Source organism: Lagopus muta, chromosome 4, assembly GCF_023343835.1.
Source record: "Lagopus muta isolate bLagMut1 chromosome 4, bLagMut1 primary, whole genome shotgun sequence".
Lineage (NCBI taxonomy): Eukaryota > Metazoa > Chordata > Aves > Galliformes > Phasianidae > Lagopus > Lagopus muta.
In genome coordinates, this window is record NC_064436.1 from 62511892 (window position 1) to 62639456 (window position 127565).

Here is a 127565-nt window from a genome sequence, read left to right on the forward strand (position 1 = left end):
ACTCGGTAAACAGTACGTATAAATACTGTAAAAAAAAAATAAAAATAGAGCTTGCCTAAAATACAGACACACACATCTAAAAAGCCAACATCTTTATGAGTGCATTGTTGGCCGAGCTTTCTTTGTTGAGTGGATCACATCAGATCAGTGAACCACAGACATACTTACCTACAATAAAAGGAATTACAAATCTGATATTCAACAGAGTCTGAAATTTAAGTACTGCACATTCTTTAATTTACACTCACAAAAAAGTTTATTACAGTGGGAACAGAAAGCAGATACTGATATTGTGCATATCTGTCTCAAACAAAATGAAGGAATTAAGGTAAGAATCGCTGGCTCTATGTGAGGTCCTATTATTACAGCTTATTAAGAAAAATCCCTTAGGGATTAAATCCTATTTTACTGTTTTCATAAAACAAAATTCTTATTCTGTAACATTTTAATGTTCTTAAAGCTGTGACCATTTAATAACAATAAGATTAAACCTGGCATGTATAGCCTCTGTAAAGGTAGCAGAAAAGTGGAACTTTTATGTTCTTATGGATTCAACTTATGGATTGGAAACTTATGGATTCAAACTGACAGAAACCAGATAGCTTCTCCTGTTTCAAGAATTACAGCAAATTATTCTTTTTTTTATTAAGTCTCATAAACGTTATTAAAGATAATAATTTGACAGTACTTTTGCATTAACCAAGTTATTGTAGCAGGTCAGTAAAATAGCTTTCTCTTTACAAAAATTCAGGAGTAGGGCAATTCCAGAACCACCAAGCCCTTGTGTTTAGAATATTTATCCCCATGATATTAGGGAACAAACATAAGCACCCTGCAAACACCTATAATTGATAGTGCTGATGGTACATTAAAAACTAATTTTATCTCGTTTGCATTGCATTTGCTTTGATCTAATAGAGATTTTAATAATGAAAAAATTAGTAGAGTTCTACAAAAAGTAGACTAGAACAGGGTGCTTTGCACCCAAACAGAAGAAAATGCACTTGGCTGACAACCTGATCCTCACAAATTGACCACAACATCTTACAGACTAATTGTAACATCACAATAATTGTAGCTTTTTCTTGTGTTTTAAAAAACCTTCTGGTTTGGAAATAAGGAATGGGACTCCCATTAAAACCAAATCAGCATTACCCTAACCTACTTGAAGTGTTCTTAATTAATACATATGATGCCATAACCCTATCTGTTGGACAGTACCTCAGTATTGATTACTGTGGACATTTTAATCACAAATTACATTTATGTGTCAATTGGCTTAGAAAATGTTGCATTTCCCAATCATCTTTACATGTAGTAAACCAAATTATTTGCACAAAAGACTTCATTATTTGCACATCAACTATACAAGTAATACAAGTTCAGCACCAGCCCTGACTTAAGGAGTAAAATCCTTCAAGTCAGAATATTAGTATTCCCTGCCACAAATGAATTCTCATGTATTTTCAGAAGCTTCCCTCTTGTGCTTTGGTTGTATTCACAACACTTCTTTGTTCATGTGGACATTGTTCTCCACATTCCAAGGAGATCAGTAATAGCAGCAGTTTCAAAAAAAGGTGCAGGTGTCGCAGATGGCCTTCACAGAACAGCCTGTTCAGATCTTTCTGAGAGAAAGGCACAAAATCCACTGCTCTGCATTACAAAACTTTACCAAGAGTTCATTAAGTGGAGATATAGCTCACATGAAAACAAATGGTTGAAATAAACTCAGGTTTTGTGTGCAAGCAACGGGAAATCCAGCAGTGGCAGAAGTCCACGTTTAATTCCAAGACAGCAGAGAACCCATTTTTCCTCAGTGTCAGTGAATTATGTCGGCCCTGTCAGCTTGGTTTAGAGTAACCATAAGGACACCGAAGAATCAGGCTGCCGTGACTAGGTAGGACATGAGTGCTATAGTATTCAACCAAACTCCCCATGTTCAGAAACATGATGTCTGCATCCAGGTAGAATTTACAGTCCTGTGGTAGAACAGAAATATACACGGTCACTGACTGCAATATTTCCTACTCAGTGTTTAAAAAGAAAAAAACACCCAGCAAACACTGACAACAATAAGTAAAATATATTATCAGAACTGAGATCTTTCCATCAAGCTGCTGCACTGCAAGCTTCTCACTTAGACAAGTAAGTCCAAGTTAAACTCAAGAACTTCGTAGCCCTTCCCCTGGACCGTAACTGGGGCTGATATTTAGATTTGGACATTTGCAGCTACTTTATTTATTTACAGCAATCAAAAAGCCCAGATCTAGTTACTTGAATTCTCATCCTGGAACAAATACCTGTAAAGCAGCTGACTTTGACTTTTAGGGCTGGGGTAAGTTTGACTCATTAATTGTGATGCATATGCATGTATTTGCACATTATATGCACATTATATCATGCATATGTAAACATACACAAAAGCTTCACACACAGGAGAGCCACTCACCTTCTCAAATATTCTGTAGTTTCTCACTTTTTCGGCAGATTGATCCCATACAACTAATACCTTAACAATGAAAAGAGCAACAAAATCAGTTTAAACTGATAAGCTCAAAGTCAATACAGAATTAAGGAATTATTTACAATCAACTGACCAGCCTATTAAAAAAAAATCACTGAAGTTATAATAGCAGTGGTTTCAGTACTTAACAACAAGCAGGAAAATCTAAGTACTTTTAACATGTAAAAACACAGCATCTCTAAGTCCAAAAGGTTTTTGTAGGGGTAGATTCTGCAATTGCAAGTTACCTTTCCAGCCTTAGTAGATGAGTTCCTAATACAGTATAATCCATTTTGTGGCTGTCCCTTTGGGCTACTAGCTTTAAATATCCTGAAATAAAAACAATGCAATAATTACATATGTTACTTATCTGATCCAGAAAACATTAACATGTAGATTCTCGTAATAATGGAATTATAGGAGCTGGAAGTGACCTCTGGAGTCCCCTCCCCCCCTTTACTAAAGTAGGTTCCCTAAAGTAGGTTGCACAGGAACGTTTCCAGGTGGGTTTTGAGTATCTCCAGAGAAGATGACTCCATAAACTCTGTGGGCAGCCTGTCCCAGTGCTCTGTCACCTTCACAGTAAGTAACTTCTTTCTCATGTCCAAATGACGCTTTCTGTGTATCAGTTTATGCCCACTGTCCCTTGTTCTGTCTCTGGGCACCACTGAAAAGAGCCTGGCTCCGTCCACTTCTGCCCCTTAGATATTTATAGTCCTTGCTAATTGTAGAATCATAGAATCACGGTGGTTGGAAAAGTCCTCTAAGACCATCCGAGTCCAACCATCAACCAGTCACCACCATGTTCTCAAAGCCACATGCCACATTCACCCTCTTCTTGAAAACCTCCAGCGATGCCGATTCCACTGCTTCCCTGGGCAGCCTGTTCCAGTGCACTACCACTCTTTCTGAGAATAAATTCTTCCTAATATCCAAATTGAATCTCCCCAGACACAGGTATCTCAGCTTTTCCTTATAAGGGACAAGGCTCCAAGCCCCCTGCAATCTCTGAAGCCTTCCATCGGACTCTCTAGAAGTTCCCTGTCTTTATTGAACTGGGGAGCCCAGAACTGGACACAGCACCCCAGATATGGTCTCACCAGGGTGGAGTAGGAGGAGATGAGCGCCTCTCGACCTGCTGGCCACACTTTTTAACGCACCCCAGGATAACATTACCCATTTTGGCCAAAAGGGCACACTGCAAGCAATTCTTATTAAAATATATGTTTCAATTGTAATAATTTATATTACATCATATTGGACAGAATTTTACTGTTCTAGCATACCAATCAGCAATGTGTCATAGAAGATCTGGCTTTCTGTCCCCTTAATATCCTGGCAGAACAATTGTTTCCAGAGGGGGTAAAATCATTTCGTAAGGACTCTGCTTTCTCAACTGATACATGAGCACTTAACCATCTCTGCTGGAAAGCGATTTCCACATTAAAGTGATTTAAATATATTCCCATGTTTTTAAACACAAATTATATATCTCAAAATGATTTTTGAACTACTGTTCAATACAGATATCTGTAGGATTTTCAGCAACTTTTTAAAAGCCACATCTACCTTTCAACTTCTAAGGATTCAGAGGTATTAATAAATATTGAAGTAGGCAGCTCAACCTGTAGGAAAATACAAAGAAATTAAGTGACCATGAAGGACAATGAAAACTCAAAATACTAACATGTTATCTAAACAAGCTACAGCTGTTGATATCTGAACTTGTTAATAGTGCTTTAATCTTAAGTTTTGTTTCTTCCTCCTGTATACCAATGGCTACAATCCAGAATTTATAAAGGCGTTCCTTAGATCTACAAATTACACAGCACTGCATTTTCAAGTTCTTTCTCCTTTTTTCCCCATGAAACATGTCCCAAAGCTCTCCCACAGAGAAAGCAGGAAAAATGGTCTTTTAAGAATGTATCATCTGTTTGTTCTTACTTTTTCATAGTCATCATCAGAATCATCATTCGCTTGACTTGGCTTGGAGGGCAGTGCTGGTTTTTCAAATGAGAAGCTTCTAAAACTCTGCCCATCTGGTGGTGATCTCCTGGCAGAAACAGAACAAAAACTGAAGGACATCTTCACTGAAAACAAATATACCAACCACTGAAAACATAATAAAACAAGAACTTAAGAGAAAGTTTCAGTTTCGGACTTAGCAGCTCTAGAATCACAGAATAATGTAGGTTGAAAGGGACATCTGTAGATGATTTGGTCCAAGCTCCTGCACAAAGCAGGTCCAAATAGCTCAGGCAGCTGTGTTGAGTATCCCCAAGGATGGAGATTCCACAGCCTTTCTGAGTTGACCATCCACAAGATGAAATTATATTATAACTTATATCTAACTGTTATTTCCAAAGTCATGACTTCTGTCTGTTGCCTCTCGCCATGTCACTGCAGATCTTTTGTTTGGTATTCTCCCTGCCTTGCTGTAGCTGTAAACAGCAGTGACATCTCCTATTAGCTTTCCTAAAGGTTGAACTAACCGAATACTGTCAGCCTCTACTCATGTATCACGTGCTCAAACATCTTGGTGGATGGACTCACTCCCATAAATCCATCTCTTTTTCTTGTACTGCATTTGAGGTATTTTTCTTCTATATTTCTATATCTTCTATTCTTTCTATAAAACTGAATGATCTGACAAAAGTAATTCCAGCTGCCTAAGCATCACAGCTAGTTGCACATCCTTACTAAAGCTGATTTTAACATAAGAAATTTCCTGTCTCCACAGAGGCCTAAAATCATTTTTTGTGGTTCACTGACTTTCTGACACAAAGGTTTCTCATTCATTATGATTAAAAGTCTTTATGGCACCCACAAAAACAAACTACAAAAAAAAGCGATTTGTTTTTTTTTTCCCCCCAAGTGATCTATTTATTTCTGAATTATTTCAAGAGTAAAATTCATTACAAAATCTCCAAATAACAAATAAGCAAAAAAGCATGTACTGAGGATGAGAGGAACGGTGCGGAGAAGACTAGCAGACATTGATGTGAATCTGACAAATGATGTCTGTGAACTGATTAACAAAAACTCCATGGAAAATGTGATACTGGGATGTATTTTCACACTTACTGTAATTGGGGACATGAAGGCTTCTCTGGTCTAGGTTTAAGTACAGGATGCTGGTGGCCTGGCACGGGTGGCTTCGGGAGCACTGGTGGCACAAACAGTCCCGGTTTGCCATGTTCTCTTGGCACTTTGGTTTCTATTGGTTTTTCTGTTATCTGGGACAACTTGGGTTTGTTGCTTGGCACTGGAGGAGGAGTTCGCGGTGAAAGGTTTAAGGTTTTTAGTTTCTCGCATCCTTCTGGAGTATTGAGAACGTGAGACAGAGGCAGAGGTTCTGGAGGCAGTGAGGAAGGTTCTTTGACACTAAAAGGCTTTTTGAAAAGAGGTAAAGGGGGCACAGGAGGCAGCTGCTCACTTGGTCTCCGGCTGGAGGACTGAATCTTTAGGTTAGGTTCAGCTCGGCACGGTAACTGGGGCTCTCTCACACTGAAGAGATCCTCTGTCTTGATCTCAGGTAAGCTCCTTTTTGGAGGTGGTGGTGGTGCTGCTGATCCAGCAGGTTTTCCACTAAAGGAATGTGACCTTGACTCCGAGTAGGCAACTTTTCTGACATGAGGGACCGGTGGAGGTGGGTAGGCTGGGGGCAGGACCATGATATCTGCACAAAGAAAATACCCAGCAAATATAGCACACTGCAGAGAAACAAAACATGTCAAGAAACTAGACTTTTATTTTATGTGGTTTAAGATATATTCATTATAATCTGGTCTGACAGTTCCTAAGATGCTGGATAAACATTCGACTTTCAGCACAACTGCACATTACACGTACTGACCTCCTGCAATTTTTATTCAGGCATGGGTTATGTCAACTTAGCAAAGAATTTTTCCTTTGTTGGAAATAAAGGGAAAAAGGCTATTTAAAAAGCATTACCCCCTCCTCCACACTGGAGGACCACATAAAGGTTCTTCAGGGCAGCAGACTTGCCAGAAACTGTTTGTTACTGCTGTTACTAGGCTCTTCTCACCCTCAATACCTCTTAAGATTTGATACCTGTGTCTTTTGTCAGTCATTTTGCCACCTGCAGTGCTTTAGGTATGACTAAGCAAAAACAGTGATCTGGCATCCTACACAAATATGATCTTCATTGCCAGCATTTTCTGAAAGGAACAAAAGCAATCACATACCATCTTTCACTATGTCAGAAGTATCTGGCTGCAAGTAGGACTCATCGTCTTCCTCCTGGTCATAATCTGCAAGTAAAAATCCGTGTCAGACTCAGACAACCACCTCTCTGCTATTTATAGCATGTGTTTTCTTTAATTGTGACATCAATCAAGAAAGCCACTGCTTATAACAGTGAATGAAAAACATAACACTTGTTTTTCTCCGCCTTTGAAATGAAAATGTACCTTCTGGTGTGATACTTTCTCAGAAAAATTCAGATCAGTTAAGAGGCACAGCTACAAACTGATATACTTGCTAAACACGTTGGAAAAATAAAAACTCAGCAACTCAAAAGCAACCCTACCATAGCAACTTTCATGACTTTGCAGTATGAGTGCCTAAGAAAGCCTCATCATCTGCAAAACAATGAATTCTTTTGCCTTGCTCTGGCAACAAAATACACCACAACAAATGACTTAAATGTTGTCTCTAAGTCAAAATAATCAAGACATGAAAAGCATGATGCCTCCAGGCAGTAATTTCTCATCACTGACTGTGATATGAGCCTTAAGAACAATACACAGTATTTCCGTAGAGAAAGAGCTTCAGTGGGGGCTGGGGAAAAGGCTAAGGTTAAGCTGATAAAAATCAGTTAACTGTTATAATAATTATCCTTATTTAGGCTTCCAGGCCTCTCCAAACATAATTCATATTGTATACAACCCTTCCCTCCCATAAACACTGATATTCTAAACCACAACCCTATACAAAATGCTGATGAGTGTTTTCCTCTGCTTTGCAACAGTGCAACCGGATTTCCTACACAGTCAAACTCCTGTTTTGTTTTGTTTTTTGTTCTAGTCAGGAAAAATGGTCAGGAATTTCCTTTCAGGAAATCAGAGTACTTGCTCCAATCAACCCTACCCTGAGAAATCTGAAAGGGCAGAAAATGCCTACTGAAGGAACTCTGGAGGATCACAAAGCAAGTCTCCTCATTTGGACTGTACTGTGTTTCTTGACTAAGAAGTTAGTTGCTAAATATGCTGTGAATCTCAATCTGACAGGCTTTCTGTAAAATCCCCATTTCTATCTAAAAAATAAACACACACGGCCAGAATTGTTACAGCAAGTTATCAAACTGAATTAAAAAAAGAATGCTAAGAATGACACACTTCAAGCCTTACATTGAAGGATGTTAACCAACGTGCCCCACCCAGGCCATTCAAATGCCTAATGCGAGATCTTCCTGAACTGGGAGAAGTTCTGGTTTGCACTAAGCAGGCTACAGCACAGATGCAACAACATCCCAGAGTGAATTACTGCTAACTCTCAGGACAGATGAATTGTTTTTACAGTCTAGCTAAGAGGCAGCCATCTCCACAGTGTTTCACCACATTGTCAGAACACACTTTCAGCATGTACCTCCCCCAACACCCTTCTTCCCCCAGGGCATGATATTAATTGAATTATATTATAATATAATTATAATTATAGGGATGATATTAAGATTGTATTAGGTGTCAGACACCTCCTGGCAAAGGCTGAATTCCTTTAGTTACTACTTATTTTTTAGTAATGGTTTTACAACACAGACTGTTTCTGATTTCAAATTACAACAATTCTATGCACCTCATAAAAATAATCAGTTATCAGTTTGCAAACTAAATCAGACAGTCTGCTTCAGCTACTGGAATAGTTCCTGCAGAACCCAGAAGGAAAGCAAGATTTAAAAAAAATCATTTATCAATGTCTAAAAATTGTCACCTTCATTATCTGCTGAATGATGAGAATACTTGATATCAATGGGACGTTCAACTGAGCCATAGAAACTGTCTGCATCAGAACCAGAGTCACTGCAAAAGAAAAGGCAGAGTCTCTTTCGCATCGCTATGTTAGAGGTCTTGGAAAAATAAAGACATCTGCTAGCAAGATTGCAGCACTGGAAAAGCAGAAGCAATCTATTCCCTTATCCATAGCTAAATCGGTTGCTGCCATTGATATTTTTCTTTGTTTTATACAAAAACAACATTTTAATTTCTCTTAGTAGAATGATTTATTTGTCCTGCTACTCTTTAATCTGTCTATTAGGTAGGCCCTTCATTCCTGGAGCCTACTGCAGCTGTTAATACTCAGCAGTAAATTACTTGTAGGTGCAAACAGCCAAGAAACAACACTATTGAGAGCTGAAGAGAAGAGAGGGAAAAGGCAAACAAAGATTAAAGTTTCATACCTGAATTCTGTTACTGTTTCTTTCTTATCATGGTAGTGATCGATTTCCCTCCTCAGGGATAGCATCCAATTCTAAATAAATAAAACCACAACATTCAAAACATTAATCTTTAAATCATTACACAAAGATGCACAGTATCTTTCTCCTGCAAGACAAGAGTGACAGTGTAAATGAAATATCATTTATCCACACCTTTATATAAGTATTGAAAGGATTTACTAGTCAAAATGCTTTGACTATTGAAAATCCTACAAGAACACATTAAAATATTCAACTTCTGATTTGTGAATTTCCAGTTGTTACTCCTACAGCCATGTACCTGCCCATAGTCTGCATACTGGTAGGAGATTCCACCAAACAAGTTTTCAAACTTAATCAGAAGTTTACCATACAAATATTAATTCCACGGCTAAAAACCAGGAATACAAAGACAACTGTAACATCAATTATGCCACCTGCAGCCATTCCCTACAATTTGCACAAATAGTTAAAACTTCAGGCGTTATTTTCAGAGGAGTCCAAAGAACCAGATGTACAGACTTCAGTTACAGCTGCGTGCCCAGTCCACGTAGATTTTAGGGAAGCCCAAAATCCACTTTCTTCATTTGCAATACGATTTCCCTTGAAGTAGAACATACCTTTCTTTCATCTTCAGAAGAAGCAGAAAAAAACCACGTCCTGTGCTTCTTGCTAATGTGAACTAACTTGAAAGGAAACACATTGCTTGATGTCGTCTCTTCAGCTGCCCGCATAACCCTGGGAAACAGAAGAACCAATATACAGAAATCCCTTAAGCTGTAAAGTTAATTCTGCCGTGCAAATCACAGCTCAGAAAGCAGCTTTACCAGCCTGCTCTACCTTGCTGAAAATAAGATTAGCAACAACACCTCACCAAAACACTAATATGGGCAATTGTAGCTCTTCATTGAAGCAATAGCACGGATAATGCAAGAGTGCTGACAGGACGAAAGGCACCACTTCATCCACCAGACATAGATGATGTTCTGACCTCTTCAATAAACAGTTTAATAAACTTTTTAATAAGCTTTTTTTTTTTTTAAAGTTTAACTCAACCTGTTTCACAAACCAAATTAGAAAAGTTTCCTGCCTTTTATTTTTTCCACGTGGGATTCTAAAATGAGAAAATACAGTTCTGTCCTCACAGAGGCACAAAAGAACCCTGTTCAGAAATGCACACTATAAGGTCTTGAAAGAATAAGGAGACTAAAACCATAAGACTGTGTGCAATCCAGAAGTAACATCAGTAGGATTTACTCAGCACAAGCTGTACAGAAATATGAATGACAGTTTTGGGGGCTCTCTTTCTTCTTGTTCCTATACTTTGGGCTTTGCTAATTTCCTCACAGAACACAGTATTTCTCTGTATTTATGTATTTATGGAAGGTAGCTTATAAACCTACAGGTAAGGTTTTTTGCCTTTTGGTTAGTACCAAATCAAAATGAACATGGCTTTGGGAAAAACAAAAATAAAAATAATAATTAAAAGGTATTAATCAACACCTCACAGTTGGCACTAAGAAAAATGCAAGGCGCAACGTTTTTTCAGAAACAGATGGTATCTTTTTAGAACTCCAACTCTATTTTTAAATTGTAAGTTATAGTGTTGGTTTTTTGTTGTTTTGTTTTGTTTTTTAATCTGGCCTGAAACTAAGCCACAAAAGGAACTGTAAGTTACTTCATTCACTAATTTAAGACCAATGGAGATATTACTATGGAAAATAACCATCATATGTCTGGGAGGGATGGCAATGCTTCCTGCATTCTGAGCCACCAGAACATTCAGCGCTGTCTCACGTGCTGTCCACACTTGAAATGTAAAGGCTATTGAATTAAATCTGAAAAATACAAGTCTAGGGAAGCCTTAAAGCAACTTGCTTTCATGCACTCTTACGAAACCGCCCAGCCTAAAAAAATGAAGATTTCTTTCATTTCAAGCTTTTTTCCAATAATGCTTATGTCCACACATAACATTAACTATGAGCTGGTCCCAATTCTACAACCAAGATGGCTGCAGATACAGAGATAGGTAAAAAGCAATGAGATTTTCTAGCAATTACAAAATCCACAGCATTTTTCATAATATCCGGATTCCAGAAGCTGGTATTATGGCCACGTTATAGCAGCATTCCCAGCAAATATGCTGTTGTGGTGGTCAGTTAAAAAGCCGTCCCACTACAGTGAGAGAGATTTCCTTATTCTAAAGGTCTGAGAGCATTAAGCAGTGCAGAGACAACAAGCACATTTATGAGCACGATAAAACTGCAGCAGTTAGGGCCAACAATGGTTTCTCTCTACAGTCTGTATCTTACTTGTCTTTTCTTAGCACATATGCAACAGCAATTTCCTGAGGTTAATACTGAGTGTGATTGGTAGGCCCTGTACATGTGCACTCAGTGGGATTCTGGTTAACTTGAAAGCCACTTATTTTTGCCTTTAACTTAAAAAGCAAATGTTAAAATCTATAACGTATAGTGGAAAGAGTCAGACATTTTGCACATGTATTCTCTCATTTTATTACTCCTGTAATTGATTCTATTTTGACACCAATTAGTGTTACCGAATCAGGAACTTTAAATATTCTGCTTCAATTCCAGATAATTTGTCTGGAGGAATCCAAAGTCCACATTAAGTAAGGAACAAGCACCAACCCACTGCAGTGGTAAGCCCTGTGCAATTTTAAAAGCTTTACTAGAGGATTACAAAAGATGAAGGATACACACTTGCACAGCACTGGAAACATATATACAATTTGAAAGGAATTTTCGCTAGCAATGTGAGACCAGTGCTTGACCAAAATAACAAAACACAGCTGAATTAACTACTCAGAATGAAAGGCAGTTCCTACCCCAATTAAGTACAAGGGCCTAAGGTGTTAAGTTTTGGCACTCACCTGTTGTAACCATTCAAAGAAAATGCACCCTGTGGAGATGCAGACGTGCTGGTCTTGAAGTAGTAAATGCATCCCTCATGGATAATCACAAATCTCAGTGGCCCTGATGAAGAAAAAAAGCAAGTAAGATATAAATCCAAAGGCAGTGGGATCCTCAACAGCTGTGCCCAAGTTAGGATGCCCAAGCGAATTTCATTAATCCCTATAGAAGGGCACAAAGCAGCGAAGTGGCAGCTGGCTGCTGACCAGTCACATGAAGCTCTTCAAAAGAAACCCCAGAGACTGCAAGCCTGACCTCCACCTGTGCTCTCTCTCTGGGAGAACAAACTAACTTAAGAGTGCAGCCTGAAACAAGAGCGGAATGTAAACATGGGCTACAAGTAGCTTTTTAGTTCAACATATTGTGATTTGGGGTAAACATATCTCCTTTCTTCTTAAAGGTGGCAGTACGTATGTGCATAAAGCCTGCAATAAAGTGCTTCTTTTTTTCTCTTAAAGCTAAGTGCCAACTCTCCCATCACCTTCATCAAAGATGGTAATCTTTGCCCTTAGTTGTATAAACACAGTTTAGTTGTAAACAGGCATAGGAAATGACTAGAATACAAATTAAACTCAAAGTCTTACATTTTATCCTATTAAATGGATTCTAATTCCAGAAGTAATTACTATTACTAAGCATAGTCTAATCTCAGCAGTGAGAAAAGTTCCATTTCACAACAGCAGCAGGAGATGGGGATATTTTTTCAGTACTAAAAAACTAACTGTAGAAAAAGCTGAGCACTAATTTATTTTATAAAAGAATATTTGAAATTGTTTCTGCCATCTGTTTCTGCCTTAAAGTCTTACTTCTTAAGGCCTTGACAAAAGATTTAACTAAATACAAGAAAATCAATCATAACACTTGTCATCTAAAGCTTACAGTTTCAAAACAATTAAAGCAAATTCTTTCAACATGAGTCTTTAATACATATATTCCTGTAAAATTGTACTACAGTGCAGAAAAGTAAGAGGAAGACTGGCTTGATTAAAGAGCCCATTAATAGGAAGCGTGTTTATGGCTCTAAAGGCAAAAATTAAAACCACTGAACTTACACTTCAAGATCTGCAACTGAGTGCCTCCCTTTTTGTGAAGATAGCCCGATTTGGTCACTCCTCCAGGCATCGTCAAAAGGTTTTGTGCTCCAATTGCCTTCATTGGGACCGGCCAGACCTGTTCCTCTGAGGCCATCTTCCTGCAATTCAGAATAATTAATTAAGAGCAGTTTCAAAATTAGATTTTACTTCAGGAAATGAGGACTGAGAAACAAAGCTTGTTTCCTTAACCAAGTTTTCCAAACAACTAACATGGTTCAGCAGTCAAGTATGCAGAACAGACGCATGCTCATAGGTTCCAGGAAGTTTGTGAGGTATAAAAAACACAGGACAGAAAGTCCCAACTTATTTTTATTCAGTTCTCAAAACTGACTGACAGTGGTCAAAGCAATAGAAGAGTGCTTAAAAAATGTTATTTTACTATTTATATCTTAAAACTGCATCAGATGATAACACGCAGACTAGAAAGAAAATCAAAGAAAATCAGTTTCTTTTCTAAAGCTCCATACCACACATGGGCACTGAAGGGAGATTTCTGTACAGCGAGGGAATCAATGGTCAGATTTTAGTAACCATACACAGTTATTAATATTAATATATTAATATGCTTCTCATATTTGTATGTTTTATTCTAACTAATAGCATCAGTGTATAATCTTATATGTGACAATGCAAACCAAATCCATCTCAGATTGCTGCAGGATGCCTTCCACTCATACACCAGTTATTAATGCCATGCTTCACCAAGAGCCTTTGCAGTTCCCACTGTTTCTGCCACCACCTTATACAGGTTACCAGGAGAACTATCCTTTTAAGTAGTAGTTTTTTCCTGCCTGATGTATCACTGTGAGACTCTTCTTTCTTCAACTGGCAACAGAATTGGGCTAAAAATCCAATTGTGTAAAACATTCAAAGAATACAAAACAACTGAAAAAAAAAAGCATCCACAGATGAACCAAACAGTAAGTGTGACCCAGACACAAAATGACCAGGCGTAGGGCTCAAGGCCTCTGCTGGTAAGAGGTAAACTAGGAAAGTTCCTTTGTGGATAAAACCCGTTAATTCATTTCTGAAAAAAAAAACAAAACCAAAAACCAAACAATAACTGTTTAGAATGGGGGGAAAAAAAAGTGTAGTACAATATTGAAATCTAATGGATCCTGTGTTTGCTTCCCTTGAAAGGGACAGGAAGAGAAGTCAATAGCACAGCTCAATATACTCTCAGAGTCAGCAGTAAAGTGCATCTCATGCCCACTGCATTTGTTAGGAGCAAAGGGAGACTGAGGATACGTTTCAGCAGATCTGCCTAACACTGAGTTCCACCTGCTCAGCCTTTGCTGACAACGTACCACTAGCAGTTTCCAGCAGGCGAAATCCTTTAGGCAGCCTCAGAAATTGCACAAGCTTTTAATTCCACCATGTAACAGAACAGGTTCAAGGGGAGTAGATAGAATGTAAGGCTGTAGAAAGGCCATGGCTGCCTAGCTCTCTTCCAGTACCTTCCTACTCACCAAAAGCTGCTACATCCTTTTCTGCTCTAATCCATTCCTGTTCTTATCACGTAATTGAGATTTTTCCAAGCTGAGTTGGGCCTTCCTCCTCCTCTCTGCAATGAAGTTTCTAGCAATAGTGGTGCATTAATAGGTCCAAGAAGTGGACTATAATATTTAAGAATTACTAAAATAGTAAAAAGTATTAAGTCTAAAATAAAAAAAAAAAAACAAAAAGGAATCCTTCAAATTATTTCTCCACATTGTACAGAAAAGCCACAGGGCAATAGGCCATTAATCAGCTGGCTGCTAACGCCAAGCTACACTGCAGTACTAAGAGCCATTTCCTTGAAATGAGGAACACTAATTCAGAAATTTGCCCAAGACATGCCCTTAAGAGCTAGTACATCAACGTTCAAACATGTGAAACTAATTCACGATGAAGTGATTTCAGTCTGTTTCTAATTATATTCAGAAAAAGAGATGAAACAAAAGCAAACTTTTTATTCAGCCAGATATACTCTGATCTCAGATTCCTTCATCTATCTCTAGCATTAGTCTCAATGCCATCCAACAGTTTGAAGACCATCACAGGTTTGTTTTCAAATAGCAAAGAGCAGAAGAAAGGACTTCAGCGCTTCCCCTCTGGAATTAAGCAATAATCTCAGTGTTAATATTCTTAGATTGAAAACATTTCAGGAAAGGGAGAGTTAAGTACCTCAGGGAGGTTATCCAAAACAACCACAAGCTGAGATTCTAGGAAGGCAATGGCAAACACTGGGGACAAGGGTATCCCTCCCTAGGTAAATAGAGAAAACACAAATATTTGACTAGGTCATGGCAGCCTTCTACATAGATAGCTGCTGGAAAGCCAGAATAGCAGGAAGACAACATAAAAATTATTACATCGAAGCAGAGAAACAAGCAGGCTAAGAATCCAGTTCTACAGTGCAGACAGTACAGGATTTAACCAAAAGGAAGGACAATAAATATCAAGTTCTGCTTCCTCCTCTTGACAATCATTCCTTATCTCTGCAGATTTACAATAAAACAGTTCTGAAAATGCAGACCAAACCCTCAAAGTTCCCCATCCACCTGCATGAATGAAGGTGTGGCAGAACTCCCTACACAAGAACATCTTTCACCTAAAACACAGAGCTTTCCAATCAGCTTCACTACGCATATTTTCTGGATCTCATTGTAACCTTTCCCACTTCCCATTCTCATACGTAGGCTGGGGCTGAAGTTACTGACACACAGGCAGGACTTTGGTATTCCAGACTGAAACATTTGAAACAACCCTCTTAAATCACTACTTTGAATTTATTCCCAATCAGATTTTTTTTTATTTTTTTGAGAGTACAAAACAATTCTAGAAGAACATGAGATGCTATTTTGCCTCCTGCTGCTGGGAGAAAGCTGTCAAAACAAAATATCCACAGGATCTTTATTTTAGGGGTGGGATGAAAGAAGAATAGACGCTCTTGAAGATTTTCCTGGTGTTAGCATCTATAATATAGTTGTCTTTAGCTCTCCAAAATAGATCTTTCCACTCTTGATATTCCTCCTTAAAGTTTCTTTTTTTTTTTTCTATTATGTGAGGAACAGATTGATGCTCCATTACCAAGTATGGTCAATAGCAAGCACCAAAGTCACTGTAGAGCCTATTAGCACTTAGCATTAGGAATGAGAAGGTATTTCCCAGATGCCTTTTTTTATGCCATTATATTCTTGCTCTACAAGCCAAAGACCCCCTTACATATTTTCATCCCAGGTGCATAAGCAAAGCCTCTTTCACTGAGCAGACAAGGAAGATAACAGGAGAAACCCACTAAAAGCCACCGGGGCCAGGCTACCCTCCCTGTCTGATGGCAGCCCTCTTACAAGACACAAGCTAAAATACTTACGCTAATTCTTTTGTGCAAGCTTCTAGTAAAAGCCACATACTTTATTCCTCCCATTCTTGTCATCAAGGGACTAGGTACCTATTTTAAAATTTTCTCCATCAAGTCCCACACGCAGCACAAGTGCCCCTTAAATCAGCCTTCTCCTCCCTGAAACACTGTTGAAATGAACCATCTGAGCCAGCAGAGGATGACAGCAGCAAAAGGCCTTGCACCACTTCCTTTCTCAGATGACCCCCATGGCAATTCTATACCTCTGTGGGAGACAACAGACTTTAAAACATAGTGTGAGACACTGGAACAGTAGTTAATAGGACTTGCTTCATCACTCAGAGTTTTCTGAAAGACAGAGCAGTGCAGCTAACACTATTGAGCATGATACAATCAATACTGTAATTAATTCACACATGCAAACCAGTCTCCCAGACTTTGTTTGGCAGACCAAGCCAGTCTGCAGCATACTTTGGAAGTATCAGTAAAGTCAGTCCAAGCCTGTCCCACAAGTACACCTTTCTCAGAAAGTATCAGAATGAACTTCAGCCACATAATCTGTTCCAGATGTGTTATGAAGGAACACTTACTCCTTTTGGCCTTATGAGCTATTGGCATTCAGCTCGATTAAATTGATACAGCCTGATTCAACTAAGGGTTGCACCCTAGAAGAGCCATGAGTCCTTGTTCCTTGCTGAACCTCAGCAGAACATATGGCAGATGTGATCATCCCCACGCCTTGCAGTGTATAAGCCTAAAGAAGCACTAACCTCATTGCTGAACCTACGGCTGCCAAAAGTTGTCTTAAAAGTTTTCACTTCTTATAATAATATTTATGGTCAGTACTGGAGGCCCTTTGGTCATGCTGAAAACAAAAACGCAAGCCTCCTGAATTGCAGTAAAAATTAAATCTGTTCTGGATTTGTCACAAGAGTCTCCATGCAAATTATGTCTGAGAAAAATTTTAATTCCATAATATCTCATATCATCTAATCTTTAAATACTGTTTTGAAAGTAAAACCAAGCAAAGCAGGATGTGGATTTCCTTCTAAATATGCGTGTAACTTACAGAAATGAAGCAGAATTATACCAGAAAGCATTCCTGGTATAATGCAGATGACTGAAATTTCAGTATTCACAAAAGGCTGAACCAAAACTAAGGCAGCACTGCATATACAGAGAAATGTAATAAAAGTTTTCCTAATGTGCTCTCTGCAATTCTGCGCAAAAATGAGTTCTCCAGTTCAACCACCTACATATTTATCATCTGTAAATCTGCTTTCTGCAAAAAAATTCAGGTCTTGTTTCCACTATTTAATAAGTATTCCCAGTATATCTGAAATACTCTTTCATGTTTCTCCCACTTTTCTGAGTTACACATCGCATTTCTTAGTACTCCCCACAGCCCCTTGCACAATAGTTTCTCAGAAGAATTAAGCTTAGCACAAACAGTGAGAAGAAATAAATCTTAAGGACAAAGGGAATAGAGAACTAAGCCTGACAGAGGTGCATGTTATAAATAAGTTCACTCCATTCAGCTTGCTTCAACTTGCTTTTCTTATCAGCTGAGTGTTTCCAACCAACGCTCTCCTCATTTTTTCCCCTCCAATTCTTGGCCATTTTCTGCATAAGATGCAGAAGTTAAAAGCATTTTTCCTCCAGCCAGTTCTCTTCTCTTAGATTTAGTCTGCTCTCTACCTAAAAGAGGAAAGATGACAGAAACGCAAGCCAGAAGCATGCACTCACCTTGTCATTGCGCCTGATCGACACATAGTTTTCCTGCTGACGCTTTCACTGTAAGATAGTTTCCTTTGCGAGGACAAAGCCATTAGCAGCTGATAGCCCCTCTCAGGCATGGCAGGAACATCGCTGTGCTCCCCTTCTTTTTGTGTATAAAAAGGCTGGGAGCGGTGGCGATAACTACTGTGCACACAAAGGAGGAGCTGTGCCCCGACTGCTTGTACATCTGCTCTGCAGCGTGGCCAAAAGGGACGCCTAGGCAATGACTTGTTTCCTTTGTTACTTCCTGTTTCCCCCCAGAGTCAGTGGGCAGCACTGTCTTTGTCAGATTTCCCAATATCCCACAGAGGCTGTAAACCAAGCCGTGCGTTACCTCAAGCCTCTGTGAGACTGCGAGGCACACAGTGGGGGATTTTCCAGTGCTTGCTTGCTTCACCTTCCCACCAGCTGCTTTCCCGTGGGAGAAAATGAAGGTAGCCCTTCTCCCTTACAGTGCATTCGGGCAGTACCAGCAGAGGCATGGCTCACAAATGCTGCTCTGCTTCGGGTCCTTGCCTCGCACCACAGAACTACGCTAAGTCCTTCACCTCCCTTTTCTCCCCTATGGCTGGAGTTTGTCCATCCGTCTTCAACCCACTAACTTCGAAATGGTTGTTCTCAAAGACTGTGCAGCACATATATGCTTCAGAGCAAGCCCTGTCTGTACATTTGTCACTACACAAACCATAAGAAAATGGAATTCTTATCCATGGGTTTAGAACAAAAGGGCAACGATGCTACAGGACACTACGATGCTACAAGCATCACCAGCTGATGGTAAAAGAGAAATGCCATTGTTTTACACATTACTATTTTCATTTGGAGCTCTTAAAAGAATTCAGATCATTCACTGGTCTGGAATCAGCCAACACACACTGTGCCAGAAAGTTCAAAAGCAACTCACATATTGCAGAATGATCGACAAGACTTACACAACCCAGCATGCTGAGCAAAGCTTACTTCCAGAATAGATTCCTTCCAGGTCAGGCAATACAGGAAGGGCAAGCAGAGAGTAAGCACCACACACTTACTGTGTGCTGTAAAGAGCAGCATATTAAGACAATGTTATGGTGCTATTTAATAAGAACATCAACAGTACTCAACTGATTCAGTGGTATAATTAACAAATCTTTCAACAAAAGTTGCAAAGAATGCTACATTTCAGCAGCTTGTGAATTAGCAATTCAGCAGTTTGTCAATGATTGGGCAGGTACACACCTTGCTGGGTAAAGAACTGGCTGGAGGGCTGAGCCCAGAGAGTGGTGGTAAATGGGGTTAAATCCAACTTGTGCCTATGCACATGTGTATTTATTCTCTATGACCATCTGGACAGTGTTAGAAATCACCAGAAAAATCGAAAGGGGATCTTGGAACTTGAAATGAAAAACTCTGTATTTGTGAGTACTTGTATGAAGAAGGCATCATCAGAAAGATTAGAATGGAAAAAGTAACATACTGAATGTCAGTCACAAGTGGTGCTCCCCCGGGGTTGGTATTGGAGCCTGTCCAGTTTAATACCTTTATTGATGACCTGGACAAAGGGATTGAGTGCACCCTCAGTAAGTTTGCAAGTGATACCAAGCTGGGAGGAATAGTCTATGTGGAAAGAACAGACCTGGGAGAGTTGGTTGACACTCAGCTGAACGTGAGCCAGCAGTGTGCCCAGGTGGCCAAGAAGGCCAAGACATCCTGGCTTGTATCAGAAATAGTGTTGCCAGTATGAACAGGGAGATGATCATCCCTCTGTGCTCAGCCCTGGTGAGGCTGCACTTCAAATGCTGTGTTCAGTTTTGGGCCCCTCAGCCCCTCACTGCAAGAAAGGCATCAAGCCTTTGGAGTATGTCCAGAGAAGGGCAACAAAACCGTGTGAGATCTGGAGCATAAGTCTTATGGGGAATGGCTGAGAGAACTGGGATTGTTCAGTCTGGAGAACAGTAGGCTGGGGGGAGATCTTGTTGCTCTCTACAACTCCCTGAAGGGAGGCTGTGGTGAAGTGAGAGTTGGCTCTTCTCCTGCGTAATGAGTGGTAGGACTAAAGGAAATGGCCTCAAATTGTGACAGGGAAGGTGCAGGTTGGAGATTAGTAGAAGTTTCTTCTCTGAGGGAGTGATCAGGAGCTGGAACAGGCTGCCCAGGGATCTTATTGAGCATCTAGAGGTGTTCAGGAAACATTGAGACGTAGTACTGAGGGTCATGGTTTAGTGAGAAAATATTAGTGGTAGGTGGACAGTTGGACTGGATGACCTTGGAGGCGTTTTCCAACCCTGGTGATTCCATGATTCCATGAAATTAATTTGTCCTATACACCATGAAGTTGAAATTGGCAACTGATATTAAAAATTAACACAGAATGTTTGAAAGCAGTCCTTCCTCTCCCTGTTTTCTGCTGTGTTATGATTGTTCTCTGCTATCCAGCATATTCTTCTAAGTTTGCATTATTATTACTATCCTTCAGCTTTTATCTCCACCTCATTAAAAAAAAAAGCTACGATCAAAAGAGACAGAGCTTGAGTAGATGTATCAGACTGATGTTTGGAATAGATATTCTGCAGTGTTACACTTTAACGTTCGCTGTACTCCTCCAAAGTTTGCAGTAACACAATGCTCTGTGGGCTCTGCAGTCTCATTTTTAACTAATATTTCATACATTCAGTATGTTCCTGAAGTATTACTTTTTCCATTCTAATCTTTCTGATGATGCCTTCTTCATATAAGTACTCACAAATACAGTTTTTCATTTCAAGTTCCAAGATCCCCTTTCGATTTTTCTGGTGACTTCTAACACTGTCCAGATGGTCATAGAGAATAAATACACATGTGCATAGGCACAAGCTGGTGTTCTAGTAAGGAACAAAAACACACCAAAACCACCAAAGAGTGTTTCACAGATGATCATTCATATAATAGAATGAAAATTCAGCCTGGTTTTCTAGACCAAACATGAATCAGAAGCGTCGTGCTTCCAAACTGCAGAGCCCGAATAGATGCAAAACTGTAATGGGTTTGGTTAACACGTCTGTCACAGAAGTGAAAAAGGAATACATAAGTCCTCCTCCGCAGTGCAAAATCCAGTTTTGCAAGGAATGCTGGCATATAGTTTTCAGACTACTAACCTTTATTTAGCCCCATAATATCAGTGAGGCCTTGCACCAACCCAGCTCAGGGAGAACTTCAACTAAAAGCAGTCGCTTCATCTCTCTGACATTAAGAGATCTCACTTAGGAAGAACCAAAACATCAAAAGCAATTTTCATTTGGTTCTCAGTCCACTAGGACCACTGCTTGCGAAAGACAGACAATCATCTCTGCCAATGTTAATAACTGCTCTTGCTCGCAGTGGTCAAAAGTAACCACACCTACCCCAAGTTTACCGAAAGCAAGAGCTATAAAAGATGTATCTCATGCTATACAAACCTCACCAGTATTAATGTACTGGTTCAGCTGAGGTGTTGAGCTATCTGCAGCAAGAGAACTTCCTCTTACTGACCAATTTACAGGAAACTGCAAGAATGGACCGCATGTAAAAGCGGACTGAGCAAGAGATGAGGCAGAAAAATTCACAAGCCAACAACAGGACCAAAGGAAAAGCACAAAGACCACTTCTCTTCCACCAGAGCAAGTAGCCATCCTGGTGGGTCAAGTTCCACTCGGAGCGACATGAGAGTTCATACGTTATCTCTTTTGGTAAAAGTCTGTAGCACAGTAAGACAGGAAAGACAACCATATTCTGCTCTACTGGCTAGATAGCTTGAAATAAGAGTAGATTATTATAATCTTTATTGTTTTAGTGATTCAACCAATGTAGTTTAGACCAAGATTCTAGATCACAGTGGGAAAACATCCCATATATTGAGAGAGCATACGTTTGTTAACAGTATGCTCCACAACTACGTATTGTAAAAAAGCCAGTTTAAGTTACTCACCTGAATACTTCATCTGCTAGGTAAGGCAGCCCTGTGAAAATGAGAATAACCACACATCAGAATTATTTCTGCCAGGTGACCTGCAGAATAACAACAATAATAATCATTATCAGTAACAAGGGGAATAAATGAAGCCTGGATTTCCAGAAATCCACTTTCAACGCCAGATAAATGGCAGTTCTTAAAACTTCTGCTATCATTTCCTCATTCTGCTTACTGGGGAAGAACTGAAGAAGTTATAATAATATAATATAAATAGACCTCAGATATATATTTCCACATATATATGTGCCTATATAGAACTGTATATTAATACACACACACACAGTCTACAGTACTAAAATGCACCTGAAGAGGAAAAATATATCAATTTTAAATTGTAAATTGTTGTTAGTTTCCTTGCCCCCAATAAACTTGGCACAAGTACAAGAACGTGACATACCGACTTTGATTTGATCATAAACGTTATCCTTTGCAAGTGCTTCTAGCACAATTTAGCATAGTTTAAAAAACATTAATCATCATGTAACTGAGAAGTACAAATGCAACAGACCAAATCCTATTCCTGCACACAGTTCTGCTGCTGACAGATGCAAAGGGAGTTCCCCCAAAATATATATCCTGAAAGTGGGAGTTTCCCCAGATTATTTATTTCCTTGGCAGAACATTTCCTCTCTATGAAATTACAGTTGACACGATTTTATTTCCTTGGCTCATCTGTAACGACTTACACACAATTCCATTAGCAATGTGCTCTGCAACTGAAGATTTAGCAAGCACTGTAGGACTCCAAAATAAATTCTGCTTATGTTCCAAAATACTTCTCAGTATTGAAGCCAGTATGCCTTTAGTACATGGAACACTAAAACAAAGGTCTTCTAGCAACTTACAAGGGAGAGTAAAATATACATTGTAGATTATAAAGCTACTGATAGGTACATTTATTTAACCTGTATTTCTCATTACAGAAATTGAAGTCTGCTGTTAGCAAATACATTTTTTTCCCTAGAATTTCACCGAAATCAATTTCAAGGATGCTAAGAGTGGGAAAAAAGAAAAATCTGTGAGACCTGCATTTACATTCACCCTTTTCTACCATTTCTGACACTAATGCATTTTGGAAAAACATCCAACATTTGTGTTACACAACACATCAACAAAACTTAGGTCCAGGACTACTGTTGCCAGGTAAAGAGATTATGTCACACATGGGTATATGCAAGTCAGCAGAAAAATTATTGAATACAAGTGATTTTAAAACATTCCTGGAAAAGGATATTAAAACAACTACAAAAACATATTGAGCTTATTGAACAAGTCCTTTTGTTTGTCTATCAGCAGGAAAAGTGAAATGAGTAAAATTCTATCACTGACACCAATAAGTTACTAAGTGAATAACGAACACACTCAGCAAGCCATGGTTTAGAGTAAGCGTTTGGTCACGTCATCTATCAGCCCTTGGAGCTGTGCGTCCCTCTTCTGGTGGCATTCAGTAAATATTCAAGGAAATATGCAGGCAAGCGGCTGCAACCACCACCAAAGAGGAAGCTCAACTTCTGCCAGACTCTGCAAAAACAAAACCAAGCATTTTCTATTTTTGTTTTGTTTGAAAGGAGGCTGTTGGATAATATTTAAAGACAAAGTACAACCACAAAGACTCTTTTTCTATGTTTTACTGTTGTACAACACAGTAGATAGTGCTGGTTTCTAACTAACAATGCACTGAAATATCTCTTTTCATACTCAGAAACTCTGATTGGGAATCAGAATCTCAAAACAAGCTAATAACCATGCAAGTGTAATTTACAGAATTAAAAGGTCCAACTACGCACAGTCCCCACTGCCAAGAAGAGCTCTGAAGTCTAAGCAAAAAAGAGGTCAAAGAGTATATTTGCCAACAGCTCTTCAATGTGTAAAGATGAGCACTGTGCCCAAACCCTCAAGGAAGTGTTCCAGAAAAAAGGTTTCTCTTTCCAATTTCAATGACAATTCCCTTTTAAATCACAATACAAACTTCTCTTAAAGGATGTTGTAAGGCAGGAGAATTTTGTCATTCCCGCCTCCAAACACCAAAGATGAAATCAAAGCACCTGAAACAGGTAGGAGTAGGGATTACAGTAACAAGCACTGAAGGTCACACTGTGTTCCATCACTTTTGTAAATGCAACTTTTTTTTTTTAATGCACTGAGAGCAAGAATTTCTGCCAGTTCACACTATTGCACAAAAGTTGAATTCAGCTGTAACCATGAGATCGTGCACTGCTGGGATTTTAGGGGAAGAAGGAGTTTATATGAAATAAATCTATATATACCAATGTATATTTGCTCATAAAAATGGTGTACAACACACTCTAGCAAGCTCACTAATCTTAGCAAGATGAGCTGCAAAGACCATCTCACCCTTGCGTGCTGTTCTTCCCAAAAAGCTTTCTTTGAAAAGTTCCTTCACAACATTGCATCCAGAATCTCCTGGAAGTGAGCTGCTTATGGCACAAGTGCACACTTCCTTATGATCTCCACACTCTCATGCCTTGTGCACTGCCTAGAACCAATGGCCATTAGTGCCAAGGAGTCTGTGCAGCGTTGTTCCATTTGCAAGCTCTGGTACTCCACAGAATTCAAGTTTATGCTTCCATACGGGTGATGAAGCCTCTCCAGCAGAAGCTTTCGCAATAATTATAGGGTATCTTGCTGCTAAACACATCCTGGCTATTCTTGAGACATACAGTCACTTTCTGCACACAATGAAGAACTGAAACTAGATCTCATAATTCAGGAATTGGGGTCAGGAGGATTAGTTTTGCTCCAAACCAACAAATAAAACCTGACATCTCCTTGTACAGTAATACATCAAAAGCTCTCCTAGACAAAATCAAACCACAGATTGTGCATATCACAGATGCACAGATTCAGCTGTTTGTGTTACTGGCACCCCAACAGAGAAGATTTACAGGTGCTGAGCTTTAAGAAGGAAAAATAGAGAAAACTGTTTTTTCTGCACACTGTTTAAAGCATGATGATAATATGACATTTTACATAACATTGAAACCACACAGACTTACACACAAAACCCTCTAAAAATTGAGCTTATCAACTAGCAAAGTGTATGTGTATTACAAATATGCTTATAACTGTAGCCATGTTAAGAACTCTCAGCTTTAGATGTGCTAAAAAGTATGAGAAGTGTGTTAATCTGAACAGAAAGCCTTCCCCCCTCCCTCCAGAAAACACCAGACAGCCCTATGGAGCACTCCACTTATCTGATGCTCAGCTGTGCACCACTACTTTAATGCAAGACATTCCGTCATGTTCATATTGTGGATGTACATGTACTTACAAATAAAACCCATTCTTTGGAAAAAACACAAAAAAAACAAACACCGCCTTTAACAAAAAGCAGCATAACACTACAGCTCTGATAAACCATGGTCTTCATAGCTACTTCATTTTTCTTGGAAGAACTATGAAAAGATGGAGGTGAGATTAGCCCAACTCTAACACGGCGCCAAATTTTTCTAACTATATAAACAAGTACATCCATTTTTATTTGCATCCAAGCAAGAATTAGTCTTAAGATATCAAAGAAGTGGTTATTCCTCCTCCAAAGATCTCTTTCCCACAAGAAAAAAAAAATGTAGTAAGGGCAATAAATTACAGATTCAATGTAGACTACTTCATAAAGAATAACTCAAGTTGTTCACAAGACACAATAATACTTGTCTACATTTAAATCCAGACAAAAGACAATTGCAATAAAAGTTCACTTCTTTCCTCTCCTGTGCAGTCTACCTGAGAACCAGTAACCGGCAAGGAAAAGTGATGAGTGCAAGTACTCATCACTTCATAGTTATAGAGTAAATGGATGGGGAAAAAAATAAGCAACAAGTAGAAAAGTACAGAGAATACCTGAAGTATTGTGACTGAAGTATGTGCTCAAATTCCTCCCAGGCTGCTGGCCTATACACTTTGTATCCTCTAGTTAGGGTGATTAAAATGACAGAGAGTAAGTTAGACATGGCAGCCAAATGACGCAGCGTGCTGACCAAAGTGGCTGAAGTGGCACAGATCCACTATTAATTAATTTTCTCCTTCCTGCCTAAAATTAAAAAGAACATTCCAGAAAGGAAGGGGATTGGCTAGGATTGCCAGCTGAAGAGTTCCAAGCAAATAGACTTCTGCTCAGCACATTTTGTAGCAAAGACACTGCTGCAAACGCCGTCTGCTTGCCTTTCACTCAGTAAAAATGAGATAAGATGTCCACAACATGCAATATTCCTTGGAATAAAATCTTCCTTTCTGGAAGAAAAACTTATTAATGACTTATCAGTGGGAAGCTAAGAAAAGGAGCATGATATTGTTGCAGATCCATTAGATTAGACATTAGTACATCTTTAGGAATTAGCAGCATTCTCACTAATCCCTTGCCACCTGCCAGCCCAATTTTGCTGAGGAGCCAAAAACCCCACAGTGCAATGCCACAACATGGTGTAAACACTGCACCCTTCCCCTTATGTAGGAACCCTGTACCTCCTCCCATCCCTCTAGGGCTGATGAAGCACGCGTTGACCAACTCCGCCAGGCAGAACTGCTGCCAGCCTGCAGGGAGCAGAAGCGCAGACTGCTCTCCTCTGTGGCAGAAAGGATGCCACAGTGCTGGGCAGGAATGCTCTGGCAGCAGCAGCACAGTCAGCACAGTGCCAACACAACAGATACTGTCAGGACTTAATCACTTGGATGCCATTTAGTATTATGCACATTCAGAATTGCAGCATTGTATCTTATCAGCACCACTTCCATTATTATTGGAGAGGTTATCTGTACCTCAAAGCAAAGTATGTGACATTCAGCAAACCCACGTTCTCTAACAATGTTTCAGTTTATCCCTTCAGATCTCAGATCACTGGCTTTACGGACTACAACCACCTTCACAACAGCTGTGATATTTGCCTAGGCACAGAAATAAGAGTTGTTTTTTTTTTCCTGGGGGGAAAAAGTTTTTAAAAATGATTCACCAAAGCCTTGAGCTCAGAGGGAAAAAAGAATTTCACTGTGAGTCCTTCCCATAATGGCTACTAATGAATACAATAATTTCCTCTATAAGCGGATGGAGAACAGTTACACTTTCTACCTCTGTTCTCTCAGCTTAATGTGTGAAGTACACTTGAGGTATTCCTCTTTCTCTTCCACATTTCTCCCACTCCCTCCCCCACTGCACAGTCATATGTTAAGTACTTACCTAGCATAACCCCAGCAGTCTGCTGTGCTTATTTAATCCTGAATAGAAGGACCTATGCAAGCTCACTGATGGGATAAGTTTGGGACCAGGATGAAGTTGGGCCAGACTACTATTTGCATAGGTTCTCCTAAATCCACGACCACAATTCTATTGGTTAAAATCCCATAGGTACTCTTCTATGTAGTTTGCTCTTTGGAGTGAATTACTAACCTCAGAGCAAGACCTCTTCACCCTTTCTGCAAGGGGTATTTGGGCTCCTCCAAAAACCCTTTTTGGTTACTGTTCTGTTGGGTATATTCACTTACACAGAATCACCAAGGTTGGAAAAGATCTCTAAGACCATCCAGTCCAACCGATGACCTATCATCAATATCTCCCCACTAAACCATGTCCCCATTACAACAAATAATTCTTGAACACCTCCAGAGACAGTGACTCCACCACCTGACCACTCTTTCACAGAAGTATTTCCTAACATCCAACCTGCATCTCCGCTGGCACAACTTGAAGCCTTTCCCTCTGGTCCTCTCACTAATTCCATGGGAGAAGAGCCAACTCTCACCTCACCACAACCTCCCTTCAGGGAGTTGTAGAGAGTGATAAGGTCTGCCCTGAGCTTCCTCTTCTCCAGAGTGAACAATCCCAGTTCTCTCAGCCACTTCTCATAAGACTTGTGATCCAAACCCCTCGCAGCTCTGTTGCCCTTCTCTGGACACACTCCAGGGCCTCCATGTTTTTCTAGTAATGAGGGGCACCAAAACGAACACAGTACTCGAGTTGCAGCCTCACCAGGGCTGAGGACATGAGGACAATCACCTCCCTGCTTCTGTTGGCCACACTGTATCTCACACAAGCCATGAGGCTGTTGGCCTTCTTAGCCACCTGGGCTCCCTGCTGGAACTCATGTTCATCCAAGTCAACCAACAGCCCCAGGTCTTTTCCTCCACACAGTCCTCCAGTCACTCTGGTCCAGGCCTGGGGTTGTTGTTGCCAAAGTGAAGGATCCAGCACGTGGTGTTGTTGAACTTCATCCCATTGGCCTCAGCCCAGCGATCCAGTCTCTCTAGACAACTCTGTAGGGCCTTTCTATCCCCAGGCAGATCAACACTTCCTCCCAACTTGATGTCATCTGCAAACTTACTGAGGGTGCACTCAATCTCCTCACCCAGGTCATCAATAAAGAGGTGGAACAGGACAGGCCCCAATACCTCCCCCCAAGGAACACCACTTGTGACTGGTCACCAGCTGGATTTAACTCCATTCAACACCACTCTTTAAGCCCAGCTTATTTACGTTAAATGCAAGTCTCCAGTTGGAAATCAGGCTCCAAATAAGACTATGAAAGATTGTCTCATGCTCTTACAGGTGGTATGCTCACTTGCATAGCAGAAAGCCTGTTCCCCATGCAACATGCACACACAAACCCCTCTCTGCTCACAGAACTGTTTAGTTAAAGCTGTGCAGTACTTGGGAAACACAACTATTTGCCACAACTGTGGAAATCAACTGACTGAAAAATTACTTGTAAAGCTTAAATGTTTAATTGAAGAGAGGCACTGAATGTCACAAATGCTGAGCAGCTGTGCAAATCAGGTCACCCTTTTGCCTGAACACTGCTCAAAGTGCCTCATTTTGATGAGTCAAGTATACAGATAAGATCAGTCTTGATCTAGCAAACTTGAAGCACTGTCAATAGGACTTTTAGACTTTCAGGCAATTTTTCTGTATGCTAAGCTTTTCTCTGCATTATTAGTGTGACAAAACAGAAGAACATTCATCCTCCTTGGTATATAGGAAGATACATAAAACAAAGAAAGGAACAGCAGCTTTCACACATACCTATATATCTGAAGTGTGCAGTTTCACTTAAGAAAAAAAAAATTGTTAATGCCACTAACATAAGGGAAAAAAATACAGTTTATCACATAGCCTAGGTCAAAACAGTGTGTCTGCCAGATGAGACTTTGTTTCTTCACAATGTAAAAACAAACTCCACCTTGATCTAGGAGAAAAACAATTCTGGGACATGTTGTAATAGAATTACTATTAAGCAACATTAGGGTAATAATTTACTCTTGTTAGTAGGGTTGTCACAAGATTAGAGACTAATATTTTAAGCCTGTGCTGCTTGCATAGCCTAGCTCTGCAGGCTATGTTCTGGTCTGGATGCTAAGCTCAGCACTCACACACATATGGGCAACAACTTCTGCTAAAACAGAGGGGAACTATGAATTTGAGGTGAAATTTTCAAGGAAAGAACATTTAAACCAAAACTTATTTTACAGAAGAATTTTAATAAGTGTTGTATATGGTATGAAAATACCAATAGAGAGACTGTCCCTTGTGTACGTCAAAGTGTTAGGAAGTACCTCAAGTTCTGTGAAGCGCTTTGAGGTAAAAAGTAATAAGGACCATCTGAAAGATGTTTATATTTGAAATAAGATTTGCATGCAAACACTGGGAAGAAATTGGGGATCAAATCTTGTTCCTACTTCTGTAGCTACAGCATTGTATCACCCCCCAAATTGCAGCTCATGAGACACAAAGTCAAAATGAGCTTTGCGTTGTTTTTTCCTTCCTCAACAGACTGTCATTTATTTAAGAGGAAAATATGCAAATATTCATAAAAATGACTGTTTCCAGAATGATGATTAATTTCTATCACTACAGTAGCAGTAAAGTAAAAATAGAACGGGGAAAAAAAGCTTCCTACCCAACCCTGCTTTTTTCTTTCCTCTTTTGGTTTTATGAGCCAGTAGACAGCACCGAATCACTCACAACAATCTACTTCCGACTCTTTGCTTTCTTGTTACTGAACGATTATTACATGAAGAATGAAAATGAAAACACTTGAACGTTCACTAGGATCTGCTGCAGAATCTGATATGCTGCCCTGCAGTGCTGTAAGAATTGACTGTGCTGACTGATTCCAGCACAAAAAATTCTGCTGGAGAGAAGAAAGCTTGTTTGTCTGGAGCAGAACTGAGCATGAAAGTGGAAACTGATGCTCTAAGTGGGATTTCCCTCCTCCAAGGGTTGTTGGTTTTTGTTTTCATCTAAACAGTCAGACTGCAAGCTAAGCTAGACCTGGCCTTTTTTTTCCAACCTGCTGAAGCAGAGTAGCTTTGGGTGCTGGCAGCTCCAGCTCACCCAAGCAATGAAAAACTGCATTTATACTCAGAGCAACAATGAAGCACAGGCCATTTAAACCCAACCTAATTCTTGCCTGCTTTTCCATGAACCAGTACACTTCATTTATTGAGCACATACGCGCCAGACTTAGGCATCCTGTATCTTCTTGCCTACTTTTACTATCCTTCCTCCTCGCTTCGTTCAGATCTGGCACGTACACCTGAGGAATCTTTTGCTTTTAGTCATGTCTGTGTTTTGCATAAATCACCTTTCACAAAAAGTCTTGCAGCCCACTTCCCATCATCTCTTCCTCCAACACTGAGAAAACAACGATTGCCAAGGCAGCAGCAGATCCAGACACGCACACTGGCACCTCAGCATGCCCAGCCTTTCTTTCTGAGTACAGTCAGGATCAAGAATGAGGAAAATAGCTCAAATTCCAACATCAGGGTTGTTTTTCTACTGCAAGTTGGGACTAATCACTTAACTGGAGCGGTGGGGTTAGTGATCACTCAGGGTGTTGGAAGTTTACAAGGTAGCTGTAACACAAAAGATGTGTTGTAACACAAAAGCAGTGATCCCAAAGCTAAGAACTGGGTCCTTTAGCAGACTCCACTCTCAAGACGAACAGGTCAGTCTGTGGTTTGTTGGCTTTGTTGTTTTTGTTTGTTTGTTTGTTTTAAATGCACACAGCTATACTGAAACCAACACAGTGCTTGAATTCTATAGCATTACTGCAGTGCAGCTCCATACACATGAACAACATACAGCACTGCTGCATAGCACAGCTAAAAATGACTGGTAAAAATCAAAGAGTTGATCTAATTTCAAACCTCATCACACCATCAATTTTGACCAGGGAAGGAAAAAGCGAAGAGAACCCCTATATCTCTGCCTGAAGCCTCAAATCTATGACTGCTACAATTTCTATAGCTACGCCAAAACAGCAATAGGCATTGGTCAGGGGAAAGGGGGGGCAAGGAATACACGAAGCTTCCTTCTTAGAGAGCTCAATCATTACCTATGCATACTTGCCTTGTGTTCCTGCCAAAAATAATAGAATTCTGAAATTTGAGGGATTCACATACACAAGAAGTATTACACAGCAGGCCTCCAGACTTCTTAAAAACTGATTAAAGCCAATATTTTGCCCAGCTGTTGCTCCCTTACGAGTTCTGCTGGAAATTCCATCTCCATGTTTTGAGGGAACAAGCTGGAATGACAAAGCCTGTTTGCTGAGCCTTTACAGGTAAGTTCATGATTAAGGGCATGAATCCAAGTTCCTCTTAGTAGTCCAATTACAGTGATGCCAAAGGGCATGAAATAACGAAATAACAGCTGTAGTCAAACATACTTGCTAACTATTCCATTCAGAGATTGTAAGATATCCCTGCACTGAAACAAGCAAGAACACCAATTAAGTGTTTTACAGTGATATCTGCAAGTCTTTTGTGCATCCATGTGCTGAAACAAGATCATTTTCTATATGTACACCAAGTTTAGTTAAAAATAATGCTACAACATTAACCAACAATGATCATAATGATCAACATGCACTACTGTAAAGTTTTGTAAAGTGATCGAAAAGCTATGTGCAGGTACAGCTCTCCAGGTGTTCCATAAGGGTGAGCGAAAGCCACTTCCATGCTGGAAAAGCCTCCACAGTCACCTAAATCCATGTGAAATTAGAAATTGTCACAGTTATCCGAGTGCCCCCACACTGTAATATACAGTAGGGACAGTCATACTACAAAGAACAAAACCCCAAACTCCATCTTCCTAACATATCCAAGGAAGTGGTCTGCAATCCCAACAATGTGTTATTACAAGTTACAGCAGAGTGATTGCATTTAACTTCACACACACACACACACACACACAAAATTGACCTCTCAATATTGTAAGGATACAAACCTAGCTTGAATTGGGAAGTTTCTTGTTTAACAAATTCACGGTAGAAGAGCACAAGAGGAGGAAAAGTTAGAAAGACACACACACATTCCCTGGAAGACAGAACATACCTCGTGATTCAAGGGCACCCACTGCCCCATGAGGACAGAGTGACCCCAGTCACACATGGTTAATGATGTACAGCTCATCAGACACTATCACACTTCAGCATAAGCAAAATAAAAATCCAGAAAGCTTTAACAATAACCAGTTGCTGTTTTTCTATAAAAGAAAAAAAGCAGCCTGTGGGAGCTGAGGAGAGAAGCACTGCCAAGGATAGATGTGATTTCTGCGTTTCCTTCTCTGACATTCCTGCACTGCAAATTATCTTTCAGTATTCTGCCAGAGATGCTCAGATACATGTGAATACTGCAATTATGCCTAGGAAAAGATAAGAACTGGGTCATTACCAAAAACTGGCACGCAATTAAATAAATAGATTATTTCAGTTACATCGGTATGTTGGGATAGAGGGAGAACAACACTTAGGTTTGTTTCCTTAAGAAGCCACGGCTCTGCATTCTTCCCTAATTATTACTTTGCCCTGTTCAGAATTTATCCCTAGACTGAGGAAAAACAGTTTTAAGATTCCCACATGCCATGTTTCACATCTGTGTTTCAGAAGAAACACGGATTCTTTTGCCCCATTTCTTTTTAATTAAAAAAAATAAACAAAAAAGAGAAAAATTCAACATAGGAGTTCATAGATTAGAGGTAAGAGTGGGAAGAAAAAAAAACGCCCTTCAAATGTCTTGGAGAAATATTGTGGAGAAGCACATTGCTCTTAAAAAGCAGCATGCTGAGAATGCTGTGACGTGCTCTCATTTAGTTGCCTGCCCTAAGCAGGTACATGAAACACACACTTCTAGTTCACAGTAGGGTAATACCTTAAGTCTTAAAACAACAGCCAAAACTGACCAGAACTTCAGTGCCTTCAGGTCCTTCTTCAAAACACTGCAGAAAGCACAACTTGTTAGACATTCCGGCATACAATGAGTGCTTTATAATAAGAAAGTTAGCAAAGTTCCATAAATATAATAGGAACTGGCAATGACATATCAATATATGAAAACAACGTAAAAAATGCATGCTCCATTTGGTACTGTCTTGATGAAAACACATTGTCTCTCTCTTGCTGCCTCAAGTTCTCTGAGCCCAGGCTCCTACCTCCTTGCCCAACACCGCTCCATTGCACCACAGGCTCAAACACAAAGCAATGTCATTCTATCAATGCACTTCCTGATAAGTTCACCTTAAAAAAGGCCAGGGAAATGCCTAGCTATGCACAAGAGGAAAAGACATCTGAAAGGTTGTTTTCTGTCCTGCCTCAGAAATCCTCATTGAAAGACTGAAGGCGTTGTGGCAGGATCATTGTATCAATACTTTCAAACATAAACAGACTAACTGACTCAACAAATCCCCAGATCAATCCCATGAGCTCACCCTTCTATTTACAGGGCCATCCATCAGTTCTGCTGAGAGCCTGAGCTTCCTGCAAGGTCTGGTAGCAGTAACAAGCCAAGATCCTGATGCTACAGCAATACAGATGAACGGTTTTCCAAGTAATGGGGCTTACTCACATCTGCAAGCACTTTTAAGACCAGGGCTTAGCCAACAGCAACTAACTGACACAGTGCTTGCAGGGTTGCACATTCCAAACAGCACAAGAAATGGCTGGATGATTTAACAAGAGTGAGAGTTACCCATTGCCTGACACCTGGAAGATGCCCCAGCACCAGGTCAGTTTCTCAACTCACAACTCATACCCCTCCAGTACTGCAATCTTACCGTACCACACTGCAGAGCAATACACACACAAACAGTCTGAGGGCTACAAGTTGAAAAGCACACCATGCAACTTCATCTAGTAGAAATGGCCAATGTATAAAGCAGAACGTGTACATACATTTGATCATTCGTGTTTGTCATTCAATATTTTCGGAAGCAAGTTAATAGCCTTAATGAGTTTCCATTTCTACTTACTGCTCATTACCAAAGTGGCCACCATGCTCAGATATCCACTAAAGGAAACTACATGTCTATTTCAGTAAAAAATTGAAGGAGGAGACTTTTCACACTACCTCTTTCTCTGTAGGCCAACCTGAAGTTTCCTACCAAGAAAAATACAACTGCAGGATGGTTTGAAAAGCCTCCAATTCCAAGGGTGCCTCTGCCTGCAGCAGCTCCCAGTTTCCACAGCTGATCAGAATGTTCTTGCTTGGACAGTCCTACCAGAGGTGCAAGGCCTGCAAAACTTTATCTTTGAGTATTCATTCCGAATGGTTTGAAAACTGTCTCTTCCAGAACTGGCATCTCTGTATCTTCCTTCTTCATAACTCTTTTTTTTTTTAAAAAAAAAAAAAAAAAGCTCTTTGTTTTCTGGACTTCTTACTATGAAATTTGTCATGCTTTGTGGAAAGGTTTATGGAGAGCTGGGAGATTTAAAAACAAAAAACATGCAAACAGGAAACAGCATTTAACCCACCGCTAAGCTGACCCAGTACTGACTCCTCAGTAATGGAATATTGGCAAGAGGTACCTATTAATCAGCTCTCTTGCAACAGCAAGATGGCTTCAAAATTCAGTAACAGGAAGGGGAAGAAACATGCATTATGTCTAAAAGCAAATCAGCAAGTTCACTTTCGCCTGTAGTACAAAGGAGATATCTGAATGAAATAAACTGCAGAGATTCCAGCTATGCACATCCTGCACAAATAAAATCAGGAATGAACAGAAGGTGCATGTAATTCATCAGACATTAATGTATTTCATATCCTCTCCCCATATCCATAAACCACTGAGAGCTGAGTGAGAGTGGAAACTTGCTTTTTGCAGTGGGAAATGTAGCAGTGCAATGCAACTGATTTCACACAGGAACCTGAAGTCCCCCCATGCCCAGGGCAGGCAGAGAGGCTCAGAGCACTCTGTCAGCAGCACCCGCCTGTCAGATGGGGTTGGATGAAGCTCAGAGCACCCTGCCAGCAATTGGACGAGGCTCAACCCCACTGCAACTTCTTGTCTGCTGGCATCACCAGGTCCTGCAGCAAAGGTCCTGGCAGACAGGTTGGAAAGAAGAGAATCGTGAACCCACTTCCACAGTTCATTCAGGTCAGCAGTGCTACTTGAGTTGCTATTGATTTGCAGTGACCGCTTGCAGGACAGAAGTGGACAAGTTAAATCAACGCAAGCTGACTCTTGTTCCTTACAAACACAAGAAATAAAAACCACGATGTGCACAACCACCTGTAGCTGAACGGGAACTACAGCCCAGAGAGAGAAGGCAGCACGATCCAAGTCAGGTCTGGAGGAGCCTGAGGATGGTAACATTCAGCAGATGGCCGTTAAAGCCGCACTGCAACCTGCGCTCCATCGCGAAGAAGCCCTGTCTCACCCTTCTGCACAACTGATCGGGAAGACGCTAGAACCTAATCCTGATGCTCACAACACAGCACAACACCGCACCGAAGGCGCCGGGAAGCAGCATGGCTCTCTCGTCTCTCCCCTCCCAACGAGAAGCAGCCATACGTTTCCCCAGAGAGCCCTTCCACCGTCTCACCCGAGGGCTCCCGCTGCCGAACCGACCTCCGACCCGCACCGACAGCAGCATGGGCACGGAGCGCCGACAGCCGCACCCTCGCGGCCGGCAACGAGGGCTCCCGCACCTCCCCGGCACCGCAACACCGGGTCCCGAAGGAGAGCGGGAACGGCCGCTGCCCTGGAACCCGTCCCGAGGCGCCGCGAGGAGCGGGCTCTTACCTCGGCCGCGGCTGCAGCTCAGCTCCGCGGGCGGCCGCTCCCACCGAGCCCGGCTCCACAGCCCTCGCCTCGCCCAGCGCCCGCCCCTTCCTTCACCTGCCGCCGCGGGCCGCCCCGAGGCGGGCCCGGCCGCGCTCCGTCCTCCCCTCCCTCCGCTGGTGGGAGCCGCCGGGACTGCACCGCCCTCCTTCGGCCACCACCACCCACGCAGGGCTGTTCGGGTTGGAAGGATCTCACAGCCCGCCCGGTCCCACCCCGCCGTGCGCTGGGTGCCCCCGCCACCTCAGGCCGCCCAGGGCCCATCAAACCCGGCCTTGAGTACCTGTGGGGATGGGGCGGCCGCAGGACCCTGGGGAGCCTGAACGCTCTGCTTCCGCCGCCAGGGAAGCGGTGGCTGGGCTGGGTTGGACGCCAATGCCGGAGTCCCACAGGAGTCGAGAGAGAGCAGCTCACGGCCAACAGCCCTGGGAGATACAAAGTGCTCAGCTTTAGCTCCATTTACTTTCCCTAACGAGAATGTAACAGAAAAACCGCACTTATTAAAGCAACGTCCCCAGTCTAAAACCTTGTTCTTTGCATAATTCTGCAGATCTATATGAATGAAGTTCAGTTAGCTTTACTCAGCCAATATTTTAAGTTAGTTTTAAAGCCTTTAACCTTTGCAGTGGCATTAAAATGGTTTATGTGGTCAGAAAACACAGCGGTGTGGTATTTCCCATGAATGCTATTTATTAGCGTTTCTCTTCATCGTTCATAAAGTTTTGAAGTATGAAGTAGCACAAAGAATCAATCCCTCTTCTGAAGAGAGAAAAAATGGTTCTTGGTATGTGAAATAAAGCCCTGTGTTTTAAGTACAGCAGAGACTACCAAAAGCTGGCTAGGAAATGCAGTTTATCATTGAGCCCTGATGGATTTATAGATGAAGCATTGTGCTGTAAACACCTACACTTGGATTTGCAGGAGACTTCAAGTATATAAAAATATTGTTTTCGAGTATAAGGGAGTAATTGCACTGGCAGAGCCTAAGGAAAATAATGTTTCTTAACCTTTCCCACAACAGAAATCTTGGCTGCAGCAGCACCAGCCTTACCCTGGCTGTAGTGTTCTGCTGCATGAAGACAGACAGCTGTAAACGACTGCAGGCAGGCTGTATAATGTAACCCTATAGGAAGATAGCAAGTGGGAAAGTGGCTTGTGTGCAGAGTGACACAGGGAGTGTGTGTTATTACAGAGTAGCAGAGCATGTCAATGTGTGACCTGCCAAATATGTTAGAAAAATTTATTTAAGCCTCAGCAAGGAAAACTTTCGCCATCCCCAAGCTGAAAGCTAAACTGACAAGCCCTTATACACACTGTGACAAGGTATGAGGCCCTTCTCCAGCTCTCTTCTCAGCTGAGTTTTCTTTTTGGACCAGAAAAGCTCTCTGTGTGATCTAGATTGCAGGCAGCATTCCAGCTGAGAGGACAGGAACACTCATTTATTCCTCCTGGAAAGGCTGTGCCTGATGCCTTTCAGAATCACAGCTGTGTAACACCAAGAAATGGTAATTCTTTTATGAGCTCGCACTTTTTCAGCTGCCTCAAACTGATAAGCTCATTACTTAGAGTTGGAGCCTTCACTAGCTCACAACTGTGTGATTCTTTTAAAATTTCATTATTCTAATCATAGAAGCCACCCAGATATTCCAAATTGTAATACTCTTCTGCGGTGAGGAAACAGCTCAACTTCATTTTGTTAGTGAACGTACATAACCTTCATCTAAAAAATCATGCTCTTATCAGAGAGAATGGTCGGACTGGTCTGGCACAGCCTACTCTAGGGAGAAAGAAGTTCAATTTTATCCCATTTACGTCTGCATCCTTAATTACTTTTTCTTCAAATCTGCACATAAAAACAGACAGAAAGGATCATACCCATGATACTGATTTCACCTCCATCCTTCTTAAATGCGGAATTTGCACATTTCTCATTTTGTAAAACAACATATGATTTTCAGCTTGACTAGATTCCCCAGCACTGTGACCTGGCTTTCCTACCTGGAGGTTGTGAACTGGGTTACCTGTCTAAATACGCAACACACCTAATCCTTTAAGTATGCTCAGATGTTTTTCAGTCTCTTGCTTTACCCCAGCATCACAACCAGCCTGGACTTTGCTTGCTGCTGTGGCTCCTAGTTGCTGTCCCAAGCTGGGAATGCAGACTGCAATCACGAGTCCGGCTCCAGAGACAGCATCACAAGGGGCCCTAATGGGGGCCTGTGAGGGGAAGTGCACTACACATAAATAATAACATTTGCTCTAAGATGTACAAGGATTCCGATTGCTCTGCCCTAGAGGCACACCTCAAAATGACAACATTCTTAGTGTAAAGAGGGTACTTACCTTTATTACCTAGAAGTGTCAGAGAAATATTACAGATGTTTAAATTCCAAAGACAAAGAGAACAAAAAAAGAGCACATTTTCCTTAATATTCTCTGTTTTGTTTATAGGACTCCTACCAAGCCTTTGATAAAAATAAAGCCTCTGGGGTTTTGTTTGTTTTGTTCTGTTTTTTATTTTGTTTTTTCTTTTTTTTCTTTTCCTTCTAACGCTGACAAATTCCATAATTAATTTAAGCTACATAATCTATTCCAGGTCCCAACTGTATCCCCACTTGAGACAGAATAATTCCTAATGGATGGAGGAAGTATGCCAGAAAAAGCAGGGTCTGTGAAGGCAATTTGCCCATTTCTGCCATGATCTCCTGCTGAAGCTTTAAGGAAATAATCTAATACTTCTGCAGCATATTTGGCTGACAGCTACTATGTCCCTCCTTCAGTATAACAGTCTTGCTGATGCACAGGATGAAAGTGATCTGTCTGAGGTCGTTCCTGTTGCCAACATTTGCTGCACTGCATTTGCAATCAAATTGTATTGTTCCTCTCTTTGGAAAACAGCACTACCTCCTGACTTTCTTCCGGTGTGTTTTGTGCTGAAGCAGCTATAATTTGGGTTTGGCGTGGGAAATGCGAGGATGTCGATTTGACAAACATGTTTTGCAGTTACACAAAATATCAGGGAAGAAAATGAAAAGTATTTGAGAGACGTGGATTTATAAAAATTCTGAGAAAGAAATCTGTGCTGACCTTTGGAGGAAAAAGTAACACTGGATAGCAGAAATTTTCAGCCTGGATGACCATACTTATTAAGGGAGGATGAGGCCATTATTGAGACCAGAAAAAGGCACTTTCCCAAACTTCCCTGCTCTCATTAGCAGAAACTATGAACTTCTCCCATGTGATATCATCTGCTAGTCCATCTTCAGATCAGATAGATGAAAACCACTGGTTTCCATCCTATGTTCCAAAGGAATATTTCTTACAATCCAAAATGCGTTAATTAGTTTCATTTTGAGCTCATAAGTAAAAATGACAATAAGTACCAAAGTTACAGCGACAGCGAGATTTGGCTTTAGATAAGCGACGTTTTTTTTTTTCTTTTTCCCTTCAAAACTGAAAAAATGAAATCTATCTGTAGCTGCAGGGGCAGAGAATCCCAAACCTCCAGCATGTGATTTGTGATTTGAGTGCATCACACTGCGACATCCTCCCACTCTTTCCAGTCTCTTACCAAAAACTGCAGAGTAACGGAAATCATCAGAGCAATTCCAGTCTGCTGGTGGTAAGTAATGTTATTTTCATGTTGTCACAGCAAAATAACTTACATGGTTGTGAAGTTTCCAGCAGGAAGGTACTACTCATATAACTACTCTCTCATATAAGCCTTCTCTGAAGGTTTGCACCCAGAAGAGCAAAGGGCATTAAGCCCAGCATAGGAATGCATAAAACCTTTCAGAGCTGTTCACATCCACACATGCTTGTAAAGGCATGAACACCAAAAAACCTAGAGGCTATGGGCTTCAATATCACGTAGGAGGGTTTAGGTATGCAGTCATTGCTAGAAGAATAGGAAAGCAGTGCCTCTCAGAAATAGGGCTAATTGTAGTCATAACATGGGAGCAGCCTAAGGTTGGTGGTTGCAGAAGCCTCAAAATCTTTTCAAAAATCTTTCTAAAGTGAGGAAATGTGGAATTCTTGCCTCTGTCTGAAGAAAGCAACTGAAGTTGCTGGTGTTGGTGGAAACCAGAGCAGCTTCCAGCTTTCTTCTGTAACAACAAAACACTGAGTGTTCCTTATGCGGACATCCTTATGTTCCTTCTCAAATCTTTCTTCATATGTGGGCTATGTTTGCTCTGTTCTCCCATAGTTATCTTTAAATCTTTGTCAGACTGCATGAAGACTTTCTTATCTGCTGCTTCAAGCTTCTTTCTGGCAATACTCTCCATCTAATCATCCTTTCAAACTGGTCAAAACTGTAGCAGAGGTTTTTTTGTTTATTTGTCCTGCAGTGATCTATTACAGCATCCCTAAAAATACTGACAAATATCCAAATGAAGATAACAATGTTGAAAAGAAGAGGAGAGGAGAGGAGAGGGGAGGAGAGGAGAGGAGAGGAGAGGAGAGGGGAGGGGAGGAGAGGAGAGGAGAGGAGAGGAGAGGAGAGGAGAGGAGAGGAGAGGAGAGGAGAGGAGAGGAGAGGAGAGGAGAGGAGAGGAGAGGAGAGGAGAGGAGAGGAGAGGAGAGGAGAGGAGAGGAGAGGAAGAAATCTCAAAAGCACTAATAAAATAGGCCACAATTATTGCTGAAGAGCAACTTGCAAAAATTATAAAAAACAACAACAACAAAAAATCATTTTCCAAAGAGCTAGAAGGATATCAGAAAATCAGCAAGTCAATGTGTGATTAAAGTACACTCAGAGAAGACAAGAATATAGCAGTGCATTACAGAAAAGCTGAATAAATGTCTTATTTCTCTAAAAGAGTTAGGAAAGTTTCCATGTAGGACTCCGTCTTCATGGGAGAGTTGTTAGAGAATCTGTGATAAACTGAAGGATGAGTAGAAAAGGCTTAAATGAACAAGATGAACAGTCAATCACCAGAACTGGACTGTATTCCGCCAAGAGTTACAAGAGAATATAGCTTCAGCTATGGTGTATAACCTCTGGCTTAAAGCTATGGTGTATGACCTCTTGCTTAAAGCCAGCATTTTATCTGGGAAAGGTAATAAATCATAGAATGGCCTGGGTTGAAAGGGACCACAATGACCATCCAGTTCCAACCCCCCTGCTACGTGCAGGATCACCAACCACCAGACCAGGCTGCCCAGAGCCACATCCAGCCTGGCCTTGAATGCCTGCAGAGATGGGGCATCCACAGCCTCCTTGGGCCACTTGTTCCAGTGCCTCACCACCCTCTGTGCGAAAAACTTCCTCTTAATATCTAACCTAAACCTCCCCTGTCTCAGTTTAAAACCATTTCCCCTTGTCCTATCACTATCCACCCTCGTAAATGTGATGACATTTTTTTTTATGGTTCCAAGTCAGAGTGGTAGACGTGACATCTGAACTGGAGGAAGTTAATAAAAACCATACTAAAGCAATTAGGATTGCAATAAAAATAACGTGTTAAGGGAGAGTCAGGGCAGCTTTAAAATAGAGAAATTATGCCTCACAAGTGAATCTGCTGGTGTTCCCCTAAGGAGTCATTAAGTATGTGAGGGGAAGATCTGGGCGATACGTGCTGTCTGTATTTCTAATACACCCTCAGTGCTCTTTGTCATCAAAAACTTTTCAGGAAGTTGAGCACCAATGGCAAAAAAAAAAAAAGGGCAAAAGATAGGAAAAAGAAGGTGGGAGTTAAACACAGAGTTTTCACTGTGTGGAAAAGTGTTTTCCTTCTTTGGGAACTGGCCTGGAAATAAGGCATTTGAATATAGCCATATTCAAGCCCCACATCTTGGAAGTGATGTGCAGTGCTATTTTCCCTTATGCTAAAGGGATAGAGACAAGCATTATAAATGTGGTGGTTGAATGATTAACTGGAGGTCTCCTGGCATCAGGATGCTGAAAATGCTAGGATCTCACACAGACAGGTTTCAAGTGAGCCTGGGCAAACATACAGCAGCACAACCCTTTGCTGGTTGTTAGAAAGAGGTACCACGTATCCCTCCAGAAAGATCACTTCTTTCTAGGTGTCGTAGAAAAAAACACTGGGCTCCATGAACCTTTCATGTGATGAGTGCAGTTGTCTTGCTTTACCAACACTGCTCTTCAAATACTTTGTATATATTGTATCTGTTATTGTGAAAGTGTCTTCCCATCTATTATTCCTGCAGCCACCTGATAAACTGTACCATCAGTTTTAGGTGGTTCTTAACACCTGAGCCATACACATTTTGTCAGGCTCAATCCATTGCCTACTCTGCTCAGTGTGGATTTTGCTAGGACTTTCTGTATGACCTGGATGAAAGGAGAACAAACACTACAGAGGTAGTACCTTTCATTTGTTTGTTGGTTTGGGGTTTTTTTTTTTGGCAGGAGTCATTTTAGTATTCCATGTCTGAAATTTGCAATGGGCGTGCACTGGGCGTTGTAACTGAATTAATTGTGATATAGCAGTGCTATTGGGATGAAAACATTCTCTGTTCAGAAATATAAACATGTAGAAAATTGCCTTGCCCTTCAGAAAGGTGATGGAGAGGACAGTTAGTGTCTCAAAAGGGCACAGACAATGGAAGGAGAACAGAAAGCTCCTTAGAAACCAAACCTAACAACCAGAAGACCCAAAACAGTCTTGTGATTGTGACTGCTGAAGACATCTGTCCAACAACTGTGCCAAGAATTCCACTAACACGCAAAAACCACAGCCAGAAATGAACAAAGGAGTGTTGTCTCCATGGGGAAGTTGTCTGATGCTGTGCAGTTGGTCTGAAGAGCACATATTCTGTGGCAGACATAATACAGATGACTACAAGCCCCTATACCCCACTTCAGATTCAAGAATGTATTTTAAATGCCATGTTTTCAGTGCAAGTTTGCGCATCAAACTGTGACAGCCCTAATGAAATCATGTGAGTCTTGAACTGGGAATAAAGAAACAAAAGCCACATGAGCTGGCATTTTCTATGACTCATCACTTGAAGACAGTGTCATCACCCATAAATGAACATAACGTCGTACAATAGATAAAATTATTTAAACAACTGCAGTGCATGCCCCACAGAATCTTAAGGCAAAGACAGATATGGTATAAGATGGATCACTAGAAGCGAGCACGAGATGCTGTAGAGTTATTGGACACAGCTGATGCAAGGACTGTGGGCTGTGAAGCTTCACAATATGAAGTCAAAACATAGGAAGCAAAAGCAGCAGTCTGCTCTTTGATTGGCCAGCTCTACTATGCTTTGTGAATCAAAGACATAATAACGCCAGCAAAAATAGTAGTCATAAAACATAGTTACTGGAACAACAAAGTCTATAGGAAAAGAGTTTTACAAAACATTTTGGCTACAGAACCTTTGGTAAAACGAGGTGACAGCACATGGTGCAGAACATAATTGTCCTTGCCTGCAAAGACCAAAAATCTGAAGGGCCTGAGCTGTTCTCATCTCAAACTGAGCACAATCACTGCTCATTTTGTTTCCCCACTGATTTTTTTTATTACTAGTATTTCTACTTTTGGTACAATGATAAGGAAACTTACGTTTTTTTCCAAGCAAATCCAATCACATTTTTTCAGTATGATGTGAATTTTCCTTCATCTTTACATGAACAAGTGTTACGAAGCTTGTTTTCTTACTGTTTGAAAAGCAACTTCGCACAAGGATCTTCACACAAAAGAGGCAATACATCTGAGTAATTCACTAATTCCCAAACATACAATCATGTTTCTCATCCTCACTCAAAGCTCAATCTTCTTCCACACATGCAACAGGGCAGAATTTTCTGGGGACATACTGAATCACTGAGAAAAAGGAGGCATTCTTCCTCAGTTTCAGCTCACATAAAATTCACTGATGCCAGAAAACATTTCCAGTGACTTTTCCTCCAGGGAAGTGGAGAAAACTTGACCAGATCTGATGTGTCTGCAGAAGCAGAAGACTCAGTCTCTGATATGAACAGAATGGTGCCTGAACAAGTCTTAGCGGTGTCTTTTGTTGCTTAACATCACTTTACATCAGGAGGAAGGGACAGCAAAACTGAGGTGGCAGAAGATGTTATTTGTGTTACAAGAGCGAATCATAGTGTTCCAGCTTCTTGCTTACACTACATTATTGTGCCTCCTTCACTTCAGGCTTTGAATGTACAGTGCTGGATGTGTTGTGTCTCCCCTACCCATCCTCACTGCTGCTGATATATTACCAAGCAAAACTTGATGTCATGGTGGCACAAAGGGCAGAAAACTGCTGGTAAATCTGCTTCTATACAACACCTGATCCTTCGGCGCATCTGCATTGTTGAAGAGTAAACTACCCAAATTATTCCTTACACCAGATACACTTTGATGTACAATTCAGAAATGTTAGCTTTTAAGCCAAACTAAGTACAATGTTAGCCTTGGAAATAACAATTATTCTAACCAGTGGGTGAGATTCAGCTCCAGATTAAGATTCCCACATTTGAATGTCTAATATTGCTAAACTAGCTGATTGGTTTACATTTGCAGCCAGTGGAGCTCTAGGGCTTGATTACATCTTCATGTTGCCCACAATCAAATGGCTAAATCATCCAAGATGCCCTATGATATCTGTGATGCTGCTTGAGGAGAGGAGCAGTGACATGGGGTCTGCACCCTAGCAGCAGCCAGCGGCCAGCTGAGAAGCCCAGTGTACCTCCCTAGTAGCTACACTACACCTCTTTTAAAGCAACAGTGTTCTGTCCCTGGTCAGTATTCCCAAATTGCTACCCAGCTTGTCCAAATGCACCACCCATGCTTAACCAAATGACCAGAGGGCATTCACTGAGAGTTCCACTGGTTATGAAGGAAGCCTTGTTTGCAAATGAGATACTTGCACTTAGCTATCTAAAAGTAAGGTCCATTAATCTGACTCCCACTCAAGGGCCTTAATTCAGTTAATTTTGCATTTTATATCATCTGAGATGCCTTAAGGTATCCTGGACTTCCACTCGGAGCTGCCAGGTATGACCCAGGAACCACCTCTGGGCACTGCAGAGAGTTCATCTTAGAGCAACTGGGAGAAGTTTCATATATCTGTGTGTTCTTTTCCTTTCCTCCCTGCTACGAATCAATGTAGTCAGTACAGGAAAACTTTATCAAGCCCAGGATCTGGTACTGTTCTGAAGATAGGATGTGCTAGCCATTTCCTCGTGTGGTTGCGTTGTTGTTTTACTTTCTGTGGCCTGTGAAAAAGGCCCCTCCACTGCATCCTCAACTGTGGTCAGAGAGACTGAGATGAATGTCACGTTCTCAGAGTCTGGCAGGCTCGTGCAAACCTGTATCCTGACCTCAAAGCTTTCTGGAGCATAATGGGCTAAGCGGCCTCCTCACTGCAGACATCTTCAGCTTGTCACGGGATCACTAAGCACACCCAGCTGCACCACGGGCAGCTCACTCACACGCATCTGTAACATATTAAATTCTGAACTTGAACATTAATGTTTTTCCCTACAGCCAAAGTCATACACATACACACAGATTCCATAGTTTCAGCAGTTACCAAGCCTTCATGCCATGTATGTCACAAGTGACTCAGGCCCTGCTGTAAAGTATTGGAAACTGTTAAGAGATGAAACTGGGAGTAAAGTTAAGATAGAAAAAAGGAAGAGAATAAACACTGGCTATGGTAGAAAGCTCATTAGTCAAAGGAAATGAAAAAGCTCTTAATAATGCTTCAAAAAATGCAGAAGTACTGAAGAGTTTTAGTTTATATTTGGAGGAAGGGATGTGATGTACCCATATCACATGAAGATGATGAATTATCAAATGTCAGATGGTAAAATGCATCTGTTTGGATAAATATTGTAACATCAACCAGCCTGCATTATTAGTATCCAGGAAAAAGAGCAGGCTATGGAGTAACTTTGGTCCATTGATATTTCATTTTGGCATAAGGAATATCAAATGCAGCTAGAGCGAAATTAAAAAAAAAACACCTGGAAGTCTGATAGTTGTGCCAAAATTAAAAACAATTAACACCTGGGGGTGAGGGAGACACGACAGTGCAGCAGAAGATTTGTTAGTTTGTGTGTCTCAGACAAAACTGTGGAAAAACAAAGTATTAAATGGAAGTGTAAGTATTCAGCATCCACCAGTATGATTTATGGGAAAAAAAAACCATACAAAAAAAGATTGTCTTCAAAACAAACCAGATTTCTCCTTGAAATGTTAAATTTAGTCGATAAAAGCAATGGATATATTTAAGCAAAATAATCTGTGAGATGGTTGAACCAATCCACCAAGACAACCTGATTGAAATGTGGCACTATAAAATAGAAGTAGCCCAAACAGTGCATGGATTTAGAATCAGCTGAAAGATTCCAAGATGTCTACATGGGATTTTTCACCCAGTGATATGTTTCTGGCAGAGCTTTACGCTGAACTAACACGACTGAATGTTTGCATGATTGATACGGAAACAAAGAGAAAATAACCATGAGTAAAGTCTGCAGATGACACAAAGATGCGGTCCTGAATAAAGCTGAACCCGGTAAGTTTATCTGGGCTGCGTGGAGCACAAGTACACACACAGAGCAGTGTATGCAGTAGTTGCACTGTCTGGGAAGGCACATTTGTCCTGTTGATATCAGCAGATTAAGACTGGTTGCCTTTCTGTAAGCATGCCTAAGGCAAACAGAAAATACGCTTTGCTCTTCACTAGCACCAATTATCACACAAACAAATCTAATCAGTGCTTCTCCACTCCTCTGAATGAGTGCTGATATTCACATGAACAATTGCTCAGAATTCCACCTTTGACTGAAAACTCAGAGCAGCTTCCCTAGAACTTACATCTTCTTATCTGCCCGCCAATATTTGTTATGTTTGTGTAGCACCTGAAGTCCTGAGAAATGTTTCTGATGATATACTTGTCTAAATCTAATTTTATCATCATCTCTCAGAGAATTTGGTACCACTTCCTAGAGATTTCTCTAAATCAGGATTAGATGTCATGGAAACAAGGCTTTGACACCAGCACATCACTTTGAGCTCCATACCTGACTCCAACGCCTCCATCTGCTTAGCATTGTGCTAGTCAGTGCAGTCACTTCTGGGGAAGGTACGACAACTTTGGCAGATTAACAGCTGAAAGGACACAGCCTGTATTTCCTGCAGAGGCATGCATTCTACCCTGATGCAGATGGACAGCTGCTGCACCTCCTCTAATTCAGCTGTTCCACCTCCTCCCATAGCCTTCTTTAACCAACACTCTATGGAGCAAAATTGGGTGTACTTAATAGAATCACAGAATCATACTTCATTATTTCCACCAGACTTTCCTATGCATTTTCACTCCAGTGCTCTGTTTTTAAACTGTATTTTGTGTTTTTAAAGGATAGCTAAATGTCAAAAGAAGAATTACTCATACTAGTCATCCTTGCTCAAGCCATATGTAATTGATTAAAGCTTTGATGAACAGCTTTTTATTTTCTTCTGTCTATGATTTGTGTCCATATGAAGATAATTTGCTTGGAAATACTTTTCTTAGTTCTTAGTCTGTTTTGTACACTATTCTATTTATTTCATCTTTTTTTCACTGAAATCTATGTTTGTCATCACTGACAGCCATAATAGAAATCAGACATTAAAAAAATTTATGTTAGTATTGCAAAATATAAGACATTTCATAGCAGCATTACAGAATTTTCTTATTGAAAATAATTAAAAAAAAACATTTGACCCAGATTAAATAGGCTAAGAAATGCAAATTCTGCTGGTAGATACTATGGGGAAAATTATGTTTCTCTCACTGGAAGATTCCATATGAGAGGTCTCCAGCACAACATGAAGTTATGAATTAGCAGTGGCCTATGTGAGAAGTAAGGTTCCTACAAGGCCATCTGCTTTGCAGCACTGACAATATATTTACACAGTACGATGTGCTACTGTGTAGAAATATCAGAGCTGGCTCTGAATGATCTGGCTCAAAAAGCAGTAGTGGAGTGACTGCTTAAGTATTGCTTTCCATCTAGGCTAATTAGTCCAACTAATAGGCAGGCTAAATTAGCCAGCATTGAGCTCTATGACTCTCCTCATACTGCTTTATTACTTCAACTTGTTCAGCCAGTGCTGATATTACTAATTAAAGATCTGCTGTGCCATAAAGGCACGCATTCCCCGCCATAAATCAAGTTCTTATAAGGTACACTGTGTGTATATACACATAAAGATAACTCTCTTATTGGAGGAAGGATAGTATGGAGGCTTGGACTCCTGCTCCAGGAGGATGGCACAGTACACATGCAGTGCCATGTGATGCAGTATATGGAGAATCCCATCTGCAGAAACTGCAGTCCAGGCATCCCCCATGTCTCTCTCTTCTGATGAACAGCATCAGAGGCCTGTGTCATCCCAGACACAAAAGAAAGATTTGAACATGGATTTCCCATAGTGTCACTGCAAACATTACCACCACTGACACCTGGAAAGAAAACACTGGAAAGAAAGCTTGCAGAAGTCTGGTTTCAGAGCAGCCACTGGATTTATATTCTACATGGAAGAAATGTCTCAATAAACCTGAGTGTGGTGTCAAGTCTGGATGTGCTTCAGGACACAGGTCCATTGGCTAACATAAGCATTTCACACATTCACAGAGTTGTGAACTTATTCTTTTCCTCCTGCTCGCTACGAATAGGGGCTGAGTCTGCCACTGAACAGTGTTCTCTACAACCTGGCATTTGGCAACTATTTGTGTCAGACTACTCTTAGCAAATCTGTCCTGAGATTTCCAGACTTGTAATATTGCACAGTCCCTCAAAGTTAGAAAATGCTTCACAGGAACATATGGGAATCAGGTGAAATTCCTCTTTTTTTGCCACGTGTCAGAGAGCTTCCTCACTGCCACTAGCTACTGATGCTTATGCTGACCTCCACAGCAGTCTGTGCAGTTCCTGAGGATAATATTCTCTTACCTTATGGATACTTCAGGGGAGTGTAATGGAAGCTGAAAACTTCCTTGGGGTGTTCCAGTATTAAGGATCACCACATCCTTAAAATAAAATTTAACAATAAGCAGGCACCTGAAACTGACACTGTCTTTGAAGAGAGATAAAGGGAAGTAAAAAAAGTATGCACATAAAACATGCAAGCTAGACAAATAAGATTTTTTAAAAAGTGCATAAAACATTTGTGAACAAATGAAAAAATGCTTAATCAACACTAAAAATCTCTGCCTGTACCCACTTTGTTGGTGGTCCTTGACCTGCATGCCCAGGAGCTCTGCTGCCCTTCATGTTTCACATGCTTCAGAGACAACCACAAAAGATGGCATCTGTTACAGTCAGTCTCTTCCTCAGGCTCTTATAGGAATTCCCGTCACACGCAATATGTCTCTGCAAAACTTCTGCACTTCTAATCCATTTCGAAATGTATTTTTTACGAGCCTGTGAACAACACTGCCCTAGAGGTGCAAGACTGACTTGAGCACAGAGATGCCATTCCTGCCAGCAGCCATGCCTCAGTGGGACGTCACATTTCCCATCTGGTGGCAGGAGGAGCAGGGAGGCAGTGGAAACAGTACTAGCACCACTTCTTTCAGCAACATCTGAAGACTTCCCTCTTGTATTTCTTGCCCAGCACTCCTCACCACAACCTCCACAAGTAATTCTGTACTTGTACTTGCCTAAGGTTTACAAAAATTATTGGTATCCACTGAAACTTACATTTTATGCCCATTTGAAAATTGAGAAACTCACTCAATACAAATGTACATATGGAATTAAACTACATGTTAATTATAGGCTTTTTCAATGAGATCAGACTGCGTGGTAATATTTAGAGAAAACTGATCAGCCAAACCTATCTTTGAGGTATTTTAGTAAGAACCCTCTGTGTGCAGCGTCTCTGGTTTTACCCACAAGATAAACTCACAGATAAGGCACAATGAGATATTTTTAACAAGAAAAATAGTTCAGCCCTTGGAGCTTTTGAAAGCTTTCTGTATGTTGAAAACATCACAAAATACAGTGCATTTTGATACCCTCTTTGAGGCCAGGAGATTTCCTCACCTCTGAAGCATGAAGTTGTAAATCTGTGTTTTTTAATAAGACTGGAGATAATGCAGCTGCTTTGCTGAGAAAAAAATGCATGTGTTGTGCATGAAAGCAGCTTTCTTGCTAGAAACTAAGAAATATTTCTACCCCTACCTTTGATGCCCACTGTAGCTGTCAGTGCAATGGGCAGCAGCCTGGCCTGCATGCACAGCCCAGCGACAACAGCTGAGACCTCCTTCAGACCTTCAGGTGGGTTGCAGCCACCTCAAAGCATACAGGAACTGTAACATCCAAATCAAGTCTACCTGGAAATGAAAAGACAGAAAATGTGAGTAAAAGAATGAGGAAAAGTGGGAGAGAACCACTCAGAACTAAATGTTGGTGAGTGGGCATGACTAAAGCACTGCAACTTTAAACGTCACATCACTCACAGGATGCAGGAGTCTTACGCTGACCTCACAGGCTGAGTGTTCAAAGAAACCGGATTTAATGAGTGGCAGCACTTGCTGAAATGACCAGAATTATTTACAACCACGAGATGCTGGAAATGTACTCAGTCCATTGCCAAGCTATACAGAAGAACAAGACATGGATGAGTTGGGAAGTGCTTCCAGCAGAGCTCTGCTGGCAGAAGGCTTCAATGTGCAAAGAGTCAATCTATGCCTTTCTGCATAAGTACCACTATCAGCAGGAACACAGTCGTAAAATAACAAAAAAATCACACCACCACGTGATGTTGCAGTGAAAAGCCTAACTAGAGACATAACTCATAAAATTACTGGAAGTTAATCCACAGTTCCACAGTCACGGCCTTGGTAGAAGCCCAGCCTTCAGTCTTCAGAAAGCTGAAACACTATCTTGTTTCAAAGGAAAATAATTGAAATTCAAGCTGTAGGGTTTTGTATCATGAAAGAGAGAGAAAGGCCAAACAAAACAAATATCAGAGCAGTTCTTGAGAGACAGCAGAATCTAAACTATATTCTTCTGTTACTAATTCAAGTTTATTTTACCCCTCCTTCCTCCGGTTTTATCTTTTGCTATACATGAGTGCTTGTGCCCAGAGACTCAGACCAGCACTTTCTAGTCTTACTTGTAGGTTCCATCATTCCACTGTTTTGGTTGATAACCTGGAAATGATGGTGGAGTAAGCAAGAATGAGAGCAGAGAGAGTTGGATACCTCCTTGAAGTTCCTGCAAGAGCTCTCCAGGTAAGGGCAGAAGTGTCCTCACAGAGAACGAATGCAGAGTGTAGAACAGACTAGAATTTCACACCTTAACCTACTATGTGCTAATTTTCTTTCAGAAATAGTCCTTGTTGCATACAAATTCATGCCATGTTTGGTCACATTTTTAAACAGGCAATTAAGCACGAGGTTCTTTTAGGGCACCTTGGCTTTAGCAACCAAAAAACACTTTAAAAAATAGCAAGTGTAGGTGTGCAGTATGTAAGCTTTACTAATATGTTCCATTCAATTGTTACTATGAAAAAGAGAACGATCAACATCTAAAACACTTCTCATTTGTTTCTTGTATTTTTCTCCATTCTCAAATGTGACTCAATCAATCTTTTCAGCCCACACATCCACTCTAAAAAAAAAAAAAGCAAAAGCTCAGATTTGACCTGTTGGTCTCACATTTATTATTCGTAGTAACACTTTTTTATTATTTTTGGACTGTGGCTTTTCAATGAGTCTAAAGATAGCAGCCACCCCCAGAGTACCACTTGCGTAGGAGGAATGTTTTGTACACAAAACTACTCGTGTTCCTTCCTTCTCTCAGCCACTTCGCCTACACTTCTCTGCAGAGACAGCTTTTTGTGAAGAGCAGTGAGACATACGAAGCAGAAGCCCAGTTCTTGGTTAGCAGTGTTAACATCAGGAAGTGCAGTCAAGCGTGCAAGCTTCTGACTGCTTGTTTCATGTTGAAAATAACAGGATGGCGTTTTACCACAGTTAGGGCCAGCCCTGGAAATAAGTACGTGGAAAGAAGGATGTGAGTGAACCGATTATTCATTTCATCAATATAGTAAAAATCAAAGGAATTTTGATAGAGTTACATGAGAATGTCTTGACTAGATCAGACGAATTTTCCACTAAATTCTCTATTGCTACTCAGTGCTAAATACTTGAGGAAGGTGTAACAAAACATCAGATGGAAAATTAAAAGATAACCACGATTTCCATTGTTAGATAATCCTTAAGAGCCCTGAAGTATTTGTATGTCTTTGAAAAACAAAACAAAACAAAATAAAAACACCTATCCCATCCATCACTGTGGGGTTTCTGTAGCATTTTGGGTTCTGGGCACCGACTCCTGCTACACTTTTGGCCTTGGTGAAATCCTAAGGCAAGTACAAGAGCGTGAACATCAGAGCATATCATTGGGATGATCTCACATCACACCTACTCTGTAGTATTTGGCCATGCCCAGCATGCCCATGACTAACCAATTTCATTACCCAACTTATAACTCTCTTTATATCTTGCGTTCTTCAGGGATTGGTGAAACTACAAAGAGCATCCTCCCTGAAACCATTCCTTGGACTGGGGCACTGTATTTTCCAGCTTTTATACATGCAGGGATTTAGGTAACCTTTCTGGCTGGTGCTCCCTACTGAGGCAGCATTTTCCATAGTCAAAGCAAGGTTACATCTGGTGCAATTAGTAAGTGATGACAATAGTTATCAGAACTAATGGGAAAAAGTAATAGGTTAAGTTACTCCTTTCTCCATGTAAACATGACTGTTCCTTATCTGGATATCTGAACATCTTGATTAGCTGGGTTCCTCTGCAGTTCTCCCCAGCAATGTGAATCTCATTTAATCAAAATTACATGCTTGTGCTGTTTCATCTGATATTTCTTTCCTCAAACTGCCAAAAAGTACAAAACTGAAGATCCCAATTGATCCCTGAGCTGTGCTCACAGAGGGAGACACCAGCAGGGCCCTGTGTATGCTCCCTCATGATCTTCCAGCACATCTACAAGGTAGTAGAACTCTGCTGTGCCCTGCATCTATGGAAGAAGCATCTCCTACTGGCAAGAGGCATCAATCAAGCATCTCAAAAGAGTCTCCTTGAACAGAGAATCCCACAGTAGATTTTCTGATCCACCAGAGTTCAAGTTAGTAATTTCTCACTGGTTTGTGGCTTCTAGTCTGACACCACTCACAAGTAGCAGGAAAGAAGTTGTTCTTTTTCCCAGCATCTTGGTTGTCTTTGAACATGATTCAGGGGAAGCTCACAGTAGGATTATAAGGACTGAGATCTTGAGAGAACCTAATGTTTCCCTATCATGTTGAGAGTATTTGCTTACCTTTATTCTCTCTCTCTCAAAAATAATGAAAATCTCTATCACTATTTTTCACTTTATCAAAGGACAAAGAACTCGCATTATTTTTAACCTCCTCCTGTTATCTGTAGCATTCTGCATATCATTCTTTGATCTCCAGAAAAGTGAATTGCTGTGAATGACACTTCTAATTTGAAAGAATGAAAGTTGGTTTTCCACTACCTGTTTCAGCCTTATTCATAGCTGATATGAGTTACCTGAGGGAATAAAACTGTCCCATCTCTCTTCTGAGAACGAAATACATTTCCTTGTTTTCCGATAAAAAATATTATTATCAGCTCAGAGTAAGTGCTATTTTGAAAGTGCTATTTCTGAGCCGTGCCTCAAAATGTTCATCTGTGTCATACAAAAATAAACAGTCGCCTTGCACATTAAACTTCTGGTAGTGGAAATAGGACCCACGTTGTTTCTCAAGCTGCTTGTTTTGACTTTTCCAGACATAAAGGCCCAGCTGGAGTTTCACCAGCTGCAGTTGCTACACACAGGCCACAAAGGAAGCCTCCTGCTGTCTGCGTGTTCTGGGTGATGGCTCAGCCTCACACATCCACTCTGCCCTGAACTTGGCCACTCTGTGTCCTCATACTCCCTGATGCTCATGATCAGCTTTCTCAGCTCCTCAGGAAGAGGAATGTAACAATATAAATACACTGATTTAATGCTTTTAAGCAGCATTATTGATGGTAACTGCTCCAAATGAACAAAATCTTCTACAGTTATGTGGCTGACTTGTACTTCTTTGTTTAAGACCGCTAACTTTAACACATCAAACCCTTACAGCTTCATCAAAATCAAAGAGCCCCTAGCATTGCTTCCCTGTGCTCCAACCATCACCCAAACCTTAAATCCAGCTCTCTTCCTGCAGGCTTGCCATCCCAGTTATTCCCAGACCCAGTCCTGGTTCAGGCTGTCAGACTGGGTGGTATATTCAGTTCCAGGACGTGCTTTAGCCCCATCTCAATGCATAACTACCCCTTGTGATCCGAAATCCAATCTTAGTTAGTCCTAAATTCAATTTCACACTTCTTGCCAGCCCTGGATTTCAATGTTAAGTAGGGCTGACATAACAGACTTTGAACGGTGTCCAGAAGGAGTTGATAGGCTGGATTATGATTGGTGTTAAAATTACAGCTGTGGGCCTGGACTTCAAAGACCAAGGACTTCAGCTCACAGCAGCCTGCAGCAGAAGTCTGACCAGCAGCAACACAGGACATCAATTTCAAATTGGCATGGGTCATTAGATTCTAATAAGCTGAAGACTCTGTAACCTCTGGAGTACCTTCCCTTCCTAAATCAGGCTACAGCCCAGAGGGCATGAGCATGGGTGTGTCTGGCCATGAACACTAAAGGACTCCTGTGGTGTTCAGCTTACACTCATAAAAATAAACTTTATGGTGAGACGCCATAGGAATGAATTCTAATATAATCATTTCTTTCACTTTTAATAATCATGATATTACTTTTTAAATGACTTAGAAAAATACAAAGGTTATGAGATCTGAGAAACTTTAATGAATTTAATGAATTAAATTTTATTAGGTGTATGCATGCAAATTCACTGTAATTCAGCCCTTAACTGCATGACAACATTGTGTTTTCACTTGTGTTATTGGACATACAGGGGTTATATTCATCCTTGATATAAGACAAAACATACCAGGTCTGGGTAGTCAATAATGGTATAATTAGCAGGATCCCTACCACAGATAATGGTTAGTGAATGGGCAAATAATTTCAGAAACGAGAAATAAAAGCATCCTCATTAAAGAAAACAGATGTTGAAAATGCAAAACACCATGCAAACATAAGTCTTAAGGCATGAATCCAAAATGATCATCATCTGATACCTGATATCTACTTCTTAATATCCTAACTCCACTTTGAAGACCATACCTCTACCTGAAGTCACAACAATGTTCTGAAGATAATTGATGTTAAATGATGAATTCCAACTAATTCAGATTTCACGACTACAGAAGCATCACGGTGGCTGCAAAGAAATACATCATTTTACTGGGGAGAGCTGAGTTGAATGAATTTGAAAAGCATTTCCAAGAGGAACACAGAAAGAAATACCAACAAAATACACACATCTACTGAGAAAAAAATACCAGAAAGATGTTCCAGGAAATGTTTGACAGTCAGATTTTTTAAAATATTCTTTAAATTTAGCAAGCAGTCATTCAAGCTCAACAACAAAAAAAAAAACAGAAATAAAAATAAAGCACTGAGACTATCAATGCGCTTAAAATAAGAGAGGCTTTTTTTCCAGTGCTGAATTTGGAGTTAGATGAAGTCTCAGTGGAAACAAAGTGCTGTACACTTTTGCACCGCAGTGACATCAGTACATTCACTACTGAAATGCTTCAGCACCTATCGCCTGTGTGCTGGGTTTGGTTCACTTACCTGCAGCTCTCAGGCAATAAACTCATGAAATCATCAGCACTTTGGTCTCGACGCTCTCCAAAGTAATTTCCTCTGCTGGAAGATGAAAGAGACAATGTAGTCACTCACATGAACACACTTCATCAGTAACACCTTGAGCACAAGACCAAAAGTTATGAAGACTGATTTACGTGAGATTTGACTTCCTTGTGAGGGCAATGATAGATTCATTGTGCCTGCTCTAGTTGTTATAAGGACTAATCAACATGTGCCATATAATTCTGCTAAGACTGAGAAAATTGCTTAATAAAACTGAATTCCTGAGGGGTTTATGACTATGATCCTCTCAGTAGGGGCTTTCATTAAACAATGACAAAAAGCCGCAGAACAGGTCAGATATTAAGCCAGGCTTCAAAGAAGGATGGTGCTCACAAGTTACAGCACTGAGCAGGGAGAGCAGTTCTGAAAAAACACAGGCAGTGGCAGCTTTCTGACTGGGAGCAGTTGTGAGAGCATCAGGAATTTTTACTTCCTGTATATTATAGAGCAATACAAACCAATGATGCCATCAATACTAAGCATCAAGAAGAAAAAAAAACACACACGTTTTCACCTTCTCAGTTACTCTGATGGAAAGGGCCAGACATAGGCAGCTTCTTCGTCTTTCTGGTCTAGTTCAAGGATGAAGGTTGCACACAGTCTGTGCAAAACACGTACTTCACTATAAATCTCAGAGGCAGCTCTGAAGCCACACAGATAAACTACTCTTGCAATTCTGACATGTCAAAGCATTCTCAGGCAAGAAGCAACAGCCACCTAACATATGGAAACATTAAATTTAATCTTTGGATTAATTAGAGCTGCTTCTGTCCTATCTAATGCATGGATTTGACAGCTCTAATTCAGAGAACTGGAAATAAGTTTTAGCAGTGATCCCACCTGAACATGTTCATGTCAGCACCAGTGCTGAGTGCTGGTATGAAGTAAAAGGCTTTTGAACACTGTTTCACAGCACACAGTGACTTTCAATTAAAAAACAAAAACAGAGTGACAGGCAAATCCTGTAATTCTTTATTAGTAGTGGTATAGTAGAGTGAACTCAGATGTTATTCTTCCAGATGCTGTACAATCAAAAGGTTCTTGAATCAAAGTTTCTCAAGCAATTGTGAAGCGATACATGGCAGAAGGATAAAGAGGGGCAGTATAAGGGAATAGTTAGGCAATTGGTGCACCAGCAAATCATGTAAATGTACTGACTTTGCCCTGCTCCTTGGGGGAGGTGTTGCAGAAGAGGAACATTAATGACAAGCCAGCAGGAAGATGATGAAGCATCTTGCTAATCAACCACAAGATGAACCAAGATGCTAGACAAAAGCCTCTGAAAAAAGCTAATCAGTAGGTAAAGGAAGCATCACAGATCAGTTGAACACAAACATTATATACATACATACATACACACACATTATTTTTTTATGCTCTGCTTTAAATAATGCCAGCTAGAATGTGAGGGACAAAGAAAAGCGAGTCCAAAGGTTGTAAGTTCACTAGCTATATTTGAGATTTTCAACCTGTTTACCCCATAAAGTAAAGCAGTATTTCCCAGGGACTCAGAAAAGAATAGAAATCCAATTTTCCAGTCACATCAGGGGACCAGTACAGGTGAGAGAAAAGGCTGTATAGATCACCCTATCCTAGGGAGCCAGGGAGATGTGAACATCAAAGAAACTGTTTCTGTGCTATTTCTCTATTCTGCTTTTAAGCTACAGGCTAAAGAAGACTGCTGCATATTAGTTATGTTTCTCATGAGTAATGAGAGACTAATTATGCAAATTTACAACATTACCAAAGTAATCACAGCTAAATTATAAGCAAAGTCTGTTCTGTTAATGACTGACTCAGAACAATTCTACCATTTCTTCTATTCTTAGAGCAGCATGTGAAGTCTACCTCCCAAGTCTCCTCTTCATGATCTCAGAGGTGTCTGTGCCACCACAACCATACAGTGGGGAGGCTAAGCCTCCTGACCACCACTCTGGCTCAGCAAGGATCTCTCATCACCAAGAGCTGAATGGATAATATGCACTAATTACAGTTATAGAGGACTGCTGGCTCACTGGTCCCCAGTGAAACGACTCAGTTCCACACATCACAGGAGCAGGGACCTCTGGTCGTTGGAGGAAACATTCCAGTTTGTTGAGTTTTGCATGGTATTTTGCTTCCATGTTGTACAGGATTTGCAAAACTTGTTTTCATTTCAATAAACACCTGCACTTCTTCAGTGGCACAAATTCTGATTTTTTGTAAGTACTGGAGAATTCATTCTCACAGCACTCCTTACTTGTAGGAGAAGATAGGTACAAAGGGGCACGAAGAAAGACATATTTAACTGCACTCCGTGAAATTGTTAGCCTTCTACCTCAGCAATTTCCTAGGCTTGTGCCTGGGATGACATCTGCTTTAATGTATACCTTATATAGAAGGAGATGATGCACCAAAGAGCTGATTGACTCACTCATAGCTGCACTGATTCACAAAAAGGTTGGCCCTGTCCCATACTTAGGCAACCTTAACGCCCCGTCCTACCATTGATGAAGGAAATATTAAAAGTCCCATAGACTTCAAAGAGGCAGACAGGGAACTCTTATTCCAGAATGTTTAGCAAAATGGCCCCTGAAAAGCTCTGCCGTAGTCTTTAATATCACAGACTGGGCACAAGATAGTTTTACTGTGAGCCAATAGTTGCTGCCACTTTGACCCCTGAGCAATACGCAGCAGAACAGTACGTCCAGAAGGCCCTGGAATTCTGCAGAAGGAGCTAGAAAGTGGCAGAGCAATCAAAAAAAGAAATTTTAACACATTCTACTGATTTTATAGCCTACAAAAGTACGTTAAAGTAAATAGAAGGAAAGAAGACTGCATGACAGGAGGGAGTTTGTTTCGGTCATTGTTTCTTAGTTTTCCTCAGCTGCTTTTGCCTCCTGCAGCACATGCAACACATTAAACGAATTTATCTCACATTCTGCTTCTGTCGCTCGGGCAGAACTGACTCCTCAGCTACCCGAGGGGACCCCTGCGCTCACCTAGTCCAGCCGCAGTGCCTAATTTCACTCATTAAAATACAGCCGAGCTAAAGCATCGCCGTCTCTGGCAACGGCGGCTTCACTCTCAGGGCTGTAACACGGGTACTGGTTCTTAGCAGAGCTGAAGCAGCTCTCGGAACGAGAGGAAGGCGAACAGCCCTCCACCCGAGCCGGGCCCCGCTGCGAGGCTGCAGCGCAGCGTTCCCCGAGGCAGCAGCGCCGCCTGCCGCACTGCCGCCGAGTGCCGCCTGCTGCCCGCCCACCGCCCCGCCTTTCGTGCAGTCCGTCCCGGCGGCCTTCACAGCCATGCCGGGTGGGGCAGCCTGGTGTGGGGGGAAGTCAGCCAGCCCTCAGCGGGGGTTGGAACCGGGTGGGCTTCTGACCCAAGGCGTTTTATCATTTAATTATTTTCCTGCATCTCTCCCCCCAGTTACAGCATAAATATCCCTCCTCCCTGCCACCCCCATTCACCCTGAGTGCTTGCAGGGCCATGTATCACCACAGCCAATTAAAAACTCATCATTGCTTGCTCAACCAATAATTAGTAACCTGATTGACGATTAGTTGAAAACCGGTTAGGTTAGGTTAAGGCAAACAATTAGATTCAATCCCATCAGCTGGGCCTGCATGAGCTGAGAGCAAACGTTTCTGACAGCATCAAAATCCTGTTTTCCTCTCCCAGAGCCTGTAAGAGGTGATGGAGCCTCGCTTTGCCCAATGGCTGCTGTATTCCCAAGCCCACCTTGCTTCCAGTTGTTCTTCATCATTATTGCTTTAAAGAATGCAGACATCAGTCCTTGCTTCTTTCTGGTAGGGTGTGTGTGCCAGTGCCTGCTGGGATCAGGGCTGCAGGGGTGTGTGGGCATTGAGAGGGTCAAGGTAAGGGGAACACATGAACCTGAAACAGATTTTCTCCCCCCTTTTTTTTTTTTTTTAATTCTGTGATATATTTTGAGGTAAGGAATCAAAGTGACACAAAATCAATACGTTATCTTCCCTAGGCAGCCCAGGTGCTTTCCTTCTCTCCTGTTTGACTCCAACTGCCGGCTCATGGCATTGGCCTTAGCTCCCAGTCTCTTCTTCTCCAGCCCCCGGAGGAGCAACAAATAACACCAGTTTTCAGGGGCTTCCAATGAACACCCACACTGTTAAATTTGGTGCTATCTAGCTATAATTCAGCATATACAGCTTATGTTCCCTCTTGCAGGGAAAAGGAAGATGTTGTTCAACTGCTTCTATCATTTCATTAATATTAAAAAAGAAGAAAAAAAAGAAGGTGAGGCAGCACCATCAGATCCTGCTGCTTAGCAAATCGTTAATGGCAATCATAAGGAATTCCTTGGAAATGAGAATTTGAGGAGCCAGAAGGAAGTTGCACAACTGCTAGTGTTGAAGGCAGCAGTTCTCATAACTTCGGCAACGGGCCAGCAATGTGACCAGAGTAATGGTAACGTCTCCTAATGATGTCAGAAAGCCTTGTCATTACGGTTCCTGCGCTCCAGCCCTGCGGGCTGCAGACACCCAAGCTGTTTAATTACAGGGAAAGCTCCTTAAAAGGGCATAACTGCAATTGAAGAAGGTAATTATTATTTTCTCTACTTGACAAACCAGGAAAATGAGATATGGAAAGCTTAACTGGTGTATGCAAAATATTCCACTTTATAATTAAGAGATCAGAGCTTCTTCCTATGGGGTCAAGCTCCTGAATGGCTGTGTGTTTATATGCTATGCAAAAGGGATTACTTTAAAGAAGGTGTGAAATGAGGCTGACTCCTGAATTGTTCTCCTGGTTCTGTCCCTATTCTACTCAACAAAATGCAAAATGTTACATGTAAATCAAGCCACACCTCCTGCTCACAATTATATCCTTTGATCAGCTAGGAGTAGGGAGTTCCTATGATGAAAAATACTTAACTGCAACTATATATATATATTTACATTTATCCAGAAATATGACCATCGAGAACTGGAAGTTTACTCAGGAGTCACTAAAGCAGAAGGAAATGGGCAAGGGACTTTACAGAGTTTCTTATTCCATCAGGATATGCTAAGCCTGAAAGTTGCATTTCTGTTTCTTTTCTGAAAGCAAATCCCATCCTACCCTGTGCATCTATTGTATTGCAAGATTCAAAGCAACAACACCGAACACACTGTTCTAAGAACATGAGTTTTTGTTACTCTGTATAGTAGGAGGGATTATTCTCATTCATGCTGCTGACAAATCACATGATTATGTGGAATAACTGTTATTTTTTATTCTACATAAAATATATGGACTACTATAACATATGGCTTTATATTACAGTGATGAATAGCTGCCATTCTGTAACTTGTACTCTCATCTTTATTAGAAGAACAAGATAAATTTGGAACCAACACAGTCAGGACAGCTATGAGATAAACTTCTGTCACATGGTTGTAATTCCAAAGATCACCTGCTTCCTGACAGCTGGAAATCTACCATGTAATTAAACAGGCTAATTCACAACATCTCAGAATCATAGGGGTTGGAAGGGGCCTCGGGAGATCCTCCAATCCAACTCCTCTGCTAAAGCATGCTCCCTACAGTAGGTTACACAGGAAAGAGTCCAGGCATGTTTATCAGTATCTCCAGAGAAGGAGACTCCAGAGCCCACTGGGCATCTCGTTCCAGGGCTCTGTCACCCTCAAACTAGAGAGATTTTTATTCATGTTTAGGTAAAACTTCCTGTATTCTAGTTTGTGCCCATTGCCCTTGGTCCTGTCACCTGGCTCCGTCCTTTTGACATCGGCCCTTTAGATATTTAGAGGCATTGGTAAAGCCCCCTCTCAGCCTTCTGTTCTCCAGGCTGAACAGTCCTAGGTCTTTCATCCTTTCCTCAGAAAAAGAGATGTTCCAGGCCCTGAATCATCTTGCTGGCCCTCTGTTGGACTCCCTCCTGTCTTTTTTGAACTGGTGAGCCCAGAACTGGACAAAACACTCCAAATGTGGCCTCACTAGGGCTGAGAAAAGGGGGAGCGTAACCTCCCTCAACCTGCTGGCCGCACTCTTTTTAATGCACCCCAGGATACCATTGGCTTTCTTGGCCACAAGTGCACACTGCTGGCTCGTGGCCAACCTGTTGTCCACCAGGGCACCCAGGTCCTTCCCTGGGGGCTCCTCTCCAGCAGGTCATCCCCTAACCTGTGCTGATGCATGTGGTTAGTCCTCTGCAGGAGTAAGACTTTACACTTGCCCTGGTTCCACCCAGTAAGATACCACTCTGCCTGTCTCTCAAGTCTGTCTCACTGAATGGCAGTACAGCCTCCCAGCGTGTCAACCATTCCACCCAATACAGTCTATTAGCACCTGTACATGTTGTTTTTTGATGCAGAAAATACAGTACATACTTGTCACGGCCCAGAACTCCAGCACATCAGTGCATGGAGGATTCATCCATCCAGTGATCTGAGCCCATGCATGGAAACTCCATGCTCCAGGAACTTTTGTTGCTGTCAGTGTGGGTGGGACTGATGAAAAAAAGCCTCCTCCAGGCAGCCCTAGGACAAGTCTTGCATCATCAGAGACCAGGTAACTCTTGCTGCTGCGACTACTGCAACCAAGTCCAGCATGTTCTTTGTTGTATTTTCATCTTTTTTGTTTGTTTGGTTGGTTGGTTGGGTTTTTTTTTAAGCCGGTGTGCACGGTCAGACTAGCAGATACTGGTATGAGTCCTAGGATTTTACAGCATTAGCAAATGATTACTATTACTGTGGAAGTAAGCACGGGCTAACACTGGCATCATCTACGCGTGTCAACTTTTGAATGAGGGCAGCATGATATTTCCATGTATCTACAGTCAATACATGCAGAAATGACATGCAAGGAGCTAAAAGCTTGGAGTGATGATTACTATTAAAGCTATTAGAGTGTCCAAAGGAGGGACAAAGATGGTGAAGGATCTAAAGTGGAAGATGTGTGAGGGGAGACTTCACCGCAGCCTATGGCTTCCTCACATGGGGGAGCAGAGGGGCAGGTGCTGATCTCTTCTCTCTGAGGACCAGTGATAGGACTCAAGGGAGTGGCATAAGCTGTGACAGGGGAATAAGCTGTGTCAGGCTGAATATCAGGAAAAGATTCTTCAGTGGGAGGGTGGCTGGGCAGTGGAACAGGCTCCTTCCACAGGAAAGTGGTCACAGCACTGAGCTTGCATCAAGAAGCATCTGGACAAGGGTCTCAGGCAGATGACCTGATTTTGGGTCCTGTGTGGAGCCAGGAGCTGGATTCAGTGATCATTATGGGTCCCTTCCAACACAGGATATTCTGTGATTGGTCACCAGTGAGTGACCAAGGCAAGTGTAAAGAGCCACTGTGTCCTAAGAAGTGAAGATCATAACTACAGGGATTGTGGTGATGATTGCATCAACAGACAGTCAAAGGGGAAGCTCTGCAATGATTGTTATGACTCATGAGGAACTGAAAATTTTTTACTGTGAGTTGACTTAATGATAACGTAAAAGTAAATGTCCTGAAGATTAAGAGAGGTAACAAAAAAATCCTTGCTCTTAAATGAGAATTTTTGACTGTGCAGCTCAAGGAAGAATTCAAACTGTGCAGACAAGCAAAAATAAAATATCAAATATCTTTTTTTTTCCCCCCATATTTTCTGCAGTGTAGGCAATGTGTAATGAAAATAATAACTGGGGGCCTGCCATTACTAGCAGGCAGATAGAGACTTCCCACCAAAAGTGCCCACAAGTGTAGTTGCATTTCACTTGTTCTAGGTCAAAAGACACGTACAACTTTTGAAATGGCACCTTGGTGGGGCAGAAACTTCTGATGTTGCATGCCCTGCTGCTGTCAAAAAAAGTTGTTTCTGTATCATTCTAGGAGTCATCAGCATCATTCACCAGTGTGGTATCACAGCAATTATCATTCACAGGAACAACAATATAGGGTTATGAGTAACTGAATATCTTATCCTGAGGGCTCCATTGCTGAGAAGAGAGGTCTTTGCCCATGCTAGAGCAAGGATGGTGACTGCTGATTAAAGTATTGGACACAACCATCTCACTGTGCAGTGCAAATGTCAGTGCTTACATGCAGCTTAAAGTCAGAAGCTCAGGATGCTGCAGGAATATCTAACAAAAATAAAACTATTCCATGATAGTACAAAATAAAAACTGCAAAATAATAATCTCATTACAGAGAAGCTCAAATCAAATGTAGGCTGAACAGTGTTTATACTGGAGAGTGTTGTCCAGATGTTCTCAAGTTCTTGGCACAAGGCAGGCTGAAGTATGGCATAAGAAGCACATGCACTGTGGTTAGGGCTAGATTTCTGTCCTGAGCGATCGCATGCACTTAAGCCACACTGCAAATCTGCATACAGTTGCTCGAAAGAGAACACAGTGCACTGATACAAACTCCTTTGTGGCAATCAGTTCAGTCCAAACAGAGCAATTTCAACCTTGTCAGTGGTTAGAACTTGTATCAGTACACTGAGGTAGGTTAGGGACTGTGATTCATACTGACTCACACACTGTGAGCCCAGTATCAGCCCCAGCGCTGATGCAGGTGTTGTGATATAAAAATACCGCCACTTTAGGATTCAGAAAGATTCAGATAAAGATTCAGAAACTCAAATGACATCATACCAGCAAAAAAGCATTTTTTTGCCTCATTTTGTGTGTATCAGATGTATCCACATTTGCTGCTATTGGTGCTTCAGTAAAGCGGTATTTTCAAAGCATTTTTAGAAGAAGGAAGGAAGGGGTTCATGGGGATTTCAAGCACAGTAGGCCTCAGCTCATCTCCCCTGCATCAGCCATCACAAAGATGATGCTGTGTTTAGATAGAATCACAGAATCATTTGGGTTACAAAGGATCTTTCAAGGTCATCTGGTTCAAGTCCCTGCAATGAGCAGGGACACCTACAGCTCCATCAGGAGCTCACGCCTTGTCCTGCCTGACCTTGAGTGACTCCAGGGATGGAGCATCCATCACCTTTCCGGACAATCAGTTCCAGTGCTTCCCTGGTCATAAAATACTTTTCTTAAACCAGTCTAAATCTCTTTCTTACACTCCCCACTTAGATACTCTAAGGATGCTCTCAGGTCTCCTCCAAGACCTGATACGCTACATTTTAAGATATCTTTAGGAGCCCATCTGTAGCACAGAAGCCATACTTTGTTATTGTTTTGTTATTGTTCCAGCAAGAATATTCCAAATATCTGACTGTTGCAGTGATGGTTGTCATCTGAGCACAAACGATAGATATCCTTTCTAACCAGCGAGGAAATCAATGCCACTAAAAAAGCAGCTTTTCACTTTTCTCCATTTCCCCCTCCTGCTCTGCAGCCCGCCTCTGCCCGTCACTAGGGGGCAGCGAAGGCTTCGAGAACTCAAAGCTCTGCCTCCTGAAAACCCCTTTTTTTCTCATTCGGTATGAATCAGCCGGAATGGCGAAGTGAATACGGGCATCACCTCCAAAGCCTCACGTTGTGAAATGGCCTCAAACAGACGCTGTGGGAAACAGCTTTCACAGCAGAAAGCTGTGGGAACGGAGCTCGTCCCTCATTCTCTGGCTGTGCTCTTTGCGTGTGCATATACACATGCAAGTAAAATGCTGCTCAGCTTGGCTTTCAGCCTTTATGTCACATCCTTGCAGTGCTCATGCACTGTGTGTGGGCACGGTGTTTGGGAATAGGCCACGTTCTGTTCAATTCAAAGAGGCAATTGGCATCCTTCTGGAAAAGGGCCTTTGGTTGTGGTGCTGCTGCCTGATCAGCTCCATGTGGATAAGAGAAAGGATGGGAGCACTTGTTTGTAGCTTTCTGTACAGTTCTGTACAGATTATTTTTGTCACTTCTTGTCCAGTTTTGGGCTCCCCAGTTCCAGAAAGACAGGGAACTACTGGACAGAGACCAGTGGGGGGTCAACAAAGATGATGAGGGGCCTGAAGCATCTCTTATGAGGAAAGGCTGAGTGACATGGACCTGTTCAGCCTGAAGAAGACAGAGAGGATCTCAACAATGCTGATAAATACCTAAAGGGTGGGTGGCAAGAAGATGGAGCAAGGTTCTTTTCAATGGTACCCGGCAAGAAGGACACAAGCTGGAACACAGGCAGTTTTACCTGAACATGAGAAAGAACTTCTTTTCTTTGAGAGTGACAGAGCACAGCACAGGCTGCCCAGAGGGGCTGTGGAGCCTCCTCCTCTGGGGAGATTCAAAACCTGCCTGGACTCTTTCCTGTGTAAACTGCCCCAGGGAACATGCTGTAGCACAGGGGTTGGACTGGAAGATCTCTCAATTTAAAACCCTCCTAAGCTTTTATTTGTCCTTAACTGATGGTTAAGTGAGATGTAATTTCATATGTATAAAAATATCAGCACAGATATCAAAGCCTTATAAACAGGCAAAACCCCTTATTTATACATAATGTTAGTATTCTGCTTTTGAGTAGCACAAAATAATTTTGAATGGGCCACTTCTACACAAATTGAAGCCTATCTGTAATTTCACGATTCATGTCCTGCAGGCCTATTTGATGGGCAAAATCCCAGCTGAAACAGAAGGGAGGAACAAATTCTTTTTTTTTTTCTTGTTCCCCCCCCCCCCCCCCCGGAAAGATAATGATGAGATCAGTTTTTTCTATTAATTATTGCTGTTGTTTCACCATAGGGCAAAGGTTTGAAGAGGAGACACAGATGTTACTTCCATGATGCTCTGAGACCTTCCTTGAGATGGTAAGAAGCAGCTGAAAGAATAGATAAAATGGTGGAGAAGTGAAGGAATGATGCTGGTAGAGTAGAGGACTAATTCAATGTCAAATCAGTAAACTTCAAAGTCAGAAGAATGATGAAATGTGAAGCAGATAGATAAAAAAATGAGAGTATCTGAGAATTTTGAGTATACGATTAAGGGCACAGATGTTTAGTAGCCAGAGGGACCACAAAATACTGCAAGGAAATCTTTGTGAAGAGGGCTGTGCTCCAAAGCAATCTTAAACCAAAAGCCCTGAAGCTTCTGCTCCAGTTACCTAATTATTCTGACAATCAAATCAGACTTTCCAGTTTCAGAGCTCTTGAGAAATGAGCACACATTGATCACGTGAACGAGGAGCTCACAGCTAACGACACCACAGAGAATCATTCACACAGAATCATTACCACACACATTCACCCCAATCATATGACAGCTGTACAAAATGATGCAGTGTCAAATTGGTACAGCTGCAAAGGTTCCATGAAGGTCAGCCTTGGATACTTTGCAAATGTAGACAAAAACCACGCATCTGATTCAAACACAAACTTCAGAGGCAGGGCTGTGACTTTGCTAACTTGGTAGGAATTCATTTCAGGCGAGGATCCATGCTGGGTGACAAGGGCAGCACCCAGAAAACCACCGCGCTGCACACAAAATACGGATGATGATAACAACTCGGGGAAAAAAAGAAAGATGATCTCTTTTTTATTGCAGTTCTGATGAATGTGTGGGAAAAGCAAACAAAGCAAAATTCAATATACACACCAATATGTCTGGACAAAAGCAGCATTATCCAAAAGGGTTTCTCCTATGGGTTCTCCTATTTCATGTGATGGATCCGAGAGTCCCTGAACAAACACACACACAGTGCCTTCTCTTTCTGTCCACAGCCAATTACCAGAACTGCAACACCATCTGAAAGAGGGTGCTGGCTGGGTAATGCAGTTCCCTGGTAGGATTATGTTGAGAGAGGAAAATTTAATGTCTAATTACAGCATTCAGCCGCGAAGAAGCAAAAGGGGAACTGATCTGCTCAGCATTTTGTACTTTGGCTCTCCACTTGATATCTTATCATTTAAAGCCATTTCTGTTTTCCATTTATTGAGTCAAATTAATTAGGTGGTATTTGTGTATGAGGAAGTCACATAAAATCACTTCAAACCATACAGAAAGCATTGATTATGTAAAATTGTTGAGAGCAAATAGCTGCTGAGCAGAAGATGCAAAACAGGTCCATTCCTGCTGACTCTGCTGTCCTTGTGAAAGTAAGAACCAGAAAACCAAATCTGCAGCATCCAGCTGCCTGGCAACCTGGACAAAGCCCGGAACTTCTCCATGGATCAGAAAAGAAACACACAATACAAAATTGACTGGATTTCCAAACTAAGGAACACAAAAATGCTGTGAAAAGGAAGGGAAATAGAGCCGTCAGAATTTCCACTCTGCTACCTGCCCTTTCCTTTCTCTTTGCCAGCAGTCTTAGCTGCTTACTGGCACCCGAGACACCATCCACAAGGAGAGGAAGGAAGCTGAGAAGAGATTTGGTGTAGCACTCCATTGCCAATATATTAAAGGATGCTTAATGAAAAGTCTCGCTCTTACAAATGAAGATGATCAGCAGTTGCAAGGTTAGCACACCCCTCCACTGCCCGACGTCCTTTAGATCAGCAGTTTACTGAAACCGATGACGGGTGCTGAGGTTTTTTGTTAACAGCATCACTTCTCAGCTCCTTCCGTAAGCTCAGTTTGATTTCTCAGCCATCAGACGGAGACTTTTTGAAATTCCTCTTAAATAAATCAGTATTATATTAACATCCACCAGCAGCTTTGGTAAAACCGTAATAACAGAAGGAAAGCGGCAGGGCTGAACATGAGAGTGCAGGACAGAAACAGAAACCTGAGTGATTGTGGGAAAAGACAACAGATACAGGCTGACTATCAACTCTGATGAATGATAAATCTACTTTCAATGGCTTTTCCGTGCTATGTTTAAATTAACCAGATCTGAAGTAGAGGTTGGGGTTATTTGAGATGAGATGAGAAAGAAAAATTTGGGAGAGGAAGAACTGAATCTCTGATATATGGCATATCTCCTCTCCAGAAGGAAAGTGGAAGTTTTTCCTACACTGGCTACAGTAAAGAGCATTACTAAAAACAGGTTAGCCTTTACTGGTAATATAAAAGGAAAGTGGGAGGCAGGGCGTAAAGTGTAACATTTATTATGGGAAAATGGTGACAGGCAGAACTTGCAGAAGAGCACATTGTCCTGTTGGTGCAGCAGCTTCAGCTGCTTCAGCTTCTGCTTCAGCTGCTGATTCACATCTATCTGCTTTCTAAAGAAAACACATGGAGGTAGCATAGGAATATGAGTGCTGCTATCAGAACTTGCTTATGAAGCAGAACTATGGATCTTTATAACCAATAGGTGCCACAGAGCATTCCACTTGGTCTCTTGCTTACTAAGTTAGTTCTGAAAAACACCAACCTCCAGGATTTTATACCTAGATAACACTCTTCTCTGTTTTGGCTGCTTTATGCTTTACTGTACCTGATTTCCTCTGCTTGTGCTTCTAATTATCCCTTCATTTCTCCTCATCCAGGGCTTACTACCACTAAAAGGAGTTACACTTAGGAGCTGACATACACTGACTTTTCTCTAGTAAGCAGTTTCACAAGCAGATGAAGAATGCTAATGAACATTATTACTATAATTGCTATAAACAATAGCAATTTGCAGTATATTTCCATTGAGCCAAATAAGCAGATAACACTTGACTTTAGTGTTGCATATAAATCACAAATTTGAACAAACATCAGTATTTAAGGAGTGATAGATTCTATCTGTAGCAGTTTCCTGGCAACTGGACCAATTACAATGTGTGTTTTGCTTTGCTCTACGCTTTATAAAAGGCTCCACTGAACACATTTATTAATTAGGCAATAAGGATTCTTCTTTTTATGTTGAATGAGAAAACTCAGCTTCTACAACAATGAGGCGAGTCAACTTACTAGCTTGAGGTGACACGCCTGGTAAGCTCACTGCATGCACTTCCTTTTAGTTTACTGAAAACCACACATGTCAGAGTCCCCTATTTAGATCACAAAAAGTACAAAAGTGAGACAGAGAAAAGGAACAATTGCTAATGGGGAAATGTTTACAAATCTTACTGTAAAGTATGATTAGGACCTCTTTGTATTACAGCACTCATAAATCTGTATTAACAAAGAAATAACTTCTTTTTGTTTTGAGTAGGATGACAGCTCAATAAAGATCTAGATTTCCAGAACCTACTTGTTTCATTTATTGAAGCTCAAGCAGACCTTTTCTCACCAATAACTACCACAGAAATGTAAACAATAAAATCCTGTGGGTAAATAAAACCCAGTATTTCACTCTTGTAACCAATTCAGCTTGAGGATTTCTCACAAGTCATTTTCCTGCTGCTACCTACAGCAATCTTCCCATCCCTTTTGATTTGTGAAGAAAAACAACCAGAAAGTGATCATGACACCGATCATGATGTGATGTCCTGGCACTCAGCTGAAAGCTTGGTCTGTCCTGTCCAAGGGACACAGGAATGGCCTCTGATTCCTGACCTATCTGTGAATCATCCTAGTGTTACTGGGGTAAAAAAAAAAGCTAAAACACAAAAGAATTACTTCCATTTCAGTTTCTTTTCAACGCAGTAACTCATGGAGCATCTGAAGGAAAGGGGTGTAAGAGACTGTGAACGTGATCCACAATGTTTTGCTATGAAACTGTTCCAAAGAAAACCAGATTATTATTAGCATATCAGTCATCAATAGTTCAGTTCTTACCCATGGCTCCAGAGAAACCTCCAAAAAATTTGAGTGTTCTTGACAGAATTGGACTCCTGATCCAGATTCCTACAGCACGTGGTACCACTTCTGTGCTACATCTGCAGAGACCACGCAGTAAGACATACATGTGTGTGTCTGTGCAAGCACACAGCTGTCGACCAATGATATAAAACCAGCTTCTAAGATGACACAGTAACTTCTATGTAATATTTAAAATGCATTTCTAATGAAGTTTTGACTCTGAAATGTTTACATCAGAAGAGTTTTTCTTTCAAAAGCTTTGTCATTAATTTTTATGGGAAAATCTGTCTTTGCATGGGAATGATGCATTAAGGCAACAGGATCTTCTGTAGCTGCACATTAGTGCCCATTAAAGCCATTTGAGGTGAACAGGTCAGAAGGAATGTGAAGAGTTCGTTCCTACAAAGGACCCAACCCAAATGCCAAAAACAAGCTGTGAGTTCTCTCCTTAATTCTTTTTCACTTTGCTTTCTGTTTGCTGTGGTTATGGGAAACAAACACACCGTGTTCCATCCTCACCACGGAGCGGTATTTTTCTTCAATCATCAGCTGCATCTGAGTAAGCAGAGCTATTTTTAAACCCATCTAGCTTAGGAAAGCAATCACACAACTGCAGAGTCATTCTCAGCCCGGGGAATCGCTTCTCTCAGTTTGCAGCGTCATGCAAACGGGAAAGGCATACAGCATCCTATAAATTTTCTAGAGCCTGTGACTCAGTATGTGCTTCAGTCTCACTACCCTTACCTATACCAAATTTTCTCTGCAGGTTTCCTGTAATGACATTGATGTGGTTATGCCCAGGTTCAATCCAATTTCTTCCAATGACGAGAACATTTTAGAAAGTCATGAGCACAGCTGTGACTGCCACACATCAAGGGCTCAACAGGGGACCTCCAGAACAAGAAAGGTGATATGTTCTTGTGCACTGAAACGTCAGAGCTCAGGCTGCCCTCTCACAGCTTCTGCTTCTCTTGCATGGCATGCAGACTCAAGTGCTCAGTGTTCTGCTAAACAAATACAATTGAAAATAAGCTTCAGAACAGTGCAAACTGAATGGAGTCCAGCATCGCATCCAACAAGTGTATTATACTTCATTTACCCAGTAGGCATCCAAGCAGCAATGCATCCAGATTCATTGAACAGACTTTAAATAGACTTACTACCACATGTAAATCACAGTGATAAGACACTCAACCAAACACTAACATGACTCGCAGATTAATATGAAAAATGAAGTGCATCCAAGTAGAGATGTTCTTTACAGAGGGAGCACCACTCATGGAAGGTTGCACACATGGCAGGATGTCAGTGTATAAATGCTGACCTCCCGACGTACAATTAGTGACATCTGACAGCAGCTTCTAGAAAGTGAAATACCAGAAAAGTGATGGTGATAAGTGCCGCCAATCCTCTCAGTAAACACAGGCTCATCATTTTCATACATAAGGCAAATTTTCATCTTTTTCTTCTCACTAATCCAGTGCAAAACACAGAAGCAAGTCTTGTGAAAGAGAACGCGCTGAGCGTAGGAGATATAGGTCCAAAGCCATCTGCCAGGAAACATGCTACATGCCCCAGGCTGTGAGAGCAAACGTAGAGGACACAAAGCAACCCTTTCGTTATGATGGATACTTTGATACAACAGATACCTTCAACACCTCAGGGCTGTAGGACAGGATGGTACATTCCATTCCATGTCCGTGGCAGGACAGCCCCTGTGTATTAACCATCTACGTGCTCTTTGGATCACCACCACAAGCCAAAGCACATGCTTGTATCTCACACGAGAGGTGTGGGTATTTCCCACTTTGCTTCCATACCAGTTGCTGCACGCGCTCATCTGCCCAGCTTATCTTTCCCAAACATCAACATCGTATCACTTTCAAAACAGTGATGCATGTGCTGGGAAAACGAAGAACATCTCCCTAGCAGATTTGAAATTACAACTCAAATGGGAGACATTTGTTCACATTACCCTGCGTCGCCCTTCTGAATTAATGGCAGCAATACACCGTTGCCATCCCCACCACCCTGAGTGTGGTATGCTTTCCAAAAGGCTCCATTTTACCACACCTCATAATGCTTTTCATTCAGCTACCCAGCCTAAGACAAGCCAGGAGCCACAGTGAGAGATACAGACTATATCAGCATCAATAGTGCGGGCAACCTCCTCTTGCTGTTGTGCATCAGTGAGAAACAGTCTGTGCAATTCCCACAGTGCCAGCAGCAGCCCAGCTCTGAACTGACAGCAGCACAGGATTTGCTAGCTGCACAACCCATGGCACCTCACTGCTCCACAAAATACAGGAATAAACACAAAGGGATGACCCTTAAGAAAACAGACCTTTGAATGCCATGTGCTCTGCCAGAATTGCTACAGAAAAGCCTCTGGCATGACAGCATCACAGTTCAATTGTGGCAAAAACATTCTGCAGCTGTTATGGAGATTCGCCAATACATTTTGAAGGTGTTGTTCTTGCAGAATCTGGTTCCATTTGGCTATGCTGATCTGCAGGAAACACACTTTTGAGGTGCTTGCTGAGATTGGAGACATTACTCCCAGAGATGGGAAAAGGAGAGACTGAAAATTTTACTTCAACTATAACCTTCTAGTACAGATTGACAACAATCTGTAAGTGAACCTGGGGAGGAAGCAATAATTGTATTCTGTTCTAAGCACCATTTTTTCCATCAGCAATAGTCACACAGGAACTCTGGCCCTACTACCTGACATCCATAAAGTTGCCTCTTTGCACTCTTTCTCAAAGCCTTTTTGCTGTTTTGCGGCTGAAGTGTTTATGCTTCTCCAGCTCACGGTGTTTTGATATCACATGTGACTGAGAACACATCTCTTGCTCTCTCACTATTTCAGCTTCCCTCATTCTAGAATGGAGAAAAAAAAACACCAAAAATATTGCCTTCTTCTTTTAACTGAAAACTGTAGGAGCCTTCAGATGCTCCAAAACAATGATGTCCTTCACCATCTCTTTTTGGAGTAACTCTCGTTGGGATGGAGCTAATTTTTTTCCTAACAGCCCACACGGTGCTGTGGTTTAGATTTATGACCAAAGAAGTGTTGATAATGCATGGTGTTTTAGTTATTGCTGAGCAGTGCTTGTACAGCATCAAGGCCTTCTTTGCTGGGGCTGGGCAGGAGGCTGCTGTGGGACATGGCCAGCACAGCTGATCCGCACTGACCAAAGGGTCAACCACAGAGTGCCCCACCGTATCTCCGAAAACCAACAATGCCCAAAGCCCAATTTTCTCCTCAAACACTAATCAACCATTTGGATGCTTTCATTATCACACCAGTAAACTCCTTCACGCTGCTTCCTTTAAGTTTACAAGAAGCCAATAATTTTGCCTACAGGAAAGAACCGTGAACAAAGAGTCGGATTCATTATCTGTCAAATTCATAGCTTTTCTTTCATTCTGAGACACTTCCTGGATAGATCACAGGAAATCAGAAATGACAGAGATTATGTTTCACTTTTTAAAGCTTCTGGGTCAACTAATGGCCATCGCCATAGCTACAGAAATTCAGGTAGAACTACGACAAAATGTAGCTTTATCTGAAGTGACAGTAATGGGGCTGCAAATGTGATGGACTACAAGCACAATAGAAGAAAAGTCTGTGGGGAGAGACAGACAAACTAATCTGAGGAAGTATAGCTGTTCTCATATAGCTGGAATAAAACTTTCTCCAAACCATATCTCTCTTGTAACATTTTTCAACATGTAAAAATGGCCTGATTTCAGTAAATAGAAGATAAGGACAGTATTTCAACCAGCTTTCAGAGGAAAAAGTGTATTTCCTGATCAGTGACATGGAAACTATGTCTGCAATGGATATCCTTTAAGTTCAAAACCTGTGTTCTGATGCTAAATCCCTTAGATGTCCATCTGTCTGCATACACTTGAACTGGAATGCCACAGTTAACTTTCTCATTGCTGATCTCCAAGCACTTCAGTCATAAGAAGAGCAGGGCATCAATAAAAAAACATAACAGGTAATTCTGTCAGTTTTAAGTTAAAACTTGGAGGTTTTGTCTAAAAACTAAGTAAGTCTAAATGAAAACTGAGTATGGCCTTCATTCTGTGGATCAGATACGCAATAATTTGTAGTCTTGCTTGCCTTTAAACCATCTGCAACAGTAAGTCATGATTTTTTCTGCAAGATTCAAATGGCAAAGCAAACATAAAAATTAACAGACTTATTCAAAGTCAGGCAGTAAGCTCAGGGGAAGAGACGCTAGAAATTAGTGCTGTAGTTCTCAATGTATATTCTCAAACTCAAAGTGGGGTTGGTCTCTTCTCACTGGTGACAGGATGAGGGGAAATGGCCTCAAGTTGCACCTGGGTAAGTTTAGGTTGGATATCAGGAAACACTTCTTTACAGAAAGGGCTGTTAAGCACTGGAATCGGCTCCCCAGGGAGGTGGTTGAGTCACCATGCCTGGATGTGTTTAAAAGCCATTTGGATGTGGTGTTAGTTAGGGTAGGATGGTTAGGTTGTGGTTGGACTCAATGATCTTTAAGGACTTTTGCAACTTGAGTGATTCTATGATTACACTTATTCTTGCTTATAACAAAATATATTCAAATGAGAGTTAAGGTTTACAGCAACACCTATCTACAGCATTATTTCTTCCTTTTACTGCACAGAAGACTACATCAATGACTTGAACTTCCAACAGCAGAATGCTGCTTACCCCCATCCTGCCAGGATGATTGCTGCATTTTCTTCTTTACAGAGACTACGAGAGATGGAGCATCAGGAGAACATTACCATGCAGTGTCCTGAGAGGCAGGAAACTAAAGAGAATTTAGGTAAATGTTGTTATTTATGTGGAAGTGGCATGGTGTGGGGGGGAGAGCACATGATGTAGTAAGGGCACTTCCACTTTCTTGCTCCACTTAAAGCCTCCCAACCCTTCTTCAGGATTCTATTTCTGAACATTGTTTCAGCACCATACAGTACAAGGACATCCTAAGAAGTCTCCAGTATCCCCGTTCTGATTTACACAAATAGAGCCATCTACTCAACATCTACTCAAGTATGATTTTTTTTTTTTTTGAGGTTTCTTATGGGAAAATTCCATTCTCAGTCATCCTTTTAAAACAAACACAACATGTAAATCAAACATTTCTCTCATCATACCCCAGGGATCTGTTTGTTCTCTGGGTCAGAAAAACTGAAGATAAGAAATGTGTCAACTGATGTTCTAGTTAGAATGAGTGGTCTGGATCAGAGACACCACGGAGCCTGCACTGAGAAGCTTCATAATGTGATATTAATGTACAAGACAAATTCAAACAGAATCAGATTTTCTGCAACCTTTTTTTTCCAACCTCCCAATTGGATGATTGGCATTTAGCCATGGATAAAACATCTTCTTTCTTCTATTTCTTTTTCCTTCTTTTTTTTCCCCCTCTTTTCTTTTTTTGCTTTAAGAATGACATGGAGTTTGAGGAAAGGTAACAGGAACCAGATAGCTCAAAGCACTCTGTATTCATCAAAGCACAAAATTTCAGTCAGTCTATACAGGATCCCCAGAGGATCTGTGACATGGATCACATGATAAGAATGTCAGGGCTGAGGAGTTTCCTGCAACCTGAAAAGGGTTTGTTTGGAACCCTTTTTTTTTTAAGAGAAAGTTTTTAAGAGAGAGTGTCCTATGATCTGAACAAGTCAGCACTTCTCACCAGAAATAGATATGGTGAGCAAACCCCTTAGTTTAATAAACAAGCCCAAAGAAGTCATTTGCTTGTAAGTCGAATTGGTAGCTGTAGTGGCATAAGTCTGTGAACATGGAAGCTGTTTCAAGCTGTTGAGAACTTCTGAGCTTTTCACATTCCTACAAATAAAACTACAGCTCAAACTCAGTTATGTCATGATAGAGCTGCAAGGACTGAGCGTAGTGCATCAGCTTCTCAGATTGAGAGAGCATCAACATGAGAAATAAATTGCAGTCTGCAAGGAGAGATCCAGTGAATTGATACTACTGAGCCATGGGCAAACAAAAGAGATATTGCAAAAAGTAAAGGTAGCAAGAAGATAAAGACACTGCCAAAAAAGACCTGGGGGTACTGGAGGATGGCAAGCTGGACATGAGCCAGCAATGTGCCCTCGCAGCCCAAAAAGCCAACCAGATCCTGGGCTGCATCAAAAGAAGAGTGGCCAGCAGGGTGAGGAGGTGATCCTGCCCCTCTGCTCTGCACTGGTGAGGCCTCACCTGGAGTGCTGTGTCCAGATGTGGAGTCCTCAGTACAGGAGAGACACGGAGCCGTTGGAGCACATCCAGAGCAGGGCCACAGAAATGATCCAAGGGATGGAACACCTCTCCTATGAGGACAGACTGAGACAGCTGGGGCTGTTCAGCCTGGGAGAACAGAAGGCTGTGAGGTGACCTGACAGCAGCCTTTCAGTATCTAAAGGGGAGCTACAGGGAAGAAGGAGACAGTCTGTTTAGCAGCGTCTGTGGCGGCAAAACAAGGGGAAGTGGCTTCAAGCTTGAAAAGGGGAGATTTAGGTTGGATGAAAGGAAAAAGTCTTTTACAGTGGGGGTGGTGAGGCACTGGCACAGGTTGACCAGAGATCTGGTTGATGCCCCGTCCCTGGAGATTTTCAAGGCCAGGCTGGCCCAGGCCCTGGGCAACCTGATGTAGCTGTGCATGTCCCTGCTCACTGCAGGGGAGTTGGACTAGATGGCCTTTAAAAGTCCCTGCCAACTCTAAGGATTCTATGACTCTATGATTCTAAGAAATAGAGCAGGGCCTGAAGTAGAACAACTGCTTAGCAGAAGTAATATCCATTACAGGACAGGTAAACCTGAACCAAAAGGCAAAATGCAGCAAAGGTCTAAACCAGCAAAGTGTAACAGAACAAAACAGAAAGACTATTGCTTGAATACTGAACTGATTAAAAGACATAACTAAGATATGCAGAAGGGCATATCCTGCTTATCTATGGCCACCCATAAAGATGAGGCTGAACTGCCTAAGTCCAAATAAAGGCAAAAAGAAGAGTTAATGAAAAGCAAGTGGATTGCTTCAGATCTGTCCTTTTTCATGGCTCCTCATTCTGGCTATTCCAGCCACACTGTGATTAGGGACTTGGGTCTTGGGAATTTGCCCTAGACAGCAAAACACTTCTGGTTTCGGCATCCTCCAAAGTTCAAATCAGACATAAAACACATGGAAAAACTTACACTAGAAGTAAATGAAAACCACGCTATTTCTCCTAACAACACCAAATATTCTATGTGTATAAACTGAAAACATGACCGAAAAAAGAATGTTGCAATCCAGACCAGAAACTCAAAGCAGAGAAATAACCACATACATACGTAATAGCAGTGAGATCACCCAGCCTGGGAGTACTGAACGTCCTCAGATTAACCTCTCAGGTTTCCCATTCCAACTGTGAACAGTGAACTCACAGAACAACCAACGCAGTAATGTATATAAAGGATGTTTACAGAAGAATCGTAAACCCGGCTGCAGATTAGTGCTAACTGATGAGTCACACAAGTATAAACACTGTATTCGTTCAGCACAAAAATCAGACTGTCGAACACACACAGGGCTCTGAGTTGGGCATCGTTGGTAGTGATGAGTATTCGGAGGCATATCAGGGGATGTCAGTGGGGCCAATAAGCCAGCACTAGCTTTTTACTCCTGTTTCCACTGCAGAATCAACAGCAAAGGAGGCATGAACTGCTGTTAATCTGACATCATACAACAATAAGAGGATTGTTTGCTACTTTCGAATTAGTTCTGTTTATTAAATCAGCCTAAAGGCCCAGAATATCTTATGAGGCCATAGCCTGTCTTCCAGGATCGCTAGTGGTGATGTGAGACAGCTGCAACCAATCCAGAGTGGTTGGTCAAACAACACCTGGAGTTCACAGCTGAAAAAGAAGGTTCCTTCAGATATGAGCATAAATCACCCCAATGGCCTTCAGCACCCCACAGAGCTGTGCTTCTAAATACAGAAACTCATTCTTGAGAGCAGCCCTGCAGAGAAGGACTTGGGGGTCCTGGTGAATGAGAAGCTGGATATGAGCCATGGATATGTGCTTGCAGCCCAGAAGGCCAACTGTGTTGTGGGCTGCAATAAAAAAGGGGTGGCCAGCAGGGACAGGAAGGTGATTGTCCCCCTCTACTCGGCTCTTGTGAGGCCCCATCTGCAGTACTGTGTCCAGGCCGAGGGCCCCCAGTACAGGAAGGATGTGGAGCTCTTGCAGTAGGTCCAGAGGAGGGCACTGAGATGATCAGAGGGCTGGAGCAGCTCTCCTATGACAAAAGGCTGAGGGAACTGGGATTGTTTAGCTTGGAGAAGAGAAGGCTCCAGGAGACCTCATTGTGGCCTTCCAGTACTTAAAGGGAGTGTATGAACAGGATGGGGAGTGGCTGTTTACAAGGGTGGACAAAGGGGAATGGTCTTAAACTGAGACAGGGCAGGTTTAGGTTAGATATTAGGAGGAAGTTTTTCACTCAGAGGGTGGTGATGCACTGGAACAGGCTGACCAAGGAGGCTGTGGATGCCCCATCCCTGCAGGCATTCAAGGCCAGGCTGGATGTGGCTCTGGGCAGCCTGGTCTGCTGGTTGGTGACCCTGCACGTAGCAGGGGGTTGGAATTGGATGGTCATTGGGGTCCTTTTCAACCCAGGCCTTCCTATGATTCTACAATTCTTAGCACATTTGCAGAAATGTTACAGGTTATATTCACATTATATATAACTGTCACATACAGAGAAATTATTCTTTTTACCTATAATTAAAAAAAAAAAATTTTACCAACTCTACAAATAACTCACATTTCAAAATGGAAAATAAAAATGAACACCCCCCCTGCCTACAGACACTTAATCCAATCTAACTGCACTGTTCACATTTCCCATTTACCAATTTCCCCAGAGCTGCTTAACCTCCTTTTTGTTTCTAGGGAGCCAATCGCTTCTGTTCATATACAGAAATTGTAATTGTGGGTTACAACACACACAAAAAAAGATTTTCAATGACTTCTGTTAAGATTTCTTTTAATTTATGAGAGGTTAAATTTTACTCCTGTGGTTTTAATAAGGGTTTTAAGGGTTGAATAAGGTTTTAAGGGTTGAAGTGAACGTTACCTTTTACTGCAAGCTGAAACAAGCGAGGCATGGAAAGTGAAGCTTTTCTGTTGCACAAAGTAGTGCAGAGAATACCTGCTGTCCACACAGTTACTTGCTAATCAGAATTTCTGCACTTAACAAGCCATCATTCCACTATCTGAAGCTGAGGAATGACAAACGCGGTGCCGCTCAGCACACCAGCTGCTTTATCAGCAAACCGAAGGCAATCCAGGAAAAGCCGCGTCGCCTTGAGAACGCAGCAGGCTCTGACTCACCTTCTGGTACAGCTTCCAGTCACTGAATTCCCGAGAATTCCTCCACATTTCAGAACTGACAAAAGGGAACAGTCATCCAAGGGCATTCCCAAGAACATAAGGGATCAGTTTCTCACTCAGGACTTACGCAGGGCAAATTTCCCTCAAGCCAGTGGTGTTTTCCTCTGCCTTTACTCAAAGATCTATTCTTATCAAGTTTTCAGTAATCAGATGGCGTGCTTGATTTTAAACTGATGCTGCATTAAAAACACAACTGCACAATAAATTATTCCTTTGGATAACTACTTAAACTTCCTGATGTTGGTCTAAAGGTGTTGCTGCCACATCTGCAGGCACCTGGTGTTTGCTGAATTGGCAGGAAACCAAACAGATTTCTCCATTACTTGCACTTTGCCATACGTTTCTACAACAAATTTCATCAGTCAACAAAAGCAGTTTTGCTCCAAATTTTTCACTCAGGTTTGACTGCAGTACAGTAATAAGAAAATGGAAATTAAAGTCTATGTTGCTTTTTGTTTTTCTTACTAACAAGTATGAAAACTATAAAACACTGGAATTTTTTAAGGAGAAAATCTCATTTCTTCCTAGGAAAAAGTGTCTTAGAGCTGTAGGACACAATTCTGTCTTCAATCAAAGGGTCAAGAACTGCATTTCTGCACATGCCATCTTTCAGTGTGTAATCACGGAGTACCAACATTACAAAAAAGGTGAAATAACAAGTGTACCACAGACCTGCATCTTGGGCAAGCGTTCCACCATTTTTTTTCACACGGGGTCTTCCATTTCCATCAAGTTAACTCATGATTTTATAAATAGCAAAACCAAGTGATGATTTGGAGTTGGATGTTAGGAAAAATTTCTTCTCGGAAACTGTAGCGATGCATTGGAACGGGCCATGCAGGGAAGTGGTGGAGTCGGCAGCCTTGGAGGAGTTCAAGAGGGTCAACGAGGCCCTGAGGGACGTGGAAGGACATGGGCAGCAGGCATGGTGGGCATGGGCTGAAGCTGGACTAGATGATCATGGAGTCTTTTCCAACCTCAATGACACTATCACATCCAATTTTTGCTTAATTCTTTCTAGCATAATTGAGGTAACAAAATAGTGACTTTCTTTCTGTTACCGACCCTTGAATCAGACGATAATCCAGGTTGGGAGGTCCCTAGCTGCTCAAAGCCGTCCCAGCATTTCATTGTCTTCACAGGGAAAATGTTGCCTTTGCATCCAGTCAACTGACACCGCCTTCACAGTGGGCTGAAATGAAACGGGTGCCTCCAAGCACCTGGGCGTCACAGCTTAGCCTCTTGTACGTGTTTCACACCAATTCTTCTTCACCGTGTCTTTGTGGTGATTGCGACCAGAGGCGCTCACGCAGAGCCCTGCCCTCCCTCACACGGCTCACCGCTGCTTTATGCGCTCCCTGCGCTGCCCTGGGGCCTGCGTGCTTACACCGAACCTACAGCGACCGGGCGTCCATACACACAGCCTTGCTGAATAATTATACAAGTGCACACAGACGTGCATTTATTAAGCATCACAAACACGAATCACACGTAACCAGGGCTTTAGTGCTCGAGAGCTCAAAGCCTCGTTTCTCTCTTGCCGTCTGAACAGCGTGGCAGCGATGGGGCCGTGCAGATCACCGCATCCACCAACGGGCTCCGGCGGCGGAAGGGCTCTGCGGTCGCACCGCTCACCGCCACCCACCGCACGGACACCCGGCGCGCCGCTTTCCGCCTCCTCCAGCACCCCTTCCTGAGGCGACGGGGCACCGACCGGCACGACGGACCGCTGCCGTCCTCCCTCCCGCGGGGTAGGCGCTGGCCGAGCTGTGTGCGGGGGGTGGGGAAGGGAACGGAAGGGAAGTCCCCTTCCGCGCCCGGAAATCCCCGCAGCTCCTGCTGGGACGGCGTGGCGCTTTCGCAACGGGGCGAAGCGCAGCCCCCCGCTCCCTTGCCGCTCTCAGCTCTGCAATCCCCTCCTTCTCCTCCCTCTCCTCCTTGTCCTCCTCCTCCTCCTCCTCCTCCTCCTCACCCCCGGCTCCCAGCCCGTCCCAACCCGGCTCCCCGTGCCGCGGGATTCCCCCGCTCCGCGCCCGCCTCCCGCTCCAGCCCCTGCGGAGCGCTGCCCGGAGCGCCGCCCGCCCCGCCGCGGGCTTCCCCGCTCCGTAAGCCTCGGCTGGGCGGGACTCGAGGCCTTAAAGGCGGGCGGCTCCTCCTGCGTCGAGGAAGGCGGAAGAGCGAAGCGCCGGCGGCCGCCTTGGCCCTGCCCGCGGTTTGCATGCAGCTGGCCGGGTTACCGCTCGCCCCGGAGGACGGAGAGAAGGGGCGGCGGCGCGAGCGGAGCTCGTCCCCCGTCATGTGCTCGGTGAGCGAGGCCGGCAGCGCCGACCCGCTGGTGGCCCGCTTCAGGCAGGTGGAGGAAACGCTGGAAAAGCTGCACCGGGAGAACAGGAGCCTGAAGAGCAAAGTGCCCCGCTACAACGCGCTCTGCACGCTGTACCACGAGTCCGCCCAGCAGCTGAAGCACCTCCAGCTGCAGCTCGCCGCCAAGGAAGCCACGGTGCGGGAGCTGCGGAGCAGCCTGGCCCGGCAACAGCAGCAGCAGCAGCAGGCGGGGGTTGGCGAGGCGGGGGCCGAGCCCGCCCGCTCGCTGGTGGAGAGTCTGCTGGAGCAGCTGGGGCAGGCCCGGGAGCGACTGCGGGACAGCGAGCGGCTCTCGGCGCTCAGAGTGGAGGCGCTGAGCCAGGTGAGGAGAGGCTGCGCGGGGCGAGGAGGAAGCGGCGCGGGGGCTCGGGGCTGGCGGGCGGTGCCGAGGGATGCGCGACCGGCTGGGCGCTGCCGGCGGGATCGTGCGGCGTGAGGATGTGCTGCAGATACACAGCGAGGCGCTGCGAGCCTTCGCGTAACTGTTCTTGCGGGCAGAACAGAAGTAGTTGAAATGTGTGGAAATTCTGCATTGCTTAACTCGAGGACGGGCTGAGAGAACTGGGGCTGCTCGGCCTGGACAAGAAAAGGCTCCGGGGAGACCTGAGAACGGGCCTTCAGGGGGTACAGGGTGGAAGGGGACAGATTCTTCAGCAGGATCTGTTGGGATAGGACAAGGGGAAGTGGTTTCAAGCTAAAAGAAGGGAGATTTAGAAGAGATACAGGGCAAAAAGTTTTTTTTACAGTAGTGGTGCTGAGGCACTGGAACAGGTTGCCTGGCTGTGCTGGATGTGCCGTCCCTGCACACAGCCACGGCGTGCTCTGAGCAGCTGATGGAGCTGTGCATCGCAGGCAGTTGGACCAGTTGGCCTTTAATGTTCCCTTCCAAGCCTAAAGGTTGTATGAACTCCTTGCACCAGATGAGCAGAAAGAGTTGGCACAAATGAAGTACAAACGATGGGTAACACCGCTTTCTCCATTATTTTTGTGACAGCAATGGCTGGTGTTGTACTGACAATGGGAGCACTTCAGTATCAGATTTGCACTCTGCAAATGAGGCAGACTGGCGAGATAGGATCTCTTGTCTGCTGCAGCACGGAGCTGTGCCCCCCCCGCCCCCAGGCACTATTTCTGGGGCTGTCACTGAGACTTTCCCATGCTCAGCCTAAGAATGCTTGAAGAATTTCTAAGCGTTTCTTTCTGTATGAAGCTGTATAAAGGAGGAATTTCCAAACTAAGAAGCAGTACTTAAAATTGAAACAAGTGTTTTTGTCACAAGCCCTCTCTTGACCTAATGTTTATACAAAACGTTTTCCACATATGACGCTCACCTAAAATGCATGTAAATGTGTTCAGGTCTGGAAATTCGTAGTAAGAAATGATCTTAGTGGCACTTGAAGGCTGGTGGGATCCAAATATGTTCTGAAGTCTGATGCTGAATGTATTTAATCTGTAGCAAAGTGGAAATTCAGCACAATGTGAAAGAATATAAATGTTAGTAATGAGTGCTATTTCTGTAGGTTAGACTGAAAATTCTTTTAGATATAAGTGTTTTATTTCTAATCCAAAATGCTGAAATCAACGCCACTAAAAATAATAACAAAAAAGGACATGTTCTGAAGTCATTGGCCCGTGTGGTGGCGGCACTTCATTGGTCCTGAGGAACTGGGGGAGTCAAGCTTGACTGCTTGCTCAGTGTCTGTGCTGGCACCCAGGGCAGCGCCAGCTCTGCAGCAGTCTGGCACCCACTGGCATGCTTTGCTTTTGGAGGGTGACGGGCACAGGCTGCTTTTGGCAGAGTCAGGACTGGTGTACTACAGATGCGTGCTACCTGAGTGCCGTCGTACTGTCTGTGAGCTGCCTTCTTCCTTCTCAGAGAACCTAGATTAATGCTAACTTGCTGCAATGTGGATGACCCATAGTCTTGATTCAACAAGAAAGCGCAGCAATGAGATACATGTTTATTTTATAAAAGTATGCCAGGAGTCAGCTATGTTGGAGTCGGCTGTTGCCAACAGTTATTGCTGCCACAAGGATTTAACTTTCTGTTTGTTTGTCCTTACCACTTGTCCTTTGCTAGGTGGGAAAGCTGCTGCTCTGATTTGCCTTTATCTCTGTTCCAGGCAATAAGGATGCTTGGTTTTTGTTAAGATGACTTACTAGGTCCAATTTTTTGGGGGGGGGCGGGGGAGAGGGGGAAATCTCCACTAGCAGTCTGGTCACTTAGAATGCAGGACTAGTAAGCATTTCTCAGTCACCACAGTTACTACTTTTAAACTGCATGCTTCTTGTAAGTTTCATCTTTTGGTTTGTAGCTGCTGCAAGTGGGTTTCATAAACTCTTGGCACATTTTTGCACGTTTCTGTGTTCTTCATTGTGCTGACCAGGAAGTGCTTGGAGAGCTGCCTGGGCAGTTCCTGATTCTGACTGAGTGACCTGTCAGCTCTAAGGTTGAGTGTTTATATAGAAATGAATTTATTTTTACCTTTTAAGTACTTTGCAGGGAGTATAGAAGCAGTATGGAACTACTGCAATCTAAAAGTCTATCTTATGCTTTGGCTTGTGTGTTCACTTCACTTTAAATAACTTCCTCCTCCCTTATGTTTAGGAAGTGCAGAAGTTGAATCAGCAGCTAGAGGAGAAAAACACAGAGATAGAGAAGATGATAAATCAGCCTCCATATGAAAAGGAGAGAGAAATCTTACGACTTCAGAAGAGCTTGGCAGAGCGAGAGAAGGCTCAGGCCACCAGCGATGTTCTGTGCCGGTCACTCACTGATGAAACTCACCAACTTCAACGCAAATTAGCATCCACAGCAGAAATGTGCCAACATCTGGCAAAATGTTTAGAAGAGAAGCAAAGAAAAGAGAAGGGGAATTTGGACGACCAGATTGCCACTGAAAGATCTAATCAGGTATTTTTACAGCTGCTGTGTTTTGTACGTGTACTGCTAGCTTCTGAGGTATAACTAACTATTGTACTATAACCAGTAATTAGTGAGAAATATGCCTCCAGATAATTTTGCGTGGTGAAAAGACTATAATGGCAATCTCTAAAGAACTGATTGCCTAAGCTGAGGGTTGAAGCAGTTGTCAGTCACTTGGCTTCTGGCTGTCCCTGACTTTTTTTTGAGATGATGTGAAGAGGGCATTTCCAACCTCAGCAGCTCCCTGATGGCAATTCTTGCCTGCATGCACAGCAGGCAGATACCTTCCTGAGACTGAAAAACGTGTGCATCACTAGATGGTGCTGTGTTTTTGAAGGTGATATGTGATGACTGCTGGAAGCATCTAAGTCACAAAATAAGGAGTAACTTTTTTAAAGTAGCATTTCTATTAACAACTCTACGGCACGTGGCTTTGCATGAGTAGCACAGAGCTACAGAAAGTTGGTTAGGAAAGAGCAGGTCAAAATGTCTTACCTATTTTTGCTCTGGGGTTCCCCTCTGCCCTCCCACTCTAAGACGATGCTTCTCTCCAGCAGGCGTGTTTAGACAAAGTGCTTCATGATAGAAAAGGGGCAGAAATGTCCCTGGTGGGGGAGGTGCAAACACCTGGATTTTGTCACACAGTGTTGTGGCTTTACAGCATCGTCACCTCAGTTGAAGCTTTGCAGCATAGGGTAAAGAGTGTTGTTCCACTCTTCCAGAAATCACGGCGGGTTGCAGTGATGAAGTAATTCATGAAAATACCATAAGTGGGTAAAATCAGAAGGGACGAGTAGGATGCTATAGCACTGCATGGCGTCGTTCTGTCGCATGGTTTTGTGGTGTAGTGGTAAGGCTGTGTCTCAGATGGTTGTGGACCAATGCTTTTGTGGTACTCGCACACATAGGTCACTTGCACTCTGAACACACAAGGAGCACTTCTAAAGGAAACTCAATCACGTTAAAACGACCTCTGAGAAACAGACAGAGGTGGGGTTGGTGTGAGAAGAAAGGACTGTACAAGGCACTTGAAACTTCCAGTATTCTTATACTTGGTATAATTGATAGGCAGGAAACTTGATAGACTTTGATGTATGTAATAACTAGCTAACCTTGTCCAGCGGGGACTTCCCTGTTGAAGAGAAATTTCAGAGGCAAGTACTAGCTGATTCTAGGGAATTTTGTACAAAAGTGTTCTATATTACTCACATACACTGGGGCTTTTTTTAAAGCAGATGTCACAACTGTATAAAAAAAAAAGTGGTATCCTTTCAGTCAACTTAGAAATTTCTATTAAAAAGCTGCTTACTTTCTTGTAGTAGCCAAAATTGACAGTAGTAGCAGAGCAAGATGAAGACATGTATGTGCCCTTTCATGCATTTCCCCACTTCAAATACATCATTTCCAATACCTTCATGTAAACTGCCAGGTGCTGTTGGCAGCACTGAGGCCCTTTGGCACGGGAGCTGTGTGTTACTGGCCTTGTTGCTTTGGGGGCCTGGAGTGCGACATGATTTTATGAGACCACACGGACATATTTAAAAGCAGTACCGAGGTAGTAACAAAACTGATTACATTGTGCTTATTAAGATGAAAAGCTGTAAGCTATCCTCTTAGTATGCATGTGTTTGTGTTACTGATAGCAAGTACTTATAAAAGAAATTACCTCCAGTTTCACAGCATAGCTAAATAACACTTTCTTTATCTGAAAGTTACAGGTATTAGACAATGAAACTTCACTTCAAGCTCTCATCTGCAAACTACAAGATGAAAATAGAATGTTAAAGCAAAAAGTAGCTCATGTGAGTACTTTATTTTGTACAAAATGAAAATTTCATTATTTTGAATTACAGTATTTGGATTAACTAGGCCCTTCCCATTCCAAACTTATAGGCCAGTTTAATGCAATTCCCAGATAGTTTTACTCCTCTCAGTGTGGCAGTCTTTGTTCTCTTGGCCAAGAACAGCTTATTATGTTATCTGAAATCTATTTTTGTTGTTAAAAATACACTGCAGAAGGAAATGGCTTTCTTGTTCCTTCCCTGCATCAATATTCCACTCCAGAAGAATGGCACTGGTCCAAGGGTGACCACCAACCCTTCCCGTTCCATATGATTTAATGCTGTCTCTATGACTTGGCAGATGGAAGACTCAGCTTATAGCATAATGACCTTCCACTCTCCCATGGAATGGCTCATTGATGCACAGTGGTTGAGTCAGCATATTATATACTACATATGTAGAGAAATTAGGTCCTGCCCATGTAGACAATCTGTGAAAGCTTGGATGTTTGCACCTTCATGTTGTGATGCTACTGGGTGGTCTTTCAGGTGGAAGACTTAAATGCAAAATGGCAGAAGTACGACGCTAGTAGAGATGAGTATGTGAAGCGCCTGCACTTGCAGCTGAAAGAGCTGAAGTCACAGCTGGAGCAGCAGCACAGCACACCTTCAGCACAAACCAGTTCTGAGCTGATGCAAAAGGAGATACTCCGGCTAAACAAGCTGCTGGAAGAAAAAATGAACGAGTGCAAAAAATCCAGGAGAGAATTGGAAGATGTGAAGAAGGCTAGAGAAGGAGATAGCGAGCGCATACAAATGCTGGAGCAACAGGTTCTTAGATGTTTTTTTCCTCTAGATTTGGGAATTCCTTCTTTATATATGCAGACCTCAAATCTTTTCCTTTTGCCATTTGTCTTGCCTCATTTGGCTACTTAACAACACTTGGAGAAAGAAACCCTACTTAAAGAATTACATGCAGTTCTGTTGCCATTAAAATATTATTTTTATTTTCTACAAGATATTACAAAAATCTAAGATGTAAAAAAGAAAAACTGCCTTTAAAGCAAAGATATGATAGAAATGAACATACTGAGATTTGGGAAATAAGTGCTTTCAAAGAAAGAATCTCAGCTTCAACTACTTAATCTCACCTGCTATACTCTTACTAAAATATGAACATAATTCTTTTTCAGGTCCTAGTTTATAAAGATGATTTCACATCAGAGAGATCAGACAGGGAACGAGCACAGAGTAAAATACAAGAACTTCAGCTAGAAGTTTCATGTCTGCAACACCAGCTAGCAAGAAGGCAAGAAGGCAAGAAGGTAAACAAGCAATACAACAGTTTTTTCAAATAAGAGCATCTCATCTACAATGTACTTTTAAGAAAACATTATTTAAAAAATCCTAGTACTTCTAAAACCATGTCAGTTCAGTGCAGCTATCACAAGCCATTGCTTTGTAGTTTTGTTTTGTAGTAAAAATGCATCCTACTACATACTCTTTCCAGCCCATTTTCCCTCTTTTCATTGACCACAGTAATTGTAAATTGTTATAAGGAAGACAGGGAAAACTGACTTTTGTAACAGCGGTGTCTTTAAAGTATCATGCCAGCTCTGTCCTGTTTTCTACAAGCCTGCTTGACTTTTTCTTAATAAAACTAAAAATGTCACCTATTCTATTTCCAAATCTTCAGGTAAAGACAAACACGGTGTTTCAGATTAAGGTGGTAACATTATTTTGGAGATATACTTCTACTTTTTTTTTTTTCTTCAAGAGCTCTTCTTTCTCTTTCTAGGACTCCAGAGACACAAGTAGTCGTTTCAGAGTTCACACTGGTAACCAGAATCATATGCATGTACAGACAAAAGTTGAACACCTACGAGGCAGCAGCCCAGGCCAACCAGGTGCAAGAAGAACAGGCTCACAGTCTGAACAGCCTTCCCCACCTGCTGACAATGGAAAGTCAGGATCAGAGGGCAGGGCACAGGGTGAACTTAGGTGTCCTCATTGTATGAGATTTTTCAGTGATGAACTCAGTGATGAGTTTCTCAAGCACGTTACGGAATGTTGCCAATGACAATGTGATGTGAGGCACATAAATCAATCACTACTCTACAGACAGTAAAACTTGGCCCATCTCCTATACTCCTAACCAGAGTAATTCAGATGGACAGCTGTTAGGAACTAGGAGGATGAACAGGATCTACCTCTTATTTGACTTCACCTTCTTGTGGACTGTATGGAAGACTTAGAGAAAAAGCAAAATGTTCTTGTGAAGAATTTAACAGCTGCGAGCAACGCAAGCGTAATGCAACTTCTACTACAAACTAAAGAAAACAAAATGTAGTGGTAGCTGGCTTTCGACTCCAGTTTGACTCTTGAGTCTAATTGTTCACAACAGTCTGAAGGCTTGTGGAAAAAGTCACTGAGCTTGGAAACATCATTCTCTTGCAAACAGCACATGCTGAAGAATGGAGGAGTTTGGCATAAGATAAGAAAAATCTTCTTGTACTTTATCTGGATTTCAAGTGAAAGTATTTTCTTGGAAATTGAAGCTGAACTTTCAAACATCCTACCTGAAAATCCTTGTGTTCAACTAAAATCTGGAGAAGTAAAGAAAAAATTCAAGGGCTGGTTATTGACTAACGCTGGCCTGTCTTTTTTTGCACAGAAACAATGTACAGGGATATTTATTTTTTTTTCTGTGCCATAAATAATTCACATGTTTGCAAAAGTATTTGTGTAATTATTGACTGTATTCCAATTTGACTTAAGTATTTTTATAATAAAAGTGATTGTGCAGTCGCTTTACTGTATCAGTAGTCAAAACTATCTTTTAGGATATTAAAGTGTAAAAGAGTCTGTTACTTGGTGGCTAACTAAATGTCATGGTTTCAGGTATGAGTTATTCTGTTCCTGCAGCGATAACCAGCGTCTCAAACTATATTCAAATATGTTGAAAATAACTCATTTCAGAGGACAAATGACATTTCAGATGCATGAGAACACAGTTAATGCCCTACCCTGCTGCACAACCTTTGTGGCTGTGCCATTGCTAGCTTAAATTTTTTCATGTCTGCACTGGAGTCTCTCAGCTGTATGAGGAAGTTGTTTTGAGAAGAAAGATTAGACATAACAATGTCTACACACAGGGACTGGAGGGTTTTTCTCAGCCATAGCTCCCAGTATTTCTTAATAGGTCAGAGCTGGATGGTGTGCAGACAAATACACTAAAGAAATCCACCCACCTTACTTTAACACCACCCATCTTCTGCCTTGCTTCCTTTTCAGTAGTGCACTTGAAGAGGACCGTGCATTTGCTCAGTCTCTATTTGTATTTTTTTTCTCCCCCCTCTTACTTCCAGTAATTGCTAGGATTTCCTACAGCATCACCATCTCTTGGTCTCCCAAACAGAAAAGTTTCTCCTGCTGAACAGCAACTTGCTAGGAGTCCAGTCTCCAATTTATTTTTCCCCGCAGCACTAAATTTTCATCAGTTTTCCTCTCCGTTTCCAAGTAGTTTCAACGTAAGTGAACAAAGTGTTCTTTGCTGTGGTCCAGGTTCACAAAGCAGGAGAGGAAACAGTACATTCCTCTTTCCCCAACATGCATAATGAAGCACCACAGCAGTTCTGTCTGTATGATTAACATCTGGATGGTTACAGCACAGCTGGAGCAACTAGAACCACACAGAGGGAAAGCTGCTCTCTTAGGATGAGAGGGAAAGAAATGTCCCTTCCTTGGGACAGCAGTAGTCTTATGGCCTGGAGCCAATCCTTGAGCAAGACATGTCAGAAATTCTGGGATGCACAGTTAAAGACAGAACCATCTTCTCTAAGCACATCTTAAATCTGCTTTTTCACCATTCTTTTACAGCCCAAAGGGAGATGATGATTTCTGCCAATACTGCCTTACTGCAATTACCAGAAACAGACACATGGACATGCAGTGTGCAGGTGCAGTGTTTTTGTTACTGATCTACTCTATCTCATTGTAAGCCCACGATTGCTAGTTTGGTTTTCCCATCACAGCATACATAAATGTGCAGAGATTTTTCTTTTTTTTTCCTGTAAGGTGACCATTTTAAACATTGCCTTTTAAGGTCTTAGAGATCAGATGCAGCACACAAAATACATGCTGAGAAAAATATGATTAAACTTCCTGTGGCATAAGCTAATCTCTCAATGGTTAGTTTATTTCTTTTGCCTAGTGTCTCATTAGACAAACCTTGTTTATGGTTTTAAAGTACATTAATGCTGCCCTCTGGGTATACTTGGACAGATTGAACTGCAACTATTAGATATGGATGGAAGAATTAGATACAGGAAGCTGCAGTACACAGGAATCAACAGAAGATATCCTTGATATTGCTTCAAGTCCTGTAAAGTAGTTCCCTCCCTGTCAACGCAGAGATTGGAATGCAAATCCTGGAAAAGGAGGATTCAGGTGAAATGACTGCTGGGAATCTGGATATACCTACAAAGAGGCGCAGCAAATACAGACTGATGAAGTTACAGATCAAGCATAGGTTACAGCAAGTCTCTTACAACCTAAAGCTACACGATAAAAACCTGAAATTTGAATACCAGCATGAAAAGTCCAGCTACTTTCCAGCACAAAAATACCTCAGCTTTGGGGCTATTTTACTACTTCCCATTTTCCCCCAACTCTAGTAAGAAGAACCTTACCTATTTCTCTGTCTTTGTGCTAACCAAGAAACCAATTAGATGCTGTAAAACTAAACTACCAGCATCTTCTGCAACTGTTTGATTCAGACTATAAGGCATACACTATCTGTCCTAAAAAAGCTGCCACCCAGTGCTTTGCCCTCTCCTCAGCAAGCACAGCATACACATCAGTACTTCCCAAGCAATTCCAACACCTACATTTACAGTGCAGCTTCCTCAAACTGCAGGCTGGAATGTATAAGAACTGTCAGCTCCACTGCCCCAGTGTTGAAGTAGAAGCAGCCATGAATTCACACTATTTTTGAACCCTTTACTTTAAGGAACGCTCCTTTGGCCTCATGCAGTTTTTTTCTCCGCCACATGGACTGCTGTCCATGTAGTGTGTATCAAATGGTGAAAGCAATGCAGCTTCTTTTCCAAAAGAAAGCAATGACAGTGCATGAGTAAGAAAGGAACTGTGTAAAATGAAAGCAACTTGAACAGCATAAACTTCATGAACTTTCATTAGCCATTTGTACAACATATGTTCACTGAAAACACATTTGTAAAATTGCATAGACTCTTGAAACCATGCAGAAAGTCTGCATGACCATATGGGACTCAGTTCCTTATTTACTGCATCAGTTGCCAAAGGCATCCAACGTAACCAAACCCCAATATCAGGCCCATTCTGATTTCTGTCAGTCTCTCTGCACTGATGAGCAGTACCCTCACTCGAGAGGCAGAACAGTGCTAAAAGGCAGGCAGATGTACCTGTACCCCTGTGGGAGTCTGGAAGGAGACAAGTAACTGTCTCCTCTAGGCCTTGTACGAATGCACTATCACACAGAGATGCCTGGGTGTTTTTTGTCCAACTACCTTCATGACCAACTCCATCCCTTCTCCTAGAGTTGCTCCCTCTTTAGAATCACCCTCCTCAAGTTTTGCTCTCCAGCGCAGCATGAGTTCAGAGCTAGGATTGGCTCAGGGCTCCTGAGCAGCTCTCTCACTAACAATGTTTTCAGACCACAGGTTCAGTCTGAGCGCTGGCAAGTTAGTCTTCGTGGCTGCTGGATTTAATGATACCATATTTAGGATGGGATTTCAAAGTAAATGCTATTTACTTACAATGCCAGACTATGCAGGCTGCCATGCAGAAATAGGCCCTAGCACATTATTGTGACAGCAACTGTAGGCGAGAGTGAATCACAGCAGAGACAACTGGGAGAAAACTCAGCAGTGAGTCCTCACCCCAAAAGCCCCGAGAGAGAGAAGATCAACAATAAAGTTGCAGTACGTATCATAAAGTGCAGAGCTACAGAACCAAGAGCCTAAAAATCCACTCATTTTTCAGCAACTTTAAGGCAATGCGTTTCACCCTCAAATGATTTATAGGGCATCAGATCTTTTAAAACAAGCCTTAAGTGATGGCCCAAGATTAAGTGCTCACTAATGATAAAACCAATGATAGAATAAAATTTGTTCAAGAAGATACCTATGTTCTATGGCTGTTTTTTGGTTTTTTTTTTAACTTCTATTTCCTGTGGCTTTGCTGCATGTATATATATAGAAAGCAAGGGAAATTCCAAACAGCGTGCCACACCATCGTACTCAGAACAGCAGTGCTGCTGATTCTAAAAAAGAGAAGTCTCAAATTCTTTTTCTATAAAATCAATGTGAATTCAAAGTGTGTTGTAGTAAAATTTCTTAGTAGCATGTTCCAGTAGCAATCAGCCTGTGAGTTTCAGCTAAAAATCTAAAGCATGAGAAATACCTATACATTATTAGGTCAAAGCAGCAAAGCAGAGAGATACGAGGTTAAGCAGCTCTCACTGCTGCTGTGTGCCCTGGCTTCTCACCTGCACCTCACATCCCCGGCTAAGGGCAGTGCCCAGCTGAACTCGCTCACTGTAGCTTTCTAGGCACATGCTGCCTGTGGGTGTCAGAGCTCCAGGAAAGTCAGGAGAGTTTCTGAAGCCAGTGGATGTTCAAGGCATCAAGGTTCAAAAATGGCTCTGAGCAATCTGTGCATTTGTGCAGAGGTATTGGTGTATCTCTGCTCCTGCTGCCATTCAGTGCGGTCTCTCCTTTTCTCATTCTTACATCCACTTTTACCTCCTCATTTTACATTTATGGGCAAGAAGCCATTGGTGAAAGAACCTTTCATGACATGTGCTAGTTGTCCAGTGTCTATAATGGCTGCTGACCTCCCACAGCTTGTGGTATTACCACAGCACAGAAAGCACTGGACCAGTGGGGAGTTATGAGAAAGTTTATTTCTAGAAGGCATTAAAAAATAAACAAACAAAAACATAGAGTTAGAAGCACATGATGAGCTTAAAGGCACTTGTTCCCCAGGCGAGTTCCTAGCATCAATCCAGGGACCAGGCCGGGCAGCGAGCAGGACGGCGCTGACTGCTCATGCTGTCACCCATCCCGTCAGTGCCACACCAACGCATCCACTGTCTTTGCTAAATCCTTAATGACACAAAAGGCATCTCCTCCCTCCTCCAAGAAGCGCCTTACTACCTTGGCAATACACACGTATCATAGGCAGCTTTCACAGGTGGAACACACGTGTTGTGAGGTGAACCCTGCATCAGCCCCACCAAGTCTCCTCATGGTTGAGGGACCAGCTTGTGCCTGGCTCCAGCTGTGCCCCCGCAGCCCTCCCCAGTCAGAGCCAGCTGCAACTCACCCCACAACAGCCACCTGCACCAGCCACCTGGGTCCCCAGCTCAGAGAGGCAAGGTGATGCTCACAAAGCGAGGCCATGCTATAGGGCAGGGCCTCCACCTCCATCCGGACACAGCTGAGCCCTTCTCACCTGCTCCACATCTCCTTGGAGCAAGGCACTGAAGCACATAAGAAAGGGGAACAAGTGAAGAAAGGAGCCACCCACAGCCCTCACCTCCACCATCACTTCTGAAAGAAGATCAGGCATCCACACAGGCTTGCCCATGGACAACCGAACATCATCTACCAAGAGACAGGGAAACTAGGCAGGGCATAAGACCACAAGTGCAGATTTAGTTTAATAGCACTCAGCATGGCGTACCCACTCCACCTCCTGCAAGGCCTGGTCGTGCCCTACCAAGTGGCAAGGACAGAGCTTTCCTAAGTTCCACCCTCTGCAATGACTTACAGGTGACAACCAGACACCCGTAGAGAGGGATGGGGATCTTCGGTCCTGGCTGCACTGATATGGGGCCTCCCTTCCCTCTACCAAGAGCAGCCCTAATCTGAGCCCTACGCTGGTATAGCGTTGAACCCACCAGCATGTCACCTGTAGATGCACAAACTGCACACATTTTAGTAACTGTTATTTGAATGTTGACTCCCCTCTGCTCTGCTAGAGACATGCAGCAAGCCCCTGAGGAGAACTGGTGCTTAGAAAACAAGAGCCAGAGCAGTCCCTATCCTTAACAGCTTTCAGTTGCACAAGACCACCTCTAACCTTCATGTCGCAGTGGGACAGTCCCAGAGCCAAAAGATGACAGCAGCACAGGTGCTAGAGTCCACCCAGCCAGAGCCTTACTTACAACACAGCATTACCCCTAAAGCACATACTTTCCATGCAAGTAAACAATGCACCTAAACAGCATCTGCTACACGTGTGGTGGGAACTAAGGATGTGTTTTCAACCTCTCCCCATGTTCCCAGCTCACCTGGGCATGGCAGTGGGGAAGGTCTCCTTCCTGGAAACAGCTCCAGGGACACACATCCCCTGCTATTGCGTGGGCAAACCCTAACCTGGGAGGCACAGCCTGTACCTGGATCTCTGAATCAAACAGCTGCCCACTGCGAATGGCTAGGATGATTCTTTGGGTGAGGGATGTGTCCCATATCCCCTGTCCCCAGCAAGGAGGCTGGGATGTGCGGGAAGACAGTGCTTTGCTGCAGGAACATCATAAGAACTAGGAATATGTACAAAGTATGCCTATATCAAGGTGTAAATGCTGTTAAAACTTTCATTTATCAGCTGCAGGAGTCCTCATTGACTGCAATTACATAATTCAATTTAAAAACAAAAAAAAAAAACAAAAACTCAGTGACCTACTCTAGTACTCTTAATTGCTCTTAGAACAATAACCCTCCAGTTACCAGCATTCATTTGTTCAGGATGCTCCTAGCTGGGTGAGCACGTTGTGAGGGAAAGAGGTACAAGAGTCCAGAGCATGTAGAGACCCTGCTAAGATGAGTCCTGGCCTCCTGCGAGAGCAAGCACAACCCAGAAGAGCAGCACCAATCAGTGTCCCAGACAGGAAGCTGCAGCACACAGCACCTGTGACTGAGATGAGGCCTAGCTTCAGAAATGAAAAACAGCCCTCTGAAGAGCAGGTGATGGGATGAAAATGAAAGCAACGTGGCAGCACAGAGGAGGGAGAGAGGAATGCAATGGCTTGAAATCAGGCAAGAGGGATGCATGTGCACAAGTCTGGTGCTTGTGCACAGACAAAAAGGAAATTTAGTCTTTAGTTTTCCATCTTCTCACTGCCAGTCTTCTATCACTGGAAGAGAGATTCCAAAACTGTTCCAGGTATTGTGCTGGGAATAATAGGCATCCTCTGACACCTGAAAACTACTACGTGCAAGGCAGGAATTCATCTCTGCAGAGAGGCTCTGCAACACGCTGCTTTGCACTCACTGCCCGCCATAGAGTGGAGCCAGTCTGAGGAGAATATGGTGAAGCTTGCTTGAAAGAGACAGCAAAACAAGCAGGTGACACTGAGACAAGGCAGTGGGACCACAGCACAGTGCTTTAAAGGCAGCTCTGTACACTGTCATCTTTTTAGATGAATCTCTGTGGCTGACATGAGGAGCCAGTGTGGGGTGCAGGCAGGCTTCCCCCTCCCACACAAGATCCATCCTTTGATAACCAGACGTGGAATCCCCTAAACTTGCTGCACAGTGGCAGCTCCTGGGAAGGCACAGCATGCAGTGGAAAAAATTGATTAGCACAGCCACCACCACCCCAAGAATGAGTGGCAACTGATTTTGTGAACTCTTCTGAGGCTTTGTTGTGTTGCACTTAGATACCCTTTGCAGTGATGTGTCCCCTCCCACAGAATGTCAAAGGCTTCAGCCCCTAAGAATAACCATTCAGGGCAGAAATAGCATGTGCTGTGCAGTGCTCCCATGCAGGGTGCACTTCATTGGTCTCATCATTCTCCTGAACTCAGGATTTGTGCTCATCTAGCCCTATGTTCCCATCTCCCACTGGTGGCATCTCCCTTCTCAGGTAGTTTTATCTCTGTGGTTTCCAGGTGACTTTTCAGGGAAAGTTTACTGGAGCTCCGTCCTTCCTGAAACAGCAGCAAAACTGAATAACCACATCCTCTTAGCACAGCCGAGGAACTTCAAAAGTGCAGTGTTGCAAAACAGTGTGGGGACACACTCCCTTCTGCCTCTGCTATACTCTTGCATGCACTAATATCAGTTCTTGCACACGATGCAGCAATACGATTGAGAAATACTTAAGCAGTAAAACCAGTTCTCACAGGCTGAATGCTGCTTTTTTTTTCCTCCTTGCAGTCAGCTTTGGAGTGAATCCCTGCAAAGATTCACTTGCACTGAGAGTATTTGCAAGTATTTCTATTTTGCTGCAATAGTTTTAAAACAAATACTCAGAATAGACAACTTCTAATAAGGAAGTTTCTTCCCTAATGAAAGGGGTACATAATACCCCCAGTACCTAGAGAAAAGGATCCCCATAAATAAGAAGCTAGGTATGCGTGCTTAGAGTGATTCTTCTGCATCTTGGAGCGGTTGGTCTTCAAGCTATAATATGTTAATACTGCTATAAGGCTTCATATTAAGTGGTTAAGATTTGACAAGACTTGAAAAGTCAAATTCCACTTTCCTCCTGTACTGTGCAGCTTTCAAGGAAAACACGACTGTGATTTGTTTGAGCACTGAGCTTCATGGCAAAACACAAAAGCATCCAACAGTTCTTAAAGAGACTGTGCTAACAGAAGTCAGAACAAGCTTTGTGCAAATACTGCAACTACTTCGATGCATTTTCAGTGAAGCACCCCTATGATTTGACTGAGAAAGTCCTTGACTGAGCATGCAAAAAACTGGAGTTTCATGCCACCTGTGTAGCCACTTCACAGAGTGAAGCTACAGGCTCTGCTGAGGCTCCTCTTCCCACAGGTCTCAAGCAAGCTATGTTTTTCAGACACTGAACAAGCAAGCTGTGAAATGTGACTGCACCGAAGCCGTCCCAGTCAGCTTTTGTGACTGCCAGCAAGTAGTCACATCCACCTGCACCTTCAGGCAGTTGCAGATTCCACGTGCCCAGTTTGAAGAGGCTATTTCTAAAGCCTGATGCACCACTACTGTTCAAGGCCATGCCAATGTTTGGGGTTATGTACTTGAATCACTACAATGATTGTTCTGTGCAGAGCAGCACTGAGAACCTCTGAAAGCTATGCTGACTGAAAACCTCAGATACAGAACAAGAACATCTCCAGCATGGCCAACACCATTCCATTCCTTGTTTGCCTTGATCAGGCTGTGATCAGGATATCAACATCTCATTAACCTGTATTTACAAATAGGTGTTGCTTCGGAAAGCAAAAGTTCAACCACTGAAGAGTTCAGAGAGCAACCTGTAACAGCTTTTCAGTGCATCATGCCAGCACAACCTGTAGTTCCACTGTTGCTTGTACAGCTGCAACTACTCCAATTAACACTGCTATTACTTAAGCACGAAGAGTCTGAGCTAGCTATACAAGAGGCTTAGAGCTGAGGCAGTCAACAAGCTCAGCTGTCAGCGTAAGCAGTTCAGGTTCAGTAGCTGCTGGAAAGCCAGAATCTCTGTGAAGCAAGAGCCACAGAGCGTGGGTTCAGAAGATGGCAACTTGTTCTCATGTCTGGAACCTAGGATTTCCACTCCAGCCCTTTGCAAGTGAGAAGTCAAATATAAAAGAGGGTAATATAAACACACCAAAAGGTTACAAAAGTTCACTGGTGTGAAAAGTTTGGGTGACTGTGAAAAGAAGATTTTTTTTTTTTTTTAAAGGAAATAAGCAGTGTAACAGTTTTCAGGCATTCCTTAAATTAATATTGGAAAAATCTGCTGCATGCAAAGAGAGTGATAAGAATTGAACTTCACAAAAGGTCAGTGGCATGGAGCCAGCATCAAAGTGAAATACAGAAGTAAAATTACTGGAACTTCTGAATGAAGACAGCAGGCCTGAATGTGAATAATTTTTTAAAAATCAAATTTATGACTCAGAATCCATGCCAAGTTTGAAAAAACCACCAAATAGTTGGGCGGAAGGAAGAAAGGTTGGAAGGAAGCTCTGCAGATGGTTTAAGTCCAACCCCATGCCAAAGTAGGCTCACCTACAGCAGGTCACCAAGGGCTGCAGCCAGCTTGGTTTTGATCATCCTCATTTGTCTGGATCACGTTCAAAAACCATCCAAACAACAACAAAGCACAAAAAATAAAATGAAGCACCTGCTGATTTCAGTGAATTGTTATGCTTTAAAAACAATAAATAACAGATCTATTTTCTCTCCTTTACTCAGACTTCATCCTGAGAGAGATTTGTTTATTCAACTGCCACACACAACATTCAAGATCTACAAATAAATAGACATACTATGGACATACAGAGGAGATGCCTAAAATCTCAGCTGAAACAGAACCCCAAAATTACACAGTTACGAAAGGAACTGGTGCTTAACAATCAGAAAAATAGCTTCTTTGGCATAGTTTCCAAGACAAACACTAATTCAAGTGCTTGTAAGGATCATGACACTGCCCATTGCTGGTAGGGCTAGACAGTGAAGAGAAAAATAAACCCTCCACTTTTTTTTTCTTTTGACACTAAATAAATTCCTCAATGCACAGACTTAGAAAACCCAGCGAACAGACTGGTCCAAAGAGAGAGCCTTGAAACCCTATGAGGTCGAAAGCAGATACCTATCCAATAACTTGGGTCCCCAAACTACAGCAAGGTAAAAGCCCCACCACTATGTTTTCACTATAAATCTCTGTCCTTACTGCATTTTTTAAAAGCTGTTATCCTTTATTTTCTGACTTCACAGTCTGTAGCTTCTGTATTGTTTGCTTTTTGTTTTTTTTTGAAGGTTTTATGGTAAACCTGGGGTACTGCAATTATTTCCATTTGTTTGTTGTGCCTGATTTCCTCACTACTCTATTGGATGATATTTCTAAAATTGTCCTTTGCAGTTGCTCTCCCACTTTGTGAAGACTATGAATCACACCAGATCATGTGCAAACTAGTGGGCGATAACAAAAATCCCTTACACTTGTTGTCAGTTTTTGTAGTATTCCCCCGTCGGTATTAAGATGTTGATGTGACTCCTTTGTTCATCAAGGTGAGGAAATAGCAGCATTGACTGAGACTATGCAGTCACATTGGAAACTCTCACATGAGTTTGCAAGCACATGACGAACACGGCCTTGCAGCCTGAGTGCTTTTCCTAGGCACAGAGGTGACCCAGTGATGCTGATCTTTGTCTAACTCAGAAACTAGAACTGCCATGGTTTTCTAATCCAGGATCTGAAGTGCCAATATTTAGTGAAGGAAAGATGCTGCTCAGCATCAGTGTTACCAAACTGCTGAGCATAATGTCTGATATATATATACACACATATATATATATAATTGTAATGATCTTGTGTGTGTTCATTTGAGTCTCATTTGGGTACATATTACATTCAGGATTAAACTGAAAGAGGAAGACAAAGGAAGAAGCTGGACTCTAACCAAGAGAAAAGTATTGATACCTAATACGAGAAATGTACAACTACTCTGCCTCCTCTGCGTGTTAACAGCACTTAAACAACAAGTGAGAGTGAGAATGGAGGAGCACGAGTTTAAACTAGGGAGTCTTTATCTAGGGATAAATTAATTTTTCCAAATGGCTGTGCTGCTACTATTCATCACCAAAGCACATATGAGAAGCTGGTGAAATGTTTTGAATTCTCAAACATATGTGGTCTTGTTTGGGAAGCGATGGAGGACAGATGAAAGTCCAGAGATCAAAAAGGACAAACGCCTTTAAAACAAAGAAAAAAATTGTCTAGTTTCAAATCCTTTACCTGCAGAAAAGAGCAAGCATGTGAAATCAAGTACCTACCTGACAGCAAGGAAGTGGTTTATTCTCGACAAATCCATGCTGGCAGCTACTCATGGTCAAACTGACAGTTTCCTCTTACAGAATAGCAGCTCCTAGGGACAGGAAAAAGAACAGATATCATAGAATCATACAATTATGAGACTGAGAGTGTCCATACCTTTTTGACATGGCATTTTCCATAAGTCAACTGAGAAAAGTATTACCTTGAGGTGTGCAAAAGCCAATCAGTTGAACAATATATCATCTAGGTGACTTAAGGATTGGTCCTAGATCAAATACACAAATATTTCCATTACCACCACTGGAGCCAGGTCAGACATGTTAAAATTCACATGCAGATCTCAAGCTAACAGAAGGTGCTAGCACACAGTTGACAAATCAGAACAGCCTTGGCAAGCTGGACAGCTGGTTTGAAAAATGCAGACAATTCATCAAGGACACTTGATGAAGGGAAGGCGACCGATGTCATTTACCTGGACCTGAGCAAGGCCTTTGACATGGTCCCCCACCACATCCTCATCTCCAAATTGGAGGGAAGTGGATTTGATGGGTGGACGACCCGATGGATAAGCAATTGGTTGAAAGGCCGCAGACAGAGGGTGGTGGTCAATGGCTCTATGTCCAGGTGGAGGCCGGTAACAAGTGGTGTCCCCCAAGGGTCTGTCTTGGGACCGGTGCTCTTTAACATCTTTATTAATGACATCGATGAGGGAATTGAGTGCACCCTCAGCAAGTTTGCTGACGACACCAAGCTGAGTGGTGCGGTTGATACGGTGGAAGGAAGGGATGCCATTCAGAGGGACCTCGACAGGCTGGAGGGCTGGGCTCGGGTGAACCTGATGAGGTTCAACACGGCAAAGTGCAAGGTTTTGCATTTGGGCCGGAAGAACCCCAGGCACCTGTACAGGCTGGGAGGAGTGGTCCTTGAGAGCAGCTCGGCAGAGAAGGACTTGGGGGTCCTGATGGACGAGAGACTGAATATGAGCCAGCAGTGTGCTCTGGCAGCTCGAAAGGCAAATGGGATCCTGGGCTCCATCAGGAGAGGGGTGGCCAGCAGGGACAGGGAGGTGATTGTCCCTCTCTACTCGGCTCTTGTGAGGCCCCACCTGGAGTACTGTGTCCAGGTGTGGAGCCCTCAGTACAAGAAGGACATTGAGATTTTGGAAAGGGTCCAGAGGAGGGCGACTAAGATGATCAGGGGGCTGGAGCAGCTCCCCTATGAGGACAGGCTGAGGGAGTTGGGCTTGTTCAGCCTGGAGAAGAGAAGGCTGCGGGGTGACCTCATTGCAGCCTATCAATACCTGAAGGGAACCTACACCCAGGAGGGGAGTAAACTCTTCAAAAGGGCTGACAACAGCAGGACTAGGGGAAATGGTTTTAAGTTGAAGGAGGGAAGATTTAGGTTAGATGTTAGGGGGAAGTTCTTTACTAGGAGAGTGGTTAGACCCTGGAACGGGCTGCCCAGGGAGGTTGTGGATGCCCCGTCCTTGGACGTGTTTAAGGCCAGGTTGGACGGGGTCCTGGGCAACCTGATCTGAATGTGTATGTTTGGTGGCCCTGCTAGGCAGGGGGGTTGGAACTACATGATCCTTGGGGTCCCTTCCAACCCGGGTGATTCTGTGATTCTGTGATTCTGTGACACTGCAATGTTAGGTAATTTCAGGACTCATTAATTGCATAAACACAGGACAATCATGAACACCATTAACAGGGCAATTCCTTAGAGCAGCTCAGAGGCTGGAATGAGTCACAGGTTGCTGTAAGTAAGTCAGACATCAAACTGCAGAAAGCAAACAGGAGCTTTGTCAGCTGGATATGAAGAAATCCCTCCATGCTAAATAGCACTAGCAAAGTGCAGCTGCACTGTGCTTTGAAACCTCTACATCAAGAAAAACATGGGGAAAACAGACAAAAGAATGAGGGAGTTTCTAAGGAAAAGATTAGAAACTATGACAACAGGTCAGAAGACTTAGGAAAGCCAGGCTGTACCCTTGCTGAAGGCATGGAAGCTACAGTCTCCTTCCAGCCCAGCGAATTTCATCAGCTTTCCCAATTAGAAAACTCCTTGCAGTCTTCCCAGGAAAATTGTATCTTTCCTGCCATTGCTTGGGCTTGGATCTACATCCCTTCTCCAGGAAGGTTGTGAAGCCCCGTGACAGCTGACAGCCCCGATTCCTCTACTCTGCCCTAGCGAGGCCTCATCTGGAGTACTGCATCCAGTTCTGGGCTGCCCAGTACGAAAAGGACAGGGATCTCTTGGAAAGAGTCCAGCAGAGGGCCACAAAGATGGTGAAGGGCCTGGAGCATCTCTGCTATGAGGAAAGGCTGAGTGAACTGGGTCTGTTCAGCCTTGAGAAAAGATGACTGAGAGGGGACCTGATCCAGGTCTATAAATATCTAAGGTGTGGGGGGCAGAATGGCGAGGCCGGACTCTTTTCAGTGGTGAGTGGAGACAGGACAAGGGGAAACAGCTGGAAACTGCAGCATAGGAAGTTCTGCACAAACATGCGCAAGAACTTCTTTACAGTGAGGTGACGGAGCACTGGAACAGGCTGCCCAGGGAGGTGGTGGAGTCTCCTTCTCTGGAGATGTTCAAGACCTGCCTGGATGCCTACCTGTGCGACCTGCTGTAGGGAACCTGCTTTGGCAGGGGGGTTGGACTCGATGATCTCTGGAGGTCCCTTCCAACCCCTACAATTCTGTGATTCTGTGATCTCCAAGCCCAGTTCCAGCACTCCCAGGGATGGAGAAACCCCTCCCTCCATTTCAGTTGACACCAAGCACAGCAGCTCCTTGCTGCTACCCCACCCTTCTCAGACACGGCATGCATCACCCAGAACTCCTGTTCTGAACTCGAAGGAAGCCAGGCCATGCATTGCCTCCCATGCTTGCTCACAGCACTGCCCACAACGCATCGTCCAAATCCACATGTGCAATTTAACACAACAGCACGTGTCTGGGGTCAGTACACGTGCATGTCTGCATATGGTACCAGGGCACAAACCTTTTCTGCTGTAGGGCACTACTGTGGCCAGTAGGCAGCTCAGGGATGCCTTCTGGTTCGGTCCTGAACTCCTCAACACTGACAGGCACAGGAAGGAATGTCAGCATGGCTCTCCCAACTCCCTGGTTCACACAAACTTTCTTTCGGCTTTTCTCCTGGCAGAGCCAACAGTTCAACTGAGGTTAGGTTTCAACAAATGCTTTCGTTCTTCCTGATCAGGTTTCTCCAAGATTAAATCAGCTTCACAAAACCTCACAAGTATCTCCAGTCCTGGCATTTTTAGTTATTTCAAATATTTAACCCTGTTTTAATTGCTTCCCTAAATACTGCAATTTGGAAATGACTCGTTCCATGTTTGCAAATTGCCTGCCTAAGAGCTGGGAAGCTGTGCTTCCTCAAACTCATATAAAATACAGAGGAACATTTTGTATCACCACGCACTACTCAGGACATCCAGCAAATTAACTTCCTTATTTGCCTGAACTGAATACAAGACAGGGAAGGTTGCTCTTCCAGCCTCCCCAAGCCCCCAGCTGTGCAGACCTAAGTCATTCCTCTGATGCACGTTTCAAGAAGCTGAATCCCTTCTGACAGCTACTCTGCTCCTCTTTGCAGCCACCTCTTTCCTTCTCCACATACCTAGGCTGAGCCTTTCATTTCTTTTCTCTTGGCCTTTGCACAAGGCACCACCACCTTTGGGCAGACAGATATAAGGACAGCTACTGTACATGCAGAGTCAGATTCAGCTGTAGCACCCTCCTATCAGTTTTCACCTTCCTTCTTATCAACACTCTGGCAGTGAAGTCATCTTAATAACTTAGACTTTAATCAACATTGGTGACTAATGCAAAACAATAGGTGTGAAAAAAAAGTACACTCCCTGTGATTTCTCTTTTCTAGACTGAACAAGCTCAGCTCTCTCAGCCTGTCTCCACAGGAGAGGTGCTTCAGCCCTTTGATCATCTTTTTAGCCTTCCTCCAGACCCACTCAAACAGCTCCATATCTTCCTTGTGCCAGAGGCCCCAGACCTGGAGGCAGTACTTCAGATGGGGTCTCATGAGGGCAGAAGAAGAAGAGGACAATCCCCTCCCCTTCCTTGGTGGCCGCCCCTCTTTTGATGCAGCCCAGGATAACGTTGACCAAGCTACAAGAGCGTACTCCTTCTCATTAACCAACACCTCATGTCCTTCTCTTCAGGGCTGCTCTCAACCTAACCTCTGCCCAGCATGTATTTGTGCTTGGTATTGCTTGACTCAGGTATTGCTTGACCTTGCACTTGCCCTTGTTGAACTTCACTTCTCAAATCAGTTAATGTCCCTCTGGAAAGCATGCCATTCCTCCAGTGTATCAACTGCACCACACAGCTTGGTGTTGACAAACTCTGAGACTGCATTCAATCTCACTTTCCATGTTGCCAGCAAAGACATTAAACAGTGTCTGTTCCAAAACTGACTCCTGAGAAAATGCCACTCATCACTGGTCTCCACTTGGACCATCTGGTCAATTCCTTTTCTACTGCATGGTCCATCCATCAAATCCATGTCTCTCCAATTTAAAGACAATGATGTCATGCAGGACAGTGTCAAACACTTTGCATAAGTCCAACTGGATAACATCCATTGCTTTTCCCTTACCCCATGCTATAACTGCGTCATAGGAGGCCACCAAATTTGTTGGGCTCAATTTGCCATTAGTGAAGCCATGTTGACTGTCACCAGTCATGTTTGTTTTCCATGTGCCTTAGCTGTGTTCAGGAGGAATGCCAGAAAAAATCATCCAAGAAAACAACGAGTAAAAGCAGGTGAAATAGAAGGAAACACGATATGCATTTGTCTCAGTGGCCTGACTCCACAGACACAGCAGAGTGGATGGAAGGTGACAGAGTTCTTCAGAAATCCAAGTCAAGTGCTGCAGACTGAAGCCTTTTTTTTTTTTTAATGTGCTGTTTCAAAACAAGGCTCTGTACAAATAAGCTACCTTTTACTAGCCTGCTATTTGTAAAAGAGATAAAAATGGTTTCAGAAATAAGACCAGCATTCTTTAGAACTCATTAAGATTCTACAGAAATTCATGAAAAGCTTCATAGAATCATAGAATCACCAAGGTTGGAAAAGACCTAAAAGATCATCCAGTCCAACCGTTCACCTATTCCCAATAGCTCCCACTAAACCCTGTCCCTCAACACAACATCCAGCCTTTCCTTGAACACCCCCAGGCTCAGTGACTCCACCACCTCCCTGGGCAGTCCACTCCAGCCATAGCACTGGTGACCTCCTGTTGTTAGCTTCCAGAGCTCTGCTGAACTCCTGCATTTCCGGGTGGACTCTAACATTTTTGTAGTAGTTTTTTTTGTACTTCTTGTAGGATCAAGAATGCATAAGCACACAACACTGACATACCAAGTCTTATGTTTTCACTTTCCTACAGAAGACAGAGCAGTGCGAGCCAATGGCAGAATTCCTCAATTGCTGCAAAAGTCGTGGCAGTTTGCATCTCTTAAGCCTGCATTTGGGAAGGCTTTTGAAATCAGATTCCTCATGCAGCACAGATCAGATTGCCAACATCAGCTTCCTGTTTTCTTTTAAGCTCTTTTCTTCTTAAAATCAAAACTATTTTTTTCCTAAAAAAAAGAAAAAAAGGCAATTTTATTTTTGTAATCAGGCAAATTATCAGAACTCTGAAGAATGACTCAAGTGTCCTCCTTTGAAATCAGAAAAGGAACATAAACATTTTTAGGGGAGATTTTCCCCTCCTTTGCTCAGGAACTGGGAAGGGATAGAGGAAAAAGCTGAAAATGAGCACATATGGATCTGAAGGCAATGGATACTGTAACTTGTAATAACAACAATATAAAGACATCTTCTCCTTCACTAGTAAATCACCTTGACAATAACCACAGATTCATGTCTTAACTGTTATCTACTGGGATTTCCTTCCACTGTAAGTCTAAACTAGTACTCGGAGGAAGAATGTCTGTCATGAGCATTCCAGGAAATGTTACATCCTTTGGCATTTCAAGATCTGAGTTCTAAGCTCCCTGAAGATATCAAGGCAGGGATCAGATGCCACTGAAAGACAAAGTGGAGTGGGGAATTATCAGGGAAGGGTCAGAGTCGGAAGCCAAAGACACTGTGGTAATTATAAATCCATTTCTCATTGTTAACTGAACAGCTTGGGTCACATTCTAACAAATGAGATACAGACTACACATTGAACACAGAAAAAGGGAACAAAAAGAAACATATGCAGAAAGGTTGCCAAACAAAGACTAAATAAGCTCAGCCTTTTTAGGTAGGAAGAGAGATGACTAATGCCTTAAGTTATAAAACCATGAGTGAACAAGAAGGTAAACAGAGGATTATTCGTCGTTGGTTTTCATCATGCAAGAATTTGGCATCCACTGGAAAAAACCCCACAGAATTACTGCATGAAAAGGATTAGATTTGGGAATTCACTGCAGCGGGATGTTTGGAGTAGCAAAAGGAAGAGTGGTGTGAAAAATGAATAGATGAATTGAAGGAAGAAAGGTCTTTTGGATTGTAAGCACAAGTGAGGATGCATCATCTGTCTGAGGAAGTCCCTCAACCACTAATTGAAGAAAAACAGCAGGGAATCCTCAGGGAAGCTACATTAGCAACAGGCCAAACAGTCCTCTCCATGTTATTCATTCCTGGCCTCTGCCAGAGGCTGAGCCCTAGGACCTTTATCAAGGATTGCCCCTTTGACAATTGTATATTAGCATGCACAGAAAGGGATCAGTGCTCCACACTGCTTTTTGTTTCTGGGAGGTTGCTACTGCAAGGTCAAGGACTCCGGTTGGGGATTTGTGTAATTAATTTTAATTCTGCTCATTCTAACAAGATCAGAATATCTGGAAAACTGATAGAAGAAAAGTCAGATTAGTAGATCACATAAGTCACTCTTACAACCACGAATCATCTGCTAGTGCACATATAGCAACAACCGTTTGAAAGACAAAGTGAAACTGCCAAGAGCCGGATGTTACAAATAGCTTTATGCATCCAGGTACCCCTACTCAATTTTTCCCAGAATGTGCACCAAAAAGGGCCAATCCAGGCAGCAATTCCACTGAATGGACAGACATGCCTATGATGCAAAGCAAGCAGATGGTTGGCTTCTTGCATTTATTTACACTGCTTTCTTATAAAACATCTGAAAGATTAACAATTAGATTTTTATTTAATTGCAAGACACCTCCAGCTTGTCTGTTCAGGAGAATGTGTTTATTCAGTAGAGTGGATCCTAATATACCACCAGCACAAATATACAGCCTAAAACTCAAGTTTTCTATATCAATTTTTTTTTTTTTTTAAGAGGGACCTTTTTGAGCAAGACATTCTAATTGACTCACAAACACACCAGCGAGCACAGCATTTGGCAAAAGTACTCAGAAATGCCCTTTACAGTACGTAGACTTAAGTACAGTCTGACAATGCACCTTGATTTGGCTAACAAGACAGAATAGCAATTCAAGATACCTGTGGTGCCACACATCACTCTCCACCCACCTGGGAGATATGTTAGTCTCTCTGAATAGACCAGAGCAACGTAGGTATGAATTTTTAGCATCTCCTCCACATCCTCCACCCCCAGGATTTTTTCTCTGTATGCCCACTGCATGACCTGGAGGAAGATGCATGTTTTGTGGTTTCCTATTGCCATAGCAAAATGAAATTCCCTTTGGTTAACCACTTGCCAGCTCTAGACCATGGCATTTGCTTCAAAACCCATGCAGGCAGTGTAACTGTCTTAGGACTTCGTCCACAAAATACTGCTGTTGGAGATTTGCTATTTATAAAAATTCAGTGATGTTGTACCTATTAAAGTCATTTTCTGGAGTTATTTGAACTTGCCCCCCACCCCCCATTTTACCAGGGTAATTTTGAACATGACCATGCAAGAGAACTGAACATTCACTTCCTCCTCTAGCTTGCTGAAATTCCCTGATTTCATCACACGCAGCATGCTGCAGAGCCTAAGGACACTGCACAGGAAGCTGAGAAGCACACTTTTTAAACCAGAGCCAAAGAATAACAGCTGCACAGGAAAGTCTGATATATGCTTTGCTGTAACTTATTCAAACAAGCTTTGCAAATAACCATGACCCAGGGGGCACATGCACACAAGAACACCTCAATTTATCATGAAACTCAGGCTGACAGAAGCAATTCCTGCTGGCAGTTATGAACTTCTCCTAGAACATCACGTTTTTAAACTTGTCACATCACAAAACTTGATGCAACAGAGAAACTCACCATGTCTTATCTAATATTTGACTAGGGGTTGCAAACCATTCCAGGAATGAAACAGAGGCATTAAGAGTCCTGTTAGTCACTGTGATACCATAATGCTTAAGTGTTACTTAATGGGGGGGACATATTGCATGTTTATAATGAATAGTTCAGCAAGTTCTCAAAGAAGTGACAATAAGAATCACCTCAGGTGACTTGCCTCAGAACTGACCCTTGAGAAACCAGTAACACCAGAAAACCTAAATTGTGAAATTAAGGGTGAAGACATACATCTCCTCCTCAGCCTCATTCAAATAACTTTAAACACACTGGCCTAATGCATCTGTAGAGGAGCAACAAATCTTTAGGTGTTAAGTTAAAGCAAACTACCAGCCACATTAATCTCTTGCAGAAATGCAAACTTCTTCTGTTATTGCATTGCTACCTACCAGTACAGTTCTGCTTGCCTCTATGCTGAGAGCAACCAGAATCAAAATCACAGCCCCATTACTAGGAACTGCAAACATACAGTGCTACTTACAGCTTCTCATTTCCATAAGATGAAGTCCATCTTTGGACTCCAAAGAGCATCCATAAATGCACCAGACTACATAACATTGCTGGGCACTTCCATTCATTCAAAGAACTATCCAAGCCATTCTCTGTCCCTGGACTCCCCTGACTGTATAGGAAAAGGAAAGGGTTTCTCACAGAAACACAGAAGCATCAAACTCACTCCTGAGACAGAAGTGCCAATGTCCAAAATAAAAAGCAGTGGCTGCATGCTAAAAGCTGTTACAAAATCATCAGTGTTAAAGCAACCCTTAAGGGCTGGCGTCACCGCGTAACCAAGAGGACTCCGAAGCAATGTGGAAATTCCATCCTTAAGTCATCAAATGCGACATCCCCTGGCAGTTTTCATCACTAGTACATCACGTCAAAAAAAATCTTTCATCTTGCAGTGTGGCCTCTTTTATGGCTTGTTACTTGAACATTACGTATGCAGTTTTTTCTAGATTAATGTTCAGCCAGAGGCTACGACTTTTTTTTTTTTTTTTTCAAGTAGATTTTCAAATTCTTTTGGGTTTTCCCCCTTGTCTCCCCCATCCAACTGCTGCAGTCTGTACCTGCGGTCAGAGCTGCTGTGTGCTAGACGTTATCTCACAGTCACGCACCCAGGGCTCTGCCTTATCTCACAACCATGTGGGGCACATCGTCCATCCTGAACAGGTTCCTGATGCTGCTTGTCCTGCAGCCACCAGGCCTACGCCAGAAGCTTACAAACAATGGTGGCTACTCTTGTCATTTTTAGTAGGCAATCCATGAACCACAACCAGGCTCCTGATCGTGTTTCTGAGCCCTAGAGACACACAGTGCTGTAAAGGCTTTGGAGAGGCAAGACAGTGTTGAAGCAGTGCACGGACAAAAGAGAAGTGACCACACCTGACAATTCACACTGTATCAAAACACCTTTTTGCCATAATAGTCTCTTCTTTCTCCCACTCCAGCCTGCTTGTAATACTTTCAAACAATTCCTCTCTTGACTCTGGCACAAGCCATCTATCCAGAACAGAAATGTACACAGCAGCAAACATCAACACTGCAAAAACTCAAGGGGAAGGATGAGGTAGAGAAGATTGGAATGACAATCTCCTTACATGCAACATCACCCAAACTCCTTCACTCTGTTATGTGAATGATAGTTCTAAAGCATGAAATCCAAGTGGTTTTTGTCCTTTTCCTTGCTTGCAGGTAAGAGGTTTGAGACCTCAGAGCCTTCGAAAGATGCTGACTGATAAGTGTGGGGACCCAGTGCAGGCATCACACGTGGGTGAGCTTCCACCTGCAGGCATGGGGACACAACAGCATCCTGGTGGGTGCAATTCCTGGGTATTGACAACAGCCACCTTCAGACCTGCTCCACATCCACACAAATTCTGACAGCCACTGTTACGACCTCCTGGAGCAGGGGGAATGGGGCCTCCTCAGCCATCAACTAAGCCCTACATAAAATGCAGTACAGCAATCAGACCTAGAGAGATTATAAGAAAGGTATGAATTACTACAGAAAATAAATACTAACTTAAAACTGGTAGAAGTAGTAATTGGCTATTTTGCCAACCAACACCAGAAGCAGGATTTGACCCTTCACTGATTATCACAAATCTTGAGCCTAATTATTCCCAACAATGAATTGCAAAAGAATAGGACTGGAAAACCTCAGATAAACCCGAAGAGTCAGAGCCAACCAAATTAAACAAAAGGAACTGCACAGGAAGAGACACTTCCAACAAGATGCAGCGTCACGCAAACCCACAGATTCTTTTTTTAATTTACAAGACTTTCTTCTTTCTAATCAACACAAAAATTTGTTTTTGTTCCATGAGGATGTTGTAAATAGTGTGCAAAAATTCTTGGATGTGAGAGAAAACTTGAACAGCTTCAGATGCTTCTGGACAAGACAGCATCTAGGCTTTTCAACAAAAATTCCAGTTTCAATTCTGATTTTGTGTAACCTACTCTTAGGTCTTGTTCAAATGATTCTTCGTACCACTAAATTGAACTAACAAATTATTACCATCCTTTAACAACCTGAATAGTGAATACAACACACAACTAATGTTTTTTTTTCTTCAATGCTTTTACCTATAAACTGTTGTATAACACAGAATTTTGTTTTTCTTGACCCCCAAGGACAGTTACCAATTAACAGTGATGACTCACTGTCTTTTGTTAATAAGTGTTACTTAAAATTATCAAGTTGAATCAAATAAGAAACTCGCTGACCATTACTGACACAGCAGGATTTGTTTGCAATATCTAAAATCAGAGATAGCATGTTAGCAGAATGTCTAATAGATAGCATTATCTTTTAGCAGAAAAAAATAAGCCTAAGACTCACAGAGGAGAAAGATAAATAGCACACAACCAGAGATAATTCGCAAATTCCCCCAAACTGGTCACCAACTAGAACAACACATCAGTACAAATGAATCAAACCCTAATTTTGTACTGATGCTGAAATGAGTTCACATTTTAGTAAAAATAAACAGTAGGCACTGGAAAGAAGAAAAGGATCATGACAGGTAGGCAACAGATAACAACTTGAAAAAGTTTCCAATTCATTCTTATTTGTAGTTCAATCTCGTCAAAAGTCACAATGACCCCAGTGTACAACCTCTTCTTCATGCATGGCCTGGATGAGATCTCCTGCTATTTGAGCTAATTGTTATGCAGGTGAAAGTCAAGTCCCTCACCCCCACCCTCACAAAGATGAAAAACCCTAAGAGGAATTGATATGAGACTAAGCAAAGGCTGGCTCTTTGAGGCAGAGGCAGTGGAACATCTTGGGATTTCCTATTCAGTGTGTGCATTCCCATTGCAAAGCAGTGAAATTCTCAGGGCTGTGAAACTGTGCCACTTATGTGATCTTTCAGACAGTTTTGGGGAGGGGGATAATTCTGTGTGACAATTCTGTTGCTGTGGTTTGTAAAAGATGGTTTCCTGCCAGGCTGGGCCTTCAACACAAGTTTCATAAGAGAAAGAAAAAAAATGAAAAAGGTCTGACAAGCAAGCTAGACACAAGCTTAGACTCTCCAGGAAACCACAAAATAACCTTTCTGAAGATGGTAGAATGTGCTATTTCTACACACCTTTATCATCTTTTAAGATGAGTGATGGAGGAAGAGTGAGAGAGGAGAGCTGAGCACAAAAGCAGAGATGAATGAACACAGGCATGAAAGAAGCAACAAGTGGGAAATGCCAAGCCCTACTGAAGTCAACAGGAATTTCATCAGCAGCTTCATGGAGCTGGGGCTGCAGCCAAAGATACAAATCCTTCAAGACAGGAACAAAGACAGACGTCCAATGTCAGCCTGGGAGCACTGCATGGAAATGCCCCAGGATAATAGAGCAACCTACGCATGAACAGTAGGCTGGAATCACCAAGCTGGCCAGAATTACTACAAGATTAAGCCACCACAACCAGACTGTGGTTGAGGTATGCTGATATTTTAAGCAAGCCTTCTGCATAGCAGGGAGGGCAAAAGGGTGGAAATTGTTAGCAGGATTCTCTTTGAGCATCACTAACCTTCACCACAAGGGTTTGAAAACCTCGTGGTCAAGAGCAGAGGTTAGCCTCAACACTACCTGTGTTAATGTGCTCTATATTTGCTCCAGCTCAAAAAGCTGTAACTGAGAAACATATAGCTTGTGGAACATAACTATGAAGCAGAATGGTTCATCTACTTCATTTGCTTTTGACACTTAAAACTGGGCAACATTTCAAAAAGAGAGCAGCTAGGTGAAAGCATTTGTATCAGATTAATGGCTCTCAAATGTCAGTGAACTCTTACCCTCTGCCTCGCCTCATGGTTCACATTCATTCTCTAGCAGTGAAGAAACACAAAAAGCTGCATTCATTAGGCCAAACTCCAGCTTTATGTTACACATTCGCACTGCTGGACACCACACAAACTTCCAGTTATGACTACTAAGAGCTAGAGCACAATCAAACACTAAAAATGAAGAAATATCAGTTGGTCAAAACCAGACCCTCATCTGACAAAGGCAAAATACCATTTTGCAGAAATTATCAGAATGCTTGCACCCCTTGCTATCATTTTTCAAGATTAGGTGAAAAAGCTCTACAATTTTCTACAGCCAACTGGCAATCTAACAAAGAAAACAAAATGGAATATTTAAGCCTAATAAACACATTCCTTAGATATATTTTGAACATTTTAGTCTTTCAATCAAGTGACAGATCCTCTTCAGCAGTAGTTCCAAATATATTCATGTTCTGCATTCAAATCACATAGCGTTTAATTTATTTATTTATTTTTGGCAGCTACTACCTCAGCAAAGAAAATTTGCTTTTAAAAAGTTGTTTTTTTTTGCTCCAAGTGGAACAGTAAAGCCCTAAAGCCACAGGGGGAGAAGGAAATTTCTTCTTCGGAACAGTAGTCAGTTTATACTTCTAACACATGCTGCTAGCTTGATTCATCAACTTCACTTGCTACAAAATTGTTTGGTCCAAGTCTAAATGAGTCTCTGGCTTAAACATGAAGAGGAGCCAGCAGACAAGGTGAGATGCCCCATACTCAGCAACTCTAACTTTCAGCAAGTCACTTAACTTTGCAGCTTATCTCCAGTTGACCTTACGAATGTCCTGCATGCCCTCAGCATGAACAATTTATATGAAAAGTGCTAAGCAAGTGTAAAATAATCTTATCAGAGCACTTTTTTTTAAATACTTGTTTAAGTAGCATATACTACAGAGAAAGGTTATTGGGGTTACAAGTATAAACACACTCAGAATTAAGAAGTTGCTCTCTCCAGCAAAGCATCAAATCAGTTCCTTTGCTTACATGCTATGGCTGCATATTTACATCATCACCAGGAGACCCTTGCCTCACACAAAGCTTAGCATGGACTCCAGGCATTCTCTAACTGGAATCGTGAGGGGGTTGGAGCTCAATAATCTTTAAGGTCTCTTCCAATTTAAGCTATTCTGTGATTTTATGAGGTATGTTGCAGAGAAATGACAATAAAAATCCTTCATTCTTTGCCAATACTTTGATTCCTCCCCCCTCCTGCTGCCTCTGGTAGAACACCGCACTGCCTTCAGCTGAGGTCAAGTTGAACCAAGGCCGAAGGCCAGTTACAGTGTGCTTGCATAAGGCAGCCTGGCTGGCTGCAAGCTGCCTCTTTATTCTTCCAGCTTCCAACTCTGGCTCAGACCTATTTTCCCTTAAACGGTTTTTAGCAGCTGTGCTTCTCCTACTTTGCTCCCTGCAGGTGAATCTGAGTCACAAGTCAGCAAGCTAAGAAAGTTACAGTAAGATATTCTGGTACTGTCAAAGCACACAAAAAGGTCTATCTCCTTCTTGAAAGTGATTCCCCTATTAATAAATTGTTTCTACCTTCATATTGTATCCGCATACAATAATATGACACAGAAAGGCACTCCATCCCAAGGGTTCAGAGCTTGCATCAGTCTCTGGTCTATTTTATTGCAGTGTTTTTGCCAGAACCAAGCATTGCAAGGCATGTTCTTCTGGCTATAGGCAGGGACAGTGAAGGAGAACAAACCCAAGCAATTTGATCACTCACTCTGACAACAGCTGTTGCATAGTGCATATGCAACAGCATAGACATAGGTGTGACAACAGACAAGTGCTGTGCCATAAGAAGTACGTACATTAAAGAACATGGGCCCATCTCTGGAGCTTTTATAAGAGAAATTCCATCTGACAGAAGTTTGAGGAGTGGAAGAGGAAGGGATAAATCACAATGGTCAGCTGGTTTCTCTTTTGAAAGATTCTCTCATACCATGCAGAGCAGACGTGCCTCAAAGAGAAAGGACAAGAAGAAGCTACTGAGATACTACAGCAAGTGAGCACATAGTAACTTCCACAGCTATGGAGAAGTGCTATGGGGAAGTGCACACTGAGCTCCTAATAATTGTTCTAGGATAGTTCCTCTTCAGATAGTCAGGGCACTGTTTAGGAGCCATCACAATCTTACTGGAATTCACCTGAAGTACCCTGGATTTCTTATAATTATCAATAGTTGATGCACATATCTGAGTAGAGATGAGGATGTGGGATGAAGGAACTGCAGTCTTCCAGCTTCTGAGAAGAGGAGGAGGAAGTGACAGGTCAGACACTATCTGATTCTGCTCCTTTATAATGGAGAGAGGAAGAAAAATTTCTTTAGTTCTTCCTCACTGGGGACTAATTCTCAAGCTCACTACATGACAAACAGACACAATCCATCACATAGAAAAGCACTGAACATAAGCAAAATCTGGACAAGTGGTTTCATCTTGGGACTGGAGGTCTCCAGCATCTTTATCAATGACATAGTGGGATTGAGTGTAGCTTCAGCAAGTCTGCAGACAACACCAAGCTGAGGGATGCCACTGGTATAATGGAAGGAAAGAATGTCATTCAGAGGGACTGGGACAAGCTTGAGAAGTGGGCCTATAAGAATCTCATGAGATTTAACAAAGCCAAAAGCAGTGTGTTGCACATGGGTTGGGGCAATGCCAGGTATACCTATAGACTAGGATAACCCCCTTGACAGCAGCCCTGCAGAGAAGGACTTAAGGGATCTGTGGGCAAAAATATGTACATGAGCCAGCAGGAATATGCTCTTGCAGCCCAGAAGGCCAACAGTAGGCTGCTACAAGAGGGGTGGCCAGCAGGGCAAGAGGAGATTGTTCCCTTCTATTATGTCTTTGTGAGGCTCAACTGGAATACTGCATACAGGCCAAGGTTCTCCTGCAAAAAAGAATCAGAGTTGTTAGAGCTGGTTTGGAGGAGGACCAAAAGTTGATCAGAGAGCTGGAGCACCTCTCCTATGAGAAAGGCTTGTTCAGCTTGGAGAAGAGAAGGCTCCAGGGAGTCTGATAGTGATAGGAAAAAGGGAGATGGTTTTAAACTAGAAGAGGGGAAACTTAGGTTGGATGTTAAGTCCATTGGATGTTAAGTTGGTTTAGTACTAGTGGTGGCAATGGTGATGAGGAGACGGTTGGACTGGATGATCTTATAGGTCGTTTCCAACCTTGTGATTCTTGTGATTGTGATTCTTAGGTTGGATGTTAAGAGGAAAGAACATTTTACTCAGAGGATGGTGAGGCACTGGAACTTCTCTGCACTGGGCTCTTCAGAGAAACTATGGATGCACCATCCCTGGAGGTAGTCAAGGTCAGGTTGGATGGGATGCTCAGCAACCTAATTTAGTACCTAATTAAGTGGTTGGCAATCCTGCCCACGGCAAAGGGGTTGAACTGGATGATCTTAGAAGGTTCCATCCAACTCAAGTCATTCTATTATTCTATCATTCTTTGATATCAGAAAAACTGTTAACACCACTGCTTCCCCCCATCACCAAGGCTTGACATCAGGAATTTGGTGGCTAAATTTTATTCCCATAATACCGTAACACTGAAAGGCCCCTAACCCTTAGAGCAAGCACGAACACAGCTTCAACAATACAGTAAAATAACTAATTCAATTAGGATAAAAAGGGACTAACAACTTTCATGTGGAAGACACCCAATCCCACTCATTTTTTTTTTACTAACTCTTCCAGTATTACAGAGCCTCCTCCTTTAAAGCTTGGATGCAACTGTTATCCTGGAAAAAGTTTCTTAGTAGAAGTCATCAGCACCCTGCTGCTGCTTTGTAAAATAGCAGTGTTTTGATGCAATGCCAAAGTAACCATTAGCACGAAGGGGTTTAAAAAAAATAAGCATACAAGACCACTCTCCAAAACTACTTACATCATATTAATTTTACATCATAGTAATACCCAGTTTCAAGGAGCTAACCTGCAAATACAGGAGAATCAGCACAGCAAAGGGAACAAACCAGACAAAAAGTAGGAAAATGAATAAGAATACGAGGAGCATCTCAGCAGTTCTCAGACCTTTTAATTGAGCCACCAGCAAGATAACTCCATGTACATGTTCCAAATTCAACTAATAAAGCAAAGCTGCTGCAACTACATGCTTACACCCAGTGCTACAGCAGGAGGCAGCTGAGCTGGAACAGTGTGTGTCTTGAGACTATGGAAGCTTTTGAAGTTGAAGTCTTTTTCAGACCCTTCTTGACACTGCAACATTCTCAACTGAGTACATGCACTCATAGAAGCTTGCTTTAATGAACTGAAAGCCTCAACTTCCCATTGGTGTGGCAGCTGGACTTTTTCTGCAATGGAAATGATTGTCTAGGCAGCATTTGCGTAGGGCTGCAGACACCAGTGAGCTGTTCAAGTACCTTTCATAATAAAAATGAAACTATGAGGAGAGACCATTCATTCTTTACCTCTGAATCAGGAAGTCCACTCATTCAAGCAACCATCAGCCCACACTGCAAACTGCAGCATTCACACCACCCCTTACGTTCTTCCCCCAAACATTAACTCACAAAAAGCTGTTTCAGAGGTGTCCTTAAGCTCACCAGGAAAATCAGTGGGGGCTTTTAGTAATGCTGCTTATAGTAGCCTAAGGTCAACAACTAATTTCATCCAGGGAAAACCCAATGCCATTTATTTAGTATTTTATTTATTTAACACACAGATCGTGTAGGTCAAAAAAAGGAAAGGCCTGAAACAACCACGATGTACCCAAAGTGGAACAATATTCCGTGTCAACAAAGAACAGCCCACAACAACATTGACAAACATCACACTGCATGCCAGTTGCTACACTATTCTGACGAGAACAAACACTTACCGCAATGCTTACAACACTTTGTTACATAGTGTAACCTCCCATAAGAACGGAATCTCTATCTCAAGACTGAGCTAACCCAGGAACTTGACCATCCAGCATTCATTAGTAGATACAAGTTATTTGAACACAAATTGTCAAGAAAAGTTGCCGCTTTAGAAACAGGAGAGCGGGATTCTGTTCACATCTCACTGTTCCGAACCACTAGTTGTGGTGGTAACTAGCTCACTAAAAGGAACGTCAATGGTTTGAGATGCATAAAAGGTACTAAAACAATTCCAAACAGCCCAGAACACGCAAAAAACAGTCCTTCCTCTACCACTATCACAAGGATAGATGAGGAACCATGAAGGGAGAAATAAGTAGGTAAAGACAGTGGAGATTTAAAAAAAAAAAAATGCGTGGAGAGAACAAACAGAATGAAGAATTGGGAATGCTGCTTCATTTACAAATCCTTTAACAGCAAGAGTTAATACATGTCCAGAACTTTCTTAGGTGCCTTTTTCTTTAAAATGTAAATAGAAAACTAAGCGACACAAAAAAACGAGATAAAGCTAGAAAATGAACAATAATTACTAAAATGCCAATTTATTACAACTAATAAGTCATTAAACAGGCTGCAAAAGGAGGTTGCAGCTTCCATCCTGAAAGGCTTAAGGCCAAACTGAGTAAACATCTACATAATTTGATCCGTTCTCAAAGCTAACCCTGCTTGGAACAGTTGCATTAGAGAATTCCACAAGTCCTTTCTGACCTGAAAAATTTTACCCTGTGCTCCTATTCTGAGATTTTTTCTGGCTTCAGCCTCTGAAGAGACCATCCAGTTTTTCAAGGTTTGCAATATGGACATGAACACAAGCAGCATTCAGAGTTAAAACTCCCTCTGTAACCAAGTAACTTTTTTCCCCAGCAAAATAGAAGCCATCTTGTGATCACCTGTTGCCAAGTAATGCAGCAGCTTTGAGAGAGCAGCAGAGAGCTGGCAACAGCCATACAGTCTGCACAGGGAAGGTGCTTGAGATCACCTGGTGTGGCCTTACCTCAGTGGGTGCAGGTTTGGCACCACAATAGAAGGACAAGAAACTATTAGAAAGCATCCAAAGGAGGGCTACAAAGATAGGGAAGTGTTCAGAGAGCAAGATGTGTGAAGAACAGCTGGAGGCTCCTTGTTTTGTTCAGGCCAGAGCAGAGGAGCTGAGGGGAGGCCTCATGGCGGCTGCAGCTCCTCACAGGGAGCAGAGGAGCAGCGCTGAGCTCTGCTCTGTGTGACAGCGACAGGGCCTGAGGGAACGGCATGGAGCTGTGTCAGGGGAGGGCTGCTGGGGGTGAGGGAAAGGGTCTGCACTGAGGGCAGTGGGCACGGAATGGCTGCCCAGGGCAGTGGGCACGACCTCAAGCTGCCAGAGCTCAAAGAGTGTTTGGACACCACTCTCAGAAAGATGGTTTGAATTTTGTGTGATCCTGTGCGGAGCCAGGGGCTGCACTCCATGACCCTTTTGGGTCCTTTCCAAATCAGGATATTCTATGATTCTGTGATTTCATCTGTAAGGAAAGCCCAGGCTGTAACACATTACACTTCAGTGCCCTACCAGATTTCAGGGCTTACTGCCACTATGAAAATTGCTGCCTATGCTCCATGTTTGCAATTGGGCCAGATTACAAATACAGTAAGCAGCGATGAGGCGACTTGGCACCTTGCAGCATGCATGGCCTAAGTCCACCTCCTGGAACTGTCAAACCCTGCATGTGGCAGGGGGGTTGGAGATTCAAGACCCTTAAGGTCCCTTCCAACCCTGGTCATCCTGTGATTCTGTGAAGTTATTTAAAATCTGGATGAAGTTTGAAATAGTCCTGATATTGATCTCTATTCATGAGAAAGCATCTACTGCTGGCAATGGCAGACAGCAGAAGATGACTGTGAACATAAACAGGAAGCTCACTTGGCTGCAGAGCAGATGAACTTCTGTACAGGCCACACCATTCTCACTATGGGCAGAGCATTTCCTTTCCAGGGCACCTCTTACAACTAGGGACCTCAAGAATGCTACTAAAAAAAGGAGCAGAAGTATTTCAACAATTCATCCTAGGGGAAGAACAGTACATAACCTCCAGATTTCGAAAGGATTGGATCCACAGCAATTACTCCTGTGGTTCCAACAGCTGATACTCAGACCGACTGTATTTTAAAGATGAAGCTTCCACAGTGTAACCAAACTTCCTCGGTTACACACTGGGCAAGCGGCAGATCGCTGACATGAGCATTGCTACTTCAGCAAAAGGTACTCAAAATATTTCAAGTTGCCTGCTGGGTCTTATCATTCCTGAAAAACTTGCAGCTTTTGCAATCCCAGTAACCCCACTTTGGCTAATGTAAAGCAGTCAGTACGCTCACATCTTCTGCTCAGATTACGGCAACTCTCTAAAAGCATCATATCCTCTTTACAGAAACCTAGTATCCAGTGTTTTGTACTGTTGGATAAAAGGACAATTATTTCCTCAACTAAACACTCCATAAAATCAAAGGTAACGGAAAACTTCTTTTCTTTTTTAAAAAAGTAAATCAAGTGTCAAATTTCATACTGAATTCTCAATAAAAAGCTTGAAGAGACAACTTTTCATTCTACTGGAATAAAGTTATCCTTCCAGACCAGGAGGCCTACATACACTTGCCACATTATTTGCATATTCCTTGTCTCCTTCCCTCATGTTAGCACAGCAATAGGTGATTTCAATTCTCTATACACTTCTCAGAGGGAAATGGCAAGATTTAGCTGCATTAGATGAATCCATTCTGAGCTGATCATCTGAAATTAGCCCACTCTATGCAAATGAGTACATCTGCTATGAAACAAGAATCCTCACTCAATACAAAACTCACTGCTTCTAATGAAAGTTCTTAGTTTCTCTCTATAAGAGAAAGTAAGGTGAACAAAGTAAGTCACGTGCTTTCTTGGAAATTCATTTCTAGTGGGTAGATATAATGATCACTGTACACAGTAGACAATCACTGCTTGAAGTCACATTTATACCATAGCTAAACTCCTTCCACATATTCAACATGTAAGCTGTAACTACTTCGTACGTAGGATGGTGATATTGTAGCAGTTAAGTCCATGCAGTACTGACCCCAGAACACAACCCACAGCATTAATTAGCTTTTAATGCTCCTATCGCCTCATTTGCTGCTAAAATTTTGCATGACACCTTTCAGATGAAAATTTCCCCCATACCTCCATTCTGTGCTCCACAGAACAAGCATCCTTCAGAGACATAAAAGAGCTATTTAATAATGATTAAAACATCTTTCCATGTAGAACAGTGATATGTAGTTTTCAGATCACTTCACAGTTCCCACTCCCTCAAGGAAATGTGGTGACAGGAAAAACTGCAACCAAATCAACCTGATTCCCTGAAGTGGTAAGACAAAAGACAAATTTACTAAAACTAGGAGCAGGAAGGGAAAGGTGCACAGAAAAACAAAGCACCAGGGGTCTGTATTACTTCCTGGTCACAGCTTTGAGTTAATGCTTCCTGCTTTATCAAAATCTTTATGAAATGACAGAAGACCAGCAGATCAACAGTTCCTACATACCTCACTTCTCCAGCACATGAAATGTCATTACTATGCTTGGAATGAAGGAGCTAAAAAAACACCAGGCCTCTTCTACGACCACGTAGAGAACAACTAGGAATTTTACTTCATTTTGACCCTATCAAGCTTACTCACAACATGGTCTGGCTATGGTACAGGCTGCTACATCTGGTTTTAGCCAAGCATCTGTCCACACATGATAAGAAATGCTATGGCATAATTGCAGCCTTACAGGCACATGTGAGACAACAGTTTAACCAAAGAAACTAGAAAATGTAGTACTAATTCCTAAGATCTATTGCCACAAAGCCTCTACAGCACATCATTGCTTACACAACCCAATTTCTTCATAAGTACTTTCAGAAAACCTCAGTCACAAAGTCTGTTTAAAAGCAAGAAGGAACAACTTGTTGAGACAGCTTGGGATACAGTAGCTTAAGTTGCACAAAAGAACAGAACATTTGGTACATAGAACACCATGAAGCCAAAAGCTCAAATGCTTTACAGCTCTGCAAAAATCACCTCTTTTCTTTTAAAAATTGTTTATATATATATATGTATATATAATACCCTCTACAAGATCTCACGACATAAGTCAGGCATGTAATCCAGCCACAGGTCTCTGCTGAACTGGGTTTGGTGTTTCAAACTCCCATAGCAACTCGGGCAAAGCAGCTCTTTGCACCCTGCTTTTTCTATGAGGAGGAAGAAAGTGTCTCACCTCTTTCCTGGCCCAGTTATTCCAGCTGTACACTGGTCTGGGAAGTCAGCCAGTTTGGAGATATTTTAAATATAACTATTCATTAGCAATTATCATAATGAAAGACCAAATCTCAATTTGGCAATTTGCTACTGAATTACAGGAGTAACAGTAAATGAGAAATACTGTCAAAGCAGGTTGAAACAAAAGCTTTTTCAGAAAGTAAATGGATTAAATCAGTCCTCTAACAGAACAAAGCAACTTTTCCAAAAAGCTGCAAGCCATAAAAACTTGCACTCAAAAACTTCTTCATGCTTTACAATTTAAGTTACAATGCAAAAAAAAAAAAAAAAAAAAAAAGGAACTACTAAAGACTTCATGATGGAAACAAATATCCATTAGTACACATTTTAGAAATATTTTTGAATTATCTTTTTTCCTCTTCTTCATTTACTCACAGCTACCTCATTTTGGTTCTCACAGAAGATAAAATTAAGTGCACGTTTATTGAGAATAGCCATGAAATAAAGGGTTCTATAAAGTTTAGGCCTACAAGATAATGTTACCACAAGCAGAAAAATATAAAGAGGAAGTAGGATCTGAAGTCAGCATCTCTAGGCAATGTTTCAACTCGACACATTCAAAACAATGTTATCTTAACACCACAGGCCTGTTACACCATTTAATCACACACTGAAACAGAACATCAGTTTTCATACATGTAATTGAAACAGGTAACATGCATGCTTTTCTCAATTAGGTTGCATTATCTCCTGCAATCTAACACACAGAAGGCATTCCAGACCATACCCAAAGAGCATTAGGCTTTTGCTTTTCTCCTCCTCAGTCATTTCAAAACACTACCACTTCCACAATTTCTCAGCCAGCTGCCCTGTTTCCCCATTGGGCTACCTTTGTTTGGTTGAATCTGTATTGCCGGAAGTATTATTAAGAGTGTCAACTGCTATAAAAAAATCAATCTAAGGTATAGATGATAATCTCCCAGTTTGAACACATAAGTTTTTTTGTTTGTTTAAACAAGAAAGCTGAGCAACAAGCAGAATCACCCAGCCAAGTCTAGAGATTACCATCTAAGACTGTATTTGGGCTCCAGCTCCCAAAATCTCATACCTTTACATGCTCACATACTGCTGGTATGAGAAAAAGGAATTGGCAAGCAGACCAACCCCTACACCACGTTATTTAAAAGACTGACATTGAGAGACAAACATATCTTTATATGGGTAATAACTTCATTTTAAGACTTCTCTTCTGTGTTTAGTCTACTTGCATGCATCACCATGCAGATTTTGGCAATATCTTGAGCTAGAATCTCTGCCCAGACCTAATCCATTCAAGACTCCCTCAGTTTCTATGCCTAAGATGTTTCAAAGCATGCAGAAATGATGTTCCTATTGCACAAGCATAGACTGATGTAAAAAAAAAAAAAAAAAAAGTATTTGAGTGGAGAAAAAATAAAAACCAACACATCAGCTACCAGTAACAAAAGCAGGAGACTGCAAATTCAGACCAAATAAGAAGATGCCAGCTCTCTCTAGTAACTCAGCTGTGGCGCACAATGCCCAAGAGGGCAATGGTCAAGAGGGGTTTAAAAAGCATTTCAGAAAAGCCATTGCTACAATGATCACAACTAGTGATCTTCGAACTGAAATTAAGAAATATTTTTTTAAGAGAGTAACACTTCTGATGTTGCTTGAGAATTATTTCTCATACCACTCAATCAGTACACTGGCCTGCTTAATTCTCACTTTCTCACCTTCTCATCTTCCTGTGTAGCATTACAACCCCAGCTGCAGCTCATTAGAGAATTTCAATAACATCTGAAACTTCTTGCAACTTCACATGTGCCTTATGTCAATTCTTTCATCATTATTGGTGCACAGCTACCAATAATGCTTTTGTATCAGTTTACAGAGCAGTAAAATACAGTCCTAAGCAGATAAGTGATGCATTCAAAACCTACTTCTTGCAGGTTAACAAATTGCTATAAAGTGTTTAACACCTGGCATAGCTCAGATAAGCAGCAACACATTACATAACAGACTAAAGCCTTTTGCCTTTATTCTGTTCTCACCCACTCTCTATATACTTAGAAACATCAGGCCAGCTAATCACAGATTACACAGAAACAACAGGCACTCCCAGGTTTATTTTATTTTTAAAAGTGTGCAGTCCATTTTACACAGTGAAGACACCTCTCACTCAAGTAACATAACTCATGGTATTGAAAGAATAAGCTTTTCTACAGAAAAGCATTCAGAAATTTTCCCCACCTGGTGAAATATGTGAAGTATGATCAATGTAAATGACATAGGCTCAAAGGCAGCTGGGAGAATGAATGACTGAAACAGTTTCACTATAGACCACAAATGGCTTGGGCAAGTAACCTGCAACCCAGTTACATTATTGAAAAGGTTCATCAATTCTTTAAATGGACTTTTCAGATAAGCCCTCAGTCTCAGAAAGGAAGACTACCTTATAAAGCTTGTAAAATGGATGACAAAGAAAGATGCAAGTAGAAGCTGCACATAAGATGAGTGACAGCAAGCCATGTTTCCATTATGCTTTTCAAATAGAAGAGCCTGTTCACTCGCTAACCAGGAGGCAAAGACTTAATCTGCTGGCTGCTATAGAAAGTAAGAGTAAACTTAATTAAGAAAATTGAAAATATTTGAAAATATGACACTGCATAACGGAGCAGAGGAAGGCAAGAGTACCACTACTCCCACTTTCAGGAAACAGTTCAAGCAATCACATCTTTCACAGTCAGCAGGACTGCAGAGCTGTGGTCTCACTTACAGTCATGAAAATTCACTCACTAGAGCAAAGAACTTATACCCTGATATAATCAACATACGTCAGTGAATATGGTGATGAAATGCTATATAAAATTTGTCTTTCCCCACTAGTCTGTTAAAGTTGGCCCAAGAAGAGCCGTTTATCTTAGAATTTGGCTACTTCTTATTTGCTCTTAACTTATCAGTGCCTATAAATACCTGAAGGGATGACAGAACCAGTTTCTTCTCAATTGTGCCCAGTGCCAGGACAACAGGCAGAGGGAATAACCTGGAGCACTGATCTATCTGAACATCAGGAAATGCTTCTTTCTTATGCAGGTGGAGATCTGGCACAAGGACCCAAAGAATTTGTGGGGTCTCCTTCTGGAAAAGCTTCAAAAGATGCCTGGGCCCTGGATGGCTCTGCTGGAGGCAGGAGTTGGTCCAGAGGCCCAAACTACTCTCAGCCATTTTGTGAACCTGATCCTGTGAAAACAAGGCCAAAAAAAAAAAAAAAAATTAGAAAACCTCAACTTAATTGCTCTTAGCTGCACTGCAGAATCCAGTTAATGGTCAATTAACAAATGGACAAAAAAGCTGCAAAATGTTCTGAATACAGAGTGTATGAGATAAGGCTTATATATCCAAATACATGATTCTGAGTGACTTGATTCCCCCCACTTTTTTGTTTTCTTGGAAGAAGAGGGCTTTGCTGTTTAGGTATTGCCAGTTAACAAAAAATCACTTGATGTAGATGAATGGCTTGCAGCACACAATCCGTTGGAGCAACAGCAGGCAGCAATACAGTTATCCGGTCTGATGAGTTCAGCATCCCAACCTGCCACTCTCCAGAGCTCTGGATTTCAATCCTGTACTTGAGACATAAGAAAAAACCCTCACACAACATCATGCTGCTTGCATGCACAAGACTACTATCCCAAACCGCTGTACTAACTTGAATCAGCTGTCTTCTTGAAGGAAAACAAAATTGGAAAGCAAGTCTAGACATCTTTCCTTCAGAAAAATCAGACTTGTATAAGCTGTGACATACTTAATGTGGAATGCATGCTAGTTCACATAATGTAAGCTGCAGATAATCACAAGTTAATGACAACAGTATTTTATTAATTTTACCATGTAATACTATGCACTCTTTTTTCCTCCACAGGTACCACACCTACCTACTGCTTCCTTTTATGATAAGCTGAATGTAAGTATTTTTGCAGCAAAAATGTTAGCTTCCTATATGTTCTTTACCCTTAACATATTTGAAATGATCATTTTATGGCTATTAGGGCCTATCAAAGAGATGCTGGCTTGAGTTCTCTGTTTAGCTTTCAGGAAAAGGGGTGAAGAAAACAAAGGCAGGTGTTGAATCAAGATTACCAGATACTTATCAGAAGTCAGTTTTCTGAGGATTTCTAGAGAAGAACTATCAAGTTGCTCTCTTGTGCTATGTTGCACCTCTGCAGATTTGTGGATTGCTGTACTTCTGTCACACAGATGTACTGGAATGAACATTTAGGTTATAGACCCAGATTTCACACCATCTCTTGGTGACTCTGCATAAAGAATAGCTAGTGACATAATATTATGTATTCCTGATTAAAAAAAAATACATTCAGACTGGTAGAAGATTTACAAAAAAGTAACTGTGGAAAACTCAGAGTACATGATCAAGACACACCTTCTTTAATCTTCATTTTACAATTTCTATAAACCACAGGACAGAAATTGGACACTAGCCACTTGAAAATCCTATTTGTAACTACCATCTTTGTAAGCAGAACAATAATATTTCTTCTGGACAGCACAGTTATAGAAAAACAAAGCTTTACCTGATGCATTTTTCATCAGCTTATGTGGATTCAGAGTGCAACGACAGGTACTTTCTTCAATATCTCTAAGCACTGAGCTGGAGGAGGCCCAACAATACAGCTAAAAGCTGCAAAGCTGAAACTGAACACAAAAATGTGAAGAACAGAAATGATGCCAGAGGTCTGGTGTTATTTCTTTGTTCAGTTGGAAAAACAGAAAAGAAAATAGAGAAGACATCTTCCTTTGAACAACAGCTGTCTCGGAAAAGAGCAACAGCAAAAAATTTACTCCATTATAATGTATTTAGAGGACTCTTCTACTGGAAGTTCTACTGG

General features: G+C 42.2%; 2 protein-coding genes across 10 annotated transcripts; one reads left to right on the forward strand and one right to left on the reverse strand.

Moving 5' to 3' along the window:
* Positions 1-248: 248 nt before the first annotated feature.
* On the reverse strand, positions 249-81492 carry SH3BP2 (SH3 domain binding protein 2). Of its 9 annotated transcripts, XM_048942554.1 has the most exons (17): positions 79904-81492; positions 55883-55957; positions 55370-55466; positions 50285-50436; positions 22011-22041; positions 12925-13064; positions 11833-11935; positions 9560-9677; positions 8922-8992; positions 8456-8544; positions 6712-6777; positions 5588-6182; positions 4448-4556; positions 4073-4128; positions 2752-2833; positions 2450-2509; positions 249-1979 (listed from the first exon to the last, which is right to left on the reverse strand). In XM_048942554.1, exons 4-17 carry the CDS (start codon positions 50334-50336, stop codon positions 1842-1844), a joined length of 1710 nt encoding a protein of 569 aa, XP_048798511.1. In that variant the 5' UTR covers positions 50337-50436; positions 55370-55466; positions 55883-55957; positions 79904-81492; the 3' UTR covers positions 249-1841. The 9 variants fall into 9 exon arrangements, with proteins under 9 accessions (XP_048798511.1, XP_048798514.1, XP_048798510.1 ...); XM_048942557.1 differs by lacking the exons at positions 55370-55466; positions 55883-55957; positions 79904-81492 and adding an exon at positions 36407-36548 and having other exon boundaries at positions 50285-50397; XM_048942553.1 differs by lacking the exons at positions 50285-50436; positions 55370-55466; positions 55883-55957; positions 79904-81492 and adding exons at positions 18056-19125; positions 36085-36202 and having other exon boundaries at positions 4448-4553.
* A 576-nt stretch (positions 81493-82068) lies between these two features.
* On the forward strand, positions 82069-89853 carry TNIP2 (TNFAIP3 interacting protein 2). Its single transcript, XM_048942562.1, is given in 7 exon segments — positions 82069-82649; positions 84936-85241; positions 86966-87055; positions 87584-87865; positions 88228-88359; positions 88833-88928; positions 88930-89853. Coding segments are annotated over 7 exon segments (1497 nt in total). The 5' UTR covers positions 82069-82181; the 3' UTR covers positions 89053-89853.
* The last annotated feature ends 37712 nt before the right edge of the window (positions 89854-127565 follow it).

Excerpts from the sequence above, each read along its gene's own strand:
- SH3BP2 (XM_048942552.1), bottom strand. The coding sequence starts at position 18,165 with ATGCCTGAGAGGGGCTATCAGCTGCTAATGGCTTTGTCCTCGCAAAGG. Across the intron at positions 11,936-12,924 it reads TCAGTTGCAGATCTTGAAGT|GGCCACTGAGATTTGTGATT; the intron begins GTAAGTTCAGTG and ends TTTCTTCATCAG. Across the intron at positions 6,183-6,711 it reads TTCTGACATAGTGAAAGATG|ATATCATGGTCCTGCCCCCA; the intron begins GTATGTGATTGC and ends TTCTTTGTGCAG.